Raw genomic sequence first — 144,179 nt, 5'->3', positions numbered from 1 at the left:
AAAAATTCTCTTTGAATGACCTCAGCTCTGAAAGCAGCTAGAGGAGCTCACAGTGTGGAAGGACTTGGTGTGAAAAGGATGTTCACAGTCTGGTCTTGAGCCTCTTCCAGTTAAGGTCTGTCTGAAGACAGAGATCTTCCCCCATCTCCACAATAAATCTTTCTTCTATCTGGCATTCTCAACCTTTCTCCCATCCCTAAAGAACATAAGTCTGCTGGAATTTATCCAGTCAAAACCTTGGTTTTGAAAACTCTGCTTCAAATGATCCTACCTCCAGCTAGTTTTTACAGAAATTTGGAATAAAGGAAGATATCGAGGAGACTACATTCTGAGTGTAATTATCTCTGACACTGTTATATGGACCTTTGGGGAAGTCCTTGTGTATATTATCTCTCTCAGGATGTCTTTAAATTCTTTATTTTATTTAATGTGTGAGTGTTTTGCATGCATGTATGTCTGTGCACCAGATGAGTACCTGGAGCCCTTAGAGACCAGAAGATTCCCTGGAACCAGAGTTACAGACTGTGTAATGTACCATGTGGTTGATGGAAACCAAATTCAGGTCCTCTGCAAGAGCAGTAAGAACCCCTTCTGGTCTCTACTGGAAACAGGTACACATGCAGTGTATTTACATATATGTAGTGAAAATACTGATACATATAAATAAAATAAAATAAATAATAATTATAAGAGCCAGAGAAACAAGAAATCTGTTGCAGGATTGTGCTCTCTAGATATGACAGGAAACCTATGCCCATGAAATCACAACAATTTATCTGCTTAAAGAAGACCCAAACAATGACAGCACCAGTTGACATCCCAATGTGGCTGAAGAAATTGTACCAGTGTGTGGGGAGGTGTCTGCCTTAAATAAAGAGCTATAGACCATAAAATACTGTTGAGAGAGAGAGAGAGAGAGAGAGAGAGAGAGAGAGAGAGAGAGAGAGAGAGGCAGTGACAGACAGAGGATAGCAGGAATGAGCTTGCTAAGCAGTGACTCAGCCCTAAGTGGTCAGTCCTAAGCACATTAGTCACTACTTTTATAAAGATAAGGAAGAAGAAAGCTTTTACTTTTGCCCCATGTTTTCACCTCACTAGCAAGTCCACTCCTTCACTACACATACTTCCTCCACACTTCATTAGAACCTACTTCGTTGGGACTCCAGCATATACTACAGATCAACTGAGATATCCAGCCTCATGGGCTGAAAAACTATTGGACTCTTTCACCTTCCATTCATGGGCACAATCACTGATTTGCTGGACCACAGCCTGTAAGTCATTCTAATAAATCCCCTTTCTACAGTCATTTTATTGAGTTCTGTTACTCTAGAAAACCCTGACTAATACGTTAACATATGGAATTGTGAGCACTGGGAGGTCCCTTTGAACTATCATTTCTAGCTATCCATTGAAAAATAAGTCTAACCAACAATATAACTAATTCTAGGCAAGCGCTCTACCACTGAGCTAAATCCCCAACCCAATATAACTAATTCTAATGTGAAGAAAAAGTATGTATTTTAAAATGTACTGTGGTACTGGGGATCCAACCTTGAGCATACTAGGCAAGCATTCTACCAATAGGGATTGAATTTTAAATGTCCAATGCGCAATGATAGACCAGGCAGTAAGAGCTGATGTCTCCAGTCAGCAGTCAGCAAAATGGCACACCATCAGAATACCTCTCCTTTCATGCTAATTTATGGGGCTACCAATTTGTACCCATGACAGTGCTGAGCACAGTTTCAGCAAATGGTGCTGGTTCAACTGGAGGTCAACATGTAGAAGAATGCAGATCGATCCATGCTTATCACCCTGTACAAAGCTTAAGTCCAAGTGGATCAAGGACCTCCACATCAAACCAGATACACTCAAACTAATAGAAGAAAAAGTGGGGAAGCATCTCGAACACATGGGCACTGGAGAAAATTCCCTGAACAAAACACTAATGGCTTATGCTCTAAGATCAAGAATCAGCAAATGGGATCTCATAAAAACTGCAAAGCTTCTGTAAGGCAAAGGACACTGTGGTTAGGACAAAAATGGCAACCAACAGATTGAGAAAAGATCTTTACCAATCCTCCAACTGATAGAGGGCTTATATCCAAAATATACAAAGAACTCATGAAGTTAGACAGCAGGGAGACAAATGGCCCTTTTAAAAAATGGGGTTCAGAGCTAAACAAAGAATTCACAGCTGAGGAATGCCGAATGGCTGAGAAGCACTAAAGAAATGTCCAACATCTTTAGTCATAAGGGAAATGCAAATCAAAACAACTCTGAGATTCCACCTCACACCAGTCAGAATGGCTAAGATCAAAAACTCCAGCGACAGCAGATGCTGGTGAGGATGTGGAGAAAGAAGAACACTCCTCCATTGTTGGTGGGATTGCAGACTGGTACAACCATTCTGGAAATCAGTCTGGAGGTTCCTCAGAAAATTGGACATTGAACTACCTGAGGACCCAGCTATACCTCTCTTGGGCATATACCCAAAAGATGCTCCAACATATAACAAAGACACATGCTCCACTATGTTCATAGCAGCCTTATTTATAATAGTTGGAAGCTGGAAAGAACAAAGGCTGGACCCCCAGTACAGGATTGTTGGGGGTAGGCCGATAATGGGGGGAAGGATTGGGAGGGGAACACCCTCATAGAAGGGGAGGGGAAGGGGTTAGGGGGATGTTGGCCTGGAAACCGGGAAAGGAAATAACATTTGAAATGTAAATAAGAAATACCCAATTTAATAAAGATGGAGAAAAAAAAGAAAATATTCAAAAGAGAAAGAAAAAAATAGTAAATGTCTCCAAATGAAAGAGGAGAAACACCTCCTTTTTTTTTTTTTTTTTTTTTTTTTTCGGAGCTGGGGACCGAACCCAGGGCCTTGTGCTTCCTAGGTAAGTGCTCTACCACTGAGCTAAATCCCCAGCCAAAGAATGGCTCTTTATTTTTCTTTTTTTTCGTGGCTGGGGACCGAACCCAGGACCTTGTGCTTCCTAGGCAAGTGCTCTACCACTGAGCCAAATCCCCAACCCCTGAAACACCTCCTTTTTATTTGTACTGTTTCATTAAGTAATGTTTAACTTTATTGGTAGGGTTAAGATGCTTTTTTTATACATATCAAATTCTTCTGCAACTTTATTCCACTTCTTTGCTCACTTCTTCCTAAAGGTCCCTGGCTTTATTTAGATGGTAAAGAGGCTGTATTGCAAGGTAATGAAGGAGGATCTGAAGTCAAGCAACCGGGATGTCAATCCTCAGGTGAAGAGTTTTCTAGCTAAGAGTGCAAATACCCCCACAGCTTAGGGCTTCTGGGACATCATCTATAGAGAAGTGACCTTAAAAATACATACAAAGGTCTTTAAAAATACAATCGTTAAGACAGACCTAGAGAAGCTTTAACAACAGTGCACGGCAAATAAGAATTGCTAGCTCTATCTTCTATGTGCAGGAAGCTAGGATATGGACACTAAATAAGCTGGTTCTTTTTGGAAGAAAATAGTAAGAGTGAAGCTGAGGACTCAGAAGGTAGAAGTGATTAGTAGTTAGGCCAACACACATATATTCAAAGAGAAGGTGACACCACCTCACCTGTCCACTTTGACTGGTCCTCTGTCCGTCTACTTTCTCTTTGATTGGTCCTCTGTCCATCCGCTTTCCTTCACTCCTACCTCCCACTACAGCTAAGCAACCTCAGACTGCAAAATAAAGTATACACAACCCTTCTATGTTGCAACACCACATTGTTAAAGGTCATTAATTGAGTTACCAAAATAACTTTTTGGGAAAAGAAATCTTATAATGTTTTAAGTAAGCTTATTAATTTTTGTTGGTCTGCATTCATAACTATCCCGTGCTGCTTGCAGCTCATGAGCCACAGTCTGACCACAGCTGAAAGTTTAGACTATTTTTTTAGGGATGTTTGTCTCATATAGAAAAATGAAAGGAAATGTCTGTAAAACCAAATGGCTATCAGGAACAAGCCTCCAGCAATGAGTCGGGGAGACTCTGTCTTGAAAGGGGGCAGTTCATGTTCTCCTGTTTTCCATCAGTGAAAGATACCATATGGCAAGCTCAGGCCAAGGGCCAGCAGACATTTGAGAAAACACTTAGCAGGAAAAAGAGAGAGCAAAGGTTTTTCTCATTGTGGTATTAAAATACAGAATGCTGAACTAGAATGTGACAATGTTGGTAGAACACTTGTCTACAATCCATGAAGCCCTGTGTTTGATCTTCAGTATTGTATAAACTGAGCATGGTGTTGCACACCTGCAATCCCAGCATTCAGAAAGCAGGAGGACAAGAAGTATAAGATCATTGTCTTAGTTGGGGTTGTATTTCTGTAAAGAGATATCATGACCATAACAACTCTAATAAAGTAAAATATTTAACTGGGGCTGGCTTATAGTTTCAGCGGTTTAGTCCATTATCATCATGGTGAGACATGATGGTGTGCAAGCAGACACGGCACTGGAGAAGGATCTAAGATCCTCAGGCAACAAAAGGAGAGTATGTGCCACACTGGGCATAGCTTAAGTATAGGAGATCTCAGTACTGACCCCAAAGTGACACACTTCTTCCAATGAGGTCACACCTACTCCAACAAGTCCACACCTCCTAATAGTGCCACTCCCTTTGGACTAAGCATTCAAGCACATGAGTCTATGTGGTCATTCCTATTCAAACTACCACATTCTACTCCCTGTCCCCCAGAGGTGTGTAGCCACAATATAATGGAAAATGCAAAGTTCTGTAGTCTATCACAGTCTCAACAATGTATAAAAGTTCCAAGTTCAAAGTATCTTCTGAGACTCATGCATCTTAATTGGAATCCTCTACACAATCAAAATCAAAAAAACAGATCACATACTTCTAACATCTAATGCACAGGACATACATTAACATTTCAAAACATAGGAAAGGGAGTATAGGAAGGAAATACTGGATCAAGGCAAGACCAAAAACCAGCTGGACAGACTCCAAACTCTATATCTCCATGTCTGGTGTCAAAATGCTCTTCAGATCTCCGACTCCTTTCATCTTTGTTGACTGTAGCACACTTCTTTCTCTTAGGCTGGTTCTATTCCCTGTTGTCTGCTTTCCTTAACAGGTGCTCCACAGCTCTGACATCACTAATCCCTTGGGATCTCAAAGGCAATCCAGGCTTCATCTAAACAGCTTGACACAATGGCCTCTCTGAGCCTCCATGAAGAGATAGCCTCAGCAGCTTTCCTTAGCCACAGAGGGAGATTCCACAACCCCTTTCTTCTATCCTTGACTCTAAAGCCAGAACCATGTGGCAGAGGCTGTCAAGTTCTGCTTGTTGGTGCTGGAACATGGCCCCTTGTTCAATTACATTGTTCACCAGTTTTTTATTTTCGATGACTTCCTTCATCCCCTAAGGTTGGCTGTCCTGGAATTTGCTTTGTAGACCAGGCTGACCTTGAACTCAGAGATATACATAACTCTGCCTCCTGACTGCTAGTATTAAAGGTGTGTACCAACATACCTGGATCTAAAGTGGTTTAGGTCTCTAAGTTCTTTTCACAAAATGGAAGCTTAGATGGGTGGGATCTTGTCCTGAGGTCACCACTGCCTTTTTTCCAGTTAATATTTTTAATCTGTGTGTCTCCTTAAACCCAGAATTTAGCTCCATTTCACTTCTGGCTGCCCCTTTTCTTCATGAACTATACATTTTGTATTTTTCCTTGCTAAGCTTGCTCCTTTTCATTAAAATGTTCTTCATAAGAGTGAGCATGACACAACAGAGTCTGTACTAGATGGTTTTGAGATTTCCTTTATTCATTCCAAAACTCTTCACTTTGGCCTCAAGCAAACATTTTGGGTGAGGACAAAAAGCAGTCACATTAGCCAAAATATCACAAGAACAGTCTACATACTAAAATTCTCTTCTGAAATCACTTAAGCCAGGTCCCACAGTTCAAATCATCCTCAACACCACTGTCTATGTTCCTACTAATGGGATAGTTCATTAAGTCTTACTTAAATAAAGCATTTCACTGCTTTCCTAATCCAAAGTCCCAAATCCACATTCCTCTAAACAAAGGCATGTCCAGGCCTATCACAGTAATACCATAGTCCCTGGTACTAACTTCTGTCTTAGTTAGGGTTTTATCTCTGTGAAGATACACCATGACCATGACAACTCTTATAAAAAGAAACATTCAATTAGGGCTAGCTTACAGTTTCAGAGGTTCAGTCCATTATCATGGTGGGACATGGAGGTAGACAAGCAGACTTGGTACTCAAGAAGGAGCTGACATTTCTACATTTACATCCAAAGACAGTAGAGAGAGAGAGTGACACTGGGCATGGCTTGAGCATCTGAAACCTTAAAGCCCACCCTCAGTAACATACTTCCTTTAACAAAGCCACACCTACTCCTACAAGGCATTACCCCCTAGTAATGCCACTCCCTGTGGGGCATTCAAACACCTAAGTCTGTGAGGGCCATACCAATCAAACTACCACAATCATACTCAGAGACATTTTGAGTTGTAGGCTAGCCTAGGTTATAGAAGACCTTGTGGGGTGGAAACTGTCTTGAGGGTTTAATTGGGGCTGGCTTACAGGTTCAGTGGTTCGGTCTAGTATCATCAAGGTAGAAACATGACAGTGTCCAGGCAACCATGGCATAAGAGGAGCTGAAGAATTCTATAACTTGATCTGAAGGTTGCTAGGAGAAGACTGTTTCACGGGAAGCTTGGAGGAGAGTCTCATTGCCCATTCCCACAGTGACATACTTCCAACAAGGCCACACTTACTCCAAGAAGGCTGGACTTCCTCATAGTACCACTCCCTGGGCCAAGCATATTCAAACCACCACAACAGGTTAATTGAAAGTTTTGAGGATGAATACTATGGGTGGAAGGGCTTAAACATGGGATGGAGAAAGGGGATGAGGGAAATAAGGGAATGGGATAGAGGGTTAGCCAAAACAGGATGTATATGAAAAAGCCAAATGGAAACCTACTGTCTTATAACCCAACTAAAAATACATTAAGAAAAATTACTTAGAAGGGTGACACCCTACACGGCTAGATGATGCTGATTCTAGAAATCATTAAATAGATATCTGAGTACCAGCTTTGGATACCTTCCTTTGTGTTGCCAGTCAAGGAAACCAAGAGCACCACTCCCCCCCCAAAAAATAAGGGCTCTTACCATTATTCTTGATTGTTTACCAGAACTACATAATAAGACCTCATTGCTGAAGATATCACATACCCTGTTTGCAAGATTTAGAGAAACTGAGTTGAAAATGTCTTCCTGCCTAACTCACTTTCATATTGCCAAAATGGACTTCATAGCCTCCTGAAGAAGAGAATGCACCACCATTCCTAACCAGCTGTGAATTATAAGAACTTCAATAGCAACCTGACAGGCATGATGAGCCCACTTGTGCAATAGTGGTATGCCTATTTTGGAGGTAACCAACCACTCTCTGCATTTGCTTTCTGGGAGACCACCCATTCCTGATACTGTCAATCCAGCCAAAAATACATGTCTTTAGAAGTTACAGGCCCTGAGGTAAATTCACCAATGCTGTTTAATTAAATTGGCACAGCATCAAAATGTCTTATAAACAGTTATGTTTGTATCCACAGGAAATTGTTACTATCAGCTTCAATCAAAGAAGCCTCTCTCTGCAGTGAATGGCAGTGGATATAGACTCATAGATGCTCCAGGTGCTGAGAATAAGTGACTGTTGAATGCTTATCCCTAAATAAGATATATAGTACCCTTTGAAGACTCAAGGAACATCATAACTGCAGGAACTGAAAGAATGTGAGAACAGGAAATAAGGGAAAGGGACTGTTTTCCTCTTCTGTTACGTCTATTTGAATTACATCATTTGACTCCAAAAGTTTCTCTGTTTGGTTTTTTCTGGGTGGCCTGTCTGTTGGTAAAAGCAGGGTGTTGAAATCCCCTCTATCTTTGTATTGTGCTTAATCTGTGTCTTTCGATCCATGAGTATTTAAAAGGTTCTTTTATTAAGAGACTGAGGGATCTGATAATAGAACATGGTTGTCTCAGTTAGGGTTTTACATGCCCATGTTTCTGGGCATAACATGGCCATTGTAATCAGGAACTCACAGCAGCCACAGTTACCTGCACGGGACCTGCACAGGACCAGTCCTATGAACAATCATTATGGACGGGGGAGGGGCTTATGAAGCCCTATTCCCCACCCCTCCCCCACTATTAGTTACTCACCAGTTCTACTGGAGGGGAAGTCATTGTTTTCTGTTGTGTAGCATTGGTGAAGCCACCAGCCTCTAGTGGATAGTTCCAAGCCCATGGGTCACAACAGAAAACAAAAAGATGTGACTTTGAGAAAATAGTCTGTGGTGAAGAGAGGGGTTGACAGAGGTAGGAAGGAGGTAAGTGAAAGTGGAAGGTGAAAATAATTAGAATACAGTATAGATAGATAGATAGATAGATAGATAGATAGATAGATAGATAGATAGATAGATAGGGAATAAGAAAACAGGAAGATATAAATATATATTCTAGAAGTGTGGAAAAACAAATTTAATTCCTTTAAATAAACCACCCTCTTCTAACTGAGAAAACAGTAAAGTAGAAGGTAGTTTTGCTTAAAGAAACAAGAATTTGCTGTCACATGACATTATGACTCCATTTTTGGTAGATTGAATCATTCTAGAGAAACTAGAGACTTTGTTTATTTTGGCAGACTGGGGTAAAACAAGCAATCTTCCAAAGTGCTCAGAATAAATTCTTTGTGGATGGAACTGAGAGATACTTGTATTAACTGACCAGGGAAACTAAGTAATATACCCTCAGGGAGAAACAGAAAAGCCAGGAGTATGGCACAGACATATTTTCATAATAATTTAATAAATAGGGGACAAGGAAATGAGAAAACAGGAAGCTATTTTGTCTTCAATGCCTCATTCATTATGCCCCAAACCTCAGGAATACTTCTCGGCTCCCTTTTACAGGGACAGAATACATTTGAGGATTTCTTTTCCCTCAGCACCTCTGAACAATGGGTTCTTAGAACTTCATTTAGCAGCTGCCTTCTTAACTATGCCTTCCATTGTTTTCAAACTCCAAGCCAGAGCCTGGTCTCTTAAGAAAAGAACCCTCTAAACTCTCATAGATCAAAAAGCCACAGATTAAGCATAATACAAAGACAGAGGTGATTTGAACACCCATCTTTTTTTTTCCCCTCCATTTTTATTAACTTGGGTATTTCTTGTTTACATTTAATTGTTACTTCCTTTCCCGGTTTCTGGACCAACATCCCCCTAACTCCTCCCCCTCCCCTTCTCTATCGGTGTTCCCCTCCCCATCCTCCCCCCATTACCGCCCTCCCCCCAACAATCACGTTCACTGGGGGTTCAGTCTTGGCAGGACCAAGGGCTTCCCCTTCCACTGGTGAACACCCCTCTTTTATCAACAGACCATTCAGGAAAGAAAAAGACAGAGAAACTTTGGAGTCAAATGACAGAAATCACATAGACTGAACAGATGACTGTGGAACACCCCACTCAAACGCTGTTCTCAACAGTCCACAGAACTGTCTCCAAAGTCAGCCACATAGTAGGACACTTAGTTACTCTTCAATTGCTTAACAAAACACCAGGACCAAGGCAACTATATAAAATAAGGGGTTTAATTCGGGGCTCACAGTTTCTGGAGTTAGAGACCATCACAGTGGGGATTCTGGCAGCAAACACTCTCTCTCCTGACCTCTCCCTCTACCTATCTGCAGCTCTTCAAGGGTTCTCTGTCTTTGGAAAAGGTATCTCCATTCCCACCCAAATGCTAAAACCCCATCATGAAGATTTAGCCTTGCTGTTCCCTCCCTCTTTGTCACTGTTTACATTAGAGCAATTGCCAAGTTTTATCAGCCTGGCCACCTCTCTAAGTTCTCTGTGCCTTTGACTTCCCCACTCCTGTGCCAAGTTGATATCATCCCTGCCCTAGAGCTTTAGGAAGGGCTCTTGGATCTTCTGATATGAGATTAGTTGTTCAAGCTGGGTCTTATGAACTGGACTCTTTATGACTGTAAGGATAAGGACTGTCTTAGTTGACACTTGCCTTACAGTTACTACTCCCACTTCCTGACACAGTCCATACCTACCTCATACATGTTTCATGAAAAAAAAAAATCAAGGAACACAAAATTTTCTAATTCAAATCAACTAGTCTACCATCTCAAACAAGCACAGCATTGCCTCTACCCCAAATTGAAGAGCAAAGAAACATGCTAGGGAGTCTCACATGTTCTACCTGTATCATAGTCGTTATGGGTAGACATCATTAAGACCTTAGGGCAGAGAAGGGAATGTCAATAGGGAAATCATGTGCCTTTCTGTGCAGTCAGCTTTCTGTCACTGTGAACACCCGGGATAATAAACTTACAAAGAAAAGATTTATTTGGTCTCATAGTTTGAGCCCATGATTGGTTGGTCCTATTGCCTTGGGCCTACAGTGGCATATCAAGGGTAGTGGTATATTGTATGTGCTACACAACTGCAAAATCACTACCTCCCCTAGCCAGGAACTGGAAGACAGGAAGAGTTCTTCACCGACTCTTTCTAATGAATGAGTCCAGTGACCTAAAGTTCTCTCACTAGGTCCCACCCACCTCTTAAAGATGAGCCCTGCTCCTCAGCAGCTACCTGATGGGGATCAATCCATTAGCAAATGGGCTTTAAGGGGAACTTCAGAGGCAAACTACAGCACTTGCCCCTGTCAGACAGCTGTTGACAGAAAAGCAATGACTCTGGTCCTATAGTACCACAGACAGGACCTACTAATACAACAATCTACATAAAATTAATCTTACTGTCCTAACTCATCTATTCATCTAATTTCCTCTAGAAGCCCTGGAATTCTTCCTAGGTTACAACCTTAGTCCACCAGGAGTGGAAGAAAAGTAAGTGGCTGGGAAGTAAAAAGCAGGTTAGGATCCAGAATTCTGTATGAGGTGGAATACTAGACTGGAGGACCTATACTGGGAAAGAACAAAATGTCTAAGTAAAGGATGTAGTAGCTGTTAGAGGGAAATAGTGCTTCACACACCAGTTAGGTAGAATCAGAATGTCAGACAACAACAAGTGTTGGAGAAGATTTGGGGAGCTTGAAGCCCTCAGAGTCATGCTGCTGCTTTAGGAAACAACTTGACATTGTTAAAATGATTAGACTCAGTTTTCATATGAGCTAGATTTATGTATAAGAAAAATTAAAATAAGTTAATGTTTAAATAACATAAATTATATAACATCATTTATAAAGAAGTTATCAAAGGTCCATCAACTGATGCATGTGTTTTTAAATGTTACTTGGCCATAAAAAAGGAATAAGGTATTGTTACACATTACAACAAGGAGAAATCTTGGAAACATTCAGATAAGAAACCATTCACAAAAGGCCACATATGAAATAATTATACTCATATGAGGATATATAGAGCCAGAACATAGAACAATAATTACTTAGGGATGAGTAGAGTAAGGGAAATCATAAAGTATGAAATAAAAGGGTATAGAGTTTATCCTTGGGTTGATAAAAATATTTTTAAGTTGACAGTGCTGATTGTTTCACATATTGGCAATTTTACAGGAAAAAAAGATCAAATTCTACTTTTTAACAATTTATTTTATTTGTAATTATGTATATGTGAGGGTGGGAGTGCCAGACAAGGAGACCAGAAGAGGGTGTCAGATCCCCTAGAGCTCAAGTTACAGATAGTTGTGAGCTGCCCAACATGGGTGCTAGAAACTGAAATCGGGTCCCCAGGATGCTTAATCACTGAGCCATCTCTCAGTCCTAAACCATGTGTCTTAAGTGGGTGAACTGTAAAGCACATATGTTGTATCTAAATAAAGTTGTGGTTTTGTTGTTTGTTAGGTCACCATAATGTGTCAGTTTATTATAATGGCAAGTGGAGTAGAGGAAGGGTCCAGGACTGTGCCAAGGCCATCTGCACAAGACCAATGGAATGGCAGAGAGGGAAGACGGGCAAAGGATGCTGGTTTAAATACTGTACCAGCTGTCACACATGTGAACTCCGCTGTCACTGAAAGAGCCGTGTGGTTTAGTGAAGTGACCAGGTAACAAAGAATGTGAAAATACCCTTCTCTTCTCAAAGGCAGTCAACTGTGGAGCTGAATTTGTTTGAAAATGGCAGAAAACCACTTTGGGACCAGATCAAACACATGCCAATTCCACGTACCTTTAGAGCAGAAGAAAACTTAGCATTTTCCTTCAAGTGCTAGATGGCAGTTCATTTATGTCTTGATGCTGTTACCACAGGCCCCCTACTCTACCCCATCCCACAGGAATTCTGTCTGTAATCCTGGCTGGCTCTTAACAATGTCTGCAATCCCTGCTTTAGGTAGCTCAGACCCACTGTCAGCATTGCCTGATACTTCCCAAATTTCTATGTTCCCTTTACCAACTTTAAATGTTTGAAATACCAAGAAGATCCACATGTGAACCTAACTGGATGCAGCTTGGTCCACATCCCCTTCATCTCCCCGTGCAGGCTGCCTTTCTGGGATTTCAAATGCTTTGTAACACTGTTCTTGGGGTTGGGGATTTAGCTCAGCGGTAGAGCACTTGCCTAGCAAGCGCAAGGCCCTGAGTTCAGTCCTTAGCTCCGGAAAAAAAAAAAGTAACACTGTTCTTTTTATTCTAAGATATTTATATTTGTGTATCAATATCACAATTTTGTTTTTTTCTGGAATTTCCTTCTTTCAGCATTCAGTTCTTTATGACAAAAAAATCTAAGGAGAGCTGATGATGGATGGCAATTGACAAGAAAGTTAAGGTTTTCTCCTTTTACTGTGTGGATACCCAGGGATTGAACTCCACTCACAGGCTGCGGCCACCCTTAGCTGCTGAACCATCACCAGCCCTCTGAGTCTCTGCTTTCCAAAGAAGGAAGGAAGCAACACTGGAAGAGAACTATCACTTAAATGGCTTGAGTTCACAACTTAAAAATTCAAACTCGTGCTGGAGAGATGGCTCAGTGGTTAAGAGCACTGACTGCTCTTCCAGAGGTCCTGAGTTCAAATCCCTGCAACCACATGGTGGCTCACACCCATCTGTAATGAGATCTGATGCCCTCTTCTGGTGTGTCTGAAGATAGCTACAGTGTACTTATATATAATAAATACATCTTAAAAAATTCAAACTCATCTGATTTAAATTGCACACTTGCTTCCTTCTTATAAAGGCCCCGGAAGAGAGATAATAGTAAGAGATTGGCAAGTGCTAATGAGTGACCATCTGGAAAAGGTTGGTAGATGGAATAAGAGGAGAGGGTAATGGCCTATGTGAACATTCTTGGGAAAGAGGCTAGGAGAAGTATTCAATGGAGAGATGAGTTTCAAATAAGACACACCAACCATCACGGCATTGTTCAATGGGAGAGTGGTTTCATGCTGTCCCAACTGTCACAGAATTTCCCAACAGGACAGTGGTTTCATACTCACCTGTCTCTCTTTTGTGGCCCATGATGTCATAAGGGGATCCATCATGCCCTCTTTATTGTTGTTGTTAATTCTACAACTAATTTAATTATAATATAATGTTTTTAATTAGAGCTGCTATGTTTTGCATGTGAAATGTTCCCCACAGGTTCACACCTTTAAACAGCTGATCCTCAGATTCTGTTGTTTTGGGGGGTGGAGAGATAGTGAGCTCTTAGGAGATAGCACCTAGCTGAGGAAGGGAGTGGTTAGAGCAGGTTTCAAAGTCATAGTCCAACCCAGCTCTGGTTCAAGGTCTCTGCTTCCTCTTAGACTATGTTACCATGATTTCCCTGCAGAAACAGGCTGTTCCCTTTAAATTGAAAACCATAATAAATTTTTCTCTTCGGGTGCTTCTTCGATGCATTCTGTCACAGAAAAAAGACAAAATGAATACAAAGATTCCTAGAATTTTAACTTTTCTCCTAGTGAATGTCTATTTGGTTGGATTTCATCCAAACTTAGATTATTTTTTCTACTATCTAGAATTCATACCATGAAATATTTATACTTCAATAATGTTAACAATAATTTATTCACTTTATCTCAAGCTAATACAATTTTATTTTTATTTGAGATGTCTGTGACAAGTGAGAAAATGCCCAATCCTTTATAAATCGAGGTCAAAATGATCATATAATGAGATGACGCATGACCCATCTCAACAAAGCAGGATGTTTCAACTGTAAAAAGTCAACTTCCTATATTCTCTCACATGTATGTAGCCCACACTGAGATTTCTGTCACACCTAGAAGTAGAACCCTCTACATGTGACATTTGAGGAAAACATCTTGGGTCCAACTGCAGATTTGCAGCTGTGCATAGAGCACAGCCTAAGGCCCAGCTCTGTTTCCATTCTTGAATCCCCTCGTGGTGTCTACTGTACTCTTCCAGCTGCATTACCATGACTGGGCCCACAACAAGAACACTGAACTCCAAGGACACCATGTCTCCCGAATTTGCCGAGGGACTCTGCCCTGGCCTGGTTCCTGACTAGAAAAGGGATCAGACCAGCCAAGCCACCTGAAAGAAACAGAGGTTAGCCAAGCTGACTGAAAGAAGCAGAGCCGAGTCCAGCTGCCTGGAAGAAGCTCCGACCAACTGAGGCCATTGTGAAGGACACTCTCTAGCCCACTGAGCTGCCTGAGGGCAGTGCAGTAAGCATCAGGTTCCCAGCTTCTGTGAGCTGTCACCTATGCTAGGGTGGGATTTTGGAGATGCAAAATGATTTAAAAATCATTTCTGCTCCTGTAGTCTCTCACCCGCATCCTGTAAGTAACCACATAAAGCTCATTGGCTTACTAACTAGGATTTCGGTAGTTTCATGCCTTGGTCTGTCATCTGTTCCCTATCTGGGATGAATAGTGTGATTCATGGATAACAAATACTCAACCTTTGGCAGGCACACTAGCTAGGCACACACCTGTCTAGGTGCGAAGCAATTGCCATACTGTGAGTAAAGCATGATTACACTGTCTAGTAAAGCCTCCCCCAACTCCTTCCCAAGAGCCCACTCTGAGAAATCCAGACTAAAGGTTTGTTTCTTAGGTATGGGCAAACTGCAAAGAACAAAGAAAGCTGTTGTAGTCAAATGTTGTAGTGGAGCTAGGGCTCAGGGACGTCTGCTGTATGGGCAGGATCTGCTTAGCCAACCCTCACCTTTCCAAAGCAAGAATCTGGATCTCTCTTGTATCTTTCCACCTCCCCTTAGAAGCTGAGCTTTTATGCATGTGGGTTTATCTCTTGCCTTTCACTCAAATCAAGAAACTCAAAGCAGAGGGGAGTGCCTGGGGTCACTTTGTTCCATACTCAAAATGTTGGAACTATTAAGTGTATTTGTGTTTTTTTCTCATAATATACAGAGCAAGGAATGTTTCAAAGTCCTTAACCCTCATCTGGTATTGGTGTCTGCTGTGGAAACATTTGTTCAGTCAAGCATCCGGCCTCCGAACACCTACCAGAACACTTTCAGATGTGTCTTTAATGAGTGGTGCTTTGGGGGCAGAGTGGAACTAAGCCAAAAGGAACTGAAGTGGATCTATTATAGCAAGTGGGACAGTTTACAAGGAGACTGTTACCAGACCAATGCAATGCATCCACAGTCTTTTGCAGAGAAGCCTATGTTCAAACGTCACTCACAGTATGGCAACTGCTTCGCACCTATTCAGGGTCTGTAGCTAGCGTGCCTGCCAAAGGCTGAGTACTTGTTATCCATGACAAGAACTGGGCCCTCATATTTGAAAGGAAACAGGACCACTCTTTGATGTCCACTGTTTTTACTCCCCCTGAATACTCTGGAGTATCAGCAGCCATGACTCACTGGACTCTAAGGTTTGTTTAGCATCATCCACTCCCCATCCAGAAGGTAAGGAGCCCACACTTGATGCTTGATGCAAAACCCAAGGGGCAGGTAGGACTTATTAGGGCTGCCAGATGTTGTGGAAGCCTTGAACTTTGTTACTTTCTTTTCTCCTTCTCCTGCCCTTCCCACTCCCACGTTACAGAGATGGAAGCCTTACTAAAGAATTTAGTACAAGGCTCAGAGGAAGTAGTAAGAGATCAAGAGCATTCATCAAAACATCAGGATGTTAGTGTGCCAAGGCACAGGCCCTAGACAGCTGTCCAGATGTTTGCACTCCAAGGTCTCCTTTACTATGTTCCTTCTCTTCCTGAAGCCATAACTTCTTTCAGGATTCTGGGAACAGGGTCCTTCCTCTGAAAGATGTCTCTTCTTAACCAGAAAGAAAGAAAGAGAACTAGTTTCATTTGAATTAAACATCAATGCCTAGATGAAACAGAGTGGTGTGGGATCTGGGATGCTGGTCTTAGAGAAAGGCCACAAAGGGCAGCTCAACATAACCCAATAAGGCCACAGTTTAATCTTCTTCAGTTCCCCATGACAGAACAAGAGTTCAGAGGCTTCTGCATACCAACATTAGCACCTACTGTCCTGGTTTTCTTTATCCTCTGGGAAGGACAGTAGTGAGACTCCTTTGTTATTCTGTGATCATTAGCTGGTAAAACAGTCAAGTGGAACTTGAGAATGCCACTGGCTCAGAGCCTCTAATATGCTAAGCTGTTGCATTCCTGGTATTATCCAAATATGGAACACAAAGCTGTCTACAGGCTTCTGTGAAGTCAGTTACTGAGTTAACTCATTGGGAACAAGATGGTAGACTACTTACCAACAGCTGTATCATACATACTGGCATCTCAGGATGTTTATGAGCCTCCTGTTGTATGAATTGTTCATTTCTAATTGTGAGATGGAAATATGGGATGCCCTTTGTCTAAAACCTTGAAGCCCCAAACCCCAGTACTTCTCAATTATATTTGGAAGTAAGGTTGTTACAGATGTAATCAGTTTAAAAGAGGTTATTTAGAAGTAAAGTAGGCCCCCAAGCCAGTATAACTGGTATTTATTAAAAGGAGGATGAATGGAGCTGGAGGGATGGCTCAGCAGTTAAGAGCACATACTGTGCCCTGAATTCAATTCCCAGCACTGACTCTAAGTAGCTCACAGCTGCTGTAACTCCAGCTCAAGGGGCTCGAACAGGACAAGGGGCTTTCTTCTTCTGACCTCTGTTGGCACTGCATTCCCATGCACAAATCCATACATCCACCCCATCCCCCTCCCACACATATACATAATTTAAAAATAATAAAATACACTATTTTAAGAGGTAGCATAGACTAGAACACTGCATGAACATGAAAACAGATTGAACAAAGAGTATATAAGCCAAGGAAAACTACAAATGGCCAACAAACCTGCAGACACTATGGAGAGTTCTAGAACAGGACCAGAGGGTAGGGCCCAGCTAACACCTTGATGTTTGAGTTTCTAGATATTCTTCAGAACTGTAGGACAAGGTCTGTTACTGGAAAAGGCTCATGTGCAGCACTCTGTTACAGCATCTCTAGCAACTAAAAGAGAAGAGGAAGAGGTCGAGGTCTGGGGCCACAAGGTAGACCCAGTGCAGGGAGGAAGAACACTTAGAGGCTTGGGGTAGTGCTTACTTGTCAGTGAGTAAATCTAATCAGACTTTCATCCATCTATTTTACCATCAATACAACTTCTTACAAATGGTAATACTAACTATGGGTGGCAAGTCTTGGCGAAGTAATAGCCTCATACTTAAAAAGAAAAAAACAAGGGGAGCAAGACATCATCTCCTGTTGAGTTAAAGACTCCATCTACTTTGAACTGGAGTCGTAGGATAGGAATTTTATTCGTTGTTGTGATTTGAGGACCATTCTTTATTAGACACCTATTATAAGTTGCTTAGTTAGTCTAGACCATGACATTGGAAACAGAAACCTAGAATAGTTACTGTATTTACAGGAACTTACAACTTGCTTATTGGGTCCCTTGAAAAGAAACAAATTAAAGCAATTGGTGAAAGAGCGCACCCCTAAATGGGGAGCCGTGTCTCTCGCCCCGATCGCGGGGTGGGGTGACCCCAGGAATCACAAGTAGCCATTCTTGATGTAACAGCAAGAGGTAGCTTTTATTAACGAGATCCCGGGTCTTAGCGGGATCCCGGGTCGACACGTATCTCACACAGGAGACAGAGGAATCGACCCCGAGCTTCCAAACTCGGGGGTTTATATAGGGGAGGTTAGGGGCATTCGCGCGGTTACACATGACTGGTCAATTCAAATGGTGCACAGTTACTTTCGGCGCGAAATTACATCAGCAAGGAGTACGTGCTCTCTAGCAGCTCGGCAGGCAGGTAGGGTGGCTCATCTCACTCAGGGGGGTGAAGGAAGGGGAGGGGGTGGCTACAGATGGTCAATGTCCTTGGGGCTGATAGCTGGTTTGGCAAGTCCTATCTCTGGCTCTCCCTCAGGCACGTCCGGCCCTGCACATCCGGACTCTGACAATGAGTAACCTTTTTAAAACTCTAGTTCTACATTGGAACTCTGGTATGGTAGAATTGACATAAAATAATTACTATCATTAAATTCAGGTATCAGCTTAGATAATAGGCTGTTAACAGCGCAGGGTTTCTGATATAAGACACACAGTTCTAAAATGCTGGGACTAACAGTTCCTATCACCTCTGTCAGCTTGTTGCCCCACATGCTAGCTGCTCAGTGTTTGGAAGTTGTTAAATATAATAAATAAACAGGAGTAGTCTGTAAAGGAGGCTGACATGGAAGTATGTCTAGATATGAGGTACATGACTATGGAAGAGCCTCAGGCATCATGGGGCCTTGAGGTGGGTCGGGGAGGAGCAGATAGAAGCAATGCAATCAATGGAGAGATAAACTCAATGGAGCCCTAAAGGGATGGCGGGACTTCTTTTGAAAATCTGGACAGGAACTTTGTGGGGCTGGAGAGATGGCTCAGTGGTTAAGAGCACTCACTGCTCTTCCAGAGGTCCTGAATTCAAATCCCAGCAACCACATGGTGGCTCACAACCATCTGTAATGAGATCCAATGCTCTCTTCTGGTGTGTCTGAAGAGTGTACTTATATATATATTAAATAAATCTTAAAAAAAAAAAAAAAAGGAAAGCAGCATGGCTGGAATCGGGCAGAAGAGGAACTGGCTTTTCCCTTTCCCAGGGTCAGCGTCATTTGGGTTATAGAGTCCGAGTAGCAACCAGCCTTTTGTCTGCCCCCCTTTCATTCAATTGATTGGAACGGTCAGGTGACGCTGGAGTTTTCTCTAGAACCACAGTGAAATCAAAGATGTAGAAGCATTTGACTGTGTTCCAGGAAGGAAGCACACGTATGTTGTGTTTCAGAGAAGGGATGGTAAAGACAGAGTTTGCGGATATATTCATGTCACCTGGATTCCTTGGACTTTATGATGCAGTCTTCTTTATATGGTTATACACAGAGCTTCTGTTCATGTATACTTTGTTGACTGTGGGAAGTATATTTAAACTCCAATGAACACGTTGGGGTGCACGTTAACATTGGAAGAAGACTGAATGGGAGGGCCTTTGGGACATGGGTAAAGGCCCTGGGTGTACTTTTCAATCCTGTGTAATGTTTAATTTGTGAAAATGAATCAAAAGCAGCATTAAATTATAGCAACATTTGCACTTCAGGAATGAGTGTGCAACAGTATGATCCCACTCTGCAAACGCCACTTTTAAGGCTGTTAGGTAGGATTGGCATGTTTTCTTTGACCAGGTTTCTTTGACCATATTTAAATTTTTACACCCATCATCATTACAAATAAAATCCGGAGGTAAGAATTTCATTTTTATGGAAATTTTGACTTGAAAAGAAATGAATCATTTATTTTTACAATAGGCTTAGCCCACAAGTGTTTTCAGATTTGGTATCCCTAATATGGGATATGACTTGATTCTCAGCAGCAAACTCAGATATAGACCGACAGACATAGCTGAATATCTTAGCAAACATAAATTTGAAGGTAAAAAAAAGTGAGAATGAGAGTCTCTATGATAGTGGGGGATGGAGGAAAGTCTCTTTAATGACCAGCCTTGTGGAGCAGTGTTCCGCAAGTCTGTCTCAGGAGTCTCTGACCCATGCCTTTAACAATGGCGACAACAAAAGAAGGTCTAACATTTTAACCTGTTGAGGTTATATGGAGAGGTAGGTATCAGAAATCGGGACCTCTCAAGTCTCAGCACAGCCTGATTCTTAACTCTGTCCCAGAGAACTGCAGAGAGGTGGAGACTGATTAGAGCTGTAGGATCTAGCCAACGGGTTTCAGGCCATTTTCTAACTGAAGTGAGAATCTCTTTTAGCTGTGCGCTAAGAACTAACTCTTCTGGAACTCTACCCTATCCCTTTCTACTAGTGATGTCAGTGTTTGTGTGCTTCTTAACATCTCAATCTTGATAATTTTAACTGTTTCTATTGGTTTCTAGAAATCCATGTTTGTGAATGTTAGGGTAGTCAGCTGTTTCATCAACTTCTCTGTAGCCTGTTGCATTTCCCTGACTACTGAGGGCATATGGATGTGGACCAGGCCCATAAATGTTAGCTGTGCACTGACCCTTTCTAGCAAAATCTAAAGGGAAATCTGCGTTGTGAGGAAAGCATGTCTGACTGACAGGAAATGAGTGGGAAAGGGTGAGGCTAAAACGTAGGAACAACAGGTCTTCCCAGAAGGAGTGGAACCTGCCAGGGACACATCAGGACATGAGGCCTGCCAGGAACATGATGCACTTTTGAGCCCCTCAGGAGATAGAATACTCCAAACGGTCACTTGTGGTGAGAATGGCCACAGCTCCAGAGGCCAGGACAAGTTCCGATCTCCTAGCTGATTAAGCTGAGAAATCCTGAGGGATGGAAATATAGTCGTACAATTCCAGGAAGCAGCTCCAACATCTGCTGCATGAGTTCCTGGGTTCAACGTGAGGTTCTACCAAGCCAACTGGCAAGTGATGCTCTTCTTCCAGCCCAAGTCACAAGAATCTTACAAATCCAAATTCACCTTGAATTCTCTCTTCCTTCAGAAAGCTATTTTTCTTATTGAGTTTTGTTTTTCTTCCACTTGGGCTTTTTTCCAGAAGTACTTTAAAGCTTGAATTTAGATAGGTACTTCTATAGTGCTAACACTATAGATAGTCTGATGTGACCATGGAAACCACAGTTAGGGGAATGCATGGGATAGAAATAGGATGCTATGTTGTTATTTATAACCAGAGTCAGCGTTCTGTTTTGCCCAGTGTCTGTGTATGGAGAAACGAGGGTTCTTTTAAAAAGGAAGTCACGCCTCATAGCTCAGACTATCCTGGAACCTCCTAGGTAGCCCAGGTTGACTTCAAATTTCCAGTCCTTCCACCTCAACCTGTTATCACATTCAGCTCACACTTGAGTTTCAGGGAGATGACACTGCCATTCCTTTTCCACTTGGTTTCTATAAGTCCTTGGTTATAAAAAAAAAAAAAAGTCTGCATATTCCCATGACCATGAGTGTCTCAAGGTACTGTGAATACCTTGTAAGCAATGCCAGTCACCTCCCCTCAGCTCACACTCCTTTGCCTGAATCTCATTTCATGGTCCTTTACAGACTCTGCGGACTTTGACTTGCAAATAGCCAGTTGACTTCCTTAAACTACGGTCTGCATCTTGTTCTCTTCTTCTTTCATTCCTAATCTCAGAGATGGATTTTTACTAAGCCCCTAAGAATTTTGACCATTTGTGATCATCTGTGACAAACAATTTCCCATAGTCAGTGTGGAGAGTGTACAGTGGGCTCCCACTGCCCCTACTAGTACAATCTTCTCAGCATGCGTCTCTGAGGGGGACAAGTGGTTCATTCAATCCCCAAGTGCATGATTTCCTGAAAACTTGGGCTAGCCACACAGGTTAATTAAAACACCAGCACACATGCCCACCACATAACAGATATCCAAAATTATGTCAACGAGAGATAGAAGTGTTTGGAAATTTTCTGCCCACTGGTTGATTTGTTTGGGTTGTTCTGGATTTTTGATTTGTACTACTAGTCTATAATCTTCTACCCTGGCACATAGGAAAAAGAATGCAGGAGAAAAAAAGCATCATCTGTGGGAACCAAACTCTCCCGATGACCTTTGCTGTTTATTGTTGGATTTGTGCTTTTCAAAAACCCTTGGACCCTCCTTTGTATGTTTACTTACATGCTTCAATTTGAATTTCAAGTGACGGTTTAGTGAAAGGCATTATGTGACAAAAGAGCTGGGGGCCACTTTGCAATCCCTGAAGTGCTCTGCACACAGCCTTGTAGACTGATATTTCAGAAATGTGTCTTTGCCAAATTGAGAAGAATTCTGAAAAGCTGCATGTGAATTCAATTTTAATATGCTAAAAACACATGAATTTAAAGGAATACAGCATGGAATCACTTCTCCAAAATGAGTACTTCCTGGTTTAGATAAACCAGGTTTCACAATTTTGTCAGGTTTCTTTATGGCTGAGTATGACGGCCTTCTCCCATTCCTTACCTGCTACAGGAAGAAGCTAAAATCCAAGATTCAAGACTAACATCCTGAGGTCATAGAACCTAATTTTAGGAACTGATACTTGGCTATTTTCTCTGCTTTGGTGTGCAAATGAAAGGTGTCTTTTTCAGCCAGATGCCAGTCAAATGCACAGCTTGTGTGCAGAAAGGGGCTTATAACCTCTCAGGTCACCTTGCAGGAGAGACTGGCAAGAAGGTGATGGTAGCCAGGGCTATACCCCAACCAGGAACTGTGTAGTTTACCTCTTGTCTTCTATTCAAATCTAAAGTACAGGTCAGGACCCTGAAGATAGACTTGGGAAAATCGGAGCAGTCATGAGACTTCTTTGTTCCTTTTCCTAAAGTGACATTGACTTACTCTCATTCTGCTTTTCGTGGTTACTTGTTTAAAGACAGAGGTCAAGCCTGGCTCTTAAAGGGTCTGAGAGGGTTGAGGTTGAGCCTAACTCCAGCAACATAGGTATCATTCATCACTGATTCTCATCTCCATCCCTGCCTTACCCTTTACTCACTCTGTCTGTCTGTCTGTCTGTCTGTCTGACTGTCTGTCTGTCTGTCTGTCTGTTGTGTGTTAGGGGTAGGACTCACACCATGGCACACAAGAAGTCAGGGGACACTTTTAGGACCCCTAGACTTGAATTCAGGTGGTCAGGCTTCACAGTAAGCGCTCTTGCCTGCTAAGCAATCTCACCACACTATCCTCATACCTCTTGAGTTACTTTTTGTGATCTATGTTTTTTCTGCTCCATGTCGTTTTCTTCTCAAAACTAGATTTACCCGAGCTTTTCATTGACCTTTCTTTTTCCTTCTTCCTCTTCTCTCTTGTGACTCTTCTATGGTATGTTTCTTCTCATTCATCTCTTTCAAGCCCTATAGGTTCTTTTATCCCCTTGTCTTAAACTGTTTAAATATTCCTGTCAATTCTCTAAGTTCTTAGAGAAATCAACATATCCTAAATTCCCTTTGAAATGACAGATGACTTTCTCAAGCTTCTGGATTCCTTTCCATGTGCCTTCCAGTGCATTTTGCTCTTTTCTGCTCTCTTCCTTTCTGTGGTAGTATTTACCTGCTCTGTGCTCCATCCTAATAGTCCTTTATTGTAGCTGAGGCCAAGGGTGGAAAGGGATGGGGAGGTCATAAAGTAGCCCTCAGCGAGGGAGAGCTAAACCTTCAGAGAGGCAGACAAGCCTGGGAAACCAGAGAGACTGCTCTCTGCACACACATCTCGGACGCCAGAGGAAAAAGCCAAAGACCATCTGGAACCCTGGTGCACTGAAGCTCCCGGAAGGGGCGGCACAGGTCTTCCTGGTTGCTGCCGCTGCAGAGAGCCCGTGGGCAGCACCCCACGAGCGAACTTGAGCCTCGGGACCACAGGTAAGACCAACTTTTCTGCTGCAAGAAAGCTGCCTGGTGAACTCAAGACACAGGCCCACAGGAACAGCTGAAGACCTGTAGAGAGGAAAAACTACACGCCCGAAAGCAGAACACTCTGTTCCCATAACTGGCTGAAAGAAAACAGGAAAACAGGTCTACAGCACTCCTGACACACAGGCTTATAGGACAGTCTAGCCACTGTCAGAAATAGCAGAACCAAGTAACACTAGAGATAATCTGATGGCGAGAGGCAAGCACAGGAACCCAAGCAACAGAAACCAAGACTACTTGGCATCATCGGAGCCCAATTCTCCCACCAAAACAAACATGGAATATCCAAACACACCAGAAAAGCAAGATCTAGTTTCAAAATCATATTTGATCATGATGCTGGAGGACTTCAAGAAAGATGTGAAGAACTCCCTTAGGGAAACACAGGAAAACATTAATAAACAAGTAGAAGCCTACAGAGAGGAATCGCAAAAATCCCTGAAAGAATTCCAGGAAAACACAATCAAACAGTTGAAGGAATTAAAAATGGAAATAGAAGCAATCAAGAAAGAACACATGGAAACAACCCTGGATATAGAAAACCAAAAGAAGAGACAAGGAGCTGTAAATACAAGCTTCACCAACAGAATACAAGAGATGGAAGAGAGAATATCAGGAGCAGAAGATTCCATAGAAATCATTGACACAACAGTCAAAGATAATGTAAAGCAGAAAAAGCTACTGGTCCAAAACATACAGGAAATCCAGGACTCAATGAGAAGATCAAACCTAAGGATAATAGGTATAGAAGAGAGTGAAGACTCCCAGCTCAAAGGACCAGTAAATATCTTCAACAAAATCATAAAAGAAAACTTCCCTAATCTAAAAAAAGAGATACCCATAGGCATACAAGAAGCCTACAGAACTCCAAATAGATTGGACCAGAAAAGAAACACCTCCCGTCACATAATAGTCAAAACACCAAACGCACAAAATAAAGAAAGAATATTAAAAGCAGTAAGGGAAAAAGGTCAAGTAACATATAAAGGCAGACCTATCAGAATCACACCAGACTTCTCGCCAGAAACTATGAAGGCCAGAACATCCTGGACTGATGTCATACAGACCCTAAGAGAACACAAATGCCAGCCCAGGTTACTGTATCCTGCAAAACTCTCAATTAACATAGATGGAGAAACCAAGATATTCCATGACAAAAACAAAATTGCACAATATCTTTCTACAAATCCAGCACTACAAAGGATAATAAAGGGTAAAGCCCAACATAAGGAGGCAAGCTATAACCTAGAAGAAGCAAGAAACTAATCGTCTGGGCACCAAAACAAAGAGAATGAAAGCACACAAACATAACCTCACATCCAAATATGAATATAACGGGAAGCAATAATCACTATTCCTTAATATCTCTCAACATCAATGGCCTCAACTCCCCAATAAAAAGACATAGATTAACAAACTGGATACGCGAGGACCCTGCATTCTGCTGCCTACAGGAAACACACCTTAGAGACAAAGACAGACACTACCTCAGAGTGAAAGGCTGGAAAACAATTTTCCAAGCAAATGGTCAGAAGAAGCAAGCTGGAGTAGCCATTCTAATATCAAATAAAATCAATTTTCAATTAAAAGTCATCAAAAAAGATAAGGAAGGACACTTCATATTCATCAAAGGAAAAATCCACCAAGATGAACTCTCAATCCTAAATATCTATGCTCCAAATACAAGGGCACCTACATGCATAAAAGAAACCTTACTAAAGCTCAAAACACACATTGCACCTCACACAATAATAGTGGGAGATTTCAACACCCCACTCTCATCAATGGACAGATCATGGAAACAGAAATTGAACAGAGATGTAGACAGACTAAGAGAAGTCATGAGCCAAATGGACTTAACGGATATTTATAGAACATTCTATCCTAAAGCAAAAGGATATATCTTCTTCTCAGCTCCTCATGGTACTTTCTCCAAAATTGACCATATAATTGGTCAAAAAACGGGCCTCAACAGGTACAGAAAGATAGAAATAATCCCATGCGTGCTATCGGACCACCACGGCCTAAAACTGGTCTTCAATAACAATGAAGGAAGAATGCCCACATATACTTGGAAATTGAACAATGCTCTACTCAATGATAACCTGGTAAAGGAAGAAATAAAGAAAGAAATTAAAGACATTTTAGAATTTAATGAAAATGAAGGTACAACATACCCAAACTTATGGGACACAATGAAAGCTGTGCTAAGAGGAAAACTCATAGCGCTGAGTGCCTGCAGAAAGAAACAGGAAAGAGCATATGTCAGCAGCTTGACAGCACACCTAAAAGCTCTAGAACAAAAAGAAGCACATACACCCAGGCGGAGTAGAAGGCAGGAAATAATCAAACTCAGAGCTGAAATAAACCAAGTAGAAACAAAAAGGACCATAGAAAGAATCAACAGAACCAAAAGTTGGTTCTTTGAGAAAATCAACAAGATAGATAAACCCTTAGCCAGACTAACGAGAGGACACAGAGAGTGCGTCCAAATTAACAAAATCAGAAATGAAAAGGGAGACATAACAACAGATTCAGAGGAAATTCAAAAAATCATCAGATCTTACTATAAAAACCTATATTCAACAAAACTTGAAAATCTTCAGGAAATGGATAATTTCCTAGACAGATACCAGGTACCGAAGTTAAATCAGGAACAGATAAACCAGTTAAACAACCCCATAACTCCTAAGGAAATAGAAGCAGTCATTAAAGGTCTCCCAACCAAAAAGAGCCCAGGTCCAGACGGGTTTAGTGCAGAATTCTACCAAACCTTCATAGAAGACCTCATACCAATATTATCCAAACTATTCCACAAAATTGAAACAGATGGATCACTACCGAATACCTTCTACGAAGCCACAATTACTCTTATACCTAAACCACACAAAGACACAACAAAGAAAGAGAACTTCAGACCAATTTCCCTTATGAATATCGATGCAAAAATACTCAACAAAATTCTGGCAAACCGAATCCAAGAGCACATCAAAACAATCATCCACCATGACCAAGTAGGCTTCATCCCAGGCATGCAGGGATGGTTTAATATACGGAAAACCATCAACGTGATCCATTATATAAACAAACTGAAAGAACAAAACCACATGATCATTTCATTAGACGCTGAGAAAGCATTTGACAAAATTCAACACCCCTTCATGATAAAAGTCCTGGAGAGAATAGGAATTCAAGGCCCATACCTGAACATAGTAAAAGCCATATACAGCAAACCAGTTGCTAACATTAAACTAAATGGAGAGAAACTCGAAGCAATCCCACTAAAATCAGGGACTAGACAAGGCTGCCCACTCTCTCCCTACTTATTCAATATAGTTCTTGAAGTTCTAGCCAGAGCAATCAGACAACAAAAGGAGGTCAAGGGGATACAGATCGGAAAAGAAGAAGTCAAAATATCACTGTTTGCAGATGATATGATAGTGTATTTAAGTGATCCCAAAAGTTCCACCAGAGAACTACTCAAGCTGATAAACAACTTCAGCAAAGTGGCTGGGTATAAAATTAACTCAAATAAATCAGTAGCCTTCCTCTACACAAAAGAGAAATAAGCCGAGAAAGAAATTAGGGAAAGGACACCCTTCATAATAGACCCAAATAATATAAAGTACCTCGGTGTGACTTTAACCAAGCAAGTAAAAGATCTGTACAATAAGAACTACAAGACACTGAAGAAGGAAATTGAAGAAGACCTCAGAAGATGGAAAGATCTCCCATGCTCATGGATTGGCAGGATTAATATAGTAAAAATGGCCATTTTACCAAAAGCAATCTACAGATTCAATGCAATCCCCATCAAAATACCAATCCAATTCTTCAAAGAGTTAGACAGAACAATTTGCAAATTCATCTGGAATAACAAAAAACCCAGGATAGCTAAAGCTATCCTCAACAATAAAAGGAATTCAGGGGGAATCACTATCCCTGAACTCAAGCAGTATTACAGAGCAACAGTGATAAAAACTGCATGGTATTGGTACAGAGACAGACAGATAGACCAATGGAATAGAATTGAAGACCCAGAAATGAACCCACACACCTATGGTCACTTGATTTTTGACAAAGGAGCCAAAACCATCAAATGGAAAAAAGATAGCATTTTCAGCAAATGGTGCTGGTTCAACTGGAGGGCAACATGTAGAAGAATGCAGATCGATCCATTTTTATCACCCTGTACAAAGCTTAAGTCCAAGTGGATCAAGGACCTCCACATCAAACCAGACACACTCAAACTAATAGAAGAAAAACTAGGGAAGCATCTGGAACACATGGGCACTGGAAAAAATTTCCTGAACAAAACACCAATGGCTTACGCTCTAAGATCAAGAATCGACAAATGGGATCTCATAAAACTACAAAGCTTCTGTAAGGCAAAGGACATGGTGGTTAGGACAAAACGGCAACCAACAGATTGGGAAAAGATCTTTACCAATCCTACAACAGATAGAGGCCTTATATCCAAAATATACAAAGAACTCAAGAAGTTAGACCGCAGGGAAACAAATAACCCTATTAAAAAATGGGGTTCAGAGCTAAACAAAGAATTCACAGCTGAGGAATGCCGAATGGCTGAGAAACACCTAAAGAAATGTTCAACATCTTTAGTCATAAGGGAAATGCAAATCAAAACAACCCTGAGATTTCACCTCACACCAGTGAGAATGGCTAAGATCAAAAACTCAGGGGACAACAGATGCTGGCGAGGATGTGGAGGAAGAGGAACACTCCTCCATTGTTGGTGGGATTGCAAACTGGTACAACCATTCTGGAAATCAGTCTGGAGAATCCTCAGAAAATTGGACATTGAACTGCCTGAGGATCCAGCTATACCTCTCTTGGGCATATACCCAAAAGATGCCCCAACATATAAAAAAGAAACGTGCTCCACTATGTTCATTGCAGCCTTATTTATAATAGCCAGAAGCTGGAAAGAACCCAGATGCCCTTCAACAGAGGAATGGATACAGAAAATGTGGTACATCTACACAATGGAATATTACTCAGCTATCAAAATAACGACTTTATGAAATTCGTAGGCAAATGGTTGGAACTGGAAAATATCATCCTGAGTGAGCTAACCCAATCACAGAAAGACATACATGGTATGCACTCATTGATAAGTGGCTATTAGCCCAAATGCTTGAATTACCCTAGATGCCTAGAGCAAATGAAACTCAAGACGGATGATCAAAATGTGAATGCTTCACTCCTTCTTTAAAAGGGGAACAAGAATACCCTTGGCAGGGAAGAGAGAGGCAAAGATTAAAACAGAGACTGAAGGAAGACCTTCAGATCCTGCCCCACATGTGGCCCATACATATATAGCCACCCAATTAGACAAGATGGATGAAGCAAAGAAGTGCAGACCGACAGGAGCCGGATGTAGATCGCTCCTAAGAGACACAGCCAGAATACAGCAAATACAGAGGCGAATGCCAACAGCAAACCACTGAACTGAGAATAGGACCCCCGTTGAAGGAATCAGAGAAAGAACTGGAAGAGCTTGAAGGGGCTCGAGACCCCATATGTACAACAATGCCAAGCAACCAGAGCTTCCAGGGACTAAGCCACTACCTAAAGACTATACATGGACTGACCCTGGACTCTGACCCCATAGGTAGCAATGCATATCCTAGTAAGAGCACCAGTGGAAGGGGAAGCCCTGGGTCCTGCTAAGACTGAACCCCCAGTGAACTAGACTGGTGGGGGGAGGGCAGCAATGGGGGGAGGGTTGGGAGGGGAACACCCATAAGGAAGGGGAGGGGGGAGGGGGATGTTTGCCCGGATACCAGGAAAGGGAATAACACTTGAAATGTATATAAGAAATACTCAAGTTAATAAAAAAAAAATATCGAAAAAAAAAAAAGAGTTAGATTAAAAAAAAAAAAAGTAGCCCTCAGCTTTGTTTCAGGTTAATATCAACTGGACAAAGGAAATGAGAGGGGAGGTCATTAGTTGCTGGTGTTTAAAGAGCATATGGTAGCCTAAGCTCTTCGTTAAGTGGAGAGTTCTCAAATTCACATGATCAAGTGGAAGGAATGGCTGTGACACATCAGCAGAGCTGCAGGTAGCTTCACTTTCCTATGTGGTGGGAAGCTTTGCCTAGAAACATTCCCTGCTTCTCCCCTGGGCAAGTCGTGTTCTTGGGTCTAATCACAATAAGCAGAGATCTTCCTAGATAGACTTCTTCATCATGTAAGTTGATTTCAGGAAAATGTTTTCAGTCAAAGATCTTAGAAAGCAAGGTTAGTTTTCTTCTTCTTCCCTGGTTTGACTGCACAGTATTTCAAGTGCCCTTTGGAGTTTGTGGCCTGGGCTTTTGACCATGACATTATGTTATGGAAGATGGAAAGGTGATTTGATGTTTTGTTTTGTTTTGTTTTGTTTTTCAGTGTTTTTTTTGGGGGGGGGAAGACTCTTTTTGTTTCTGTTCTACTAGAGATTTCTGTGAGTTTTTAAGAACTGTAGTGTAAAATGCTTTGATTACACATCACTGGAATAGCCAAGGGGTTTCTAAGTCTTTCCTCCCTAACCCCTTCTCTGAATTGGCAAAGGCAGACAACCCAACAGTGAATGAACGTCATTTATCAAATGGTCAACATTAGTGTGTCTGTGTACTCGTGTACTCAACAGACCCAACAGGACGCCTATCTTCAGAGCCTAATTTGCATTACAACATTCTTCCCCTTCCCCCTCCCTTCCTCCCTCTAGCTACAGTCTTGAAAGCCCTATTCACCTGTCTCTTCTCCTTCATCCAGGTAAGCTAATATATGAGTAGCCTTGAAGTAGGTGCTTTTGCTTTCTGATATTTTATAATTTTTCACTTCGTGAAAGTGGATTAACAAAGAGAATGGAGGCTGGATAGATGGCTCTGTAGTTATGAGTGCTTTCTGCTCTTCTAGGGGACCTAAGTTCAGTTCCCAGCATCCACATCAGGCAGCTCACAACTTCCTGCGGGAGCAGCTCAAGCTCCAGTGCATATGGCTTTTCTAGCCCCACAAGGGCATATGAACTCATGCCTACTCGAACACACACAAACACACTAAAAGTAAATCTTTAAACAGGGAGAATGGGCTGTTTAGAAGGGATATTACCAAATTATTTCTATTTGACAGTAAATACTGATTCCTGGGTTAAAAACTGATAACTGACAAACCAGAGAGGAACAGGGCAGCTTCCTGCCTGTGTTGTACACGGAAACTGAATTCCCAACAACTTGTTGTTTACTTTGCTTTTTTGTGACAGGGTCTTAGCAACCCTGGCTGGCCTTGAACTTTCTAGGCAGCCAAAGCTACTCTTGAACTACTGATTCTCCTGCCTCCACCCACTAAGCGCTGGGATTACAAACCAGCATCTCCAAGGCAGCTGAAATTTGTATCCCCCATGTTGTTACTCTATGAGCTAATCCTGTAGATAGCCAGCATTCTTTGTGAGTTAATAAATCCTCCTTTGAGAGTATTCTCATCTTCACAGAAGCATCCCACAAGAAGAACAAACCACTTCATCTTCATTTGGCAATGTTATTATTTATTGAGCAATGGATCCTGTGTACACTAGTGTCACATTTTAAGGAGCAATATAACAGCATTTGCTTGGATCACTGTATCATGAATCCACTTTGAAGCTGCACACCAACAACTTCATTTGTATTTACTGAAGTTGAGAAGTCACAAAGGGACCTTTAAGGCAGATGAGCTTCAGGAAAATATTCTAAGGTCTGTACAATCAAGTAAAATTAATTTTAGAAGAAATGGGGTAGATAGATAGTGTGAGATGAAAAAAAATCCTGGCATTCATGTCAGGGAGTCAGTTCCATTGCTTTATAAGTAACGCCTAAGCACTGGATAAACAACCTCCCTGACAAGCAGATTTCAGTTACCACATTCCTCTCATTCTATCTTGAAGGAACCACTATGGTGACCGTGACTTTAGTTCTTAGAAATGACTATGGCAAGATTCCTGTTTGTCTTCTTGAGTCCGATCATGCTCATCTCTAAGGGTGATGCTGGATAACAGGACACAGCATCAGTGAGTCCCTGAGCAGTGAGTCCTGATAACCTATAACCTCAACACTTGTGTGGTCACTGGCCAGCGCACTAGTCAGCCTGCACAAAACTGTGGGTGGAGTTCGGGTTCCAAATCCCTCATTCCACTTCCCATTCTGTAAATATTCTACAAACTGTGTTTCAAAGAACCCCTTGGCAGCTAGCTCCCCGTCTGCACACCTGATACTGAGATTAGAGGATTGGGAGGGTATTCCTTTTGCTTTTTCTATTTTTTTTTGTCACCCAGGCAGCTGGCAGTTCATTCCAATTGGTGTCAATTAGCTTTTTTCTAGACTCAACTCAGTAGCCCTGCCTTTCTGTTTCCTCAATCTGTCTGTCTAACCTATCACCTATATTAAATCCTATCTATGGTCTCAGGTCAGACTACCTATGTCAGAGACTATGTCAGACTCTTGCCACTTCAATGACACAACTCTTAAAGGGGAACAGTTAAGTCTGGCTCGTGGTTTCAGGATGTAGCTCATGCTGGCTGGTTCTGTTGTTTGGGGCCTGTGAATGGTGGAAGGTTGTGGCAAGAAATGCAGAGGGAGCAAAGCTGCTCAGATCAGAGACCAGGAGGCAGGGGGAGAGGCCAGGGTATCCTCTTACGGCACTCCCTTAATGACTGAACTTCCTTCTACTAGGCATCATTTCTACAAGCTCCACCCACTCCCAGCAGTACCAGAGGTCAGAGACTTTGGGGGACATTCAGGACTCAGCTATAGCCCTCTTTAAATACCTAGTGTAAGTACTCTTTTCCTCACTGACTCTAAATACATGAGACACAGAGTGCTCAGAACTTTCAAATGCCAAGTAAGCAATTTACATTTTAATTTATAATTTTTTAATTGAAAATAAAGACAATATATTCTGATGCATTTCCCCTTCATTTCCTCCCAAATCCTCCTACCTCCTCATTCTTCTAACTTCATGCCTTCTTTCTCTCTTTTAAGAAAACAAATGGACAAATAAAAAGACAAAAGAAAAAAATGAAACTAAAAAGGAACATGAAAATGTACACACAGAGATTTAAACTCAAAATTGGAAACGATACTGTATAAGCAAAAGACCATGTTAAAAAAATATTCAAAGCAACACGAGACAAAAACAAAACAACCCCCCCCCAAAAAAAACCAAAAACTCCAAAAGAATTCTTTTAATGTCATTTATTTTGTATTGAAGTTTGTGTATGGTAAAATTAACTCTGTGGTATACAGTTCTGTGGACCTGACAAATACTCAGAAATGAGCATCCGCACTAACACAGGACAGCTGACTCCCCCAGGTTTCTCTTGTCATCCTTTAGAGACAGTCCCTTCCCCTAGCCCCAAGCTTTGGTAGAGACACTGTCATGTTCTTCATCCCCATCCTTCTGTCTTCTCTGGGAAGTCATATAAATGAAAGCATACTCCATACAGTTTTCAGTTGTGTTTATTTCCATGAACAAAAATAAAATTCAAGCTTTGCTCATAGTGTTGACTGAATTTTAAATTGCTTCAACTTAAAAACCGAATAGTACAGTATAATTCAGATTCTGCTCTGGTGAGTGCCTTGAAAGCCTTAATTCGTTTTGTATTGCTATATAATAAATTACCAAAAATTTTGGGTCTTAACATAATACTCATTTATAGCCTCTGTGGATCTAGAGCCCAGTCAGGGTGTCACAAGGCTGCAGCCAAATGTGGGACAGGACTCACGCAGTCTCACTTGAAGCTCATGAAAACAGTACTGATGATGTGTATGAGACAGCCCATGACTGCTGCTGTCACAGCTAGACAAGCACGTCTCGGTGTGTTCCATTCAGTCTTACTGAACTGCAAAGCATGATCCTTGCCATCTCAAAATCAGCTTGAGTGTCACAGCTACTGCAACCAGCTGTAAGTAATGTCTACTTGCTCTTCTGAACGGGACACAAGGCGGCACGGGCTCACTGCCAATATGAGACTGACCTCTGCTTTCTAATGCAGTATGGCTGTTTTCAGTCTAAAAAACTTCACCTTGGACTTTCTGTGCTTTGCTGGAGGGCACTAGGAGATGCTTACGGGTGAGAGGATGAGTTGGTATCTGGCTGCTGTTATTTCTACAAGTAACCAGTATAATACATACACTGTATTGTTTAGGAAATGACATCTAATTAGAGCTTCTGTGGGCAGCTTTATTTGACAAGTGCCAGCCATGAGCATAGGGCCAGTTCCCTGGGGCTCAGGTTGGTGGAGCATGGAGCGGTGGTGAATGACGCCAAAGACCTGATTATGGAAAGTGTATTTTAGCTTCCACTTGGGGGGACGTCTTACGTATCACTGTTTTGAAGTCTGGGTAGGAGTGTGTCTTCTGCTTCCACGTGGACATGAAAGTACCAATAAAAACTGCCAAGAAATGGAGAATGGGCTACAAAGATTTCAAACACAAGCATTATAATCCCTGCCTCCTGAAACAAAAATAACTTTACTGGAAAAACACCATGATCGAAATTTCTTTGTAGTGGTATGCAGGCCCTCCCCAGCACTGGGGGGCTGGACTGAGGTGAAGAGTGGTCTCAGAAGCTTTAGTAAGGTAAGGAAGAGTTTTGAAGAAAATGTTTCAGATGGGTGGTGGTAGCACACACCTTTGGGAGACAGAGGCAGGCAGATCTGAATTCAAGGCCAGCCTGGTCTACAAAGTGAGTATGGCCAAGACAGCCAGGACTACACAGAGAAACCTTGTTTCTAAAAAGGAAAAAAAAGAAAGAAAGAAAGAAAAAAGGGAAAAAAAAGGAAGGAGGGAAGAAAGGAAGGAAGGGAAACTGTGTCTCAAAACAAACCAACAAAAAAGAAAGAAAAAAGAAAACACTCAGGCAGAACAAACCCCTCAAAATAAAACAAAACAAAACAAAACCCAACCCTCTTTCCTAGCCCTGGTATGGAGTGTCTGAAGCAGTGGCACACATTTTAAGATAAAATAAATCATGGTCATCAACAAAAACCCCATTACCCAGAACACTGCTGACATCATGGCACCGCACTCAGTACTTCATGTTGATTAGTGTGTGCAGCCATCCCATTGATGGAGATTAATAACCACTGCTGACATTCCCACTTCAGACTAGATGACCCAGATTCAGTATTGTTTTACAAGGGACCCATGGTAGGACTAGAAAGTAGATCAATGTTCTATTGCTAGGAAGAGACACCATGACTGTGGCAACGCTTATCAAGGACAGCATTTAACTGGAGCTGGCTTACAGCTCAAAGGTAGTCACTGTCATCTTGATGGAAGCATGACAGCAGGCAATCCGACTTAGTGCTGGAGAAAGTAGCTGGAGGGTTTTCTACATCAGGATCCTCTGGCAACAGGAAGAGAATGAGATGGGGCCTGGCTTGAGCATTTGAAACCCCAAAGCCCACCCCCAGTGACATACTTACTCCAAGGCTACACTGCCTAATCCCTGTCAAGTAGCAATCCCTCTCTCTAATGGTCAAGCATTCAAATTTACGAGTCTATAGAGTCCATTCCTATTCAAACTACCACAGTGGGCACTTGAATCTTGAGGCCCTACAGTTAATCCTGAGGCATGGTGTATGAGTTCTTTCAAGGTCTGCCTTGGCTCACTTTGCAGTGTGAAGGAAATGGAAAGGTGGGTGAGTTGAAATGGAAGAGGCCAGTGAGGTTTTGACTGATGTTAATTCTATCAACTCTTATGGAGCCATCTGTGATTGATGCTACTTCTGACACAATGTATATCTCCTAAATATTTTGATGTTACATGTGTAGTTACCTAGTGGATTTCTTTACTCTTGCCATAAACAACAATATTATCAGGTTTATGCCCAATTCTTGGTCAAGAGAGATGATTTTTAATGTCTGACTTTGAAGTCATACCCAGTAAGCTGTAAGCCAGCAGAATGGTGTGTGTTAAGTGGGGCCACTCATTCTTTTCCCTATTTTACCCAGGGTCTATATATATGTAGTATACTTACTGGGGACATAGCATCATAATCATATAATGGCTATTGGTTTAGCAACTGATTTAACCCTGGAAAATGTGGCTCCATCTTTGTAGGGTATCATGTCCAAGCTGGTGGCCATGTGGTAAAAGCCCTCCCAGATCAAAGGGACAGCAACAAGGCAGTCAGTATCTATATGTCCACATAGGACACTGTCATGACCCTGTAGCAGAGAATAACAATCAAAATGCATTTTATCACACAAGCTACGCCAGTGATGATTTCTTGGTTTCTGAGGGATTCCTTTACACACACACACACACACACACACACACACACACACACACACACACACACCTTTCTATCCCAAACCCCTCCATTGATGTCCATGTGTATAACTAAAAGCCCTAGCCATTAGAAGGACTTCTCCTTACCCAGTCTCAGGAGCTAAGGGAAAAGTACTGGCCAACAGTACAAAGTAAACCGGGGTCAGTGCTGATCTGGCTTACTGTGCTCTCTGCCCCATCATTTCTTACACATATCGTTTCTATCTTACTACCGACTGCCCTGCCCTTTATGATCTGTCAGCTTGACAAAGTCCCAGCTCTGTTCTGGACGCACAGCACATGCCAGTCAGGACTTAGATGCCCAAAGAACTGTTTTCCACGAGTCATGCAATTTCCCTGTCGGTGGCATGATTTGGTTGTAAAATCCTATGCTGGATTCTCCCAAATGAAGCAAACAGTATTTTCCTTCTCCCATTTCTGGCAGCTCTACTATGGCCAGAAACTCAGGGAGCATGGTACATGAAGAAGAACCTTTGCAGCCTGAACAGCTCAACAGTTCTGGCATGGGGCCTGCCCTGGAGTGTGGTTAATATACCCAAGCAATACTCCTTGGAGAAAATGGATTTCCTTTAACAGTGGGTATCAATAATAGAAAACTTCTTGGATAAGGACACTTCCCCTTCTCTGTGTTGAGATCTGTGCTTTGTTGGAACTTGTACAGGTCTTGTGTAAGCTCACTCTGTGTGTGTGTGTGTGTGTGTGTGTGTGTGTGTGTGTGTGTGTGTGTGCTACCTGTGTCTAGAAGATTCTGTTTCCTTCATTGAAATAAAGAAATAAAAAAACATCTTTCCCTGTCCACTAGAGGCCACTATTTTCAAAGCTACCTAAAGGTCCTTAGAGGACACAGTGTAGACATCAGCTTTGCTCTTTGTTTCTACCTGTGTGACTTTTCAGTTTCTCCTGCTTGTAGGCTGTTTATGAAACCAGAAATGTCATCCCTGCTTGATTTTTTTCATCAGCCAAGTTAAATCCCTCCTTCCTCTCATACCTTTTGTGTGAACAGAACATTCATTATTAAAGCAAAAATAAATAAAAATATAACACAAACAAACAAACAAACGAAGCCAGGCACAACTGCAAGGATGCTGAGAGCTCTCTGTCAGCAAGGCAGGTCAGAATGGTAAACTCTTAGTGAGGCAGAGTAGCAGGGGAAGATACACACCAGATGTACTGCTCTGGCCTCTAAATGCATGTGCACCACACACACAGAATTCATTTACTAGATCAATACTGTATGTATGTGTTGTAGTTTATATTTAATCTCAATTTGGGGTTTTCCATCCAGCCTTTGGTCATTCAGTTCCCAGATAAAAACCATGCAGATTTTATATTTATAATAAGCCTATAATGCACTAGAGCTGGGCAGATATCTAACCCCCTCTAAGCTATGATTATCTCCTTGCCAATAACCCCACAATAGGACTTGCCATGTTCCGTCTGGGCTGCTCTTAACTCCAATTGGCTAGCCCTCATGGTCATACTTTTAATATCTTACCCCACAGTTTTTCCTCTCTCTCTCTCCCTGAGCCAGGACCCAACCTCAACCATCTCCCGCCCAGCTATAGGCTGTTGGCATCTTTATTTAACCAAGTTTTAAATCAAGGAACAAAGTCACAATGTACGTGTGGATTTTCTCATCCCTGTAGGGAACCAGGCCTTGGGGGCCAGTATTAGCATTACAATACATAGCAAAAGATCAAACATGTATGTATGAATGCATGCATGTGTTCCAATGAACTATATGTGTATGTATATGACACACATGGTTTTAGTAATATTCTTTAACACATATCACATTGATACAGTAGTTGCAACTGGGTTGCAACCTGAAATTTGTAGCACACCAGTTCACTATCATCTTCCAGGACCAAGATGTAGGAAATAGATCCATCAATTAAATGGGAACATGGGCCCTCCTACCTACAGAATCTCAGAAACAGCACTAATACTAATTCACAAGAACAGTTGGAGGGAGGGACCTCAGGTCTATTTGTCTATAGTCATGCATGGCCAAGTATTTCTAAGTTATATGAAGTATTTCTTCTCTGTCAGTAATACTACCAGCTCACTGCCTAAATCAGTTCACCTGCTTCAATTTCAACTTTTAGGCATTAAGAACTATATAAAATAATTTGAAAACAATGTTCTTTGAGAAGGTTTACTTGTAGTCCCAATTTCGTTTCCTCTCACCTAAGTATATGTGACTTACCTCTGCATTTAAAAAAAAGGTAAATACATAATATACTCCCCTTTTAGATAATTGATATATTATGACTTACCTGCCTGGCCCCAAGAAAGATTTCCTCTTGTCTCACTGCTTTTGAACTACGACACTGGCTTTTTAATTTCTTAGGGTGAAAACAAGGGCATCAGCTGATCCTGAACTCTATTATCAAGTTGAGGCTTGAGATCTTGGACTTGTCAGTTGTTTCAACACCAAGTAATCCAACTCCTCATAATACCCTCTCGATACTTTCCTACATAGTTTTCCTGAAAAGCACTTACATACATATACCATACCATACAGTCCATCTACTTCCCTGTCTTCCTTTTCTCACCAAGCAGTACATTCTAAGGGCTATTTCTAAGGGCACTCTTCAGGGACCTTTTTATTCTTCCTGGCAGTGGTAGAATTGCATGGTATGGATGTAATGTGGCCTTTCAGCTAATCCTGAACAGACACCAGGTCATTCTATTCTTTTGCTATCAAAACAAACATATCACTTACCCCAACCATTTTCTTACAGATAAACAATCTCATGTACTATTTTGTTTGGTAGAAAATTAATGTAATAAACGACTTTATATTAAAGGATAAGCACTTAGGAAACCCAGACAGGATCATGAAGGCCAGCACTGGACACACAGACCCTGTTTTCAAAAATCAGAACAAAAGACAGGCAGGAATTCAGAACCATCATATAGTTTATGTTTATAAATGTTTATTTTTCATTAAAATTTCCCACAGAACTTGATATTTTTTAATGTTAAATCACAACCCAGATATTTTTATGAGAGTTCTCTCATGTTCCCCAACCATCTCTACCACTGGATGTATGTCAACTTTGCTAACTTTTGCCAAAATGACATAATATCTAATCCCATGGTTCTCAATCTGTGGGTCATGACCCCCTTGGGGGGGTCAAATGACCCTTTCACAGGGGTCAAATACTAGATATGCAGCATATCAGATATTCATATTCATAACAGTAGCACAATCAGTTATGAATTAGCAATGAAAGTTATTTTATGGTGGGGGATCGCCACAACATGAGGAACTGTATTGAAGGACAACAGCATTAGGAAAGTTGAGAATGTGTGATCTGAGAGTTGACAGCTAACATCTGCTATGATCTTGCAGCGTTTTCCTCCTCTTTGCAGCTACAAGCCAGTCTCCTACCAACAAATATGCTGAGGCTTGATCTTGGAAACTTTCAAACCTACTAAAAACAAGCAACTTTGAGCATTTATAGCAGCTCAGAGACTGCTCAAAACGCTCACGTTGAAATGCTAACTGCCAATGCGAAAATATAAAAAAGCCCTTTAGAGGTAATTATGTCATGAGGATGAGGCCTTATGAAAGGGATTAGTGTCCTTAAGAGGTCCCAAGAGCCAGCTAGTCCATTTATCCACAAAGGACACAACTAGGAGGTATTGTCTGGAGGGGAAAACAAAACAAAACAAGGCCCTTGCCAGACTAAAAAAAAAAAAGCTGAATTCTTGATCAGAAATGTCTTAGTCTCCAAAACAGTGAGAATAAATTTCTGCCATTTATAATCTAGTCAATGTATTTGTTACTAGCACTAGGCCAACTAGGGCACTAGTATGAGTCTTTTTCAATATGCATTTTGAGGGCCATTAAACTCCAAAACTTTTACAACCCAAGTAAATATTAAGAAAAATGGAAATTGGGGGGATGCATGTTAACTTCTTCCCTATATTTTCTGACTCCTTAACCTATTAGAATTTAATGGAATGATTCTCTAATTTTACCTTTTACTTTCTAAATGTCTTTTTTTTTAGAAATTGAACTTTATCTTCTAATCCTTTCGTTTAAATATTCAATTTTATAGTATTTGAAAATAAGTCCAATAACTGGACCTAAACTCCCTCTGTCCCAGGCTGACCTTCAATTCAGGTCTTTGCCTTTGTAAGCACGGACAATATGCCAGCTGGGTAGGATCTTGCACTGTGATCACCACTCCCTAAATCTCTTTATCTCCTTCCTTAATATCTTTCTGACAAGCTGGCTTATAGTATAGCTGCCTCTGTTCTTTTCGGTGAACCCAGCAATCTCAGAACCAGGGAGTTGAGGCCAGACTGAGCTAAAAAATTTCTAGTTATCCAATAATTTCATTTCCTTCCCCAAATCTTTTAAGTATAGTTATGACAAAGTGTATTAGGCTTAGTTGTTGCTACAAGACTTTTTCCCCCCACATTACCTTTATTTTTTACAGTCCAGTCATTACCCACTTCCAGCCCACCCTCCCCAATTCAAGAGCATGTCCTCAACCCACCCCACCACTGAAAGGCCTCCCCATTCCCTGAGGCCAGAATAGGTAGTCCTCTGCTGTATATGTATCAGGGGCCTCGGGCCAGCTAGTGTATGGTGGTGGCTCAGTGTCTGAGAGATCTGAGGGGTCTGGGTTAGTTGAGTCTGCTGGTCTTCCTATGAGATTGCCCTCCTCCAGCTTCTTCCAGCCTTTCTGTAATTCAACCACAGGAATCCCTAACTTCAGTTCAATGGTTGGATGCAAATATCTGCATCTGTCTCATTCAGCTGCTTGTTGGGCCTCTTGGAAGACAGCCATGCTAGGCTCCTATCTGTGAGCACACATCATTAGTAGTGTCAGGCCTTGAAAGCCTCCCCTTGAGATGGATTCCAAGTTGGGGAGTCACTGAATCTCCTTTCTTTCAGTCTATTCTACATTTTTATCTCTTCAGTTCTTTTAGACAGGAACAGGTCAGTGTTTTTGACTGTGGGATGGCAACCCCATCTTTCCACTAGATGGCCTGTCTGTCTACTGGAGGTGGACTCTACAAGGGCCCTCTCCCCACTTCTGGGCATTTCACCTAAGGTCCCTCCTTTGAGTCCTGAGATTCTCTCACCTCCCAGATCTTTGGTACATGCTAGGGGATCCCCCTGCCTCCCACCCACCCGAGGTGGCATATTTCCATTCTTTCTAATAGCCTTCGGGGCTTCTCTCCTGTTCCTACCCTCCATACCTGATCATGTTCCCCTTTCCCCCTCTCCCTTCCCTTCCCCACCCAAGTCCCTCCCTCCCTCTTCTCCTTCCCAAGTGGGCCTGAAGCATCCTCGGGTCCTGAAGCACCCTTCTTGAGTTCTGTGGGTTGTATTCTGGGTATTCTGTACTTTTTTTTTTTTGACTAATATCCACTTATTAGTGAGTACATAGTAGTGAGCACATACCATGCATGTGCTCTTGGGTCTGAGTTACGTCACTCAGGATGATATTTTCTAAAAGGCTGAGTCAGGGACATTCAGTAACTCTTTCTTTCATTTGTCCTGCTACTGACTCCCCCTGTTTCTCAGCTACCCTAAGCACGACCCTGAATGTGTATGTGCTCTGCCCTTCATTCATACCACTTCTTCCTGACCACCCTTCCTTCCCAAATTTCCTCTAAGTCTTTTTACTATCTTAGAACTGGTGGAAATTGCAAAAACTGAAGATTCAATTTTCTTTTACCTCAATATAATAAAGTCTGCAATTCCACACAGAAACAAATATGATTCTGTGTAAGGGGGGAAAACCCTCTATTAATAACAGACTACTGTTTTGTCTTATTGTTTAAAGTGGTGAAATAAATGAGACAAAGCTTGAAAAAAGTGATCTTTTTCTTACAGAATTCTTAGAGTAAAATTCATATATTAAAAAAATCTGGGGTTGGGGATTTAGCTCAGCGGTAGAGCGCTTGCCTAGCAAGCGCAAGGCCCTGGGTTCGGTCCCCAGCTTCAGAAAAAAAAAAAAAAAAAAAAGAGTTTGCAAGTTTTAGGGCTGGAGAGATGGCTCAGCGGTTAAGAGCGCTGACTGTTCTTCCAGAGGTTCTGAGTTCAAATCCCAGCAACCACATGGTGGCTCACAACCATCTGTAATGAAATCTAATGCCCTCTTCTGGTGTGTCTGAAGACAGAGACCGTGTACTTATATATAACAAATAAACAAATACTTTTTAAAAAAATCTGAAGAAGTGCTTCAAAGAAAACATGGCTGGAAAGAAAACTATATGGAACCCATGGTCTAGCTGGGGAAGGAACCCTCAGTTCCTGAAAAAAGAGCCTATGTGAAAATATGAGCCAACAAGAAATTAGAACATGTGCCAGAACTCAAAGGCAAAACCACACAGTCAAGATTCAATAGTTTAGCTATGACTTTATAACACACATGGAATCTTTACAAACAGCTATGTGCTGACACCATTGTTATCATCTGGGCAAGGATGTGAGGCAAAGTTTAAGGCAAGGAATTTATAGAAAAAACAAAGCATTTCTTTAACATTCCTAAAAAAGACACACCATCTCCCACTGTAAGTTTCATCATACAAAGTAAACGCACTGAGACATCAGGCGATCTTGACATAGCAGTTTCTGAATGACTTGGTGAGCTTCTGAGTAATAAAAACATGAGTATGAATTGAAAAAGTCAACACTGACAGTTGCTTAACAGTGGTAAAATATACTTTTATTTACTTTGTTGAGTCAGAAGGTTGTAAAAAAAATTATTGCTAAAGTAGATACCAAGCAAAACAGAAAGGTACTTTAGAAGTCCAGTTACCTTGGAGTTTATTTAAACTAAAGAAAAAGTCATGTTTTCATGCAATACATACTTGGTTCTTTAAATAACAACTGTGACAAACAGCAGAAAGAATTAGAGAATGCTGCACTTGTGATCCATACAAAACATCAACATCTTGGGTTGTACATAATTAAAGAAACATCTCACTTTTCGAAATACTGTAATAGCCAATATATAGAGGCATGCCTTTATGTGGGCATAGGAATGCATTTAGAAAAGAAAAAAAAATCACATGGGAACTAGTCAATTTCTTTAAAATCACTGAGCAAGAAAAGCAACATTGAACTTCCATACTGATTTTATGCAGCTTCTATACAGTACCTTGACTTAAATCCAAGAGCAAAGTTAAGACTCTCCTCCTCTATTTTTGGTAAACAATTGCATGGTAAACTTAGATGACTTTCCCTCTGGGTTTTACCTGGGAGTGGCCTTTTTAATATTTATTTAAAAGAGGGCAGGTTTGGCACTTTTATACTGATGTCACCAATGTTAATATTTCTTGGGATCTCAGGAAGATTCATATTCTTTACAGCTGATACAGCACGGGCTGGAGCTCCTGCTAAGCCAGCCTGTATACGGAAGCAAATAAAAGAAAAAGAAAATGTACAACTCAGGTGTAGCTCATTACAAACAAACTTAGCAATGGAAGACAATGATAAGGATTTTCACATTAACAAGCTAGAGAGCAGATGGTAGTTTGAATCAGTATGAGATGGTTACTTTGAAATACTTATCTATAAAGAGAAAACAGTTGACACATTAGAAAATACAGTGAATACATGCAATAACAATGTAAAGAAAGATTTAAGTATGAGGTATGTGTGCTACCCAGATACCACACACAATGTTCACATAAATTTTTAGCTACAATTTTAACAGTGATGAGTTTTGAAGACTGACTATTATTAGTTTCCTTATTAAAATGTCTTAAATAATCATGACAGATTTATTTTATTTTAAAATGGAAATTATCATTAATATATGTTTGTAAAATAAAAGTAATAGTAATTATTTAGTTTAGGGCAACACTTACATTTCAAAACAATGAAATTGGTTTTAATACTGTGGAGGCTCTTCCAAACTTTTCTAAGAAAAGTCTAATACACTAAACTTAAAAAAAAAATCACATCTTTAGGTAAGTTTTAGTCTAAAAAGAACAATTTTGACCAAAGTTGAAACTGCATGGAGAATCTCCTGAGCAAGTCATTAGTGGAAATCTAATGACTAAACAAGCTTTGTCATCTAAGGTAGACTCAATAACACAAATCAAGTTTCAGCCACAAACTTGGAGAAAGAATAGTCTATGTAAGAAAGGAATTTTAAATTTATAGTTATCACCATTAGTGCATAACACTTGGCTTCCTCTAGTAGGAACATTTATAATTTGTCAAGTAATTTGACAAAAACTAAGCTTAAAAATGAACATATATAACTTTTGACAGTAGGCTTCATTGTCAAGATCTGACATACATCAATAAGATTTCATTGTTTTTAAAAAATTCAGACTATATAAAAAGCAAAAGCCAACAACATTTGAGTTCATTGAGTTCAGTGGCATTGTTTTACACAAAACAAATAATTAAAAAAAACCTTCCCCTCTGATGAATTACATATATGAAAAGAAAATATCCATGACATTAGAAGCAATAGTTCTAAAGTCCCTTTTCATAATTTAAGATTTTGTCTTCTGTAATCCTACCTCTCTTAATTAAAATAATAATAATAATAATAATAATAATAATAAAGCTGTTGTTACCTGAGAAAAATCTTGACTGATACAAAATAGGCCAGTGTAAACTATTTGCTGAATAAAGGATACAAACATTGTTAAGCAATAAAATAAAAGCCATGGATTATTAATTTAGGATTGGAAATAAAAACTTAGTAAAACTGTATTAATAATAGATATGGTCTACACAGGCAATGATATGGGTGACACTGGACAAAAGCTCCATACCCAAGTCCAGAGAGGGTGGGATAACTCAGTTTCTGTAACTTAATGAAGGTTGTTTTTGATGCAAGACTGAAAATTTGACTGACTGCTTCATTTTACCTACCTGAAACAATGACGTTTATGGTATACACCACTTCCTTTCCACCCGCACCCAAAAATGTTAAAGATACAACTAAAAATAACATCTTCAAAATAATATAACTGAACATATATCATATTCAAAAGGATCTCTAATTTGATGATTTCAAGTAAAAGTCCTAGCTAATAAAATTTAGAATGACTCGGTATCAAATAATCCAGCTCAATATGGTTACTACCCTGTAAGTTTTCCTCTCCCAAGAGTATGCTGTCTGCAAGGGAACAGAAAGTATTTCAAAGTTGTAGGCATTTGGAGCTATCACAATTTTTCCAGGTAAAGGATTTGGTAAATTTTGAAATACCCAGATCAATTTGCTACTATTTTGGCGTGGAATTTCCATAAAGGATTACATATGAAAAGTTGACTAGGGAAAAGTATTTGAATATAAATATTTTAAAGGTATAAATTATTAAAAGATTTTATTATTGTGAAAGAATGTGTCTTATTTTGCTCATTTTATCATTTACCTTTATAAACAGGAGCCCTACTTTTCACTATTGTGAAGCCTTGTTTATTTCTATAATACCATGTGTATAGTAAGCTCAGGCAAAGAAAAAGAAAAACATCTTGTTACATTTCATTAAACTGTTTCTGTGACCAAAGATAGTTTCAACTCTTAGCTACTAATTAAAATATACAAAGTCACCATAGAAACTGATGTCAATGCCATTTATATGCCACATAGTGCTATGCAAAATCAGAAGTTTCTAAGTGCAACCATCTAGACCTCTTCTAAACATACGCAGCAAGCCATAGACATGCAGAGGATGGGAACTATTTAGAACACGCAGATGAATTAGCAGAATCAAATTATTTCTCAAGCATGTTCAATGCTTTTGTGTAGGACATATATTAGATATATTAGAAAGGTAAATGCTAGTAAACAATGAAATATACATTTTAATTTTAGTAAGCAAATATTCAAAGAGATCAGATTCTGCAGAATATAAATAAGAAAAATAATAGGCCTATTGACCATTTCATAAAGCTTTCATGAATTATAGATGTTTGAAGATAAATTATAACTTAAAAAAAGGATTGTGTTATTCATATAACACCAAAACAGAAAATAAATTTTATTTTCAGACATTCTTGACTGTAAGTCTAAAATTTAAATATGGAAAACGTAATTTCCTGTTTGGAAATCTGTTTTCCAACACAGGTGAAAAGTAATTTTCATCTTCGCTAAGCTTTTTCTTTCTTTTTTTTTTTTTTTTTTGAAGATGTTCTCAAAGCAAATAGGTAACTTTTACTAACAACTTTTCCAACAGCAACATTTACAGAAATTAAGTTCACCTCACTTTTTAGTGATATATATAATTTTAAAGTGTAAAAAATAAGCTATTCTTGACAGTACAGCACTGCTGGTAAAGATTTAACATTGCACAGTAGATACAAAGCAAAAATAAGAAGAGTGACGTTCTACTGGAGAAATAACTTGTTTCCATCTGTCACACTAGCGCACTACCATGGCGGCTAAGCAGCGGCCACTCCACTAAGGAAAACAAATATATGAATCCAAAGCGGCTAAGAGTATGAGCTGGATGAAAGAATGAAGTACCATAGAGAAAAGAATGGCCGTGTTTTCTCTCCCATGAGGTTAAATAAATTAACAGAATTAAGAGAAAGAAAACAAAATGAAGTCTGCAGGTATACCAAAATGAGGCCAAACAGATAGAAGACTTGTACAGACATACTCTTGGGAATTTCAAGCACCTGAATCACGAAGATAGTAATGGATGGATATGATTTGGTTTTGGTTTTGGTTTTAAATTGCCAGACCCAAAAATAAACAAAATATGTGCAAGCAAAACTGAAAAAGCAGCATTGCTAAAATATATTTGAAAGAACCTGAAACTTCCCTTTCCTCATGCAGTAATCAATTTTCTTGGAGGGAAACAGAAATTAATAGTACTTATTATTATTATGTACTTATGTACTTATTTCATACATACATAAGTTTATATACTTATTATTTCATAAAGTATAAAATACCATCCTACCAACTTGAAGTATTTTCTTCAAGTTTGAAATATAGCATTATAAGATGGCAGTTGGAATAATCTATGCAAACTGAAGTCTTTCTTTACCCTTTCTTCTAGAAACTTGCTATATGAACATTCGTAATTTTGACCTAACAGCCAAATCAAAAAGGCCAACATTAATAAACATGGTGCTAAATGGTTTCAGACTCAAAATCATTAACAAAATGACATTATTAATTAACTAAATTTAATTAACAATATTTTTTAGTAAAACAGAAAATCCCAAATCTTTTAATTTAATATGAGGCAGATTAACTTTTAATTTGGGAATTTATATAGCCTTGTTCTTGCAGGGCACAGTGGCACACACCTGTAATCCCAGAACTCAATTAAAAACCAGTCTGAGCTATACTGCCAAACTATGTCTCAAAACAAACCAAGCAGACAAAACAGGCTTGGTTCTTGTTTTGAAGGTAGTGCTTAAGTCACAATTGTAACACATTAGAAACCCTGATGACAATCTAGAGAGCCAGACCTTTAGTACTTCATAGACAATTTTAAAAAAATTTCATAAACCCTAAAAAAATTAACTTATATATTATCTTCAATTTCAGTTTTAATTTCTCTTTCTCTGTCCCTTTCTTTAAGTAGTGCTGGCTGGCTGGTAGTTCTCTATGAAAAGCAGACTTGCTTTGAACTCTGCTTGCCTCTGTTTCCCAAGTACTGGGAATAAAGGTGTATATAACCACACCTGGCCCCACGGTTTTATTTAATATGTGACAGAGAATCTGCCTGGATGAAATAAATACAGTAGACTAATAACATTCATGAGTTGATCATAGGCAGTTCTGAGCATAGCATGTGACCTCAGGTGTTGTCAGAGTAATTTTGTAAAAATACTAAATAAATGTTCCTATCAAGTTAAGGGGAAAGTATCTACTCATGTGCTAACCTTCCCAAATTTCTATCCTCTACTCTTTTGAAACAGATATTTAATTCCTTTAAACTCAATTACTAGTTTTAGGGATAAAAGTTAAAAGACCTAAGTGGCTACTGTCTCTTTTGCTAGAAAATAATACAAGTAATCATGGGATCACAGAAACTGCTGGTGATCTCAATCAATGAAGGTAAGAGGTCATTACTTATTTTCCATACCAGAAAATAAGACTAAGATATAGGGGCCAAAAGTTGCATCTGAACTACATAATGATAGCCCGTGATCTCAGAGTGAGATATGAATTATACTAATTACTATAAATCTATCACTATGCATCAGTACTCTTCAAGCCCACCCAGACTAATAAGGTCATGGCTGAAGAACAGTGCCAGACTCTCAAGAAGGCTTTTCTAGTTCTAGTCAGTCAAGACAGGTAACAAGTGTTAGCTTAATAGAGAACTTTGTCTCCCATAGAGTAAATTATTTTAATTTGTCTCCACTCAGTAAATTATTTTGATTCAGAAAATTTCAACCAGAAGTTTAAAACATCTTAATTATTTTTTGCAAAAATGTTTTATTCAGAAAACAAAAAAGTACTCATCATCATCATTACCATAAGGCTTTTTAAACAGTAATTCACAGCTAATTCATGAAGTAATCAAAGGTGTGAGTATTTGTGTGTATGCTTTAAGGTTAAGTGGGTGGGGGGTGTCATGGGTGAGTGTATGTGTGTAGCATAAACAAAAAAATTAGTTTGGTAAACCTAAGAGTTTATTTAAAAACTTTCCCAATACTTTCCAATAGGCTTTATAAACACAATGTGTTTGAATGTTTGAGATTTTGGTATATATAATTTTATTTTTAGATCCCATTCATCTTTTAAGATTAGCCACTGTTACTATACATTCTCAGAACAATTCTGTTAAGATTTTGGAACTGAAAACCATCTTACAAGGAAAGGGTTTTTTAATTATTTAATTATTTAACAGCCATTATTCTAAACCTTCACTGCTTCCCACTTTATATGGAAAACTCAATAGGTTCAGCTTTTGGTTTTCAAATTCACAGCTTCTAAGACCCAGCAGGTAAATTTTATGTTAGAACCTTAACGTAGATAATTTAAAAAAAAAAATACTGGCATCTCTCTTTCTCTCTGTCTCTCTGTCTGTCTCTCTCTTTCTCTTTCTCTCTATCTATCTGAGATTGGTTCTGCTAAAGGGATGCTCAAAATTAACTTTTTATATATAAAGTACACTGTCATTTCTACAAATGTAACTTTACAATTAAATGATCATGTTTTTACAAAAAAAAAAACAAAGAATTAAAATTTTCCTTTTACAATGCAGGCAGACAAAACAGAACAAACATGACGCCAATGATATACTAGTAAAATACACTACGTCCAATAAAAGATGGAGAAACTACAAGGAGAAACTAGAATGGAAAATAGGCTACAGGGACTATATGGGTTCATTAACACAAAGAATTTTTGAGTCTGGCCTAAAAAGTAATTGCCTTCGACATCATTTTGCTTTCCCTTTGTTAAGTACGTTTTCTCAAAGTCAGCAATACCTTGTCTACCTGTCCTGTCTGGGAGACTGAAAGATAAAGGTCTGTAAGAGAGAAGAATGGAAAGAGCTAGAAAGATCAGGATGTTCAGGAAAAAAGGAGGACTGACTTAAAAAGTAGTCACTAAATTCAGATCCATTTATCCACCTTAAGAATAACAACACGAAATACATAATTCCAACAAGTCTCCCACCCCACCCTCTACCACCCCCAGAATTCCTTATATTCCCTGGCAGATTACTGGGTGACTCTCAAGTTTCCCGAAACCCACCAACCTCCCAGCTTAAACCCTCTTTCCCAAAATCCCCAAAAGACAATAAACCATTTTTTCCTATCAAATCACCATAGATGAAAATACACTGTGCATGCCTTTGCCTCTCTCCTCCTTCAGGGTGGGCAGACCTGTCCTGTCTAGATAACTAGGAATTAAACTGGTCACTTTCTTCCATCACTGAAACTCCCTGCCTTAAAGACACCATATTTAATTATTAAAATAGTCACTATTGAATTATTAAAACAGGTAACCTAGATAAATTCATACTTTAAATGCTGTAAGTTAATTATATTCAGGGTGATTTTTCAAAAGCTAGAAGACAATCCTAAAACAGTTCATATGAATTTTAAAAATATGATCAATTCTTTTTACCAATCAAAATTTTAGTTATGTCTTCCTTGTTATTTTTGCTTTGTAATAATTTAAGAAGAAATTAATACTCTGCTCTCAAATCATTTTGGGTTAGTCTGTGGAGCTACATACCTGAAGTTAACTAAAAGAATTAAATAATTCAATTCTTGAAGACTTGAATATGAAAATATGAAGACTTGAACTTTAGTGTGTAGTCTTCCAACATTGAAAATATAGTTTAGTTAATGACAACATTCACAAAGTCAATATAATTTTAACACTATTTCAAGAAATAGGATGTAACATAATTTGGTGGTTTAATCCTTATCTGATTAAACCATATCTTCTTGCAAAGTACATACATATGTAAAACTACTAATCTGACAGAAAATAACAGCTGATTATATATATTAAAACATGGCCAAAGGATGACCACTAGAAGCATACATCAATATTTTAAACTATTTAAACAAGTTTAAGCCTGTGAAAAATATTTTTGCATAGTAATTTTATAAAACTATAGCATTCCCACCAAAAATATTAATTCTGCATCTTGCCACTCTCCATAGCTAATAAAAACTGTCTTATTAATATATTCTACTGGAAAAATAAAAAAAACAAAGATGCAGAATTTACTTCTTACCCATGACCTTTACAAATACTATACAAAACACTATGCAGAGCAAAAGGAAACAGGAGAATGAAAAGAAAAGGAAAGAAAGGAGGAAAGGAGGGACCACCACTGATAAGAAATGAGTCCCTAAAATATGAAAAACCAGCCATGTGACTAATGTGTGTTTACAGATTAGAGAGTTCACAAATTAAGCCTGTATTTTAGAGCAACCATTGAGGCATTATGTTATTGTGGCCTTGGCATTTAAACTACTAATGTAGTTTAGGGAAGCAATGCTGAACAATTTGCATACATTTCAAGTCAACATTTTAAAACTTTAATAAATTCAATAGCTTTTCTTTTACTGTGCTGAGTAATGTTGTAAATAAATATACTAAATAACACTGTTCTTTTCCTTGATCTAACACAAAACTTCTCTAATAATATACTGCATATTTTCTGCTTTCAAAAGTCATAATGTAAAAACAGGTGGTAGAACAAATGTGATACACAGTTACTTTATGGGTCCTGTCTTTAAGCTCTTCATCCCCATCACAAGCATCTCCTTTGGAGACCAATAGGGGTGGCCAAGTGAGATAAAAGAGAAATAGAAGTCTACCTTTACTTTAAAACACAGGAAAGTGTTTTTATAAGGAGCTTCAACTTTTTCTGGCTCATATCCCGCATTTTCTTCAATTAAAATGAGTATAAAAGTTTATCAAACTGAACTTTAAATATGAACAAGACATTTTCAGAACTCACCTGTTGTAAATTAATTTAGTGTATTAATCCTACTCCTTTGATAATAATATTGACTTGAAACTGACCTTGCACTAATAATCATGTGACTATGATTGCTGCTGTTGTGTTCTCTTTCCAATCTTGGTTATAGAATGTAAGAGTACCCTTAAAGGCTGGGTATGGTAATACATGATTTGAAATCCCAATACCCAGGACACAGAGACAGGTGGATCTCTGTGAATACCAGGACAGCACGGTGAGCCTGTCTCAAATAACAAGTCAAAGAGTGCCTTCATTAAATACAATACTGGATAAGGTATAGAGACTGCTCATGGGTCTAAACTTGTGCCCTAAGTAGCAGCCACCAAGATAATGGAAACTTAAACAGTCCGGTGCAGCACCTGCCACTGATCTGAAGTCTAGCTCTTGAGAGAAGTGACTAAAGTTCTAAAGTACAAATGTCCTTACTCAACCTATTGAGGCTGAATCTAACAGCACAGAGTTAGCCACAAACATGTTTGTTTCCATTATAGAATACAATAAAATGTATGTATTAACATATAAACTATAAAACTTAACAAACCTGTTACTGACCTTTGGGAAGGATCTAAAAAAGATTTAAGGAACTAAATTTCTTTGTCTCAATATGCAGTTTGACCAAACACCTATTATAAAACATGACTTGCTCAGAACAATTCTATTTCCTCTCCTTTCCCCCTTAAAACTATATTTGAAGGCAGCTACCACTGTGGTTAAAGAAATACATAAAGCTATTTAGAGATTAGCAGTCTTGGGACATTTTGACATACTGCAATGGGCTTACTCATTTTCTGAACCTGAATGGGTACTCAACTGTACCTAAGGATTGATACTGAAGGGCAAGCAGTGATGGCTATGAAGTCATAAATAAAAATAGCTCCTGGTCATGCTCCAAACCCTCACAAACCAGAGCATTTCCCAGTCTTACCTCAGATTTCTCCAGTTTATTTTGTGCATCAATTTGTGTGACAATCTCATTCATGTTGGTCTCCAATACCATTCCCCCCATCACCATTTCTGCAAGAATATTATGAACCTAAGAGAAAAAATTAATATAAACAGACGAATCACTACAAAAAGTTTCTTTGTTTTGGTAATCTTTGTTTTAAAAACTAGTGAAATAATTTGTAATGAAGGCTCAAAGTTCACTCTCATCGTACTATGAACTTCAGGCAATTACATGACCTACGTGAGTCTTAAGTTTATTGAGTTGAAAACAGAGATATTAGTTCCCCACAAGATTACTGAAAGGACTGAATAGAACAATCTATAAAAGTGACTGAAATAAGTGATAAATATTAACTACACAATTCTCTCGCATCATCTGTTCTATCACTTCCTGGAGGCTTCATTCACCTGCAGTCAATTTTGGTTCAAAAATATTAAGTGGAAAACCCATAGAAATAAACAATTCATAATTGTTGAAAACAATTCACAAAATAAATTATTAAATCAATGTTTCACTCCATTCTGTCCAGGGTGTGAATCAATTCTTTCTTAAAAATAATAACAGGGGCTAGAGACATGGTTCAGAGATTAAGAGCACTGGCTGCTTATTCAGAGGATCCAGGGTCAACCCCCAGCACCCCACATGTCATCTCACAGCTGTCAGCAACTTCCAGTTCTGGGAGATCCAACCAGATATCCTCTTCTGGCTTCTGCATGTACCACACACACATGCATGTAGTACACACACATACATGCAGACAAAACACACACACACACACACACACACACACACACACACACACACACACACTTACTTTCTGGTTAAACCTCACAATTTCCTTCTCGGCTTTTATTAGCCATTAACACTAACCAAGTCATTCTTTAGTTTCCCTTGGTGGAAATTTCCTTTTAACTATTCCAACAAGCTCTTAATTCACTTGCTTTAAATCTCAATGCCTACAGACCTAATTCTATGCTGCAGGAAAAAAAAGTCTTCCACCAAACACATACAAACAAAACAACATTGCCAACAGAAACTTGTTTAAAATAGTAAACTGCTTCAGAATAAAGTCCAAAATCCATCCTGTTGATCAAAACCAAATCCTTTTACAGAACAGCCTGTATTTTATTCCTGCCAGTATGGTTCTCTGCTTTTCAAGTCTCCCTTTCTGTTCATAGAACTTTTATTCATTTTTATAACCTAGTTTAAATATGATTTCCTCCAATCACAGAGCCCCAGGCAGAGGCAACTGTGTTTCCACCAATCCTATGCCCATACCATTTCGTCTTCTAGATATGAATTCTTCTAGGGCATAGTGTCACTATTTTCCTGCAAGCACAGTGGCCTGGCTCATAGTAAAAATAATTGAACAGAATAAAAATTATTGCTCATTAAATGCCCTTTTACTCTGACAAATACAAATTAATGTTTTTCCTAAGAAAAAAAGTAAAATAGTTGACAATATAGAAAACAAAACAGTACCTTGTCTACATGGAATATTAAATCCAGCTCACAGACATTTTCAAAACATTTGTCTAATGTTTCCACAAATACCTATGGAAAAGGAAAAGAAAAAGATTTTTTTGAAAAATAGATAAGTGCATTCAAACTTATTATCTATAAGGCAGGCAATCCTTATTATATAAAAATTTATATTATCGGAACCCTTTGAACATTCAAAACTGTAATAAAAATGTTACTTTCAGGGCTGGAGAGATGGCTCAGTGGTTAAGAGCACTGACTGCTCTTACAGAGATCCTGAGCTCAAATCCCAGCAACTACATGGTGGCTCACAACCATCTGTAAATGAGATCAGATGCCTTCTTCTGGTGTATTCTGAAGACAGTGACAGTGTACTTATATATAATAAATAAATCTTTTTTAAAAAGTTACTTTCAGATAAATTCTATTTTGAAATATCAAACAAACTTCTGACAATTACTAAAATTAAATATGATCAGCACCATTATTTATAATTTAAAGAAACCCATTTAAATATTCACATAAGGCTTCTTCAGGTAAGAGTTTGGATAAAAGCTTATTAGATAATTTTAATGAACACAGAATCAAATCTAATTAAAATCTAATGTGACCAGTTATTTTTAACTAGGAAATTACTGTAACTGACCACTAGATATTAGAGAAAGACAAGACCTCATTATCAGACTGACCTGAGTTTTAGTACTTATATGCCTTATGAAGTTACCTCCGTAGTCACAGGTTCAAACCCTGAACACAAACACCCCAAATGATCTGTTTTTAGGACTTGCCTTTGGTCAGCAACTAAGAACTCAGCTCTGACTTTCTAGAATATTCTGTCTGATAGTAAATGGTTTGGAACACATATAGTAATTGGGCCTTACCTTATCAAACTGAGCAAATAAAAATGATTTAGAGCCACACCTGCTTTTTTTCCTAGGGGTCTTTAACTTACATAATCAAGGTCAGCCACACAAACACTACAAGTATATGTGACTAACCACTAATAGAAGTCCTCAATACTCAAACCAGAATGAATTTTCCTGGATTAAACTATGTCATCAGGTATTCCTGGGAATACCTGTATCCAAGGGAAGGAACCTGAGAGTCTACAATTTGTTCTTACACATCAAGTTTTTCACATATGACTTTGCTTATTTTACTCCATATTATTTTACATTAGTATGACAACTCCGAGTCCTGTTAAGATGAGGAAGTACCTTTCTCAGAATTAGCCTTCACATTAACAGTGATCGTAACATTTATCCTGCATACTAGAGTAATGTAAAGAATAAAAGAGAAAAGCTATAAATATTACTACTAAAATAGTACACAATATTATTACAGTACAATAGCACCTTGGAACTTTGAACGTAATTGAGAAAACCATAGGAAAACTGAAGTGCACCGCTGCCCTATTCACAGGTGACTCTGTGGAGGAAAGAGCTTCCCCCAGCTGTGACCATGCAATTCATAGATCCATGGTGTGACACATCTTACAGAGCAGCCTGTGTGCTATTTTCACCAGTAGGACTGCAGGACTTCCCTCTCCTTTTCTTTTCTCCTTTTCTACTCACGGAACATTTGCTCATTCTTTAAAATCCAGTTTAAACACAATTTCCTCTACTCACATGAGTATGCTTTATTTGTGCTCTGTGTGTGTGTGTGTGTGTGTGTGTGTGTGTGTGTGTGTGTGATGACTTGCTAGTCACCCCCCTAATAGTGTTTATCATAAAGTCCAATTTTTCCCATTTTTTTCTTTACAGTTTGTTGTTGGAAGGTCTCAACTTAAGAAACCATTACCTATAACAAGGTCAGGAAAACTACTTCCCAGAAGAAAACAAAAATGTCTTTAAATCACATCTATCTGGATCTGGTTTTCATGAGTGTTCCTTAAGCCTTAGTAGACTCATGACTCAGAAGCACATTTTCAATGGTCTGGTATGACTACTATAGTTTTAACTTACTGGCTGTAGTCATCCTGGTTTTAGTACCAAAAGAATAACTATTCTGGTGACAATGGTATACAAACAGCTTCTCTTCACTTGCTTAATGTGCAGATAATGTTGATGAAAAAAAAGACAAAGTTCCTAAGATCACTATGTGTGCCGCTGGAAAACGAACTACAATGGCATAATAAACCAGCTTGCCTACAAAGCACTGTGATGTAGTGAAAACTAAGCTTTGAAATTATCATGATTTGGCTTCAAATGTTTTACTCTGCTGCTATCCAGCATTATGGCCTTCAGGATCATTTAACCTCTTTCTGGACTATTGGAAAGCTTTAGTTAAACTTCCTGACTGGAATGTTCAGAGCACAGATATCAAACGCCAGCTAACAAATGACAGCCAATACTGTATACCTGGGATAGATGTACAAACATGGGATGATTCTAAAATTACAAGAGTAGTAGAATAATCTAATTCTGCTCATAAATACTGTTACAGAAATAAGACAAGATAATTACATGCTCCAGTTGGGAAGACTTTGTGACTTTCTTTTTAACCTAACCACATGCTAACCAGCCTGGCAGAAAAGAATAGATTCTAAAGAGAAACTTTGTATCTTTCAATCTATCAGATTATTGAAACAATGAACCACAAAGAAATGAGAAACATCCCCCCTCCCCCCCCCCCCCCCCCCCCCGTGATCTCATGTTCAGAGAAATAAAAGGCACCAGTCAGAGGGGTAAGGCTCCCAGAAAGAGACTTCACCTAGTTCTAACAGAATGAGTCTGTAGTCCAGACAAGAACGGGTTAACAGTGGCAGAACCACCCACACCTTGATTGGACTGCTTAGACACACATATCCTTTGCCCTTCAGGGTATCTTTTTATCCTTCCTGCCATTGTAACCACACAAAAGAAATCCTTTTCTGTAAGCCTGTAATTGGCTTACTGAGGACAGGTGTTGAGACCTGATTTGGGCACAGATTGTGGCTCTCATATTTGATAGAAGCATCAGGTCTGAAAATCTTGGACAGTAGATGAACAACAACAAAAGCTCATTTTAACTACATGGTCTTGGTTTATGAAACTAATTCTTAAGGTTCAAATATTAAGTGTGGAATTCAAAGCCTCTTCAAAAAGCTATTCAACAATTTTCTTTTCATTCAGCAAAAAATTACTTAATATAACTAGAAAATTTAATATAAATAGAAACCCAGGGGCCACAAGTTATATACTTAGCATAAAACTTCTGTAAAAGAATAAAAAATACTTTTTTAGTTAAGAACCTTGGAGCTTCTGGCCTAAACCACAAATAATAATAAAAGTACTGTCCTATTATAATTTCTCAAGGAGAATGGTTTTTAAAGTCTAGACTTAGAAGTGATATAGTAAATAGCACCCCCTTGTGTCTCACTTTTTTAAAATGATAAAAAGGTTTAGAGCCAGTTTCAATGTAATAGGTGCACACGTAGTACATAGATACTCACATAGAAGAATATACAACCAAAGACTTAACCTCTGTCCTTAAGAAATTCAAAGGCTAGTAGGAGATAAATTGCTTTAGTTTACTGAAGGAATGATATTTTAATTTCTTTCACTTCAAAAAAATACAAAATTTAACCCTCAGTTTAATAATGATAGACATAATCAGGAAGTGACATCTGTATATAAACAGGCTCACTTCCCTTATTACAAGAACATTCTTGTGTTTCACCTTTAATAAGAAATCTCAAAGTCCATCATACAAAAGTCAAAATGAATCTATTACAAGACAGCTTAGCAGAAACTTAGAATCTCCCACCACCTACCTACCAATAAAGGAATATGTCCTGTGTAAGAAATGTTATTAGATGATTTTTATTGGGCAAACATAATGTTCTTACACAGAAATGGCACAGCCCACCACACTTAGGCTGTATTATACACAGAGCTAATACAGACTGCTATTCCTGATGAATGAACCATTTAAGATTAGGGGCTGAGAACATAGCTCAATTGGTAGAGTGCTTGTCGGCATGCATGGAACCTGAGTTTGACTTCCAGCACTGGATACATTGGATGTGGTGGTACATCCCAGGAGACTAAATTAGGCAGAAGAGAAAATGATGTAATTAAGGGGCATATTTAGCACTAAACCTCTGAGGCTGTGTTGGTAGAGCACAACATACTGTTTTAGTGTAAACTCAAGAAAGAGAGGTAAGAATGCACTGTAAAACAAAAGTGTGGCATGGTATGCTCACTCTAGTAAATGAATAAACTAGTCACACAGTTGTTACTTAGTGTCCTACTTAGCTTTCACTGTCAACTTGACACAGCCACCAGTCATCTGAAAAGGGACTCTCAACTGAAGAATTGCTTAGATCAGATCGGCCTGTGAACATGTCTGTGGATGCTTTTCTCTAATAATATATTCTCATATATCAATTGTTAAATGGCGTCTGATTCAATTTCTGCTCCAGTTCCTGCTATGATGGACTGTAAGTTATAAGCTCATATAATTTTAAAAATTATCTTTAATCTGTTTTTAATCATTATCCCCTCCCATGCTAATATAAATCTTAACCTCCCTCTGTTGCTTTTGGTCAGAGTGCTTCAGGAACAGAGAGAAAACTGTAACACTATCGGGTCTATTTATACTTATGTGCTATACACAGCAACATTTCCACAGATATGATGAGAGTCACGATCCTACTCGGTAAGAGGAACTTTTTAAGATCTGTTATGGGACAATTGCCACTGAAATGCTGTTGTGTGGCACTTGACTGCACTTGGAATACAAGCATTAACCTGTCTATACTCAAAACGCAGCCTTGCCTTAACTTGGCACCTTGGAGCAGTCTGCATCAAGCCTCAGTGTCTTCACCCAGGCACAATAATAGTTCCTGTATTATAAGGTTGTCATGATAATAAAATGAGTACTATCAAGTGCTTAGAAAGAAAAACTACATACACTCAGTTATCATTAAAATATAACAGGTAAATAAAAATGTGGTCAAGGAAATATAAAAGTGATCATCATAAAACATTCCCAAGCAATAGCACTTATATGGCAGACCATAGTACTTATGTGGCAGACCTCTTAGGATTTCTAGGTTTAGAAATCCCCCTGCACTTCCTCCGATCCTTCCCACCCCACGTGGCTGTTGGCGCCAGAATCAAACAGGGAGACCGCTATGCGCACGATGTCAAAGAAGAGAGGACTGAGTGGGGAGGAGAAGAGAACCCGGATGTTGGAAATATTTTTCGAGACAATGTATTCCAACTGAAAGACCTGGAGAAGCTTGCTCCCAAGGAGAAAGGCATCACTGCCAAGTCGGTGAAAGAAGTCCTCCAGAGCTTGGTAGATGATGGTATGGTTGACTGCGAGAGGACTGGGACCTCCAATTACTATTGGGCTTTCCCGAGCAAGGCTCTTCATGCCCGGAACCGCAAGTTGGAGGCTCTGAACTCTCAGACATGTGTTACAGGTATTTCATCAGTGTGTGAGATGTGAGTCAGAAGTGGGCAACAGTTTGGTTCCTGGATGATCTCTGAATGGTGTTCAGTTTCTTAAGCAAGCAGGTCATGAGACAGTGGAAGGAAAACCCAGTCACAGTATTTTCTGCAGCACAAGTGAGATTTGGTGATCAGGACGTGAAGTGTACCAGTGGATGGTGTCAATCAAGAGACAACACAGCACAGAATTCCAGCCTGCATCTCAAGCAGGCCTCAGAAATGTCAAAGGAGGCTCGCACGTACCTATGTGGAGGGAAGTGGCCGGCGGCAAGCACGTGAATGGAGATAGCGGGAGGCAGCTAGCATCAGTAGGCATAGCTGGTAACATGCTGCTAAGTGACCAGATGAGAGAAAGAAGCGGCATAGGATGGAAGGTGCGTCTTTATCATGTGTGATCTACACTGTAAAGTATACACATGTGAAGAAGCATGAGGCTAAAGACCTGTTCCAAACAATGGCAGAGCCCAAGTGAGGTCTTGGGTCTTCAAAGGTATTTTGACCTCCTTTCCTCTGGACTCTTCTGGAAATTAAGCCTTTAGGTAGCGCTGTTTTTGTTAATTACTCCATTACTTGTGGTCATATCCTAAATAAGTATGTTGCTTTGCGGTCTTTTTATAAATCTGAGTTAGGTCTTCTGTTAGTTACATTTTACTGGGTGGAAAATCAGTAAACTTCAGACACTGTAACTTCCAGGACCAAACACTGATCCCACCCATTTCTGTGTGTCTGAGAACCAGGCCTGGTTTCAGTGAGGACCTGGGCTCACAGTCTTGTTTGAGGCTGTAGTTCCACTGATGAGGCCATGCTGCATTCTCAGCTGAGTGTCTCCTCGGGGAACACAGGCTTCTCAGCAGAGCTCACTTACAGGACATCAGCTCTGTAGGCTCTCGGGCTAAGGACCTCACATCTTTAACTTTTGGCTAGAGGTTTCCCTCAGTTCTTACTGTGGGTCTTTCCAGAATGCAGTTTACTGCAGTCATGCCTAGACTATTACCTAATAAATGTAAATTCTTTGTAAACAATTATGTTTATAAAATAATGACAAAGATTTAAAAGTCTGTACATTTCCAGTACAGATGTATTTTTCTCCCTAAATATTTTTTTATTCCTGGCTAATTGAACCAGTGTTTGTGAAACCCAAGGGTACAAGGGCTAATTACAAAAAAAAAATATTTTTAAAATTTGCTTAGTGAATTCCATATTTATTTTTGTGTTTTCTGTTTGCAATGTGTTTCTTGTAAGGATATATAATTGGGTTTTTTATTTTTATGTAAGCTGACAATTTCTGTCTTTTAGTGTGTTAGACTGTTTATATTTAGTGTTAGGATCAGTATGATTAATAATTGATTTTTGTTGCTTGAAAATAAAGATTATGTTTCTTGATTTTAAAAAAAAAAAGGATTTTCTGAGGCTGGAGAGATGGCTCAGTGGTTAAGAGCACTGACTGCTCTTACAGAGGTCCTGAGTTCAAATCCCAGCAGCCGCATGGTGGCTCACAACCATGTGTAATGGGATCTGATGCCCTCTTCTGATGTGTCTGAAGACAGCTACCGTGTACTTATATATAATATATAATAAATAAAACTTAAAAAAAAGAAAGGATTTTCTCTCTGCATTTAGGAACTTTCTGGGTAAAATTTACCAGGAACTAATCCAGTTGGTTTGAATCTATAGATAATAAAGTAAAATTGATGTTATATAATGTGAAGGGTTAGATGTTAGCACATGCCTGTAACTGCAGCACTCAGGAAGCTGGAGGATGCAAATTATTAGTACATGCCTATAACTACAACATTCAGAAAGGGGAGGATGCAAATTGTCATGATTTCAAGGCCAGTATAAAATACATTGTTTATTCCAAACAGGCTAGACCCTGTTTTAAAATAACACAAGAGATAAGACTGTCAGGCATAGAGGCATATAGCATAATCACAGCACTTATGAGACCTGAGGAGAAGGACTGTAAATTCAAGGCCAGCCTGGACACAGAAAGTCCCTGCCCCAAACTCCAATAGTCATAGTTATATTCTTATCTGTCCTCTCTTCTCTCCACCCCTCCCTCCCTATTTCCCTCCCTTTCTCTTCCCCTCTTCTTTCTGGTTCTTTCTCTGTCTCCTCAATGGAAGATAAGGAGCCAAAAATCTAAGAATTCTTGTAATAATCAAAGAGTTCAGTCACCAGGCAATTTTTTTAAAGATTTATTTATTTATTTATTTATTTATTTATTTATTCATTCATTCATTCATTCATTCACTCATTTTATGTGAGTACACTGTCGCTGTCTTCAGACACACCAGAAGGGGGCATCAGATCTCATTACAGATGCTTGTGAGCCACCATGTGGTTCCTAGAATTTGAACTCAGGACCTCTGGAAGAGCAGTCAGTGCTCTTGACTGCTGAGCCATCTCTCCAGCCCTAGGCAAATGTTTTTAAGAAATACAATTTGGTTTAGCCAAAACAAAGAATTACCAGTAAAAAATATTGAATATATAATAAAACAACCAAGACAGACAGACTGAAATGAAAACCAAATCAAATGAAGGAGAGATATAAATAAAGTTTCTGTACACTGCCCAACAGTTAACCTTCTGTATGCTACTCAGATTCTTCCCAGCATGTTTGTTTAAGGAGCACAGGTAGCACTTAACTCCCGTGTGTTGATTCTGCACTGGATAGTGAATGAACACTGACACAGACAACCACATGCTGCTAATGATGGTAACATCAGAAACACTGGATATACTAAGTGTGCACTTAACACAACTCAAGATGAGAAATAAAGGGAAACTTGACCACACTCATGAGTATGTTATTTGACTATGTAAGATAAATTGAGAGTCATAATAATTCATCAGTTTTTAAGGACAACTCAAGAATTTTAAGAAGTCTCAATAAGTGCTTAAATATTAAATATATTAAACAAATTCAGTTTAAGCTAGAGTTACTCCTGTGGTGCCATAGTACTATGTTAATGGACCTCAGTTACTTTTCACCTGTGCTACCCTGGCTTCCATTAGCCTGAGTTTCTGTGTGTTTGGTACAATGACAGCTGCCTGTAGTACAGGAACTCAATTACATAACACCCTTTGCACTTACATGACTTAATATGACTTATACATGAACTTCAGAAGTTTTAAGAAACTAATTTTCATTTGTACTGAATAATCTAGTATGAAAGCTAATCACAAAAACATTTTTTCAGAGGGCTGGGCATGTTGTTCAATTGGTTACTGCTTATCCAGCATGCATGAGGCTCTAGGCTCAATTCTCAGCTCTGGTTATATATAAAATTGTAGGTTATGCACTTACATGAGACCCTGTCTCTAAAATAACACAACGTCATGAAAGAACTTTTTTTGCAAAAATTGTATTCCCTAATAACTAAACAAAAAACTTAATATTGGCAGAAACTGTTAAAGCTATTTTTTAAGCACCTAAGTGGTTTTTAAGATTGATACACTTCTACCTGTAACTAAATACGGTACACTGATATCTTGAGTAGTGAGTTTAAAAAATGAAAGAAAGAAAGAAAATGAATAACAAGTATTTACAATCTTTTCCCTACAGTAGGATTTGAGCTAAAAAGTACAGAAACTGTGATGGTAAAAACACCACAAGTAAATGTTTTTGGTAAAAACTGTCAATAGATGCTAAAGCTAATGAACAAATACATATCACAAAAAGCTTGAATAATTCTATAAACTTAGATTATTTTCTGTAAGATACTTATAAGCACAAAGGAAAGTAGAGTTTATGGAAGGCAAACTTGGTAGTCTTATCTTAACCAAGTGACTAGAGTAAATGCCTAAACAAAATGAATAAACCAGCAAATTTTTCATCCTTATCGGAAGCACTGAGGAGAATGTAGCATGGAGCAAATCAGAGTAGGTTGTAGTGTATACACTAACTGGCCAGCGCTCCTCAAAGGACCAAAGTATGAAGAATAGGAAATGAAGGACAAAGACAAGGAACCTTTACAGTGAGATTTGGGGGACATGAAGACTCAAGGCTTAAGTCTATCCATCTCTAAGGAAAAAACTATATTAAAAACACAACTGGAACCTTCAGAGGGGCAGACACGCCTGGGAAGCCAGAAAAGACTACACTCTGCCCACATTTCTGACTCAAGAGGAAAACACCTAATGCCATCTGGGACCCCAGTGCACGGGGGCTCCGGGAAAAGGCAGCCCAGGCCCTCCTGGTTGGCGCCCTCACGGAGAGCTCAAAAGCAGCCCCCCACGAGCAACTTGAGCCTCGGGACCACAGGTAAGACCAACTTTTCTGCTCCAAGTGACCTGCCTGGTGAACTCAGGACATACGCCCACAGGAACAGCTGAAGACCAGTAGAGAGGAAAAACTACACGCACAAAAGCAGAACACTCTGTTCCCATGACTGGCTGAAAGAAAACAGGAAAACAGGTCTACAGCACTCCTGACACACAGGCCTATAGGAAGGTCTAGCCACTGTCAGAAATAGCAGAACAAAGTAACACCAGAGACAACCTGATGGCGAGAGGCAAAAGCAGGAACCCAAGCAACAGAAACCAAGAATGGTTTGGTGGCATCATCGGAGCCCAATTCTCCCACCAAAGCAAACACTGAATATCCAAACACACCAGAAAAGCAAGATCTGGATTTAAAATCAAATTTGATCATGATGCTGCAGGACTTCACGAAAGACATGAAGAACTCCCTTAGAGAAACACAGGAAAACATAAATAAACAAGTAGAAGCCTATACAGAGGAATCACAAAAATCCCTGTAAGAATTCCAGGAAAATACAATCAAACAGGTGAAGGAATTAAACATGGAAATAGAACCAATAAAGAAAGGACACAGGGAAACAATCCGGGATATAGAAAACCAAAGGAAGAGACAAGGAGCCGTAGATACAAGCATCACCAACAGAATACAAGAGATAGAAGAGAGAATCTCAGGAGCAGAAGATTCCATAGAAATCATCGACACAACGGTCAAAGAAAATGTAAAACGGAAAAAGCTACTGGTCCAAAACATACAGGAAATCCAGGACTTAATAAGAAGATCAAACCTAAGAATAATAGGTATATAAGAGAATGAAGACTCCCAGCTCAAAGGAACAGTAAATAACGTCAACAAAATCATAGAAGAAAACTTCCCTAACCTAAAGAAAGAGATACCCATAAACATATAGGAAGCCTACAGAACTCCAAACAGATTGGACAAGAAAAGAAACTCCTCCCGTCACATAATAGTGAAAACACCAAATGCACAAAATAAAGAAAGAATATTAAAAGCAGTAAGGAAAAAAGGTCAAGTAACATATAAAGGCAGACCTATCAGAATCACACCAGCCTTCTCACCAGAGACTATGAAAGCCAGAAGATCCTGGACAGATGTCATACAGACCCTAAGGGAACACAAATGCCAGCCCAGGTTACTGTATCCTGCAAAACTCTCAATTAACATAGATAGAGAAACCAAGATATTCCATGATGAAAACAAATTTACACAATATCTTTCTACAAATCCAGCGCTACAAAGGATAATAAACGGTAAAGCCCAACATAAGAAGGCAAGCTAAACCCTAGAAAAAGCAAGAAACTAATCGTTTTGGCAACAAAACAAAGAGAAGAAAAGCACACAAACATAAACTCACATCCAAATATGAATATAACAGGAAGGAATAATGATTATTCCTTAATATCTCTCAACAATCAATGGTCTCAACTCTCCTATAAAAAGACATAGATTAACAAACTGGACCCTGCATTCTGATGCCTAGAGGAAACACACCTCAGAGACAAAGACAGACACTACCTCAGAGTGAAAGGCTGGAAAACAACTTTCCAAGCAAATGGTCTGAAGAAGCTGGAATAGCCATTCTAATATCGAATAAAATTATTCGATTTTATTTTCAACTAAAAGTCATCAAAAAAGATAAGGAAGAACACTTCATATTCATCAAAGGAACTCTTTCACCAAGATGAACTCTCAATCCTAAATATCTATGCTCCAAATACAAGGGCACCTACATACATAAAAGAAACCTTACTAAAGCTCAAAGCACACATTGCACCTCAAACAATAATAGTAGGAGATTTCAACACTCCACTCTCATCAATGGACAGATCATGGAAACAGAAATTAAACAGAGACATAGACAGACTAAGAGAAATCATGAACCAAATGGACTTAACAGATATTTATAGAACGTTCTCTCCTAAAACAAAAGGATAGACCTTCTTCTCAACACCTCATGGTACTTTCTCCAAAATTGACCATATAATTGGTCATAAAACAGGCCTCAACAGATACAGAAAGATAAAAATAATCCCATGCATCTCATTAGACCACCACGGCTAAAGCTGGTCTTAAACAACAATAAGGGAAGAATGGCCACATATACATGGAAGTTGAACAATGCTCTACTGAATGATAACCTGGCAAAAGAAGAAATAAAGAAAGAAATTAAAGACTCATTCGAATTTAATGAAAATGAAGGTACAACATACCCAAACTTATGGGACACAATGAAAGCTGTGCTAAGAGGAAAACTCATAGCTCTGAGTGCCTGCAGAAAGAAACAGGAGAGAGCATATATCAGCAGCTTGACAGCACACCTAAAAACTCTAGAAAAAAAAGAAGCAAATATACCCAGGAGGAGTAGAAGGCAGGAAATGATCAAACTCAGCTGAAATCAACCAAGTAGAAACAAAAAAGACCAACATAAAAAGAAAACATAGAAAGAATCAACAAAACCAGAAGTTGATTCTTTGAGAAAGTCAACAAGATAGATAAACCCTTAGCCAGATTAACGAGAGGACACAGAGAGTCTGTCCAAATTAACAAAATCAGAAATGAAAAGGGAGACATAACTACAGAATCGAGGAAATTCAAAAAATCATCAGATCCTACTACAAAAGCCTATATTCAACAAAACTTGAAAACCTGCACGAAATGGACAATTTCCTAAACAGATACCAGGTACAGAAGTTAAATCAGGAACAGATAAACCATCTAAACAACCCCATAACTCCTAACAAAATAGAAGTAGTCATTAAAGGTCTCCCAACCAAAAAGAGCCCAGGTCCAGATGGGTTTAGTGCAGAATTCTATCAGACCTTCATAGAAGACCTCATACCAATATTATCCAAACTATTCCACAAAATTGAAACAGATGGAGCACTACCGAATTCCTTCTATGAAGCCACATTTACTCTTATACCTAAACCACACAAAGACCTAACAAAGAAAAAGAACTTCAGACCAATTTCCCTTATGAATATCGACGCAAAAATACTCAATAAAATTTTGGCAACCGAATCCAAGAGCACATCAAAACAATCACCCATCATGATCAAGTAGGCTTCATCCCAGGCATGCAGGGATGGTTTAATATACGGAAAACTGTCAACGTAATCCATTATATAAACAAACTGAAAGAATGAAACCACAGATCATTTCATTAGATGCTGAGAAAGCATTTGACAAAATTCAACACCCCTTCATGATAAAAGTCCTGGAAAGAATAGGAATTCAAGGCCCATACCTAAACATAGTAAAAGCCATATACAACAAACCAGTCGCTAACATTAAACTAAATGGAGAGAAACTTGAAGCAATCCCACTAGAATCAGGGACTAGACAAGGCTGCCCACTCTCTCCCTACTTATTCAATATAGTTCTTGAAGTTCTAGCCAGAGCAATCAAACAACAAAAGGAGATCAAGGGGATACAGATTGGAAAAGAAGAAGCAAAATATCATTATTTGCAGATGATATGATAGTATATTTAAGTGACCCCAAAAGTTCCACCAGAGAACTGCTAAACCTGATCAACACCTTCAGCAAAGTGGCTGGGTATAAAATTAACTCAAATTAAATCAGTAGCCTTCCTCTACACAAAAGAGAAACGAGCCGAGAAAGAAATTAGGGAAACGACACCCTTTATAAAAGTCCCAAATAATATTAAATACCTCAGTGTGACTTTAACCAAGCAAGTAAAAGATCTGTACAATAAGAACTTCAAGCCTCTGAAGAAAGAAATTGAAGAAGACCTCAGAAGATGGAAAGATCTCCCATGCTCATGGATTGGCAGGATTAATATAGTAAAAATGGCCATTTTACCAAAAGCGATCTACAGATTCAATGCAATTCCCATCAAAATACCAATCCAATTCTTCAGAGAGTTAGACAGAACAATATGCAAATTCATCTGGAATAACAAAAAACCCAGGATAGCTAAAACTATCCTCAACAATAAAAGGACTTCTGGGGGAATCACTATCCCTGAACTCAAGCAGTATTTCAGAGCAATAGTGATAAAAACTGCATGGTATTGGTACAGAAACAGACCAATTCCTGACAGGAATAGAATTGAAGACCCAGAAATGAACCCACACACCTATGGTCACTTGATTTTTGACAAAGGAGCTAAAACCATGCACTGGAAAAAAGATAGCATTTTCAGCAAATGGAGCTGGTTCATCTGGAGGTCAACATGTAGAAGAATGCAGATCGATCCGTGCTTATCACCCTGTACAAAGCTTAAGTCCAAGTGGATAAAGGACCTCCACATCAAACCAGATTCACTCAAACTAATAGAAGAAAAAGTGGGAAAGCATCTCGAACACATGGGCAGTGGGGAAAATTTCCTGAACAAAACACCAATGGCTTATGCTTAAGATCAAGAATCAACAAATGGGACCTCATAAAACTGCAAAACTTCTGTAAGGCAAAGGACACTGTTGCTAGGGCTAAACGGCAACCAACAGATTGAGAAAAGATCTTTACCAATCCTACAATATAGTGGGCTTATATCTAAAATATACAAAGAACTCAAGAAGTTAGACTGCAGGGAGACAAATAACCCTATTTAAAAAATGGGGTTCACGGGTTGGGGATTTAGCTCAGTGGTAGAGCGCTTGCCTAGGAAGCGCAAGGCCCTGGGTTCGGTCCCCAGCTCCGAAAAAAAGAACCAAAAAAAAAATGGGGTTCAGATCTAAACAAGGAATTCACAGCTGAGGAATGCCGAATGGCTGAGAAACACCTAAAGAAATGTTCAACATCTTTAGTCATAAGGGAAATGCAAATCAAAACAACCCTGAGATTCTACCTCACACCAGTCAGAATGGCTAAGATCAAAAACTTAGGTGACAGCAAATATTGGTGAGGATGTTGGAGAAAGAGGAACACTCCTTCATTGTTGGTGGGATTGCAGACTGGTACAACCATTCTGGAAATCAGTCCGGAGGTTCCTCAGAAAATTGGACATTGAACTACTTGAGAACCCATCTATACCTCTCTTAGGCATATACCCAAAAGATGCCCCAACATATAACAAAGACATGTGCTCCACTATGTTCATAGCAGCCTTATTTATAATAGCCAGAAACTGGAAACAACTCAGATGCCCTTCAACAGAGGAATGGATACAGAAAATGTGGTACATCTACACAATGGAATATTACTCAGCTATCAAAAACAATGACTTTATGAAATTCATAGGCAAATGGATGGAACTGGAAAATATCATCCTGAGTGAGGTAACCCAATCACAGAAAAACACACACGGTATGCATTCATTAATAAGTGGCTATTAGCCCAAATGCTTGAATTACCCTAGATGCACAGAACACATGAAACTCAAGAAGGATGACCAAAATGCACATGCTTCACTCCTTCTTTAAAAGGGGAACAAGAATACCCTTGGCAGGGAATAGGGAGGCAAAGTTTAGAACAGAGGCAGAAGGAAAACCCATTCAGAGCCTGCCCCACATGTGGCCCATACACATACAGCCACCAAACTAGATAAGATGAATGAAGCAAAGAAGTGCAGGCGGACAGGAATCGGATGTAGATCTCTCCTAAGAGACACAGCCAGAATACAGCAAATACATAGGCGAATGCCAGCAGCAATCCACTGAACTTAGAACAGGACCCCTTTGAAGGAATCAGAGAAAGGACTGGAAGAGCTTGAAGGGGCTGGAGACCCCATATGAACAACAATGACAACCAACCAGAGCTTCCAGGGACTAAGCCATTACCCAAAGACTATACATGGACTGACCCTGGGCTCCAACCTCATAGGTAGTAATGAATCGCCTAGTAAGAGCACCAGTGGAAGGGGAAGCCCTTGGTCCTGCCAAGACTGAACCCCCAGTGAACATGATTGTTAGGGGGAGGATGGTAATGGGGGAGGATGGGGCGGGGAAGCCTATATAGAAGGGGAGGGGGAGGGGTTAGGGGGATGTTGCCCCGGAAACCGGGAAGGGGAATAACAATCAAAATGTAAATAAGAAATACTCAAGTTAATAAAGATAAAAAAAAATACAACTGGTGGAGCTGGAGGGATGGCTCTGTGGCTAAGAGCACTGACTGTTCTTCCTAAGGTTCTGAGTTCAATTCCCAGCAACCACATGGTGGCTCACAACCATCTGTAATGGAATCTAATGCCCTCTTCTGGTGTGCATGAAGACAGCTACAGTGTACTCATACATTAAGTAAATAAATCTTTTAAAAAAATGCAACTGGCAAATTTTAAACAAGGTGTGCTGACTTCATGTAAGCAGAGTATCTATGTCCATTTCTCTATTTTGTGGTAGTTTCTGTTTACTTCTTGAGGCACTGTCTGCTATATAGCTAAGCTGCTCTACACTGTCTACTATCCAGAACTAAGATATTCCTTCTTGCTCTCCAGAGAGTTAAGATTACAGAAACAGGCTAAAGTTCCCAGGTTCCTAATCTTAATAATTAATTATACTGTATTGATGGAAGATATTAAATTGGAGGGAGAAGATAAGTGAACACATGACATATAAGAAGTTTTTATACTATGTAGGCCATTTTTTTACAAGTACAAGACATTTCAACTTTTTTTCTTAATCTTTAGAAGGTCAGCCTTTAAAAGGCTCAGTGGTATAGACATTTATCATAAATCAAATCTGACAGCCTGACCTCAATCTTGGGAACCACATGGTAAAGAGGGAGAACCCCTGCAAGTTATCTTCTGATCTTCACACATGTGCCATGGCATGCACACATCCAAAGTATGTACAGGTACATACATTCAATAAATGTACAAATACTTTTTAATGTTCTAGAAAAGTTTTTCTTTTTAAATTAAGCTCAAAGAACACTCTCTCTTCTATGTTCAATTATTACCTTAAAAAAAAACTAGTCTATACCAGGAAAAAAGTTTACCTTAAACCCCAAATCAACAACAACAAACAGTAACAAAAGTTCGTGCTTTTCTGAAATTTTCATTAAATCAAAGAAGATAAATTTTTATGGTTTCCAGCCCCAAATGTCTCAGTTACTAGACATAGTAATGATGGCTGCTTTGTAGTCTAGCCCAAAGACAGTGATACTGCTTACATTCAGTAGCTATGGTGCAAATGCCTCAACAGTTACAAAAAAAGTAATCTGTAAATAAAAAAAAAAAAGCTAAGTAATTTATCTTAAGTCACACAACTGCTATATTAGCTATGACATACTACTGTGACTCTAAACATCAACCTGGCAGAACAACATATGACACCTTCCAAGTGACGAAGGTGACAATACAGTATGTACATTAGGGGAGTAGAAATTACCAAATTTGAATGCAAGTAGAATGTAAAATCTAAGCGATCTTTACATTTCTGATTTCTGAAAAGTAGACATGTCAGCCATGAAAACATGATTGGAAAGAGATTTTTAGGAATCTGAGTAATTCTAACTTAAAGTGTTTATAAAAATATTTTCTGGTTTGTATACACACATATTCACTCATATTCATAAATATATGCATATGCATACACACACACACACACACACACACACACACACACACACGAGAAACAAGTCACTCTGAAAACAGAAACTTTAAAATATTTTGTCTAACAGTATAGGAGGCAAATTGTTCCTGAAATAATTCCTCAAACATCCCCTCTAGTCTGCTCAGAATGGAGGCTAAAGGGTATCATTTCCTTCCTCCATAAGGAAATATATAGGAATTTACCTTCCCATGTGACCAGAGGTTGGTTTCCTTTCAACAGAGGACTGTGAAGTTGGTTTTCACAGTCTTTTAAAAATACATAGATTCTAAATCCAGATAGCTTTAAACAGCTATGTTTTACCCACTAATAAGAGTGCTTTCAAGTCACACTCAGAAGATAAGAACATGCCACCAGGCAATTTGGTAAGCCAGTTAACAATCACTTCCGTGTAATTTATTATAGGATAAAGAGAAGATTAGAAGATCTTTTCAACTCAGTATTCTTTGCTTATCAACTGTTCTAATTAAGCCTACTGGTTTTTTTTTTAAGACTTTTATTTTTAATTGTGAGTGTGCATATGAGTACAGTGCCTGGGAGACTAGAAGGATCCCAATGGAGGAGTTAGGGGAAGGACTGAAGGAGTTGAAGGGGCCTTATCAATGGGAGGGGAGGCCCTTAGTCCTGTGAAAGCTTGATGCCCCTGTGTAGAGGAATGCCAGGGTGGAGAAGCGCCCTCATAGAAGCAGGGTAAAAGGATAGGGGGTTTGCAGAGGGGAAACTGGGAAAGGGGATAACATTTGAAATGTAAATAAATCAAATATCCAATTAAAAAATTACTAATGAAACATCCCCCTTTTGGAGGCTAAAAAAAATAAAAGAGGAGTGTGTCTAATCTCCAGGAGTCACAGGAAGTTTTAAGCCACCTGATGTGGGTGCTGGAAACTGAATTTAGGTCCTCTGTAAGACTAGTTTGTGTTTTTAACCACTCACTGAGGAATCTCTACAGCTAAGTCTTCTTATCATATAAATGAGCCACCCTGTAAAACTTATCCCAAGACACTGTACAGCATAAGGGGAAAGATGTATAAATATTTCAAAATATAAGTCAGAAAAAAGAACCACGAAAAAAGAATTCAGTTTGTATACTAATTAAGTCATTCTTTATATTCCTTTCTTATAAGTTTATGATTTGATGAAAAGTATTAACTGAAAACATCACAGAAATTATACAGACTGTCTTTACAATGTTCACACCTATTTGGTGTTATTATTATTTGCCCATTAAAAGAAAACCAGAGTCAAAGGTTGTATACCTGGTATATGGTAGAGCCTCAACATTTAGATACAAGACACAACATTTAGATGCTTGAATTCACTGACCTCCCTAGCCACCCCATCAGGTCTATAAGTAGCACCTTCAAAACAAATGCATTTTACAAACAAAATGTACTTTTTAAAAACAGGTCTACAGAGCTTTAGTAACTATGAATACTATTCCAATTTAGCACAGCATCCATAAGTGAAATAATCACAGAAAAATAGTCTAGCAGTGCTGTAATCATAGCCAATGTTGTAGATGGAGCTTTAAATTAAACATGTAGTCCAACGCCATGTTCTTCCTAACTAAACTCACTTTTGTCATTACACATGAACCAGGTCAATGCTGTGGTAAGTACTAAATGTAGTACACAAACCACAGTAACAATCTGGAATTCTCTATCACCATGCTTCCATTATCCATGTGGCACAGAGAGGATAATATGACTGCTTATAAATACCTCAAATGACCCAACGTCAATATTTAATGAACTCTACTCTTACTGTGTAAATATTTAAACATTTCTAATGTATACATGGAGCAACAGAAGAGAATCTTAAGGCCAGCTATTATATATGTTAGGATTGTGCCTGCCTTTAATTCCCACACTTAAGAGGCAGAAGAAATAGGATCTTTGTGAGTTTGAGGCCAGTCTGATCTACATGGTGAGTTCCAGGACAGTCAGGACTACATAGAGAGGCAGTATCTTGAAAACAAAGAAATTTTAAAAAAATTATTTTAAATAAGGTGTATATTTCTTTTTATCAACTTGTGAACAATTAAAACAAACAAACAGAGCTATTGTTCAAGTAAGTGACAAAATGACATAAATACTACACAGAATGTATTTAAATGCTTCTTCCAGATTTTACACGGCACATAAAGTCAAATCCAGGATCACACACACACTTTTAAGAATACCAAATCTTTGCATAAAATATGTATTTTTCAAAAAGTGTATGCTGAAAGGGACCAGATATAGATCTCTCCTGAGAGACACATTCAGAGCATGTCAAATACAGAGGTGAATGCTAGCTGCAAACCACTGAACTGAGACTGGGACCCCCTTTGCGGGAATTAGAGGAAGGATTAAAAGAGCTGAAGGGGCTTACAACCCTGTAAGAACAACAATGACAACCACAGAGCTTCCAGGGACTAAACTACTAAACCACTAAACCAAGACTATCCATGGACTGACCCAGGGCTCCAACTGCATATGTAGCAGAGAATAGCCTTGTTGGCTCACCAGTGGAAGGGGAAGCCCTTGGTCTGTCAAGGTTGAATCCCCAGTGCAGGGGAATGTTGGGGTGGGATGGGGTGGGAAGGAGCAGTAAGGTGGATGGGGGGAAATACCCTTATGGGGGAGGGGGAGAGGATGGGGGGGCTTATGGATAGGAAACCAGGAAAGGTAATAACATTTCAAATGTAAATAAAGGAGTATGTCCAATAAAAAAAGGAAAAATATGTATTTTTCAATGGTTATTTGAATAGTACTCTTTTAACAGTAGAAATATCACTCCTGGAGAGATGGCTCAGAGGTTAAGAGCACCGACTGCTCTTTCAGAGGTCCTGAGTTCAAATCCCAGCAACCACATGGTGGCTCACAACCATCTGTAAATGAGATCTGACTCCCTCTTCTGGTACATCTGAAAATAGCTACAGTATACTCATATGTGATAAATAAATAAATCTTAAAAAACAAAAAAAAAGAACTTTAGACTGAACCTTTAAAAAAAACAGTAGAAATATCAACATACAGGCACATGTTTAGTAAGATATGCCAATGTTTGTTTGCTCTATCCTCTAAGGAACATACAAGGACAAATGGGTCTCAGTTCAGCTCTTATAGGTTCCTCATTTTCCACTTTTAATTTTTTTACATTAGAGATGCTGTCTCACAAGAAAGGATGAAAACCCAAGAAAATCAGTTCTAAATAATCTCTGAATAGTTATTTGATGAAACAAAAGCAAAAACAATGAGCTCCTCAATCCAACTTTGTTCACTGGACTATGTATTATGGTGTCTGGCTCATACATGACCAGTGTTCCCTTGTAAGCAATAGATCAACTGGAAACCAAGAGCAAAAACACATAGTAATGTAGGGAAATTACATTTTTTTTGATAACATAGTAGTAGGTTGTCATGTAATAACATCAAAGGGTCTTATAAAAGTAGCTGTAGCCCTTTGTTTAGAATTTTAGTTTTATTTTTGTGTATTTATGGGTATCTGTGTGAGTGTATGCCTCATGTGTGGGTGTGCCTGAGGAAGCAAGAAGAGGCCTTGGACCCCTTTGAGGGAAGTGTGTACCATTGAAGGTGGGTGATAGGAACTGACCTTGAATCTTCTGTAAGAACACCTCCTAACCACTGAGCCACCTCTCCAGCTCCTCTAAGTCTACTTTCAGAACAAAGTGATAGAACTCTCCTAAAACACTCTCTTCTGTATTTTATCTAATCAACACAAACTGTCAGAATGGAACATGGTTCACTAGTAAGAGTCATGCTTAGCACATGTTAGGCTCTGGGTTTAATCATTGATACAAACACAAAAATACAAAATTCAAATCCCTTTACCACCAAAGTTACTAATGTTTGAGCAATAAAGCCAAAAACATTAGCAAGATGCAACAGTCATTTTCCTTTTTTTAAAGTACATGAAAGAATCACTTCAGTTATGCTGCACAATCTTGTCCTTTGATAGTTCCTCCTCTAACTCCCTGAGACATAAGTTGTCCTAGTAGAACACTTAAGACGGGCTACCACATCAAAGCCTAAGTACAGAAGTACAGAGTACTTCTGCTTTACCTCTAAGAAAATTCACATCCATTTCAACTTCTCTCAGTAAAGCAGACTGAATTTTAAATGAGTTCTCTCTCTTCTTTTGACTCTAGAGACTACTAATGAATGGCTAGGAAATGTAATTTAAAAAGTTTAAATGTAGCATATGTCTACCATTCTCTTCAGCCAGGGATAGCCAACAGAGAAACAGAAAACACAAAAATTATTTTCTATAGATACATAGAGTTTCAGAATAAAACTATAATTATGTATCAAATAAATTAGAAAGTGTAATAAAGAATTCAGTTAGAAGGCAATGCAAGATATAGTTCTGCTTGTTCCCTCTCTGTTACCAAGCCATATAAAACCAAAATCTGCATCTCTCTCTTTAGTAGAAAAGCATACAGGGAAACAAAACACTGAATAAGTGGTCCTCAGAAGTAAAAGATCTGGAGTCATAGTTACTGTAAGCTCAAAATTTCTTTGAAGTCTCTGCTTAGAGTTTTAAATATTATTTTAAATCAACTTAATCCTATAAATTTTTCTTAAAATTATCATTTTTTCTATCACCCCCACCAATTTAGGATGAAAGGAATGGAGGGGAAAGGGAGAGACAGACATAGCAAATGTTTACCATGACTACTTTTGTGGTTTCATGTAAGTGATACCTGCCGAGTCTCAAAAACCAGCATAAGAAGTTAGATTTGGAAGCTGGAGAGATAGAACAGAGGTTAAGAACATTTAAAATTCTTTCAGAAGTCCTAAATTCAGTTCCCAGAATCCTCACGGGGCACTCACAACTGCCTCTGGTGATCCAACACTCTTTTGACTTCCTTGGCTACTCTAATGCACATGCACAGACACATACATAAAATTAAAATAAATCTTAAAACAAATAAAAAAAAGAATTACTTTCCAAACATGATAGTACACACCTTTAATCTCAGTACACCTTTAATCCCAGCACTCATGAGGCAGAGGCAGGCAGATCTTTGAGTCAAAGGCCTGCCTGACCTACATAATAATATGAGACCAGCCAGGGTTACAGGAGACCCTGTCTTAAAGAAAGAAAGGGAGGGAGGGAGGGAGGGAGGGAGGGAGGGAGGGGGGAGAGGGAGGGAGGAAGGAAAGAAGGAAGGAAGGAGAGGAGGGAGGAAAGGAGGGAGGGAAGAGAAAGAAGAAATGAGAAGAAAGGCAGCATTAGAAGTTTAAGAGAGTGACTATTGTGAAGGGTGTTGTTTCACTAATTTCTTTCTCAGCCTGTTTATTCTTTGAATAGGGGAAGGCTACTGATTTCTTTGAGTTAATTTTATATCCAGCCATTTTGCTGAAGTTGTTTATCAGGTTTAGTAGTTCTCTGGTGTAATTTTTGGGGTCACTTAAGTATACTCTCATATCATCTGCAAATAGTGATTTTTTTTTTACTTCTTCCTTTCCAATTTGTATCCCTTTGACCTCCTTTTGTTGTCTGATTGCTCTGGCAAGGACTTCAAGTACTATATTGAATAGGTAAGGAGAGAGTGGGCAGCCTTGTCTAGTCCCTGATTTTAGTGGGATTGCTTCAAGTTTCTCTCCATTTAGTTTGATGTTAGCTACTGGTTTGCTGTATATGGCTTTTACTATGTTTAGGTATGGGCCTTGAATTCCTGTTCTTTTCAGGACTTTTATCATGAAGAGGTGTTGTATTTTGTCAAATGCTTTCTCAGCATCTAATGAGGTGATCATATGGTTATTTTCTTTGAGTTTGTTTATATAGTGGATTACATTGATAGATTTACATATACTGAACCATCTCTGCATCCCTGGAATGAAGCCTACTTGAAATGATGGATGATCATTTTGATGTGTTCTTGGATTCGGTTTGCGAGAATTTTTCAAAAATGGTGCTGGTTCAACTGGCAATCAACGTGTAGAAAAATGCAAATTGATCCATTCTTATCAACTTGTACAAAGCTCAAGTCCAAGTGAATCAAGGACTTCCACATAAAACCAGATACACAGGGGATTGGGGATTTAGCTCAGTGGTAGAGCGCTTGCCTAGCAAGTGCAAGGCCCTGGGTTAGGTCCCCAGCTCCAAAAAAAAAAAAAAGAAAAAAACAAAAACAAAAACAAAAACAAAACAAAACAGATACACTGAAACTAATAGAAGAGAGAGTGAACACATGGGCACAGGGGAAAATTTCCTGAGCAGAACACCAATGGCTTATGCTCTAAGATCAAGAATCAAAAAATGGGTCCTCATAAAATTGCAAAGCTGTAAGTCTGTAAGGCAAAGGACACTGTCAATAGGACAAAACAGCAAACAACAGACTGGGAAAATATCTTTACCAATCCTACATCCAATAGAAGGCTGATATCCGATATATACAAAGAACTCAAGAAGTTAAGACTCCAGAGAATCAAATAATTCTATTTAAAAATGGGGTACAGAGCTAAACAAAGAATTCTCAACTGAAGAATACTGAATGGCTGAAAAGCAACATCTTTAGTCATCAGGGAAATGAAAATCAAAACAACCCTGAGATTCCACCTCACACCAGTCAGAATGGCTAAGATCAAAAACTCGGGTGACAGCAGTTGCTGCTGAGGATGTGGAGAAAGAAGAACACTCCTCCATTGTGGGATTGCAAGCTGGTACAACCACTCTGGATATCAGTCTGGAGGTCCCTCAGAAAATTGGACATAGTACTATCTGAGGACCCAGCTATACCACTCCTAAGCATATACCCAAAAGATGCTCAAACATATAACAAGGACACATGCTCCACTATGTTCATAGCAGCCTTATTTATTATAGCCAGAAGAAGCCTGAAAGAACCAAGATGCCCTTCAACAGAGGAATGGATACAGAAAATGTGGTACATCTAAACAATGGAATATTACTCAGCTATCAAAAACAATGACTTCATGAAATTCATAGGCAAATGGATGGAACTGGGTTCCAAATATCATCCTGAGTGAGGTAACCCAATCACAAAAGAACACACATGGTATGCACTCACCGATAAGTGAATATTAGTCCAAAAGTTCAGAATACCCAAGATACAATTCACTGACCACATGAAGCTCAAGAAGAAGGAAGACCAAAGTGTGGCTGCTTCAGTCCTTCTTAGAAGGGGGAACAAAATATTCACAGGAAGAAATATGGAGACAAAGTGTGGAGCAGACACTGAAGGAAAGGCCATCCAGAGACTGCTACACATGGGGATCCATCCCACATGCAGTCAACAAACCCAGTCACTATTGGAGATGCCAAGAGGTGCATGCTGACAGGAGACTGCTATAGCTGTCTGTCAGAGCCAGACAAATACATAGGCGGATGCTTGCAGCCAACCACTGGACTAATAATGGGGTCCCCAATAGAGGAGTTAGAGAAAAGACTGAGGTAACTGAAGGGGTTTGCAACCCCATAGGAAGAACAACAGTATCAACCAACCAGACCCCCCACTCAGAGCTCCTAGGGCTAAATAACCAACCAAAGAATACACATGAAGCGACCCTAACTCCATCAGTATATGTAGCAGAGGATGGGCCTTGATGGGCATCAATGGGAGGAGAGGCCCTTGGTTCTGTGAAGGTTTGACACCCCAGTGTAGGGCAAGGAGGCAGGAGGAAGTGGGTGGGTGGGTGGGGGAGCACCCTCATGGAGGCAGGGTAGGGAGATGGGATGGGGAGTTTTCAGAGGAGCAACCAAGAAAGGGACTAACACTTGAAATGTAGATAAAGAAAATATCCAATTTAAAAAAAAAAAGAGTTTAAGAGTAAAGTGGTATACTAACAGCTCCACTGGCACATACTGTTTTTAACCTTACTAACAAAAGCAATACCAAAAGCTTTATTTAGTCTTGTTACTTATATGTCTAAGCTTGGTCACTCAGAATTTATGATTACATTTTCTACTTAGTAATTTCTCATTTAAAATCAAAAAGTGCTTCCTTCCTGCAGATTTAAAAATCATAACTCATTTGACGAATCTTTTTACATACAGCTTTCCCCAGCTTACAACTTACTGATGCCACATCTCTATTTGTGTACTATTCAGAAAGGAAAAAAAATTCTGTATATTTTCTCTTGATAATCTTGATCCAAAGCAAACTACTTACAATAATTAATTTTTAAATTGTATTTATTAGTGTTTATACACACACACACACACACACACACACACACACACACACACAGCTACATGGTTAGAGGTTAGAGGACAACTTTATGGTGTTGGTTCTACCTGTGGATTCTGTTCTCAGATTGAAATAAAGTCAGCCAGCTTGCAAAGCAAGTGCTTTTACCTGATCCCTGGCCTATAACTACATTTATGAATGCAATTTACTTTTTTTCTTTAGCTTTTAGAGATGGTATGACATATAAACTTAAAATATAAAAACCACATATTTTATATATATATATATATATATATAAATATATATGTGTATATATATACATATGTGTGCATGCATAGATAGATAGATAGATAGATAGATAGATAGATATAGATGACTTAATGATTCTCACAATTAGCCAATCAAGTAGAACTCAGATAAGAAAATGTCAATAGCATGTAGTGACAGCTACATTTCCAAATAACTATTCTAACGTTTTTGCCCTTATTATCAGTTATTTTATTCTAAATACTACATATAGGCATTAAATTCATTCATTTATTCACACATCAAACAATTATTTGTTGAAGACCTACTATTCCTTGTGTGAGATAAATCAGCAATACTAATGCAACACAGTATATAGTCCTGGTAGATAAGTCAATAAATGACTCTAGGTCCTCTTGGGAGCTTTTATTCTATTAGCAGTAAATGACAATAAAGCATCATAGAAAATAATAGCAGGTGCTAAGGAAAGGAAAAATACAGCAAATCAATGGTTAGAAATGTAGAGGAGATTTTTAGAAAGCATGACCACAGAATTCCATACTGAAAAGGTCATTTCTGGTCAAAATCGGGAAGAATGAAATGGAGCCTGCCAAGTGAGTACCAAGTGAACGAACATCTCAGGCATAAAAGCCAACAAGTACCAAGTCTGAAGTAGGCATATGCCTGTAGCATCAACAAGAGGCTGAGCACATGAGTAGGACACAGAAGACAAGCAACAGGAAGGGGTCAACACACATAGGCTCCTGGGTAGCCTATGACATAGTGGCTTTTACTCCAATAAAAGCTGAGGCTATGAAGAGTCTAGAATAAAAGGTGTGAGATGCAGCATATTACAATGGCACTTGACTGATGCACTGAGTAAAGACCCGAGAGAGAGAGAGAGAGAGAGAGAGAGAGAGAGAGAGACAGACAGACAGACAGACAGACAGACAGACAGAGAAAGAGAGAGCAGTCAGAACTGTCAGACTACAAATGTAACTTGGACCACAGTGAAGAAATAAGAGGTCAGGCAAAGGATTTGCTTAAGATGGAGCAGAATGCAGAAAATAAGGCCAAAGAACAAGCAAGTACTCAGGCTCTGACTTGAAGAGTTCAGCTGTTAGTAACGCGATAAGACAAAAACTACAGGGCTGGAGAGATGGCTCAGCAGTTAAGAGCACTGATTGCTCTTGCCAAGGTCCTGAGTTCAATTCCCAGCAACCACATGGTGGCTCACAACCATCTGTAATGGGTTCTTGATGCCCTCTTCTGGTGTGTCTGAAGATGGCTACATTGTACTCATATATATATATATATACAATAAATAAATAAAATCCTAAAAAAAAAAAAAAGACAAAAACTACAGGAAATACAGGTTTCAGATCTATTTCAGTGTGAGATCTTCACGTAATACCCAAGCGGAGATGCCCAGCAGAAACTTGAGTCTTAAATCAGCCATTCGAAGGAAAGGTCTAGGCTAAAGATTAAATTTAGTACCATCAATACACAGACACTATTAGTATGAAATTACCTTACCAAAAGAATAAAGCCACAAAAAGAGAAGATACCCAAGACAAGAAGTAGGGAAGAACTATCCTCAAGATCAAGTAGAGTATTTATCAAGAGTGAATGGCAATCTGAATCAAACAGAGGAAGAACCTGTAATTCACGACAATAGTGCAAGAGAGCAAACCAGTTTCAGATATTCCTTCTGTAGCAAAATAATTTGTTATCAACAGAGAGAGACAGTAGAAAGGGAGCGAAGGTGGAAGAGCACAGTGCTGGCTGAGGGAATGATTTAGAAGAGGATAAAATGCTACAAAGTGAGGGGTGTTGCTGGAGCAAGAGAAGTGAAAGCTAACCTCAGAAGGCCTGGTTCCTCAGCTAGGAGTACAGTGAATGCATTGTTTCTACAACACACAGGAGAAAGGCAGGTAGACAGCAAGAGCCTGCCAATGTTCTCTCCTGACTGCTTCAGTTTTGTTTGTGATGGTCTAGAAGTGAGGTCTAGCTTAAGATACCCATAGAGTCTAAGCTGAATAAGGATAGGCCAAACCTCAATAGGATCAGGGAGAAGGAAAAACATGACATGTTGAAACCTGAGGGACCCAGAACAAGAGAAACAGTAAAACAGAAAGATAAGAAGGCAGCTGAGAGAAGAAATTACACAGATTGTGGACTGACTAGTACTTTGTATAAAAATGAGACATGAACAGAAAGCTGGGGCAGAAAGCAAAGCTCTGAAGGAATGTGGTTCCAGGTTTGAAGATATGAGGCTACTGAATATTACACATGTGAACACTGACGGTCCCACGGAACTTCACACATACCCTCTTCTACTGAATACGAAGCAACTCTAAAAAGTCTACAGAGTATAGGTTTCTGCAATCCTGGGAACAGAGGCAATTGTTATCTGTGTCTTTGATTATCTTTTCAAACTGTCTCACTGACAAACAGCCTTGGAAAATAATGTCTTCCTTAAAAGAAAAGGATAAGCTTATCTTGTCTTTTAAAGAGTATCTCATCCTTTTCAGAGCAGATGTGATTCACCCATTATAAAGAATTCCAGTTCCCTAACTCTGAGGTCTGTCCCCTATGTGATCTGATCTACTGTGGTGCAGACATCACCTGACCCTTCTAGAACTGAGAACTAATGCAGGCAAACATTATCAGGGTTTGGGCTAATTTGTTTTGGGCTGATTTGTTTTGTGGGTAATGTTTCTGGGTTATTAATAATGCAAGAAATCTTCTGTCATCTTCTGCCATCACCCTTTAAACTATAGATTAACTCATCGGCGTGCAAACAGAGCAAAAGTTCTAACCCTCTACATTTGTTAATAAAGCCCCAAAGTATGGGAGACAGATGGAGATGGATACAACTAAAAATGTAGGAAGATGACTAGTCTGATAATATGAGATGAAATCTGGAGATGTTCTAAAAGAAAATATCCTGGAAGAAACAAATAAAACATCTCCAGGCTCAATGATATGAAAAGGCAAACACATATACGCACAAACTGTTACTTGTGAAGGTTGAAGGCAATGATGAAGAAGAAGCAAGATCTAAAGAGCTGAAGCAACATTAACAGGTAAGATTCAAATTGAGTTTTCTGGTAACTGATGAGTTCTACAGACATTACAAACGTTTTTCAGAAGAGTCAAGTCTTTAGATCAGATTCAGACACATGCAGAGAGATTCACAATCTTGGGTTCCTTGCAGTAACTCACACGAACAAAAAAGGCATGATGAAATTAGCTTTAATTACTCCTAATCAATTTAGTTTCTACAGCCCTTTAACATGGTTTGAACTGGATCATGAGGGCACTGTCTAAGTGAATTAATCTACTTATAAGTTCATACCTAAACAGACTATCACGAGGTGGAACCTAGTTGAAGAAGGGGTCTCTGGGAGGTGTCTTTGAAATGTCTATGTTGTCCCCGGCCCTCTTTGCTCCCCCTGCCATGAGGACAGAGCATACCTCTACCAAGCTTTCTTCCAACGCTACTCCTTTGCAATGGACTTAGATTCAATGGGATCAGCTGGCAGACTGAAATTTCCAGAACTGTGAACCAAAATCAATCTTTCCTCTAACTTGATTTATGTGGCACTATGTCACAGCATACCCATAATATCTACTATAGAACAGCTCTTATCAAACAACATCGTTTTATAAAACTTTAATCTTAAGTTTATAAAAATAGAATAAAAAAACCTAAGTAATGGTAGTAAGATGCAACTGTTGACTTACTTGAATTAGATCTAAAATGCCAAGTTCACTTTCTGAGGAATCCACACAGAAGACAAAATATAGTGTTGCATAATGTCTGTAAATCAGTTTGTTGTCAGATCCTCCAATTAATCTAAATGACAAAACAAGATAATTGAAATGGTGTAGGGAACAAAATGCAGAACACTTCATTAGTTCAAACAAAATCACATTTGTTAAAAACTTTTATAAAATAAAACAATGGCGTAGCATTCAAGTAAACTTACTTCAGAAACTAAGCAAATTAAGATAGCAATTTTCTTCAGAAATGTCAAGTAAAAGAAAGCAGTGCTTAATTTTAGTTAGTTTATTCATTACAGTATTCACTGAGTAAGTGCTGTGTGTCAAGCACTATAGCATGTAAGGAGACAAGAAAGTTAACAGGTAGGGGAGGGTATCACACAGGGAGCCAAGACAGGTCTCCAGCATATCCATGGAGTTCAGAATGGACATTGAGAGACAGCAATATCCAGACTGACATCTAATCAGTAGGGTGAGCCATGGAAAAATGAAGAGAAAAGCACCTTGGGCTAAGAGAGCAATGACTGAAAAGGTTTGTTTCATCAAGACAGTATGCACTTTCAATGAGATGTGAGGCCAGGAAACAAGAGATTAGTAAACAATGAGGCTGAAGGAACTGGAAGAAACCAGATCACGGGGCATGTGCAAGTGCTTACAAGATATAACTTCATAAGTCACAGTAAAACCCACAGCTTAAAACTGATCATCAGCTAGGAAAAAAAAAAGTATTTTTTAAGCTTTAAATAGACGTAGTATCATGACACTCTCCAAAAACATTTTTCTTAAATCTAAATGTAAGAATACCATGCTAATATTCAATCCTTTCATAAAATACTTTTATTCATATATTCATATTATTTAGAATTTAGCGTTTTTAAAAGAATTTAGTAGTCATCTGAGACATCTTATGTTTTTCCAAATATATTTTAGCTGTATAATAGTCAAGTTTATAATAGCAATTTCACATTCTCAAGACTACTTAAACATTAACATAATTTAAAACCAGGCCATACATAATCAAAACTAAGAAAGCATTCTCAGCAATATAGGATGTGGCATTTTTCCTATTCTGTAAACATAACACTAAACTCATAAGCTCTAAAGAACTACTTCTCTAAGTACATACTCTCTCTTGTCCTGTAAGAACAAAAACAGAAATTATCTTGGGGGGAAAAAATGAGGGATTCCTACTATGCTGGGTTACTTGTCTAGAAAGAGTTTAATTTAAAAGTCTTTATGTGCACTTTAAATATTCTGAGATTGGTTATGACAACAGTTACTATTGTTCACTGTAGGGGCAAAATGAGCACATCAGCAAATTCATTTTAGGTTTTGTTTGTTTATGTTTTAAAAGAAGACCATGCTTCTGAAAAATGTTACAAAGTAGCCATTAATAGAAAAGGGTTTCTATTGCTATGATGAAATACCATGACCAAAACACAAGTCTTTGAGGAAAGGGTTAAGGTGACTTACACTTCTATAGTAGTCCATCACTGAAGGACGTCAGGACAAGAACTCAAGGCAGGAACCTGGAGGCAGGAGCTGATGCAGAAGCCACGGAGGGGCTTACTGACTTGCTGTCCCTGTTTTGCTCAGCTTGCTTTCTTATAGAACCCAGGACCACCAGCTCAGAGATGGCACCATACACAATGAGCTGGGTCTCCCCCATCAATCACTAAGAAAATGCCTTACAGCTGGATCTCATGGAGACATTTTCTAAACTGAGGCTCCCTCCTCTCTGAGGACTCTAGTTTGTGTCAAGATACCATAACACTATACAATACAGAGGTGATATACAGTATGTAAAATTTTACAAATAGAAATTGCTAATTTCTGATATCTCCTTAGATTCTTTGGAGACGAAAATGAAGTTCCAAGGATTTGAACAACGTGACCCAGTAAACTGGCTAGCCAGACTCAGAACCATAACAAAGACAGAAAGACATGGTATTTGGTTCCTGTTTTTCATATGGTTAGGAAAGAATCTCAATTTCAAGGTATAATTCTATCCAAACAGGACCCTCTTTGGATCAGTCTACCTAGTGTAATGCACTATGCAAGGTGAAGCAGTCTGTGAGATAAGGTACAAAGATGAGAGAGAGAAGCAATGCCTATGGCAGAGACAACTGGATTCCTACCGAGATCTAACAGAAACACAAGTGGCTGCCTTGGCCATTAAATTAGAGTCTGGAGTGGGGTTAACAGCAAAATCTACAAATCATAAATATGCATTTCATGTTTAAGTACAGCATGATAAAACACTTTTTAAATGCAAACAATGACAAGGAGCTGATGATGCACAAATATACTCTCCACATAAAAGAAACATTATGGTCAGACAAAAATGGGTTCTGCTGCCCAATTTTTTTTTATAATATGCATTTTATCATTCATGAGGCTAAGCTGATTCTTAGCATTAACTCTCATTAAGTGTATTAATTATATAATTGGGGAGAAAGTATTTCTAGAAATATTTAGAAGTAAGCTGCTTTCAATAAAATCCATTCATTTTAAAGTATTTATTTAGAGTTAGGGATGGACATCAGCAGAAAAGCACTTGCCTAGCATACAGAAAGCCTTGTGTTTAATTCCCAATGTTGCAAACAATGAAAAATAAAAATAAAAATATTTTCAATGTTTGTTTAGTTTAGCAAGATTTTTTTTCATTTTAAAAATAGAAACATCTACCAGCTGAATCTATACTAGTGGTATATAAGTACATAGACATAATTGAAAGACACACTGTTTATAATAAAATAAAGGATATGATCTGAATTTTTATGTGTATTCACCCTAGGAATACAATACCCATTTTAGAGAGAGAGAGAGAGAGAGAGAGAGAGAGAGAGAGAGAGAGAGAGAGAGAGAGGAATAAGCTCTCTTTATTATATGGGTTCTAGGGATCCAATTCAGGCATCAGGATTGGCAGCCGGCAGGCATCTTTACCAAATGAGCTCCATTTCTCCAGATGTATTTATAGGTAAAATGTTGAACCAAAAAACCCAACAGGCAAAGACATGAAAAGTAAGATGCACTTTCTAGAGGGATATACAAGAAACTGGGGGAAAGAACTAAGACGGGAGAGAAAAATTATTTTAAAAATTTATATTTACCTATAATAAGTAAATTCTACTATATGAATATATTAACTTTATATAAAATAACATAAGGAATTTAGAAAGTTTGCATATCTTAAAAAGTGTATAGATTAGAGTTAAAACTAATACTGGTAGCAACAAAATTACCTAATTTAATTAATTATAATGAGGAATTTTCATCATCAATAGCAGTACAGACTGTCATTTCACACTGGAAATTAGAAAACCCATGAAATGCTGTACTTACAATCCTCCTTCTAGGAAATTACAAACATTCTCGTCTCGCTTAGACACCAGATGGAAAGTCTCCCTGATGATTTGCTGTTGCGTATCTTCACTCTGAAGAAGGAATTCATGTGTATTAACATCAAGTCTACAGGTTTAACAGTATTTTAAGACATTCTGAAAATAAAAGATAGTAATTTTAATATGGAAAAATCTGGAAAAGGGGGAAAGGGTCCTTGGAAAACAGATTCAAATTACAGAAACAAAAACTAAGTTTTTGATGAAGTGGGGAAAAATCATTATAGTTTACTACTACAATGAAAGCAACTTATTTCTTCAAAACCAAATGAGAAACAGAGCACTCAGACACACTTGTAAAAAAGGAAAGTAGACCTCAGCTAGTTAAAGACTGCTGCTTTACAAATGGCTAAACTGAGCAGGAAAGTAATGTTAGGTAACTAATGAAACATTATCTACTATATTTGAGTGCAGGGACAATAGAGAAAGCTTGAAGTTTGCAGGTAAACTGAAACTTGAGAAAACAGAGATTGAGGCTGAGTCTAATGTATTGATATTTATTTAAACAGGCCCCCAACTCAAGAACTGTTCCAGTAGATATTTTCTAAACTCAACTAAGCAATTCGTATCCCAGTAAAAAAGAACTGGCTTCCCAAATCATTAAAAAAAGTAAGGAAAATCATGAACAAAGATTTCAGAGGAAAGGAATATCATGGTCCATAAACAAACATACAGATGTTAAGCCTCAAAGTAATTCAGCGACCATCAGTTAAAGTAACAATGCCAACACTCTAAAGAGCCACCCTTGCAAACGTATAAGATACAGCAAAAATTCAATGCAGAGAAACTCTCAGCCCATCAGTGCAAGGATAAGTGAAACTAACTACCATGTCCAAAGTTTCCTTGATCAACATTTTAGACTCCTCATACTATTCTATCCCCTATGAAACCAGTTTTTTGAAATCAATAAACAAGTACCAGCAATGGCGTATATACAAGCTCTGAATATGTCCAATAAGAAAAGTTATAAAATGACCCTTTAAAAAGTTGAAATAATACACATTTCTTCCATTCACACAATGGAAAAACTGTGATATACTCTTTTTTTTTTTAACTTGAGTATTTCTTATTTACATTTCGAGTGTTATTCCCTTTCCCGGTTTCTGGGCCAACATCCCCCAACCCCTCTCCCTCCCCTTCTTTATGGGTGTTCCCCTCCCCATTCTCCCCCCATTGCCGCCCTCCCCCCAACAATCACGTTCACTGGGGGTTCAGTCTTAGCAGGACCAGGGGCTTCCCCTTACACTGGTGATCTTACTAGGATATTCAATGCTACCTATGAGGTCAGAGTCCAGGGTCAGTCCATGTATAGTCTTTAGGTAGTGGCTTAGTCCCTGGAAGCTCTGGTTGCTTGGCATTGTTGTTCATATGGGGTCTCGAGCCCCTTCAAGCTCTTCCAGTTCTTTCTCTGATTCCTTCAAGGGGGTCCTGTTCTCAGTTCAGTGGTTTGCTGCTGGCATTTGCCTCTGTATTTGCTGTATTCTGGCTGTATCTCTCAGGAGAGATCTACATCTGGCTCCTGTCTCCCTGCACTTCTTTGCTTCATCCATCTTGTCTAATTGGGTGGCTGTATACGTATGGGCCACATGTGGGGCAGGCTCTGAATGGGTGTTTCTTCTGTCTCTGTTTTAATCTTTGCCTCTCTATTCCCTGCCAAGGGTATTCTTGTTCCCCTTTTAAAGAAGGAGTGAAGCATTCACATTTTGATCATCCGTCTTGAGTTTCATTTGTTCTAGGCATCTAGAGTAATTCAAGCATTTGGGCTAATAGCCACTTATCAATGAGTGCATACCATGTGTGTTTTTCTGTGATTGGGTTACCTCACTCAGGATGATATTTTCCAGTTGCAACCATTTGCCTACGAATTTCATAAAGTCATTGTTTTTGATAGCTGAGTAATATTCCATTGTGTAGATGTACCACATTTTCTGTATCCATTCCTCTGTTGAAGGGCATCTGGGTTCTTTCCAGCTTCTGGCTATTATAAATAAGGTTGCGATGAACATAGTGGAGTCTTTTTTATATGTTGGGGCATCTTTTGGGTATATGCCCAAGAGAGGTATAGCTGGATCCTCAGGCAGTTCAATGTCCAATTTTCTGAGGAACCTCCAGACTGATTTCCAGAATGGTTGTACCAGTCTGCAATCCCACCAACAATGGAGGAGTGTTCCTCTTTCTCCACATCCTCGCCAGCATTTGCTGTCACCTGAGCTTAGCCATTCTCACTGGCGTGAGGTGAAATCTCAGGGTTGTTTTGATTTGCATTTCCCTTATGACTAAAGATGTTGAACATTTCTTTAGGTGTTTCTCAGCCATTCGGCATTCCTCAGCTGTGAATTCTTTGTTTAGCTCTGAACCCCATTTTTTTTTCTTTTTTTTTTTTTTTATTATTAACTTGAGTATTTCTTATATACATTTCGGGTGTTATTCCCTTTCCCAGTTTCCGGGCAAACATCCCCCTCCCCCCTCCCCTTTCTTATCGGTGTTCCCCTCCCCACCCTCCCCCTATTGTCCCCCTCCCCCCAACAGTCTAGTTCACTGGGGGTCTGAACCCCATTTTTAATAGGGTTATTTGTCTCCCTGCAGTCTAACTTCTTGAGTTCTTTGTATATTTTGGATATAAGGCCTCTATCTGTTGTAGGATTGGTAAAGATCTTTTTCCAATCTGTTGGTTGCCGTTTTGTCCTAACCACAGTGTCCTTTGCCTTACAGAAGCTTTGCAGTTTTATGAGATCCCATTTGTCGATTCTTGATCTTAGAGCATAAGCCATTGGTGTTTTGTTCAGGAAATTTTTTCCAGTGCCCATGTGTTCGAGATGCTGCCCTAGTTTTTCTTCTATTAGTTTGAGTGTATCTGGTTTGATATGGAGGTCCTTGATCCACTTGGACTTAAGCTTTGTACAGGGTGATAAGAATGGATCAATCTGCATTCTTCTACATGTTGACCTCCAGTTGAACCAGCACCATTTGCTGAAAATGCTAGCTTTTTTCCATTGGATGGTTTTGGTTCCTTTGTCAAAACTCAAGTGCCCATAGGTGTGTGGGTTCATTTCTGGGTCTTCAATTCTGTTCCATTGGTCTACCTGTCTGTCTCTGTACCACTACCATGCAGTTTTTATCACTATTGCTCTGTAATACTGCTTGAGTTCAGGGATAGTGATTCCCCCTGAAGTCCTTTTATTCTTGAGGATAGTTTTAGCTATCCTGGAATTTTTGTTATTCCAGATGAATTTGCAAATTGTTCTGTCTAACTCTTTGAAGAAATGGATTGGTATTTTGATGGGGATTGCATTGAATCTGTAGATCGCTTTTGGTAAAATGGCCATTTTTACTATATTAATCCTGCCAATCCATGAGCATGGGAGATCTTTCCATCTTCTGAGGTCTTCTTCAATTTCTTTCTTCAGAGTCTTGAAGTTCTTATTTTCAAATCATAATGTAAGAAACCAAAGTGCTGTCATGACAGCACAAGGGAGACAGGTGGCCTAAATTGCATGTTTATTTTGTGGCAGAACTGGAGGTTGAAGTTCAAGATCAGAATACCAGCAGCCATGTCTGGTGGAAGGTTCTCCTCCTAGCCTATGGATGAGCTCCTTCTTACTGGTCCTCATGAAGCAAAGACAGAGGGTAGAAGCATCTCTGTTAGAGACACTAACGGCCCCACCCTCATGCCCTCATCTAAACTCAGTTCTTTCCCAGTCAATACCATTCCGTAGGTTGGAGCTCCAACATTGGAATTGGGAGAGACACACTTCAGTCCACAGCTGGAACAGAAAGAGCGAGTAGCATAATGATTTCATTAGGATAAAACTCAAAATTAAGCAAGACTAAACAGTGCTTAATGACACACACATTACAAATAATAGAAACAAAACTGTTGTCAGCATATGCCTGTAATCCAAATATGTAGGAGACTGAAGCAAGATGGTTCAAATTTCAGGGTAACCCTGGACTAAACAGAAAGTCAGATGATAGCCTGACCACACAGTGAGACTGTGTTAAAAAAAAATCAATTAGGGGTTGGGGATTTGGCTCAGTGGTAGAGCGCTTGTCTAGGAAGCACAGGGTCCTGGGTTCAGTCCCCAGCCCCGAAAAAAAGAAAAAAAATCGGTTAAACTATAATAAAGTCAAAAGGATGAATAACAAATACTAAAGGAATGGCTTCATAAAAATTATATTTTTTAATTAAAATTAGGTAGAAAAAATAAATAATTAAATGCAGGTTATTTTAGTTTTCAAACTTTTAATGAAAAGATCATAAAGCAATAGTTTCACATCTCTGTTGATAAATTCTTCAAGCTGCTGAATGGTAAATGATTTTCCTATGAAACTGGGAGGCTGAATAGCTACAGCTTCAACCTGAATGATCTAAACTAGACAAGTATTTTCACTGTGCCCATATCCCCCCCTTGCTCTGGGAAAAGTAGGACTTGATGCTCTCCCAACTCCAATTAAATGAAATCGATATGCCTCTGGAGGTACTTGCAGATGGAATGGAACCCATCCATGGGGCCACTGTAGAAAGAGAGATAAGTGAAGAAGAACAGGAAGGCTCCTCTCAGCACCTGGCCCCATGTGGCCCCTGCAAGTGAAGATTGGGAACAACTCTAGGATCTGTCTTTCTCTCTTTGACAAAGTCTGTGATGCAGTATTTTAAGATCAATAAATTACAACAATAAATACCAAGGTGGGGTAAAGGGATTCCTGTTAGAAAATTTAAGTGGAAGTGGTGTTACATCCCTACTTCTTAGAGGGTATCCTATGAAGGGGGTTTTAGGGATCCTTAATTTCCACAGCTCCCAACCACCTCTAGTTTATAATGCCAGCCTGAGACTTTGGCTAGATCCTTCTCCACCCTTATTCCTGGCATCCACTTCATAGGTTCAGTAATACTAACCCCATCATGGCTGGATAAAAGGAAGACCTTGGTCACTGGGACACAGAAGGGCTTGAGAACTTATCTAAAAACAAGTTCTAATAAAAATAAAAACCACCAATATTAATCCAAACTGAAGAAAAAGACCTAAAAAACTATTTTCAAAGATGGTGTGTGTGTGTGTGTGTGTGTGTGAGAGAGAGAGAGAGAGAGAGAGAGAGAGAGAGAATGAGAATATGTATATGTAGAAATAATATATTTAGCAAAGTGGAAAGACTCAAAATTAATACACAAAATTCCCTTACATACAATAAGCATCCTCCAAATCTCCTTTAGACCTACCTGTGAAGTTTTCTCCCCTGCTGCTTCTCCCCTACTGAAGCAGATCAGCCACAGTGAATTTTCACAGATCTCTTCAGTTTTCTCCCTCTGTCTTGAAACACCTTGTTCACCCCATTTGCTATCAGTACCTCTGTAAGTCTCAGCTAACCTTTATTATTTTGTGAACTTTTTTGACTCTGAGGGAAAAAGCTGCCCTTTTTGCCTCCATGCTTCCTTAGGATCATTTTTAGTCCTGTTACATACTTAAAACAGCATGCTTAAACTTCCTTTGTAGACTCCAATTCTAATGGCAGAATCTAAGCTCTATATCTGAAACACTCAGGAGAGAAGTATACCATGAAACAAAATTCAGAAATTAAAGAGGATATCATGAAAACTGTAAGTTCAAGAAATTTTCAAATTCGGGATATAAATTAGGAAAAAACTTCAGAAAAAAAAGCCTACAGAAGAGATTAGAGAAAACATTTTAAGAATTTACAATAGTCCAGAGGAATGAAGTAAAGACCCAAAAAGAATAGAGAGAGAAACTGGGGATTTAGCGAACTCAGTGATAGTACTTGCCTAGCATATTCAAGGGCCCTGGGTTTAACCCCTGCATCAAAATAGACAACCAGAGTTGCCAGAATGAATGACCTGATGGAATAACCCACACTATGGATGTGAACAGTCTCAAAGCCAGGAGTTCTAAAACTTTACAAATGGGAATTAATACATTTCTTGGTAAATCAGTAAAATCATACACACAAAGGAGCAGCCAGAATTGCTACAGACTTTTTGAAAATCAACACTGGAAACAGAAAGGAGGCACAGCATGCAGTCATGGAAGAAATATTTCTAACTTGGAATTCTAAAATTCAATCAGTATACTTATTAATAAGACTTTCAGAACTGTAAAGTTTGATAAAATCTACTCCTTGTTACATTTTACTCAAGAAGCTGCTAGCTTCCCCTTGGTAAGACAAACAATCAAGCAACTGAAGATCTAGCATAGAAAACAGGCAAGAAGAACCCCTCGATAATAAAGTCCAAATATGATTGCCAGGCAACAGGCGCAGGCTGGTCCTAGCTAAAAGGTTCCAAGAGAGATTTCTTCACAAACAGGAAACTAACAGACACATGCTGGCAGAGACATAAATCAGAGATAAGTAAATTTAAAAAAAAATAGCTCAAAGAAAAAGAAAAATCTTCCAGGAAAATAAAATGCCAGAAGGAAAAAAAAACTAAACCAAGTATTGTAATTATTCTTAATAATTCTCAGAACCAAATAGAGCATGTCTACAAATGAAAACTTAACCAGAAAGCACTAACGTGATAACCAGATAAAAACTTGAGAAAGAGGAGAGACAAGAATCTTATGTTTATTTTTGAGATTATAAATTGATTGCATTTCTCCCTTCCCACCTCCAAACCATCTCATATATCTCTCCACTCTCCTTCAAATTCAGTTACTAATAACTATTGTATACATAGAACTGTATGGTATACAGTCCTACATATCGCCTGTTCAGTTGCCACCTGTACGTATACTTTAGGGTTGATCATATGCTACTGGACAACCACTTGGTTGTGCTTTTGCCTGGGGAAGGCAACCTTTCTTATTCTGTCTTCCTCTGTTGTTCTTGGTTCTTTCTGTAGGATTGAAGTCCCACGGGCTTTTTTTTCTCTGTCTGGTTTGGCAATTCATTGGTGTCATCCTTTAAGCTCACATCTGCGTAATCATGCTGGTAAGGCTTTATGGGTGTAGCTTCAGATATTACTAGGAAACACAGTCTCACAGCAAATGCCCTGATCCCTGGCTCCTACAATCTTTCTGAAATGTTCCCTGAACTTTTAGAGTGGGAGTGTTGTGGAACTGGTCTCCACATTTTGATTGGTTGTGGTTTTCTGTAACAGTCTCTGTTGCAAAGAGAAATTTCCTTGATAAAGACTACAACTATCTGTGCTTATAAGGACAAATGTTTATAGGTTGTTAGGGGTTATGCAGGTTTAGTAAATTAATGGTTGTAATTCTCTTCCAATAACCACGACTTTAGTAGAAATAAGTAGTTATCTAGGTTTCCAATATGAGGCATGATCTCCCCCTTTTGAGTAAGACTTAATTTTAATTAGAAAGCTTCTGGTTACTGCCAAGGTATGTGTGCCACTATTATACCCTTGGGATTAGCATGCTGTGCCAGCCATTGATGCATGTGTTCCTTTTCATGACAGACCTTAGAGAACAGTGAGGGTCCTGTTTTAAAATGACATGTGTGATGTGTGTATGCATGTATGCACATGCCCAAGGTTGAGGTCGGGTCTTCCTGAGTTGCTCCCCACCATACGTATAGAGGTAGATCCTTTCTGAACTCTCTCCTCTCTTTCCCTCAAATGTCAGGCACTCAGAGGCTTTCACTGATGAACCTATTTAAGCTAGCACCGTTCTATCACCCTCCAACAGTCTTTATCCCCTTCCATTGTCATGTTCTTCACTAACTAGCTCTAATCCCATGTACTTTATTAATTCCTATCACTAGAATGTAAACTCACCAAGTGGTGAGACATGTCTTTACACTATGTTGCTAGTTCTTTGAACAATGCCCTACAAACAACAAATATACATCTTAGGATTTGGGCAGGGAAGGAGAGAACAGTTCAGTGGAAAGAAGTCTAGATAGGTTGCTCTTCCTCCCTAAGGCTTACCTTTAGAGGTTCATTGGGTTAGTCTCAGAAATCCCCTGGTAAACAGAAATGTCCTTTTATTCCTCCTATACTACAAACCCTTTGAGGAGCTGGTTTATCCTTCAGTGAAGGGAGTCTTTTACTTGTACTTGAGTTGAGAACATTGGGGAAGGGGAGTGATAAGGCAGCATGGGTGTGGGAAGAATAGTTGCAATGTATCTTAATAGGCAATTTTTATATGAACCGAACCCTCTAGATGCCCATCACTGGGATTAGCAGCAGCAGCAGAAAAAAATCCATAATCCATGAGTACAAAGACTTCAAATACTAACAAGAACAAACCTGTAACTCTGACAAAAATCATTACAGATTTCTCTGTGGGATTGAAAAGGAAAGGGCCTTGATATACTCTAGTTTCACATACGAGTTAAATTTGGGAATAGCATGCAGTACATTGGGCATGCATACCACTAAACCAAGCACCACGGAGGCAGAGGCAACAAGACCATGTGTTCAAGACCAGCTTAAGTGACATAGTTTTCTCTGTCTGAGAAAACGAAAGCCTGGAGATGTGGCTCACTGGTACAGCACCTGTACCACATATAAGAAGCCTGGGGCTCAACCCCCAGAACTAGAAGGAAACAACAGAAAGACACAAAGAAAAAACATACAAACTATTAATGTGCCATTAATATCAATGCATTTTGTTTCTGAATGTGTATATTTGTGTGCACATGCACATGCAGACACATATGCCTGGTCCTGTATTTGGAAGTCAGAAGTCAACTTCAGGGGTCTTTGTGGTCCATCTCAATTTTGTTAAAAAATAATTTTTAGGTTTATTTTATTTTTTTGTGATGAATGTTTTACGTGTGTGTGTGTGTGTGTGTGTGTGTGTGTGTGTGTGTGTACCATGTGTGTGCATAGTGGAGGTCAGAAGAGAATGTTGAATCCATGGACTGGAGTTATGGATAACTGAGTCATCATGTGATACTGGGAACTAATCCTATATCCTCAACAAGAATAAGTACTCTATCTAACTCTTGAGCCATCGCTCTAGCCCTCCACCTTAATTTTTGACACAGGGTTTCTCACTGAAACTCAGCTTCTTCTATCAACTTAAATTGTTGGCTAGCAGCTATCAGAGAGCTTCTTCTCTTTTACGCCCTTGGTTCTGGGATTAGAGGCACATACAACTGCACTTTGTTTTTTAACATAAATACTCAGGATCTCAATCTAGGTCCTCATGCTGACTCGGCAAGCAGTTTATCTAGTGAGCTGTCTCCTCCATCTTAATGTGAAAATTACAACAATGCAATTAACACGGTAACATGGGCTTAGTTTTTAAATTTTTTAACATTTGATTGGTGCTATGTGTATTAATAGTGTTTTGCCTACATGTATGTTTATGTACCAGATTCAAGCAGGGTCTGGTGAGCCTAGAAGAAGGTGCTGGATCCGTGGAAATAGTTGTTGAAGGTTGTCAGTCACCAAGTAAAGCTGGGAAACAAACTGAGGACCACTGGAGGAGTAGCACAGGCTCTTAGCTGCTGGGCCGTTTCGTTACTCCCAACAATAAGATCCTTTGTAAATAGACAAATAGTAGAGCCTTAGTCTGCTAATCAGCACAGGTTCCTGCTTTCTAGCTTTCTAACAATACTATTTCATCTGTTTCCATGTTCACTATTAGCCCCAAACTTGGATCCTGATGAAAGAAAGCTACTGTTGATTGGGAATGTCTTGCCAGATTGTTGGTTTGGTTTTTTTGCTTTTTGTTTTGAGGGAGTAGGGCAAAGGAACAAATTCTAGGTTATAGAAACAAAACACTGGATTGAATTGTAGGGGAAAAATCAGCCTTTGGGTAAGTAATTTTTGTGTCAGGTAAGCAAATCAAGAAGCACTCTGTAAGGAAGTCACTGACTCGCTGTGCTAGAATCCATCTACTGCTCTGTACTATTTACCTCACAGGAACTGTTCAGAAGCATTGGCATCAATCACCTAAGACCCAGGTCAGCTACCCCCAAGAATTCTAATACTAGAGAGAAACAACCATATGGAGGGCCTGAAGAGACAGCTCAGTGGCAAAAGTACTTATTGCTCTTGCAAGGCCAAGGTTCAGTTCCCAGAATCCACATAGGTGATTTATAACCACCTTTAACACCAGGATACCATCTTCTGATCTTAATGGATACCAAGCACACACATGTTGCATATACAGAGATGTAGATAAAACACTCCTACACATAAAATTAATCTTTAAAGAAATTTTTTAAAGAAATCATATGGAATTTTTTTCTTTAAAAAGTTGGAATATGGGTTGGGGATTTGGCTCAGTGGTAGAGCGCTTAAGGCCCTGGGTTCGATCCCCAGCTCCGAAAAAAAAAAAAGAATAGGAAAAAAAAAAGTTGGAATATGGGAGCGGGAGAGACAGCTCAGTGGTTAAGAGCACTGGGTACTCTTCCAGAGGACCTGAGTTCAATTCCCAGCATATATATATATATATATATATATATATATATATATATATATATATATGTGTGTGTGTGTGTGTGTGTGTGTGTGTGCGCGCGCATGTGTATGTGTATATATATATATATATTCCAATCTCATTTTGTTCTAAACTTTGAAACAAGATCTCACTGTGTTGTCTAGGCTCCAATTTATGCGCTCAATTGATCTACCTGCCTCAGCTTCCCTAGTACTTCTAAGTACTGAGAATTCAGCTGGGTGCCACACTGATTAAAACTGGCTGGAGGGGTGTAGCTAATCCATACAGCACATCCAAGCATATATAAAGCCCTGGATTTCACCCCCAACCCTGGGAAAAAGAAAGAGACAGAAAACAATGCATTTAACTATCCTACCTGCCACATTGTCTTAAGTCACTAAAAAGGAAACCAATAACATAGATATAACTTCTTAAAGAAACACTATACTATTTTATATTTTAAGAACTTAAAGAACTGAGTCCCTTCTAGAATCTGAAGCTGTTGAACAACCCAATACTTAAACATAAGTTACAAGGGTCTTATGGGGTAACTCATGTATTTTACAGTTTAGAAATGTCTTGCTTGTACTTTAAATACGTGGTGATCTTTAGTATCTGTAGAAACTCATATATTTCCACTTTATTAGCATGACTCAATAAAGAATATGTTAGGACTTACCAATAATACAGAAATCAAGTAGATCAAGGAGGTTTGGTTGCATTCTTGCTTAATAGCTATGTAAAAATACATCTGGTTTAAATATCAATCAGTAATATACTAAATATTTCTAGGTTAACTAGTAAGATTAAAAGTTACCATGCTGCCCAGGAGCGGCAGGATCCCTGCGCCTGAGACACCGTCAGAACCTGAAGGAAACAGACCGGATAAACAGTTCTCTGCACCCAAATCCCGTGGGAGGGAGAGCTAAACCTTCTGAGAGGCGGACACGCCTGGGAAACCAGAAGAGACTGCACTCTGTGCACATCCAGACACCAGAGGAAAACACCAAACGCCATCTGGAACACTGGTGCACGGAGGCTCCTGAAAAGAGCGGCTCAGAACTTCCCAGTTGCTGCCGCCGCAGAGAGGACTTAGGCAGTACCCCACGAGCAAACTTGAGCCTTGGAACCACAGGTAGGACCAACTTTTCCCCTGCAAGAAACCTGCCTGGTGAACTCAAGACACAGGCCCACAGGAACAGCTGAAGACCTGTAGAAAGGAAAAACTACACGCCCGAAAGCAGAACACTCTGTCCCCATAACTGGCTGAAAGAAAACAGGAAAACAGGTCTACAGCACTCCTGACACACAGGCTTATAGGACAGTCTACCCACTGTCAGAAATAGCAGAACAAAGTAACACTAGAGATAATCTGATGGCGAGAGGCAAGCGCAGGAACACAAGCAACAGAAACCAAGACTACATGGCATCATCGGAGCCCAATTCTCCCACCAAAGCAAACACGGAATATCCAAACACACCAGAAAAGCAAGATCTAGTTTCAAAATCATATTTGATCATGATGCTGGAGGACTTCAAGAAAGACATAAAGAACTCCCTTAGAGAACAAGTAGAAGCCTACAGAGAGGAATCGCAAAAATCCCTGAAAGAATTCCAGGAAAACACAATCAAACAGTTGAAGGAATTAAAAATGGAAATAGAAGCAATCAAGAAAGAACACATGGGGTCCCACACCCGCGGATCCCGGCCCACAGCAGCTCACTGCTCCCAGACCCGGTGAGAGAGAGACCCAACCGCCTGATCAGGTGGGCACTCCTGAGGCTACAGAGCGGAAGAGACCACCAACACTGCTCACCCCTGCCCACATCCCTGGCCCAAGAGGAAACTGTATAAGGCCTCTGAGCTCCCGTGAGGGAGGGCCCAGGAGCGGCAGGACCCCTGCCTGAGACACCTCTGGAACCTGAAAGAAACAGACCCGATAAACAGTTCTCTGCACCCAAATCCCATGGGAGGGAGAGCTAAACCTTCAGAGAGGCAGACAAGCCTGGGAAACCAGAAGAGACTGCTCCCTGCACACACATCTCGGACGCCAGAGGAAAAAGCCAAAGACCATCTGGAACCCTGGTGCACTGAAGCTCCCGGAAGGGGCGGCACAGGTCTTCCTGGTTGCTGCCGCTGCAGAGAGCCCGTGGGCAGCACCCCACGAGCGAACTTGAGCCTCAGGACCACAGGTAAGACCAAATTTTCTGCTGCAAGAAAGGTGCCTGGTGAACTCAAGACACAGGCCCACAGGAACAGCTGAAGACCTGTAGAGAGGGAAAACTACACGCCCGAAAGCAGAACACTCTGTCCCCATAACTGACTGAAAGAGAGGAAAACAGGTCTACAGCACTCCTGACACACAGGCTTATAGGACAGTCTACCCACTGTCAGAAATAGCAGAACAAAGTAACACTAGAGATAATCTGATGGCGAGAGGCAAGCGCAGGAACACAAGCAACAGAAACCAAGACTACATGGCATCATCGGAGCCCAATTCTCCCACCAAAGCAAACACGGAATATCCAAACACACCAGAAAAGCAAGATCTAGTTTCAAAATCATATTTGATCATGATGCTGGAGGACTTCAAGAAAGACATAAAGAACTCCCTTAGAGAACAAGTAGAAGCCTACAGAGAGGAATCGAAAAATCCCTGAAAGAATTCCAGGAAAACACAATCAAACAGTTGAAGGAATTAAAAATGGAAATAGAAGCAATCAAGAAAGAACACATGGAAACAACCCTGGACATAGAAAACCAAAAGAAGAGACAAGGAGCTGTAGATACAAGCTTCACCAACAGAATACAAGAGATGGAAGAGAGAATCTCGGGAGCAGAAGATTCCATAGAAATCATTGACTCAACTGTCAAAGATAATGTAAAACAGAAAAAGCTACTGGTCCAAAACATACAGGAAATCCAGGACTCAATGAGAAGATCAAACCTAAGGATAATAGGTATAGAAGAGAGTGAAGACTCCCAGCTCAAAGGACCAGTAAATATCTTCAACAAAATCATAGAAGAAAACTTCCCTAACCTAAAAAAAGAGATACCCATAGACATACAAGAAGCCTACAGAACTCCAAATAGATTGGACCAGAAAAGAAACACCTCCCGTCACATAATTGTCAAAACACCAAACGCACAAAATAAAGAAAGAATATTAAAAGCAGTAAGGGAAAAAGGTCAAGTAACATATAAAGGGAGACCTATCAGAATCACACCAGACTTCTCGCCAGAAACTATGAAGGCCAGAAGATCCTGGACTGATGGCATACAGACCCTAAGAGAACACAAATGCCAGCCCAGGTTACTGTATCCAGCAAAACTCTCAATTAACATTGATGGAGAAACCAAGATATTCCATGACAAAACCAAATTTACACAATATCTTTCCACAAATCCAGCACTACAAAGGATAATAAATGGTAAAGCCCAACATAAGGAGGCAAGCTATACCCTAGAAGAAGCAAGAAACTAATCGTCTTGGCAACAAAAAAAGAGAATGAAAGCACACAAACATAACCTCACATCCAAATATGAATATAAAGGGAAACAATAATCACTATTCCTTAATATCTCTCAATATCAATGGCCTCAACTCCCCAATAAAACGACATAGATTAACAAACTGGATACGCAACGAGGACCCTGCATTCTGCTGCCTACAGGAAACACACCTCAGAGACAAAGACAGACACTACCTCAGAGTGAAAGGCTGGAAAACAACTTTCCAAGCAAATGGTCAGAAGAAGCAAGCTGGAGTAGCCATTCTAATATCAAATAAAATCAATTTCCAACTAAAAGTCATCAAAAAAGATAAGGAAGGACACTTCATTTTCATCAAAGGAAAAACCGACCAAGATGAACTCTCAATCTAAAATATCTATGCCCCAAATACAAGGGCACCTACATACGTAAAAGAAACCTTACTAAAGCTCAAAACACACATTGCACCTCACACAATAATAGTGGGAGATTTCAACACCCCACTCTCATCAATGGACAGATCATGGAAACAGAAATTAAACAGTGATGTCGACAGACTAAGAGAAGTCATGAGCCAAATGGACTTAACGGATATTTATAGAACATTCTATCCTAAAGCAAAAGGATATACCTTCTTCTCAGCTCCTCATGGTACTTTCTCCAAAATTGACCATATAATTGGTCAAAAAACAGGCCTCAACAGGTACAGAAAGATAGAAATAATCCCATGCGTGCTATCGGACCACCACGGCATAAAACTGGTCTTCAATAACAATAAGGGAAGAATGCCCACATATACGTGGAAATTGAACAATGCTCTACTCAATGATAACCTGGTCAAGGAAGAAATAAAGAAAGAAATTAAAAACTTTTTAGAATTTAATGAAAATGAAGATACAACATACTCAAACTTGTGGGACACAATGAAAGCTGTGCTAAGAGGAAAACTCATAGCGCTGAGTGCCTGCAGAAAGAAACAGGAAAGAGCATATGTCAGCAGCTTGACAGCACACCTAAAAGCTCTAGAACAAAAAGAAGCAAATACACCCAGGAGGAGTAGAAGGCAGGAAATAATCAAACTCAGAGCTGAAATCAACCAAGTAGAAACAAAAAGGACCATAGAAAGAATCAACAGAACCAAAAGTTGGTTCTTTGAGAAAATCAACAAGATAGATAAACCCTTAGCCAGACTAACGAGAGGACACAGAGAGTGCGTCCAAATTAACAAAATCAGAAATGAAAAGGGAGACATAACTACAGATTCAGAGGAAATTCAAAAAAATCATCAGATCTTACTATAAAAACCTATATTCAACAAAATTTGAAAATCTTCAGGAAATGGACAATTTCCTAGACAGATACCAGGTATCGAAGTTAAATCAGGAACAGATAAACCAGTTAAACAACCCCATAACTCCTAAGGAAATAGAAGCAGTCATTAAAGGTCTCCCAACCAAAAAGAGCCCAGGTCCAGACGGGTTTAGTGCAGAATTCTATCAAACCTTCATAGAAGACCTCATACCAATATTATCCAAACTATTCCACAAAATTGAAACAGATGGAGCCCTACCGAATTCCTTCTACGAAGCCACAATTACTCTTATACCTACACCACACAAAGACACAACAAAGAAAGAGAACTTCAGACCAATTTCCCTTATGAATATCGACGCAAAAATACTCAATAAAATTCTGGCAAACCGAATTCAAGAGCACATCAAAACAATCATCCACCATGATCAAGTAGGCTTCATCCCAGGCATGCAGGGATGGTTTAATATACGGAAAACCATCAACGTGATCCATTATATAAACAAACTGAAAGAACAGAACCACATGATCATTTCATTAGACGCTGAGAAAGCATTTGACAAAATTCAACACCCCTTCATGATAAAAGTCCTGGAAAGAATAGGAATTCAAGGCCCATACCTAAACATAGTAAAAGCCATATACAGCAAACCAGTTGCTAACATTAAACTAAATGGAGAGAAACTTGAAGCAATCCCACTAAAATCAGGGACTAGACAAGGCTGCCCACTCTCTCCCTACTTATTCAATATAGTTCTTGAAGTTCTAGCCAGAGCAATCAGACAACAAAAGGAGATCAAGGGGATACAGATCGGAAAAGAAGAGGTCAAAATATCACTATTTGCAGATGACATGATAGTATATTTAAGTGATCCCAAAAGTTCCACCAGAGAACTACTAAAGCTGATAAACAACTTCAGCAAAGTGGCTGGGTATAAAATTAACTCAAATAAATCAGTTGCCTTCCTCTATACAAAAGAGAAACAAGCCGAGAAAGAAATTAGGGAAACGACACCCTTCATAATAGACCCAAATAATATAAAGTACCTCGGTGTGACTTTAACCAAGCAAGTAAAAGATCTGTACAATAAGAACTTCAAGTCACTGAAGAAAGAAATTGAAGAAGACCTCAGAAGATGGAAAGATCTCCCATGCTCATGGATTGGCAGGATTAATATAGTAAAAATGGCCATTTTACCAAAAGCAATCTACAGATTCAATGCAATCCCCATCAAAATACCAATCCAATTCTTCAAAGAGTTAGACAGAACAATTTGCAAATTCAACTGGAATAACAAAAAACCCAGGATAGCTAAAGCTATCCTCAACAATAAAAGGACTTCAGGGGGAATCACTATCCCTGAACTCAAGCAGTATTACAGAGCAATAGTGATAAAAACTGCATGGTATTGGTACAGAGACAGACAGATAGACCAATGGAATAGAATTGAAGACCCAGAAATGAACCCACACACCTATGGTCACTTGATTTTTGACAAAGGAGCCAAAACCATCCAATGGAAAAAAGATAGCATTTTCAGCAAATGGTGTTGGTTCAACTGGAGGGCAACATGTAGAAGAATGCAGATCGATCCATGCTTATCACCCTGTACAAAGCTTAAGTCGAAGTGGATCAAGGACCTCCACATCAAACCAGACACACTCAAACTAATAGAAGAAAAACTAGGGAAGCATCTGGAACACATGGGCACTGGAAAAAATTTCCTGAACAAAACACCAATGGCTTATGCTCTAAGATCTAGAATTGACAAATGGGATCTCATAAAACTGCAAAGCTTCTGTAAGGCAAAGGACACTGTGGTTAGGACAAAACGGCAACCAACAGATTGGGAAAAGATCTTTACCAACCCTACAACAGATAGAGGCCTTATATCCAAAATATACAAAGAACTCAAGAAGTTAGACCGCAGGGAAACAAATAACCCTATTAAAAAATGGGGTTCAGAGCTAAACAAAGAATTCACAGCTGAGGAATGCCGAATGGCTGAGAAACACCTAAAGAAATGTTCAACATCTTTAGTCATAAGGGAAATGCAAATCAAAACAACCCTGAGATTTCACCTCACACCAGTGAGAATGGCTAAGATCAAAAACTCAGGTGACAGCAGATGCTGGCGAGGATGTGGAGAAAGAGGAACACTCCTCCATTGTTGGTGGGATTGCAGACTGGTAAAACCATTCTGGAAATCAGTCGGGAGGTTCCTCAGAAAATTGGACATTGAACTGCCTGAGGATCCAGCTATACCTCTCTTGGGCATATACCCAAAAGATGCCTCAACATATAAAAGAGACACGTGCTCCACTATGTTCATCGCAGCCTTATTTATAATAGCCAGAAAATGGAAAGAACCCAGATGCCCTTCAACAGAGGAATGGATACAGAAAATGTGGTACATCTACACAATGGAATATTACTCAGCTATCAAAAACAACGAGTTTATGAAATTCGTAGGCAAATGGTTGGAACTGGAAAATATAATCCTGAGTGAGCTAACCCAATCACAGAAAGACATACATGGTATGCACTAATTGATAAGTGGCTATTAGCCCAAATGCTTGAATTACCCTAGATCCCTAGAACAAACGAAACTCAAGACGGATGATCAAAATGTGAATGCTTCACTCCTTCTTTAAATGAGGAAAAAGAATACCCTTTGCAGGGAAGGGAGAGGCAAAGATTAAAACAGAGACTGAAGGAACACCCATTCAGAGCCTGCCCCACATGTGGCCCATACATATACAGCCACCCAATTAGACAAGATGGATGAAGCAAAGAAGTGCAGACCAACAGGAGCCGGATGTAGATCTCTCCTGAGAGACACAGCCAGAATACAGCAAATACAGAGGCGAATGCCAGCAGCAAACCACTGAACTGAGAATAGGTCCCCTATTGAAGGAATCAGAGAAAGAACTGGAAGAGCTTGAAGGGGCTCGAGACCCCAAAAGTACAACAATGCCAAGCAACCAGAGCTTCCAGGGACTAAGCCACTACCTAAAGACTATACATGGACTGACCCTGGACTCTGACCCCATAGGTAGCAATGAATATCCTAGTAAGAGCACCAGTGGAAGGGGAAGCCCTGGGTCCTGCTAAGACTGAACCCCCAGTGAACTAGTCTATGGGGGGAGGGCGGCAATGGGGGGAGGGTTGGGAGGGGAACACCCATAAGGAAGGGGAGGGGGGAGGGGAATGTTTGCCCGGAAACCGGGAAAGGGAATAACACTCGAAATGTATATAAGAAATACTCAAGTTAATAAAAAAAAAAAAAAGAAAGAAAGAACACATGGAAACAACCCTGGACATAGAAAATCAAAAGAAAAGACAAGGAGCTGTAGATACAAGCTTCACCAACAGAATACAAGAGATGGAAGAGAGAATCTCGGGAGCAGAAGATTCCATAGAAATCATTGACACAACGGTCAAAGATAATGTAAAACAGAAAAAGCTACTGGTCCAAAACATACAGGAAATCCAGGACTCAATGAGAAGATCAAACCTAAGGATAATAGGTATAGAAGAGAGTGAAGACTCCCAGCTCAAAGGACCAGTAAATATCTTCAACAAAATCATAGAAGAAAACTTCCCTAACCTAAAAAAAGAGATACCCATAGGCATACAAGAAGCCTACAGAACTCCAAATAGATTGGACCAGAAAAGAAACACCTCCAGTCACATAATTGTCAAAACACCAAACGCACAAAATAAAGAAAGAATATTAAAAGCAGTAAGGGAAAAAGGTCAAGTAACATATAAAGGCAGACCTATCAGAATCACACCAGACTTTTCGCCAGAAACTATGAAGGCCAGAAGATCCTGGACTGATGGCATACAGACCCTAAGAGAACACAAATGCCAGCCCAGGTTACTGTATCCTGCAAAACTCTCAATTAACATAGATGGAGAAACCAAGATATTCCATGACAAAACCAAATTTGCACAATATCTTTCTACAAATCCAGCACTACAAAGGATAATAAAGGGTAAAGCCCAACATAAGGAGGCAAGCTATACCCTAGAAGAAGCAAGAAACTAATCGTCTTGGCAACAAAACAAAGAGAATGAAAGCACACAAACATAACCTCACATCCAAATATCAATATAACAGGAAGCAATAATCACTATTCCTTAATATCTCTCAACATCAATGGCCTCAACTCCCCAATAAAAAGACATAGATTAACAAACTGGATACGCAATGAGGACCCTGCATTCTGCTGCCTACAGGAAACACACCTCAGAGACAAAGACAGACACTACCTCAGAGTGAAAGGCTGGAAAACAACTTTCCAAGCAAATGGTCAGAAGAAGCAAGCTGGAGTAGCCATTCTAATATCAAATAAAATCAATTTTCAATTAAAAGTCATCAAAAAAGATAAGGAAGGACACTTCATATTCATCAAAGGAAAAATCCACCAAGATGAACTCTCAATCCTCATCTTCGATTGGTTTATATACAAGTGTGCAATTTCTAGGCTTGAAAGTAAAATGATGCTATCTGGTGCTGGATAGAGGAGCCTTATTTTTTATTATGGCAGCTTGCTATTTTTGTAACATGGTGATTTGGTTGAACACAATAAAGTACAGTAGTAACTGATCTCCCCCTCTTCCTGGATGAGTGAGGAGATGATTAAATGTTGATGTCAGCATCCATGAGCATATTCAGATGAGCTTCTGCTTCTGTTGAAAAGGATGCTGTGTTTGATTGTGGTCCGAAGCTTTGAAGCACTACTTGGCATCTCCTTCCTTGGAGGTCTCACTGTTTAAACATAACAGATTTGATAGCTTGTTGGTAAGGTGAGGTCCAGCTTGTCTCCACTAGGTCATCTTCATGTGAATCTGGTGGTTATACGGTTTTGTTCTACGGATATTTCATTTTTTTTAATAACGGTTTTAGCTGACATTCATGGAGAGAATGAATCCTTAGAACTGTGCCACTAGTGAAAGGAAATCCTGTCTAGAGTATGTTTCTTTACAAAGCTGTGTCACACCATCCTTTGGGCCCTCTGCTGGAAAAGTAGAATCAAGTCTCAAATAATGCCTTTTAAATTGTATCCTCTAGTATTATAGATGTAGGACAGTACTGTATCATACCTCTGTGGATGTAAAATAGCTTGTACCTGCTTTATGATACGTAGTAGTGACCGTGCTTTATCAGAGCTGTTTTTAATGATGTTGCTCAGAATGTTTTCTTTCCAGATGATAATTGAGAAGCTAATTTTAAAAAAAAAAATGGTGCCAGGTACCACAAGAGTAACAGAACTGTGCTGTTTTCTCGGGTTTTGTTTTTTTACTTTTTTTTTTTTTAATGGAGTATGCTGGATGTCTCTACAGTTTTGTTCAGATGACTGCAGAACCTGGAAAAGCTGTTGCTGCTGTTGATGCATAACACTGCTATTATTGGTCTTTTTATATACATATAAATATATATATACAGATATATAACTTGAATTTTTTGAAACTTTACCTGTGCTGTCAACTTTGGAAAAAAGTATCCCCGTTTACTGTGTTGAGTTGGCACTGTACAGAAATTAACAGCCATATTGGTCTAGAAATGGTGAACTTAAGTTTTTTCCATTTGTACAGGGGTAACACACTGTATTAAATATGTAAGGTCTTATATACGTGGGTTTGATTACAAAAACTAATAAAGTATTCTCTAAATTAAAAAAAAAAAGTTACCATGCTAGACTGCTGTGGCTAAGCATCCCTAGAAAGAAAAAATGGGCATGCATACTTGCACGCGCACGTGCACACACACGCACACACACACACACACACAGAGAGAGAGAGAGAGAGAGAGAGAGAGAGAGAGAGATGAATTCTGAACTTCTGTAATGACAATCTCAAAGAAACAGAAGGCAAAACAAAAGAGGAAGAACTGAACCCACCCTTTCTTGGTATCTGACTCTAGCAGAATGAGCCAAAACTTTAGCAAGACTAGCAAAATGCTTATGTTCCTCCTGTGACACAAATGACACACACCAGTTGAGAGGCATGACCAAGGCTATTACAGCACACCACCTACACTACAAATGAGTAGAGATAATCACGCAAATGTTACATCCTGAGGAAGCCTAAAAGTAGAATAAAAACCCATCATAGTAGGGAAACACGTTGTCAGAGTGAAGCAATTTTTAAACTGTTAGTATTAACTGTAAATGTTGAACCCCAGCAACCTGCCAGGGTTCAAAACTGTTAGCCTAGAAACATCCCTAAATATTGCTTAATTTACTTAACTTGAAACTGCTGGTCTTTCTGAATATATACTTACTTCTTTTTAAGTTAAAAAACATTTTATTAACTTACTTGTGTGAAGGAGACACTAAAAGATTAGAGACAACATGAAAGAGTGGTTCTCTCCTTCCACCACGTGGGTTCTGTGGAGGGAGCTCAGGTCATCAGGCTGGGCAGTAAAGGTCTCAACAGATAAGTCATCCTGCCAGCCCTGATGCCCAAGCATGGGTGAAGTTACTGTGGTAACTTCATTAGTTAACTTAGTATAATATTAGTATAACTTGCAGGAGTCAAGTTTGGTTCCTAGCACCTACTTCAGGCAGCTCACAACCAACTGAAACTCCAGTTCCAGAGGAACCCACTCCTTCTGGTCTCTGCAGGCACGTGCATGCATATAATGTCAGACACATGTACACACACACAAATAAAAGCTAATTTTGAAAAAAGTTTAATACATTAATGACTCACTGTTGATGGCTAGAGGTAACAAAAAATACTTAAATTATAACTTCTATCAAAAATTCTATAGGATAGCCTAAGAAATTATGGGCAGTGGAACAGAATACCATACCATAAAAAAAAAAAAGAATTCTAAGACAAGAATAGCAGCAGGTAAATTCCTTCAGAAATATGAATATGGTGTCTGGGGCTAGACAGAGGATAAAAATTCTATTTTAGACATGTCACGAAGAAAAGAAAGGAATTTCAGGCAATGCAAAAGGTCTGCACTCAATCGACCTACACAAACAAATGCCATTTCCAGCAATGTTTCCCAACAGCCTCCATTTGCAGTGCTTGGATTCTTGATGTCCACTCTTCAGATACTCAACTTTCCCATCAGGCTCTGTATACTCATTTTGCACCATAGAAAATGCCCTTTCCCCTAGGTATCTCTCTGCAAGGCTGCCTTTCTTATCACATTCAACACTTTGCTTAAAAATTACTTTTTGGTGAGAATCTAACTGACTTCGTTATTTTAAATTTCCATCCTCATATTCCCTACTTTGCCTTGCTTTTTCTCCACGTCACTTATTACTATTAAAACCTGAAATATCACATAGGCGATTTACTAGGCATGGTTGCAGCCACAAAGCAGAAGGTAGATGTGTTTGTTCATTTCCAGTGCCTACATGTGGCAGACCTCCAGTACACATTCCATGACAAACTGACAATGAAATACATAGATGAAAATTACTATCTGCCCTCACAGGTTACTGTTTAGTGTGAGAAGCAAAGAAATAAATTACTCTCAATTATTTCTGAGAGACAATTTAGCACATGGTTGGGAAAATGAAATTTGTAAAGACTGACACAAAGAAACAGCTTTTGGTGTACCACTTCTACACAGCCAGTATACTTTCTAGAAACCTTCACACTTCCAGCAGCACCTTCACTCAGGCAATAGCCAAAATAATACTACACTACAGCCCCTTCAGCCTCCTTTTCCTGAATAGGCTTTTGCTGCTACCTAATAATTAAAGGTAAAAGATAGTTGTATTTCTAGACTTTCAAGTTAAATTAATACTTCATGATTTAATACCACCTATATAGTGATTACCATTATATTATAGATTGGCCAAGGGATGCATTGTTCTGTTTAATAACTGAATAATTGAATAATGTTTAATAATTATGACTAGGATCTGAAGCCAGGGCCTTGTGGACATTAGATGCACTATCACTGGTCCACCTTTTACTCTTTGAATTGAGACAAGGTCTCAGGGAATTTCACAGGCTAGCCTTGAACTCAGTAGCCTGGGCCTTAAACTTCCAATACTCCTGCCTCGGCTTTCTGAGTAGCTGGAATTACAGGTCTTCACCATCAAGCCAAAACAATTACTAAATTTAAATATATAAAAAAAAACCAAAAATCTTTCAACTTGATTCACTATGGGAACATACCTTTTCTACACAGCAAATGGACTCAATGAGAGCTCATTAACATTTTAGGTAATCAGGTAATGATGTCAATTTTAATGTCACTGTTTTCTTTAGAAGGAACAACTATTATTTTATTTTGGATTCAAGAATGATCTAGAATGTTTAAACAGACCATTAATATTTAAGTTATAGCACACTAAAACCCACACAAAAGTAGAGCAAAGTGTTCTTTGTCATTAGGGAAAACAAAGCGACTTAAGGAAATGAGGCAGCTCCTTTTCTCACTTCAACCAACACCTCCACAGTCTGCATTATCACTTTAGGCAAACTGACATTTTCACGTTTCCTTTTTAATGGCAGGAATAATTTCCATCTGGGGCCATCCGCATAAAGTGTTGGTCTTGGCACGTTTTCAACACTAAATTGAAAGTCCATGTCTGGCTATAAAAGCAAAATGCCCCAAGACAGCAAGACAGCTACATAGCTCACATTCACCCTACAAATGACAGCTCAGTGTGTGACCTAGTATTAGTTTTGCCCTCAGGTAAGGCATAGAAACCTATTACCTCTCCTCAAACGCTTACAAATTATCTTCGCGACTTTAAAGTCATCTGCTCCTAGCAATATTAAACAATGTTCACAGTTCTAGAAGAGAACTTTCACAGATGCTACTTCGTTTAAACTAAAACCCAGGGTAAATGTCTGTATGTTCCGGTTTGAAAAGCCATACAAAATGAAATCGTTAATTCCCAGACACAGCATCCCTTTCTGATGGGTCAACCACGTATGCTGCCAGTTATCTCAAGAGTAAATTCAGACAGTAGGTTAAAAGTCCAAGAGAGAAGTCAGGCCCCTGCTTAATCTTTTTATTTTTTCCCAATAGCCACCTGGAAGTCACACTGGGCTTCGGATGCTTCCGTATGGAAACACCCTGGACAGACTAGCTAGGGCGAGCAGCGAGCCAAAGTTGCTGAGCTCGGAGAGGATTAGGGCGGACACGGTGGCCCATCTGTCCGCGGACGACAGAAATCAGTCCACCGGAGACAACCTGGGCAGGGGGAGTGGGACCGGGAGCGGGACTGGGCGCCAGCTACCCTCTGCGGTCCCCCGACAGGAAACAGCCGGGCTGAGGTACCCGGCAGGTGGGCAGCGCCCCTTGAGGCGGAGAAACCGCCTCGCCCACTGACGGCGAGCGGCCGGCGGGGAGTGGCAGCGGCTCCCCACCGCCCGAGCTGACAGCCAGCGGCGCGAGAAGTCGGACACCAGGAGGGCCGCGGCGGCGCGAGGGTCGTTGCGAGGAAGCCGCTGGGCGCTGCCCTGCGCCGGCTCTCGCCGGGCTCCGCGGCAGGGGCATACTCACATAGGGCTGGTAGAACTTGGAGAGCCGCGGCTTCCCGTGGTTGTTGAAGATGAGGATGGCCTTGATCATGGCTGGGCCGGGCCGACAGGGTGGGCGCTGGGGCCAGGGCGGGGGCGGGCGCGTGAGCCTCGCCTCCGGGAGCTTGTTGCCGCTGCTTCCCCACCCGCCCCCTCCCGCACGCGCGCGCGCGCTCCCGCGCCGAGGGGCGGGGCCTGGAGGCGGGACCTGGGCGGGGCAGGCCAAGAGGAAACGGAAGCGTTCCCGGACCAGCCAACTCTCCGGAGGGGTACGTGGTCATATGGTTGCTCACAGAGATTCGTCACGGAAGCCCTTCAGAACTCTATGACACTCTATACTTCGGTAACTATCGTGTTTCCAACAGACTATCTATATGGACTGCTCTCTAGACATCCCAAAATTCACTGTTAATCCGGCTCCCACCTGCCCGGCACCTGCTTCACGACGCTTCGTGTAGCAAGGTCCAACCCCTTCACGCTCTTACCTCACTTCCGCCGTCGACGCTCAGCAAGCAAGATGGCAGAAGACCCAGAGGCTGTGCTGCAGCTCCCCGCGGCTCCGGCTGCTGCGGCGGGCGAGAGCCTTTTGGAGCTCTCCCCAGAAACAGCCATCCCAGAGCCCCCGTCTTCGGTTGCAGTTTCGCCCGGTACGGAGGAACCTCCCGGAGACACCAAGAAAAAAAGTATGTCAACATCCGTTTGTGGGCGGAGACAAGAGACCTAATAGCGTTTCTAAGAGTGGTGGCCCGTAAAGTGGCAAAAGCTAAAGAAGGGCGCATCCTAGAGGTGCACTTTCTACTCTTAGAATTGAGCAAAAGTGTTAGACCCGAGCGGGGGACGGAACATTTGCACTGCTGTCTCACGAAACCAAGCTAAATTTAGAAATGCACAAGGGACTGGCCAGACAACTGCCTCTCCCAAATTGGGGTTTTAGAGAGCCCCTCACTGGCTTTTGAGGTCCTTTTTATGGGTAAGGGTTCGAGTAACAACTGCCAAGACAATTGATGTTAGCATCTGGACAGAAGAGTAGGGGACTCAGGTGTCAAGGCCATGTGTAGGGTAGATAAGTGTGCAAGGATACATCTTACGGAAGGGGAGTGAGTCATTACGGGTGTTCGGGAATTTAGCAAGGCAAAGATGTGGGCATATGTCATGGTGTTACAAGTGCAATTTAGATTGAAAATGGTTTGCAACGTACATTAGGTTTAGGAAACAGACTTATTCCTGTAAGATATGGTGACATAATAGCAATGTATAAGGATGTGTGGCTCCTGGTCGGATTTCACAAAAGTGCTTACTGTTCTTCACGCCTTTTGAGTGCCTAAGTGATCCTGGTACCCAGGTTCCTTATCGTCAGCACCTTTTAAAGTGTCTGGGCTTTGAAGGTGGGGAGCCCCAAGTGGGATCTCGGTAGCTCCATGTACTTATCAAAAGACCGGTTACTGGAAGTCTCGATACGGATTTACGCCAACCGAATATTAATTCATTCTTTAGAACAAGAACAAAAATCCTGGAACTTTAGACACTGAAGAATGCTAAGGGAAAAGTAAAGGTGTAGGTGTTACCTTTTTGTTAACTTTTCCTGCCTTTGTACATCATTGAATTACTTGAACTAGTTGTCTTCAGCTTCCATATTGTCTCAGGGTTGTGCTTGCCCCTGGAAAGTAAAGGAGTTTAGATTAACTTGCACTGAACACTGTCGAGTTAGAGTTGACTGTAAGAAAAATCAACAAATAAACATACTTCAAGGAAAAAGTAAACCTTGTCTTTAACTGTTCTCCTTTCAGAGATAGAAAATGTAGATCTGGGTGTGGTCTCTGTTTCTCGATCTTGCCACCTTGCTTATGTTGCCTGGGGGAAGAATTGTCTCCCAGCACTGCTCCTGGGGGATGCAGGCATATGGAGCCCAGTAGTGGAACATCACAAAAGGTCTACAAGTTCAATACCCAGCTCAACAAGAAAGAAAGAAAAAAAGGCTGACTTTGCATTTAGAGGAACTCTGTCTATATTCATGATGTACTACTATGAGTATTTAGAAAGAGAACCACCACCGTTAACTTTTAAAAAAAAATTTTTTTTTCTTCATTTAACTGCATGGAGCTGACTTTGAGAGGTTTCCTTAAGATGGAAACTGGAGGCTGGCACATTTTTAATCCCAGCACTCAGCAGCCTAGGGAAGGCAGATCTCTGAGTGCAAGGCCAGCCTGTGCTCCCTCAAAAAATAAACAAATAAAAATACAAATGTGTAAGTCAATAGTCTAGTCCTTCACACTGATGATTGGTGTACTAGAGAACACTAGGAAATGACCCATAATCCAAGATACTGCCTGAGATGACTTTATTTGAATCTATATTTTCCTTTACTTTTTTTTGTTTTGTTTGTTTGGTTTGGTTTTGACGGATTGAATTCCTATTTTTATCCTTTTGTAGACAATTTGATGGAAAGGATCCTGGTGGCACAGTATTAACATTAACAGACTTAACCTGACCAAGCTTTTGAATACCAGTGCTAAGGTCCTACTTTGCAAAATATTTCAGTTTGATTGCTGTGTATATTAACTGTTCTCCAGTTGGTGCTAGCATGTAGCCAGGCTTCTGAGCTACAATCAGATCATTTGGGGAGTTAAGGCTGCAGCCATAATTATTATAAATACTTCTCCAGCTTCTTGCCCTCTGGCTTTTCTTTCTTCAGTAGTACAACTCAGTGCCTAATTGCTACTGATATCTGATTGCTCCAGAGGGTTGAGGGAACTGGAGACAGAGGTATGAAAGATAGGCTAACCAAAATCCTTTCTTCCTTTCCAACTCCTCTAATATTTCCAAAATAACAAAAGGGTACCTACATTGTTCTTTAGGAAGGTAAACTTTGTCATATGTTCTGGGAGCCCGTACTTTATTTCTGGAGGAAACTTGATCTCCTGAAACTATCTGCCTTTGCCTCCTGAGGCTAGGATTAAAATCCTGTATCATGGGCTAGAGAAATGGCTGCTTATCCAGAGGTCCTGAGTTCAATTCCCAGCAACCATATGGTAGCTCAACAACCATCTGTAATGGTTGTCCCATTCTGGTGTGTCTGAAGATAGCAACAGCATACTCATATACATGAAATAAATAAAATAAATCTTTAAAAAAAAAAAAAAGCAAAAACCTGTATCACTACGCCTGGCTTCAAGAGGAAATGTGGGTAACTTGATCCCAACTGAATACAAACAAATGGGGCAAATAAGTGTGGTTGCTGTTGTTTGCTATAGACGTCTCTTAAAAGGACATAAGCTTAATGAAGGATGTCAATCTTGGCTCACGTATATTTTTTTGAATCTTTGAAACTTCTTTTGGGACCCCTGACTGCATTTTTTTAAAATAATAATAGTTCTTTTATTGTAAAATTATGTATACAAAAATTGGTATTTACAAAAAGCCATATGTTACTATTATGAAAACATTTTGATATATATTGATACTAATATGAATATGTGTTTGTAATACTTTGTTAATGAAGTTGAGGTTGTATACACATGATCTCTATTTTGCACATTTTGTCAACTTAAACTCTTAGCCGCTTTTATTATGTGTTTTCAAACAGCTATGTTACAGTCTTAAAGCTCAGTGACTAAGTCATGGTCTGGGTACTGCTGTGTACAGACATTAACTCACTTAATGGTCCCATCAACCTTAGAGGAGGTAGGTATGTTACAAGGTTTTGAGAATGAACGATTACAAAGCTTGTAGCTCTAACAAGTGGCAGAGCCACAGTTTGGACCCAGATTGGAATGTGTCTGTTCTCTATAAATTCTGTCATAAAGCATCTCATACTTTAGTTCATCCCATCTGTATGTGCATGCTGAATATATGAATTACTGCTTTTTCCTGTAAAAATAAATCTCAAGCTTTTTAAGACTAAGTAGTATGTTATTGAGTCAAGGCCTTATATATGTTAGATATATATTCCTATATTGCTCTCCAAAAAGGTATACCAGGTCACAGTGGCTACAGCAGTACCAGCTAAACCTTCGCTCTCCTTTTACCACCAGTTGAAAGATCCCACGCAGAGAGACCCTTACTCAAGTCTTGGGAAATTGCGGACCCCAGACACAGAGAGACCATTTTGGATGTAATAAGCAAAAGTGAGGTTTATTACTGAGACCTATTACAGAGGTCTCTGGGCCGACATGTATCCCACTCAGGAGACAGAGGTGTCGCCCCGAGAGGCTGGGAGAAAGAGCATTTAAAGGCAGAGGCTGTGAGCCCAGGGGATGGGGGATGTCAAAGGGGAAGGCACCACAAGTTACAGGATTGTTTTATGGCTCCAGGAGATAAGGGGACGCCAGAAGGTTTTATGGCCCCCTGGTTCCTGGAACAGAGCTACTAAATCAGGAGAAGGGTAGGGTCTTCAGGTCCTCATTATTTTTAAAAGTTTGTCAAAATTGATGAAGCATCTGTATTTGAAACACCTCTGGTTAGGCTTGGGCCGCCAGTTTCTTGGAGTGCTCTCTGTAGGACGCAATGGCTGGAAAGCACAAGTAGGGGCTTAAATAAACACCACAGGGGCAGAACAAAGAACTGTTACTCACACTGGGTGATAAGCAAAGTAGTTCTCTTGTATTTCTTTTCTTTTCTTTTTTTTTTTTTTTTATTATTAACTTGAGTATTTCTTATATACATTTCGAGTGTTATTCCCTTTCCCGGTATCCGGGCAAACATCCCCCTCCCCCCTCCCCTTCCTTATGGGTGTTCCCCTCCCGACCCTCCCCCCATTGCCGCCCTCCCCCCAACAATCACGTTCACTGGGGGTTCAGTCTTAGCAGGACCCAGGGCTTTCCCTTCCACTGGTGCTCTTACTAGGATATTCATTGCTACCTATGAGGTCAGAGTCCAGGGTCAGTCCATGTATAGTCTTTAGGTAGTGGCTTAGTCCCTGGAAGCTCTGGTTGCTTGACATTGTTGGGGCTCGAGACCCCATTTGTATTTCTTTTCTTTATCTTTATGGCCTACTGCTCCTGAGTTTGTGGCTTTTGGGGCTTACTCTTTTAATTTTATATTTTTAAACCTTAAATTCGTATAATTTCCTTTCACAGTGAGGAGGGAGAAAGGGTGAGAGTTTTGTTTCTGTTGGCTGTTTGGGTATTGTTTTATATCATGGCCAGTTCTGCTTCTTATCTTTGGAATTCTGTTGTGCTAAAGTGTGTCTTAAAGTTTAATCCTGTAGGGAGAACTTTGTCAGATCGAGGGTGAAAATAGTGCATGAGTCTAATATTTGTATGTCTCTCACATAGCTCCAGAGTACTAATTACAGGAACTATGAAGAGAAAAGGTTTAAGCTTTCTGAACCGTTGGGCACCATACTCTCATCAGCTGTCTCAGGACAATTGTCTTTTGTGTCGTTTGAAGTTGACATCCTGCTGAAGGCTGTAGGAGACACTCCCATAATGAAAACGAAGAAATGGGCTGTGGAGCGGACCCGGACTGTCCAAGCACTCATCGACTTCATCAGAAAATTCCTCAGACTGCTGGCCTCGGAGCAGTTGGTATGAACACCGTCATGATTGCTTGCTATAAAATTCACAGTAGCATCGGGTAGCCAGGAGTAACACATGTGCTCACAAGCTGCACATTGCTTTTGTTCATTGATATATGGTGAGACCTATATCTCAGAAGATTTCTTTAAGAAGCTCTGGAATGAGATAAATTTGGATTCACTTTGCAGCCTAAAAATTGTTTTTTGTTTTTTATCTCAAGTTTTTTTTAAGACTGTTGGGGTTGGGGTGTGCATGTAGAAGTCAGAGGACAGAGGACAATACTTGGAAGTGAGTTCTCTTTCCACCATGTTTCTGGAAATATCTCACTCAGGTCATCAGGAAGTGCCCTGACCCTGTCAAGTCAGCTTGATGGCCCTTAACATTGTCATCCAGGAATTTCTTTTAAATCCTGGGGTTTTATTTACTTTCCTCAAGTTATCACTGAATAGTCATGCAAAAAGGGTTTAATATACTTTAATTCAGTATTACTTTTGTCCCCCTTTTCTTCAGGTACACAATATATCTTTCACATACAATGAAAGAACTAAGAGGTGGATACTCTTATTTCAAAGTGTAGTCTATGGGAAGCACTGCATTGGGATGGTATTTTTAGTAACGGCTTTGTTTCTTTGAAGAACCTTGGGTGTAGTGCCATGCTTCATTTGCCATTCATCTTGTTTTGTTTTGTTTTGTTTGAGACAGTTGAATTGGCCTAAAGTTCACCAAGTGGGCTAGTCTGGCCAGCCAGCAGGTCCTGGGGGTCCAACCTGTCTCTAACTCCCCAGTGCTAGGATTTCAAGCTTGTTCTACCCTGCCTAGCTTTTGATGGAGTACATGAGGGATAGAACACAAGTCTTCATGCTTGCATATCAAGCACTCACATTTAACAATGTAGATGTTTCGAGAAATGCATTACTAGACAATTTTGTTCTTGTGTGAACTTCTTAGAGTATGGTTATGCAAACTAAAACAGCACATTGCATGAAAGTAGGATCTTATAGGACTGAGGATCCCTCAGTAACTAAGTCATCACTAAAACACATAGTTATAGTTATGCTCGGCATTATCTATTACTTGGAATGTATGCTGTCTTTTGAGTAGCCCCATGAGATTTTTTCAGTACCATTCATATACATAGGATAGGCTATGAAATGTTATTTGTATTTAGGTCCAGGGCTCTTAATTGCCTCATTCACTACTGAAGGAGAAAAGATTAACCAATGTTTGTTGTTGTTGTATCAATAACATACTGTTGAGAGAGAGAGAGAGAGAGAGAGAGAGAGAGAGAGAGAAACAAGATTATTAAGCCTTAAATATTTTATTCTTAGATCTTGAGGTAAATGTTGGATGTTACCTTCTAGTGTCTTTCTATTTCTAAAAAAAAGAAAGAAAGAAAGAAAGAAAAAGTTGATCAAAAGCATCTCTAGTACTGTGACCTTTTGCTTTAATATCTTAGGAAATTTTTAAGTACTAGAAATACTTTAAAACAGATTTAACTAAAGTCTGGAACAATGAATTCTTTTTGTCTGCAAGTAATTTAATACTGTCCAGCTTGAACTTCAGTGCCCTGAAATTTTTTAAAAGAAGTAAAAGTCAAAAAGAAAGAAAATGTAGGTAAAATACCCAAGGAAAATGCCTAGTATCAAGTGTACCTACATATGTGAAATATTTAGAAGAAATTTTAGGCTTTATTATAGCTCAGTGGGATTTTTTTTTTCTTCTTCTGAGGTAGTCTCACTGTTTAGGCTGTTTTGAACTCATTGTGCATTTTGGTATAGTGTCTTGAGTATTCTTTCAAAATCTATTTGTGAAAATTTACTTAAAACGTATTTTTCTGAGGAAATAGATCAGTCTATAAAGTGCCTTCCTCTTACAAAGATGAAGACCTGAGCTCAAGTCTCCAGCACTTACATAAACTCAGGGCCCTGTACTTACACATGTAGCCTCAGAGCCCGGTGGGGAGAGGTAGATCCTGGATCTCACTGACCGGCCTCTCTAGCCAGGAGAGGAGCTTCATACTCAGAGAGAGGCTCTGTCTCAAAAAATAAGGCAAGAGACCCATCAAGGAAGTCACCTGGTATCGGTCAGTCTCTGGCACAAACACACATGCACACATTATTTAAAAATGTCTTAGTTACAAAAGGCTGGGAACAAAGCCTTGAATTGTAGGATACCATTTTGAATCCATTTTTTTTCTTTCTTCCCTATAGTTTATTTATGTGAATCAGTCCTTTGCCCCTTCCCCAGACCAAGAAGTTGGGACTCTATATGAGGTAGGTAACCTCATCCCATGGGTACCATGTCTATTTTCACATCTATAAGAAATAGCATGCCATCTTAGTTATCAATGGAGAAAGAGAACCTTGTTCTGTTATACCGTGAACACCTTCAGAGTAAAGTCTTACTAAATTAAGCTTACTAGTCAAGGAATAAGTTCTGTTTAAAAGTTATCTTTTTTTTTCTTAGAAATTTTGTCTAATTTGTATCGTTTCTGCATTATTCATTACTGTCTATATTTGAGAGCACCAAAAAAAGTGATTAAAATGCACTAAAATGATCTTATTCGCCAGTCTTGGTTCCTGCCAATAGTCACTAATGGATACGCTAGCACAGCTGGGGAAGAGCTGAGAGAGCCTCGTGCTCAGAGAGCTTGTGAAGGCAGTGAAAGTGTTTAAGCCCATCGCTGAGGCAGCCTGGTCTTGTTCAATGTTTATAAATACTGATACATGTGATAGGAAGAGGCATCTTTTAAAAAGGGTAGTTAGTGTGTTATAGAACTTTTTAATGTATGAGTGCTCTGTCTACATGTACAACTGCATGCCAGAAGAGGGCATCAGATCCCTTTATAAATGGACATGAGCCACTGTGGTTGCTGGGAATTGGACCTCTTAACTGCTGAGCCATCTCACCAACCCAATAGAACCCTTCTAATCTAACGGAATTAGTGTTTTGATATGTTGTCTTTTTCTTTTTTGTAGTGTTTTGGCAGTGATGGTAAACTGGTCCTACATTACTGCAAATCACAGGCATGGGGATGAGCCACAAATGAACAACTTGATGTTTCACAGAAGAAAAAAATTCAGAGAAGTTTTGATGCTGTGGGAAGAGACTTACATGACTATCACATATTCAGCACAAATCTGTTATGATGTGTTTATGTGTAAGAAAACATCGTAGGGTAAATAGACTATTGAATGAGATTTGTGTCACCATAAAATCATCATGAGAGATTGGTATTAGAGTATGTGTATTACCCCCACACTTCTGTTTCCTGTTTCAGATCTACCTCTAGGGTTAGAAAGGAGACTGGAATTCTATATGTACTACAGGGTCTCAGGATGACTGAAGTTATTGGATTGGCACTGTGTTGATTCCATGATAAAAACTAATTTACTGAAGGGCTTGTGTTTTGAGGTAATTTAGTTTTTTAACTTATTCAGGATGTGTTTGGGATGTAGAATGTTTACATTTATCTGTTGCTTTGTAAAACAAAGTGCACTGATTCTAAAGTTGTCCAGTAGAGGGCAGCCAGTTGGCAGAAAGTCTTGACAGTTTTGACATCTTTGCCAGGTGATTGGAGGAAAGACTGTTGAACTAATTTCTAGTTAATGTGTAATCCGGAAAGCAGCTGTATTGACACACTGGCGGACTTAGGGGACGTGCATAGTTTAAAATTAATCATGCAGGGAAGCAGTTTTACAAATTGCGAGCAAATGAATTGCAACTCTTTTCAGTCCTTGAGCCTCACCCTGAGCATTGTGATCCACACCTATAATCTCAGCACTCAGGAAACGTGAGCCAAGGGGATTGGTCCCCGAGTTCAAAACTAGACTGAACTGCAAAAGAACTTACCCCAAAAAGCTTCTAGAGCCCTACTCAGTGTATTCCCACTGTTACTTCTGTGTCCGAGAAGCTGACTTGGGAAACCAAGCAGCACCAAGTTTCCCATTTCATCCCAACACTCACTCTCATCTCTGTATTTTTAGTTTGTAGTTTTGCAGACCTAGGGATCATTCCCTGTGCCTTGTGCACTCAAGGCGTGAGTTCTGCTGGGCTGCATCCCAGCATTCATTGAGTGTTCATAATGTGTCGTCCACATTGAAAGCATTCAGAGATAATGGTTGAAAAATAGTGTCCAATCACAATAAAGTGCAACTGTCACTGGTAATGTTAGGCTAGCCATTGCTTAAGCTGACATTTGACCTTTTTCTTACATATTTTATGTCAAACTTGCTTTTGAGACTGGGTCCCATGATGTAGATCTGCCTAGCCTGGAACTCAGAGATTGATGTGCCTGTCCGTGAAGCTCACCCAGCTCCACAGGAGTCTTAAAGCAGAGCACACAGGGCTACTGTGCATTCTTACCTGGCGTTGAGGGAGTGGAGACAAAAGGTTGAAAGTTTAAGACTATATGGGCTACAGAGTAAGACTGTCACAAAAACCATAAAATCAGCTCTTCTTCCCTTCTCTGAAAAAAAGCATTCCAATAAATGGTGTGTAAAGAGGATTACAGGGTTTGAAGTGTGCAAGGATTCCAAGTGTTTGCTTTCAAAGGTGATGATAGAAATGTATTTTTCATCAAAAGAAAAGAACCTTGAAGACCTGAAATACTACCCTTTTGTTATGCTTTTAAGATTGGCTGTGTTGCTCAGGCTGACTTGCCTCAGGCTCCTGGGCACCAGCTCTAGGCTTATAGTTGTGCACCACTGCACCTGCCTCATTTTTAACTCTTAAGCCCTAGAATGTGCTTCAGAGTAGTCCTCAGCCATGTGTGCCATGGAAAATGCTGTGGAACAACATGGTCACTTCTTGTCTTCTGCCTGAGAATGTGAATTTGGGACATCCCCTTTCCCTGCGCCCCTTGCAGTGAGTTAATGCAGGGAATAGTTCACAGAGTACTATGTTCAGTGAGTTATGCACAGTACAGGCTTAGAAAACCACCTTACATCTTGAAAGCTGGGACGTATTGATTTATGAACAATGTCACTTGGAAAGGGAAAAGATCGTGTCTAGCTTTGCCTAGTAAGAGGTGACTGAAAGAACATAATGGTAGATATTTTACAGGAGAAATCTGTTGAATTTATTGTTGGCTGGTATTCATTTGCGATGATGGAATGCTTCTTACCTCTATGAAATCGAAAATAAACTTGAGTTTGAATTTGTACCATTTTGTTAGAATAACTTATTATCACATAAAATCAAAAGTCAATTAAATATCTATACCATATTTGTTTTCTTTCCCCAGTAGCCTTGAGGACTTTAGGGCTGTCTAGCACTCAGAAGTTTTATCAGACTACTTTACATCGTCCACTGGTCTTTGCCCAAATAATTTTCAGCAGTGACGTTAATAGTGCTCCAGGAGGCTGGGAGTGGTGGGGTAACTGGACAGCCTAAAGTCTCTCAGATGCAATTGAAGTTTAGGAAGAAGAAAGTGAGCCTTCAGTTTCTATTTTCAGTGTTCCATGTGTATGACAAGTGTGGTAAGACCACACTTGATGTCACTGCAGAGGTACAGCAGCACACGGAGTATATAGGACACAGGTAGAATACCCTATGCCTGTCCTTAAAATTATGCTAAGGATTTCATGATGAGGTTTTTTTTTTTAAATATTTAAGACATAAAGCAAGTTAAAAAGTGATCTATCAATCAAATTAAGATTGGCTACTTCCTAGAGTCTGATTTCTAGACATTTTAACCTGAAAGGGCTTCTGTCGTGGTCTCTAACCTGATGAGAGAACTCAGAGTTGTAAGTGCTGTCTCAGATCACATAGCTATATTAACCAGGTCACTTGGGTAACTTTACAGTAGCATTACGTAGTACAGGAGGACAGAAAGAGTGAAGAGCTTAGGAAGCTCCCAGTTCCATGTTCCAAGTTATAGTACGTTGGGTAAGCCTTGGGCATGAATAAAGCAAGCTGCAGGCCACTTAAGGGAAATGTTGGGAAAACTTAACCATTTTGTCCTAATACTCCCCTGGAGCCATTCTGTGGCCTGTGTTGGATCAGTCACTCCCTGGTTTCCTGTTAGTTTCTCCGGCTCCTCCAGGGACTCACACTTTCACTCCTTCAAGCCCCAACTCCTTCCTCACTCATTAGGATTTTGAACTCATCTGTGTGAGTGACTCCAGGAGACCCCTCAGGCGAACACTCAGAGAAGGCCACAACTGCTACAGCACCTAGCTGCATGCTGCCATGGCACAAGTGCTCCAACACTGTGATTTGGAGGCCTGGAAAAGGAATTTGGAGGGAAAGGTGTTCATCTGTTTCTTTGAAGTGACCGAATTAAGAGTGCTTTAACTTCAAAAGCAGCAAAGGTAATCTTTAGCCTCTGTACAGCAGAAGGTAACAGAAAACACTTGGAATGCATGGGGAAATTAATGTTCAGTATATGGGTTCATTTGGAGTAAGGCACACAATGGGCAAGAAGAAAACGCAGGTCCTGGGGTGATCCCTAGCACCCCAAATAATTAAAAAGTGAAAAATGGCTAGTGAGTGTGGGAAGACCTTGGATAATTAAAAACTAAGTAAAACCTCAAATGCTTATCATTCAGTAATTAAAAGCAAGCCTTGGTGTGGTGCTGGGAAGTAAGTCTTGATGATCTTCATGGCTGGAATGTAGGTCCTTGCTTCCATTTTTAGGGAGTTGTGGTGCATCCAAAACAAAATCCTGAAATGAAGTGTTTAACTTTGATCCATGACGCTTGCAATGGGTTAAGCAGGTTTTTTTGTTTGTTTGTTTGTTTGAATTTAAGTCTTTAAGAATTTGAAGGGTTTGGGGGTTTTTTGCCCCCCTCCCCCCCATTTTGGAAATAATGGAAAGTGAAAAATATACCAGCTTTATTTGTTTTCTTAGTTTTAGTGCATGAAAGATCAAACAGGAAAGGCTATGAGGAGAAATAGTAGAATTTAACTCCCATAGTTCATGAGAACCATGGAACCATAGGAAATGAACGTAAGTCCTAACTCTGCTTACTTCTAGTCTCCAGGAAACACTGTTGAATTGGAAATGGATCTTCCTGTTACAGGGCTGTCTGGTAACATGCCAGTCTGCATCCCTGACTCTCCCATGTGTTTTCAGGTGCCGCACCTGGATTCCCACTGCACACCCTTCCTCCTCTCTCCAGGTCCAGACTTTGCTCCCAGTCCAGCCCATCTGTCTGCAGTTCTGACAGCTTTACCTTCAGAACCTGTTAGCGTTCACCTGTTCTTGTCTGCATCGCCCAGTCCCTGCCGAGCCCATTGGATGTGCAGCCTGCCCCTCCTCTACAGTCTGCCTGTCACATCCAGTCACATTCACATCATAACCATCGCAAGGATTTCTGCACATAATGTTTTCTCCACTTGGAAGTATCTCCAAGACAGATGTACCTGACATCTTTGGTCCCTTCCTGCTCAATCATCTTTTAAGGAAGCCTTCCCCTGAGCACCCTTTAAATTGGAAATTCCTCACTACCCAGCTTCCCCTGCTGTATATGCCTCCATTGTATAAATATACTGCCAGTATCTATCTGTCTCCATGTGAGGCTATGCCTCAACTCCTCCCTCAGATTGTAAACCATCTGAGAGCAGTGCCTTAAAACCAAATTTGGATTGTGTGAGCAGTGGTTGGCTCAGAGTGCATGCTGTTTGAAATGTTTTCCATTCGTGGGCAAACATTATTTCCAGAACTCTAGTACTTGTAGCTCCTCTGAGTGCTGTCTTCATGCCAGTATCTTAAAAAGCCACAATTGTTGGGCTGGAGAGATGGCTCAGCGGTTAAGAGCACCCTACTGCTCTTCCAGAGGTTATGAGTTCAATTCCCAGCAACCACATGGTGGCTCACAACCATCTGTAAAGAGATCCGATGCCCTCTTCTGGTGTATCTGAAGACAGCTACAGTGTGTACTTATATATAATAAATAAATAAATCTTTAAAAAAAAAAAAAAAAGCCACAATTGTTGCCCTTACCAAATCAGCTTAGAACTACCTGGATCTTGACATTTGTTTCTATGTGCACATATGTGGCAAGATGGCCCATGACTGTTGATAGTCATATCTTGTAGGAAGCTTATGCCTTAAGTGTATCGAGTTCCCAGTCAGCCTGGGCCGCATAGACGTAATCTCAAGAGTGAGTAGGGCCTAATCAAAAAGAGTTCACTTAGAAAAAGCAGAAGGAACAGTTGAAGTCACAGAAGACACGGTAAGAACAGGATTGGCTGATGGATACATTTGGGGTTTTGTTTAAACTTTGATTTAGTGTGTATATGCCAGAGCACACATGTGGTGAAAGAACAACTTTGTAGAGTCCATTCTTAGATCTCCAGGCCAGCATGATCAGCACCAGACCAGCTAAGTTTTTTCACCATCCCTCCAAGGTATTTTATTTGTAACAAAGTAAGTGAAAGGGGATTTTTTTTATTAGATTGTTTGTTTGTTTGTTTGTTTGTTTGTTTGTTTGTTTGTTTTTCCTAGTCCTGGTTCCTACTGGAATTGGTTTGTAAGGAGCTCTGAAGCCTGGCATGGAGGCACCTTTAATCCCAGCTCTTGGGAGGCAGAAATGAATACATATGACTTCAAGGCCAGCCTGATGTACATAGAGAGCCACACATCTCAAAACAAGAAAGGGCTCTGAAGAATGGCTCAGAGTCAGGCACTGCTGAAGCACCTCTAGAATTTGAACATAATGCTCAGAGGAGCTGATGAAATACTGCATTTGAGGGGCCAGCAGGATTTAAGAGGATGTGCTTGCTGGTCATATAAAATCAGATGTGGGAGCGTGTAAACAGGCAGTAAATGGATGTAGGTAAAGGAGAATAATGTGTATGACTGGAAAGAGCTTTGAAAATGAGAGGAAGTTCTAAAAATGGAGAGTAGAATGTAAAGATAACATTTTAGACTAATAGTCCAAATAGCAAGTAAAATGGGCTCAAAGACATTGGCAAGAGTAAGTTTTGAGTGACAAATTAAAACTACATGTTTACTTGATCCCCGATACTTTACTAACCACCTTCCAGAACACTCCACAAAGGTGTTTGGTATGTGTTTTGTTTGCTTTGGTTTTTCTTTTTGTTTGTTTGTTTGTTCTGTTGTTAGCTTGTTAGGGCTGTGAGACATGGCCCAGCCTGTCCACAAACAGCCATTGGGCCTCCTCCCAAGTGCCATGGTTTTCCTTAATGACATATAAGGTATGATAACATTAAGCAGAGGTGTTCCAAAGTAAAACCATGCAACCCAAATAAATGTCATGTTATATGTCTGAAGTAATGGGGGCAGGGGGTATAGAAGTCTACACCTTTAATAACCCAAATCATTATTTATAATGGGATGAAGGAACTTTGAGTTGTGTCAGGGTTTTATTTTTCATCCATACGTAATCTGTGCTGTTTCCAGAGCATGCTAAGTGCCAGGATATAGAACTGTTTTCTATGTGTATGTTCCTTGAATTGAAGTCATATAATTAGAATCTTCTAAATGACTGCACAGTGGCAAACACTAACACCACCCAAGTCCAGCTGCACCAAAATGCCTATTCTCACCTCTCTTAGCACCTTCAGCTCATTACAGAGGATATATTTTACCAAGCAGTGTTTAAAAGCAAAGCACCTGGAATGTGTTCTTACTAGAAACTCAAGTATTCTTTGTTAAAATTAATTCAATACACTACTGTACAATTTAAATTGAAGAAGAAGAAGAGAAAAAGGAAGAAAGAAACACCCTCGGAAGGCAGAAGCGGGCGGATCTCTTGAGTTTAAGGCCTGCCTGGTCTATACTATCAGCCAGCCAGCCAGCCAGAGCTACAAAGTGACTTTCAAAGATTAATTTTCTACAAGCCTGGGGCACATATGTGGACCATTTAGGGTCACAGAACAGTCACTCTGGCCTGGGAATGGATCCCATTGTTGATTTTTCCCAAGCATCTTAGCTGCATTTGGAAGATGGGCTCCTTTTCCTCAGCATCACCCACAGAGATCTAAAACACACAGACTATTGAAAGCCAAGCCGGGGAGGTGGGGTCGGAATGGGATGGGCGTCCAAAATCCGCCGCTAAGGAAGGGGGGAGAAATTGCCCGAGGCTCACCGCAAGTATGAGGCAAGGGCAACAGTGGGGCTTCTGAGGGTTGGCGCGTACACACAGTGCTGTGCCAGGGCCCTCCCTCTGGCTCTCTCCACCTCTGGCCCCTTTCTCGGGTCTCTCCCCGCCTCACTCCACCCCCTTAAGGCGGTTGGTACGTTCTAGATGGCTCCAAGAGCTTAAAAAGGGCCCGGGAGGGCGGATTCCTCAGATTTGGTCTTGACTGATCAGTCGAGGGTTTAGGCTGGTCTCCGGTGACCTCCTAGTCCTAAATCTTGATACCCTTGCAAGAGCTTTGAGCGTGTGGGGTCCCGGGCGTTCGGGGTCCCGGGTGTGTGCGGTTTGTATAGCCTGAAGCCGGGGTCCTCCGCGCTCGCGTCCTCCGCAGCTGGACTGAAGAGACGCGTCCCAGCCCTGCGGGGATGGAACGGACCGAGCTGCTGAAGCCCCGGACCCTGGCCGACCTCATCCGAATCTTGCATGAGCTCTTCGCCGGGGACGAAGTCAATGTGGAGGAGGTGCAGGCTGTGCTGGAAGCCTACGAGAGCAATCCTGCCGAGTGGGCTTTGTATGCCAAATTCGATCAATACAGGTGAGCGTGCTCGGGCTAGGTCCCCTCCGTTGAAAACAAGCCCCCATCCGACTCCCTCACAGCTCTCAGGTTTTTAGCTCTCTGTCTCTCGCGAAACCCCGCCACCGCGGCCCCCACCTGACACAGAGACACCCTACCTCGGCAGCCGCCGCTGGCACTGCATTAAGGGGACCCCTTCACCACCTGGCACGTTAGAGCTCCGGCGGGGCAGCCTCCTGGAACATACTGCAGAAGGTCAGAGGACTCTCCAGGAGATCACCTACCAAACATTCAGAAAAGGGTAGTGGTGAGAGACACAACCCTAAGTCAGTCCTTCACCATCAACCCTGGAATGCTTTAATATAAAACAGCGCTCGGGTTTTGCCAGCTGTTCCTACCCAGTTCTTCCAAGGCACTTTCACCGCCCCAATGGGGTTGATTCAACCGCTGTCAGGTTTTGCAAAATGGGCACACCCTGGCTTTTGCAGCCCCCAAGCCTTTGGCCCTCTCATGCCCTTGTTTTCCGGAATCCGGAAGGGAAAACTAAAGACCGACTGCTACTATCTGGACTTGCTTGAATGAGCTGTTTGGTAGACTGGGACCTTTGAAGCCTTGACTTGGGGATTAAGTCAGAATGAAGAATAAATGTCAGCCCTCTGGGGCCAGAGGAAAATGTAGTCACCTGGAGGTCGAGAGGTTGTGTGTGGAAGAAAGAGCAAGCTCAGTGCTTGTGCTTGATAGGCAGACTAGCAGGAGGAAACTGGCTGAAATGACAGATGGAGCTTTTCCTTGAAAATCGTCTCTCCTTAACACGTAACATATACAATGCAGTTTTGTCAGAAAGGACCATGTCAACTGTATTTTGGGACTTGTGAGTAGTAAAAACTAAGGACAAATAAGGGGGTGTTTGGGAAGTAAGCTTAAGCAATTTCCTTTGATTCTGGTCACTCAGTGCCAGACTGAGTCCTGCAAGGGTACACCTGACGTGTCTAGCTCTTAAATGCTGGCAGATAATGGCCAGTTTGTGGGCCGAGTGCTCCTCCAGTCATATGCACAGTGAGAGACAAGAGCTGTTCTTCTCTCAAGTTTACCGGCAAAGAAAGACCAGCCTTGAAAAGCGTTCCGAACTCTATACAAGGTCTCTTTCCCCTTACTGTTTAGGAGCCTACACTGAACCAGGACCGCCTGAAAAACTTTTACATAGCTCCTTGTATAAAATAAAAATATTTACTGGAAGTCAACCATAATTTTTTCAAAATTGGCACACATGTAATTTTATCATTTATTAAACATTAAAGCAAATATGTACACTAACTAGAAGGATTGCTTATTTTACTTTTCCATAAAGAAACCTTGCCAAATACTTGTTATTTTGATTTTACTTCTGAATGAGAGGTTATTAAATACAAAAAAAATAGAGGCCCAGCATGATGCTTACACTTGGGAGGTGGAGGCAGGCAAGAGGGGTAAACCTCAGCTCACAGCCTGAATCGAGTGAAAACTTCAGCGAGATGCCCTTTGATTTTCACACCAGCACCACAGCACACGTATGCCCACACACACATGATACACACATTAATGATTTTTTAAAGAGACTGCTATGGAGCCTTGATGACACAGGACAGTGCTGCCAGACACATTCCATTTTATTTGGAATTAATTTTTGGCTGTACATTCAGAAGTCTTATACCATGTCCTTTTTCTCTGTTTCCACAAATGCACAAGCTAGGAAGCCTGGATTCTGAACCACTAAGCAACTTCCTCTAGACCAGCAGTTCTCAACCTGGGGGTCACTACCCCTTTTGGTGCTTGTGGTTGAACAACCCTTTTGCTGGGGTCGCCTAAGACCATCAGAAAACACAGATGTTTACTCATAACAGTAGCAAAATTAGATTCATGAAATAGCAACAAAAATACAGCATGAGGAAACATTACAGCGTCACAGCACGAGGAAGGTTGAAAGCCCCCTGCTCTAGACCTATGACAAGTTCTTTTATTGTAGTAGCATATCTGCCTAGATATCACATTGTTCAAGAGAAATTAACCAGCTATGCTGTATGCAGCTCCTGCTCTCACCAACAATGGCGTTGACAGGAACTTCTTGTTTGACCCAAGGCCCTAGTGTCTAGGATTCCCATTTGGGGACTGGGAACATCAGACTGAGTTTGCTGGACAAGTGCTGCATTGTACTGGAACCTTGTTTACTGTGATGTAAAGGCTGTGTGTACAACCTCTTCTTAGATCGTAAGGAGCTAGAATATATGGGAGACATAGCTAAAAAGAAAATAATACTCTGGACAATGGTGGTGCACACCTTGACTCCCAGCACTTGGGAGGCAGAGGTAGGCAGATCTCTGTGAGTTTAAGGCTAGCCTGGTCTTCAGAAAGAGTTCCAGGATGGCCAAGGCTGTGTGAAGAAACCCCAGCTTGAAAAACCAATAATAATAATTAATATTGTAGTACTCAGCAACTCTCTGGAGACTCATATCCTGCAAGTACCTGGCCCATGGCTTGGGGGATGGTAGGAAGGACAAGACTGAAGGAAAGCATCCGGAGGGCAGGAGGTAACAGATGACTAAGTGAACAAACAACCCTTTCCTTACCCTCAGAAGCAGCAGTCTAGAATAAATGTCACAGCCAGCCCGCTTTGTTGATTAGATGCTAACAACAGAACCATTTGGACCCAATTCCAAAATGAGAGTTCAAGTATCCTGAAGATAATTGTTTTGGTTTGGATTTTTTTCCCCCTGCCAATTAGAATAGTAAAAGGTTTAGTATCCTGTCCTAATGTAGCCTTTGTTCTGGTCTTACTTCAGCCTCCTCGGCCTATTTGTGCAGAACTTTTCCTTGTGAGTGCTTTTGAATGTGTTTGTGTCAGCGCCTTAGTAGTAAAACTGGGCAGAATTCTAGAACAGTCCTTTAATGAAACCTCAGTCCTCAAAGCCTACTAGAAGTGGGGAAAATGCCCCAAACACTGGCAACATTCTTTCCTAGAGTAGTTGTGGGCTTTCCCAATACCTTCCCCAGAACGCTACTTTTTATTAGTTTGGACTGATAAGCATGGAGAAACATGAAATTTGCATTATCTCTCTCCTCTTATCTATGAATACCGGTAGTAAAGACTGAGCGGCTACCTCAGGAAAGTGGGTGATTCTAAATACATAAAGTTCTTGTCAGTCTTCCTGGTCGTGGGAGAGGGAAAGCCAGGGGAGGGGGGGGGGGCGTGACATAAAATGCAGAGAAGTCAAAACTCAGCTCTTGAAGACAGTTTTCATTTCTTTGGGTCTTTAAATTCAAAAACTGTTTTATCAAGGTAGAACACTGGGGCTGGGGTTCATGATCCAGGCTAGGCAGGTGTTCCGCTTTGAAAGCATGAGAGCAAGTGGACCTTTGAATGGCGTCTTCCATTTCCAGGAAATGCGTCTAGAGGCTAACTACCGCTTTTCAAATTAATGCCTTCCTTGTTTCAAAAATAAAAAACAAAAAATTGCATATTGAAGTACCTCAAAATTTGTTGGTGTCTAAGGGAGCAAAACTGAACTATAGATTTAATTCCGGAATATTCATTAAAATTAAATCAGTGTGAACCGCTGTAAGTGAGAGAAAATGGATTTGCTTATATGAAATTTTATGGCTGTGCGATCTATTCTCTCCTGGATAGTTTTTAAAAAGGTGAAAAATTGGTTCGTTTGGTTTGGAGTTTATTTTGTTGTTGTTGTTGCTGGGGTTTTTTGTTTCTGTTTTGTTTTGCATTTCCCTGAGAGGAGGGAAGGGAGACTTCGGTCTGAATGTAATATAGGAGTGAAAAATTAATTAATTAGTTAATTAAAAATAGTTTAAAAATAATTTCAATCAAATTGATTACTTAATAAATATTTTTTAAAAAGACCCTAAGACTTGTTGAACTTCTACATTTGAATGAAAGATTATTAAACGGGAAATGAGAGGTAAGACTGGGCACAATAGGGGTGCTTGGAATTCCAGCACTTATGGGACAGGCAGGAGGACCAGGAGGTTAAAGTCATCAGCTACACTGGGAGGTCACAGCCTGGGTTACAAGAGAGCCCTGTTTATAATAATAATAATAATAATAATAATAATAATAATAATAATAATAATAATAATAAATGATACTTTGTAATACTTATTTTTCCTAGTTCTTACCCCAGCAGTCAGATTCAAACTGGAATATGTTTGCTTTTTTAGGTATACTCGAAACCTTGTGGATCAAGGAAATGGGAAGTTTAATCTGATGATTCTGTGCTGGGGTGAAGGGCATGGCAGGTAATGCAACAATTCCCCCCTTCCACACTTCCTTTGGAGATTCCTCCTACTCTCAAGTACTGTCCTTAGATAAATCTGTTTAGACAGGCATGGTGGCACATACCTTTAATCCTAGCATAAGAGGCAGAGGCAGATGAATGTCTGTGAGTTTGGGGTAGCTATAAAAAGCCTTATTTATGTCACTACCATGAAGTCACATTTTGGTGTGTACTCTATGAAGTGAATATGTGATTGTGATACAAGGTTATACACACTCTTATTTTGCATATTTTCTAACTTCTCCAACTGTTAACTGCTTTTATAATGTGTTTTTAAATGGTTACCTGATAATCTCAAGGTTCAGTTAGTCTAAGTTATGGTATATACAGTGAGTTCTAGGACAGCAAGGGCTATGTACCGAGACTCTGTCTCAAAAGTAAATAAATAAATATTTAAAAATAAATCTATGTCTTGCATTGCTAGGAATCAAATGTCTCTGTATACTAAGTGAGCACTCTGCCTTCTAATGCTCAGCTGCACCCCAGCCCCATGCAAGGTATTTCTTATAGTGTCTGGCCCAACATCTGAACAGTCAGTAGTGCTGGGCTAATCACCAACTTTAAAAAGATGAGCCATTCACGTTTTAGAACTCTTTCCTTACGTTTTCCCCTAATCTCAGCATGGAGTGGGGATGGAAGCTGGGGTTTCAGGCATGCGCTATGTACATTAAAACCAGACCCCCAAGGCCAGCAAGATGGCTCAGTGGGTAAACGTGTTTGCTACCAAGAATAATGAGTCTGTTCAGAATCCACACAAGTTGAAGGAGAGAACCAACTTTCACAAGAGAAAGAACACACACACACACACACACACACACACACACACTCAAACACATACACACTAAATAAATAAATGTAAAAAATAAAAACAGAAACAAGCCCCTTTCCCAAACAAGTAACATTTCAAAGGAAGAAAATGCTCACCTTAATTTAACTTCTCTGTCTACTATGGAGTTAAAGGGTTTTAGGAACGGTGTTTAACCCTGACCTTTGTAGTGTGAGGTGTGTCAACAACTGTGGGACCAAAGACCAAACCGGCAAGATTTAGAGGTAGAAAAACATGTCAGAAATTCAGAAAAAGGCTTTCTACTTCTAGTTAACTGTTTAACTTCTTTACCAAGAAGGGAATTTAAACTAACACAAAAGCACTGACATTCACTTCCTTGTCTTTAGCTTGTACATTTGTCAGCCTGTTACCAACAGTAATTTTTAAACGGGACTTGATCAGGTTTTATTCAAAAAGTAACCCAGATCCATTTTTGATGAGAGAAGAAAAAATGCAAAATTACAAGGCTTTAGGGTGTTAGATCTAAAGGGAGCAGATGCTGACGTGAACACTTGGTGAAATGGTACCCCACAGCAGTCATTCATTCAATAATCTTTAAAAACAGATTAGCAAGGCTGGGGTTAGACCATAAGGACTCAGGAAACAGTTCTTCTTATGGTATATTTACACATCAGCAGAATTCAAAATGATGTCAATCCTAAAACATTGTATACATGTATGTATTTTAACATCCTTGCAGCTGTTAGGACTTCATATTCCTAAATAATGTTTGCCCTAAGATCACATGAGCAAATTCCTTTTTACTTAATAGACAGTTTGCTTTCTCCCACCGGTACAGAGGTCACCACAGGTAGGTTACTCCAACTCTGTAAAATGTTAATACGAAGAACACCTCATGGCATCATTTCAGGATAAGTACGTATATGCCCACACATACATTCTCCCTCACACACAACGAAGAAAGAACACCTATGGGGAAAACATGAAATATTCAATGATTCCAAGGTGGTCAATTGTTATAGATAAGTTACTTTGTTCTTCTAAAAATTTCTCTACTGAACCTTTCCCTAGGTGTGTATGTCTGTGTGTCTGTCTGTCTGTGTCTCCATGTGTCTCTGTGTGTGATGCCAGAGATAAATCCAAGACCTCACATACTATGAGAACAGCCTTCTGCTCCTAATATTCTTTCATCATCAAACTCTAGCTCAGCTTAAATGAGTTATTAAAAACTGTGTTTTTTTTCTGGGCATAGTGTCACACCTAAAATCCCAGCAAACCTGTAGTCCTGCCCTCTAATGCAGGAAGATCATGAATTATAGGCCAGTCCTAGCTACATAATGAAGCTGTGTCTCAAAGACAACTGTGAATGTGAATTAAAAAAATACCAAACTAAAAATGAACCAACAAAAAATTGTATTAGGGAAAAACAATAAAAGGAAAGGTTCCTGAGTTTGTGCTTTGTCACCATGTTACTGTGACAGCACTTTTGAAACATGAACTGCCCTTTAGTGGAAGTTTACATCAAAACTGTAAGTTACATACTTTGATATAGATGATGTGTTGTTATTGTGCCCAGAACAATAATGCTGAATTAGAAATTGATAGATTACCAACACAGCATCTGAAATGAATTAGGTCCAGAGATGATCTTGACATTGTATCCCTTTAAGCTCAATCAATGAGCTACTAGACCAACCACTGAGTTTATCTGTCATTTTTGCATATATAGCAGTATTCACGATCACACGGACTCCCACTGCTTTTTGAAGCTGCTGCAAGGAAATCTAAAGGAGACATTGTTTGACTGGCCTGACAAGAAATCCAACGAGATGATCAAGAAGTCTGAAAGAACTTTGAGGGAAAATCAGTGTGCCTACATTAATGGTAATATTCTATACTTTGTCTATGAGGGTATTAGAAAAACTGAATTCTAGCTATGCATGTTGATGGAAAATGGCCTAAATGCAATGGGTTCTAAGGCTTTAAAGCAGGATTGGGCTCATTCATTCAAAACATGTGCATAAAGATTACCGTTCACTGGAAAGTCATCTATCTGCCAAGCTTAGAACAGAGAAAGAGGGCTATGAGTTATGTAAAAGAGTTGTGTCTAATTAGGGAACATACATACAGTGCATTCATATTTGAAAACGCAACATGTTCTGGAAGTGATTAAGAGCATTAGCTAGTGCCTTAAAAAAAACTGCATACAGCATGCCCAAAAAGACTTTTCTCAAGGGAAATTTTGCAATATATATTGTTGGGCAGTGACTTAAAGATAGCTTACCAAGAATTTGTTCTTTCCCCTACATGACATCTGGAATAGCCCCAAATGCTTCCCAGGAGAGGTAGTGGATTTACTTCTATTTCTAAAGAGGATCATAACTTTCCAAAGATTCATGAAAGCATATGAGATTTATAATATTTATTCTCAGCCATATATGAGACTGCCAGTACATATGAAGATTAAATAACTTCTCTGGAGTCACTCGGGTTTTAAACTTGAATCCAAGCAGTTTGAGTCCAAACACATGCTTTTAATCAGGACACAGTCCTGCTTATATAAAATAAAATATTACAGTCCTTCTCTGGCAAGCACAATGCTTCCTTCATATATCTTAAGTCTAGAATTGGCCTTGCTACTTGGCTTAAACTCGTTAGATTATTAGTTTAGGAATGCAGATTGCTTACAGAGTCCGACTAGATGGTAAACATTTTCTCTTCTGTTCACATCACACAAAGCTGTGGTTTCCCCCGTAGACGTTTTCCTTTGTTTTCTCAAATACTTGAGGGACACAGCACCGTTATGAGAACAGACGTGTCACCTGTACCAAAGCCAAAGGCGTCTTAGAATAATCACTTTCAGTTGGAATCAGAGTCTTTGAGAATGTACATTGGATATGAGAAAGGGCTTTGTCCGGGTCTTCAGTGCAGAATACTGTGGCAGGCAATCATGTGAATGGAAGGAGGGAGCTGCTGATTTGGGATTAAGGCACTCTCATACAGGCAAAGGGGAGTAGGGGGAGGGCAGATGTGGGGTGGGGAGTTGGTGGAGGGGTAATCAGGAAATGGGATATCATTTGAGATGTAAATGAATGGAATGATTATTAAAAAAAAAAAAAAAGCTTAGGTAAGGACCTGATGCATACTTAAAGGACAGCAGTGTTACTAACCCAGTGAGGTTGTCCTGATTCTTTTTCTCTAGGTGTTCTGGTTTTTAATGTTAGTTTTTGCTAGTCAGTAAGATATGAGGTGAGCTATATTGAATATTTTTGTAGACTAATTACTCCTCAAATATATTAAAAGCTACAAGTTTCCAACCTCTGGTTTTTATAGATCAGGGGTGGGCATGGATATGACCAGTCCAGGGAAGGGTACAGTTCTTGCAGAGAATGGAACCTTGAGGAAATGGGGGAAGGGAGACTAGGAGGTGAGTCAAGTGGAAAGGAAGGAGGATGGGGTTGAGCAGTAGTTACGAGGAGACTATAAACAAAGTCAAGACATGGACAGGTGAGCTCTCCCCCACCAGCAGTACTGTAATTCAGAATGTCTTTACCCGTTTGGTAGCACCCTACAGCCTAGGGTGGAGGTGAGAGGTGAGTTGGAACAGAGGCCCAGGAGCCTGCTTCAAGTGGGAGAAGGTCAGCAGGACTTGACTGACTGACCTTAATAAAAGTCACCAAGAAAGTTGCGGTAACCGGGTGTACCAGGCACATGAAAATAAGAGACAGCATCTACAATGCTCAGAGTCGGAACAGGGAGGATCATGCATGAGCTCTGGACTCTTCTAAAGAATAAGTGACTAGATCTAGTTGTGCACCAACAGGTACTAGATCATCTTGGTTTTATTAGTACAAAGCGTTGGTATGCCATGTAATTCCAGTACTCAAAGGGCTGACACAGGAGGTGTTTTGCAAGTCTGAAGCAAGCCCGGGCTACATAATGATTTCAGTGTCACCCTAGGAGACACAGAGAAATCCTGTCTCAAAAAAAGGAACATTGAGCCTTTCTCTCAGGCCCGTGGCACTGGCAAGATGGGCAAGTGTCGTGGTCTCCATACTGCCTGGAAGCTCTGCAGTCACCGACGGGACCAGAAGTGGCATGCTAAACAGTACAAGAAAGCTCACTTGGGCACAGCCTTGAAGGCCAATCCGTTTGGGGGTGCCTCTCATACAAAGAGAATTGTGCTGGAAAAAGTAGGGGTTGAAGCCAAAAAGTCAAATTCTGCTATCAGAAAGTGTGTCAGAGTGCAGCTCATTAAGAACAGCAAGAAGATCACAGCACTCGGGCCCAGTGAGGGATGCTTGAACTTCAGTGAGGAAAATGATGAAGTTCTGGTTGCTGGATTTAGTGGGAAAGGCCCTACTGTGGGTGCTATTCCTGGAGTCTGCTTTAAGGTTGTTAGTTAGCCAATGTGTCTCCTTTGGCTCTGTACAAAGGCAAGAAGGAAAGACCAAGATCATAAAATTTGACAATGGAAACACAATAATAAATTTTCATATTCTAAAAAAAAAAAAGGAACATTGAACATAGCCTAGAGTGCATGTCTTTGATCTCAGCACTCCAGAGGTAGAGGCAGGTAGATCTCTGTCACTTTGAGGCCAGCCTGGTCTACAAAGTGAGTTCCATGACAGCAGGACCATGCCATGAAAAACTGTTTTAAGAGGGGAAAAGGGGATGGGGAGGAGGGGAAGAACATGGCTTGCTTGGATTTTTATCTTCCTGGAAATAGTTCTCTCAGACTGGCTATCTCTAGGCCAGGCTCACAGTCAAGCTACGAGGCCCCTTGATGTCATCCAAGCCTCCTCTTTACTTTTTCCTGTGGTGGAACTTATTTCCTGGACTCATACTTTGTTCATTCTTCCTTCACACCCTTGTTTGGTAAGTGTATCTTCTGATGTCTTTTCATGAAAGGAGGCATAGGAGGTCAATTCTTGAGACTAAAGACAACAACAACAAAACAACAAGCACCTTGTATTTGAACCTTACAATTTGACCGATGAGGTAGCTGGGTGTGGGTTGGGTCCTGTCAGTCATTGCCCCTCAGAAATTTGTATCTTTGCATTTCAGAGTATCCCACTCCTATTGAAAGTTCTTTGTCATTCTGACTCTTACCTCTCTCACTGAAAGACCTTCTGGAGGTATTTGAAATCTTAACATGTGTTGCCTTTATTCTGTCCCGAGTTGTTTCACTGTAATAAGGTCACCTAGGGACACCTCACTCCTCCAGGTGCTTGGTTACATTCAGTTTAGACAGTTGACTTGTGCCCATCAACAGAAGAAAAAAATCCTCACATTGTTGCTGTGAGTTCTGTCTCTGAAAGGCCTCTTGTTTGGATATTAAGCTTCCTGAACGTCTCCTTTGATCTTTTTCTCTTTCCTATTATTTTAATCTTTGTCCTTTGATTCTTTGAGCCTACCTCAACATTTTCTGTCAGCCTGTGTGTTCAGGTTTTGTTTTATTTGGCGATCCTCCTGCCTCTGCTCCTCAGCGTTTCCTACAGGTGTTCACTACAACACCCTGCCCTCTCTTTGTTTTGAGAAGTCTTTTTGAGGCCGGGAGTATAGCTCAGCTGGTGCTTCCCTAGTATGTGTACGCCAGACACTGGCTTGCATCCCTAGTCCCATGTAAACCATGGATCAGGAAAGGAGGATCAGAAGTTCAGAGTGACCATGGGCTGGATGAGACACTCCACGAATAAATAAATAACAACAAAAATCCTTTGACTTCCTGCTCCCTCTGGGTGTTTTGTCTCGGGGAGAATGCTAATAATAGACTTTTCCAGGTTCTCTCAGTATTCTGTTGCAACTTGCTTTTCCAGGTTGCTCAAGGCCACTCTCTGACTTCTGTACCAGGGGCTAACTCAGTTGTGTGCTCATGTGTAAAATCCAGGGACAAAAAGCTTTACTTGGTGGCCCTGAACACAAGATGGGACTTGTTGACAGGTTCCCTCTCTGAGGGTCAGGCAGAACCCTTTAATAGAGGTCCCAGAGGCAGCACGCTTCCATCTCTGCCTGGAGACAGAAATCCTGGATGCTGGTTTGCTATGTGGCCAATGGCTTCACTCACTTGCTTTTAACATGGCATCTACCAGCCCTGAGCCCTGCCGTTGGACTCCTTCTAGTTCTACATAGCAAATCTCCATAGCATGAGGGGAGGGAAATAGTGAAGTGGGGTTGGAGACCCTACTTCCTAAATAGCCTTTCAACCAATCCATTGTCCTTAGCCCAATCTTCACTCCTTTCCAGAAGAACCTGGTACTGCCCATTCCTGAGCTATTTGAGAAAGGGTTGGAGTTTTGTTGTTGTTTTTTTTGAGGTTTTTGTTTAGGTTTTGTTTTTGTTTGTGTTTGTTTGTTTGTTTTGTTTGGCTTTTTGACTTTTTCCCTGAGTCGTTTAGAATTTTGTTTTCTCTTTTATGACACTCTTTTGATTGATTGATTGATTGATTGATTGATTGATTGAAGATATATTATATATACAGCATTCTGCCTGTAGGCCAGAAGAGAGCATCAGATCCCATTACAGATGGTTGTGAGCTACCATGTGGTTTTTGGGAATTGAATTCAGGTCCCCTGGAAAAGCAGCCTGTGCTCTTAATCTCTGAGCCATCTGTCTAGCCTAACACTGTCTTTTTAGCTAAGTTCTTAGGAACGTTTTCTTTCTCACTGTATCTTATCTTGTTTTAGTCTGTGACTGTAATATGATATATTTTGCAGGAATCATGCCTGTGTGACACTTATTATACATGCCAGCAGTTCAAATCTAATGTGTATTCACTTCATATTCATCAACATCAATTAAAGATTGTGGGTGATTACAAACGTTTTTGCCTTCAGCTGCTATCTTGATCCCTTCGTTGTTTTCTGTCCTCTTTTGCCTCTAAAGATTCTATTGGCTTACATCGAGTAGAGAACGTCAGCCACACAGAGCCTGCTGTGAGCCTTCACTTGTACAGTCCACCTTTCGATACATGCCATGCCTTTGACCAACGAACAGGGCATAAAAACAAAGTCACCATGACATTCCACAGCAAATTTGGAATCAGAACTCCATTTGTAAGTACAGTTTCCTGGGTTCAAATGACTTAGAAGGAGCTAGAGAGATGGTTCAGAAGTTAAGAGCACTTGTTGATCTTCCAGAGGTCCCACATGGGGTCCACACCATCATTAACACCGTTTTCAGGAGGCTTGATGCCAGGGTCCACTTATGGTCTCTGTGGGCAGCCATGCACATTGTGCACATGTGTACATGCAAGCAAAACTTAAACTAAACCTAAAAAGTGTGACTTAGGAGTTGGAAATAATGTGTTGTGTGTGGGCTTTTATTGATCCAAGTGTTATTTAATGTGCTATAGAGAAGGCTCAGCAGGTAAAAGCTAATGGTACCCTTGCAGACAGAGGACCTGCATTCAGTTCCCAGATGCATATGCAAAAGCTCACAACTGCCTTTAACTCCAGCTCCAAGGAAATCTAATGCTCCTGGCCTCCTTGGGCACCTTTAGTCACATGCATAACCCACACACAGGAACACATGTACACATTATTTTAAAAATAAAAATAATAATAAAAATAATAAGCATTAATTAAATATCATAAGTCTAAGATATTCTTGGATGAGCTCACAGAATAAAAGTCCAGTCTCTCATAATTATTTCTTAAACCTTGAAGGTAATTTATTTTTTTAAATTAAATTAGATGCAAAGGCTTGTTTCTTGAGAAGCCTCAATATGTGTGTTCAATCCTAAGTAAAATGTTTTCTTCACTTGGGAAATTGGGATGAAGTCTTTATTTAGCCTGTTTCCCACTAATATGACAATATTTAGAGGACTAGTTTACTGGGACATCACTAAATTGCATTTGCTAAGACAGAAGACTATGTTTTGACTGGTACATGTGCCAGTTCATTGAGATGCAATGTCTTTAGACCACAAATATATTGGGCTATGCTACATTTCCCCCCCATAAGGCAACAGATATTACTGTGGTAGGATAATCTTCTGCCATTGATGAAATAAATTAGAACGGGCTTCATTTAGTCATGGATGAAGTACATAGAGACATGTCAAGAAATAGTACATGGAAATAGGCTGCTATAATCCTCAGGTATCTTGCTGACCTGTCTTGCCTTTGTCTTCCATATTCAGAACCCCAAAAGATGTTCTTATCACAAGAAGAAAGGCATTAGGCTACATTACCAAGGCTAGTTTTTCAAATTCTGCTTGGAAAACTAATCACTTAGAGCAGTGATTCTTAACATTCCTAATGCTGTGACCCTTTGTTGTGGTGACCCACAAACACACACACACACACACACACACACACACCATACAATTATTTTCATTGCTACTTCATAACTCATTTTGCTACTGTTATGAATTGTAATGTAATGGTCTATGGAGGGTGGGGTCTTGACCCCTGCATAAGCTGAGAACCGCTGACTTAGAACAAGCTTATATGCTCTATGCAAAAATTCTTACACAGCTTTCTCCTTTCCTTTCTTACAGACAACTTCAGGTTCACTGGAGAACAACTAAGACCTGCCAAGCCTTTCAAAGTTTTGCTTCTGGGTCGTTGGAATGTTTTACCTTGGATAAGAGAGGCCACCCATCATTTGCTGTCCAGTTATACATTTTAATAAGTCCATGCTCAGTGTGTATACTAAGGAAGCAAACCATCCCCTGAGCTATGCAGGAGAAAAATCCCACTAAAGAAAAAGTCACTTGATTTTTAATAGCCAAATCACCTTGCTCCCAGTTCTTCTGTCTTCTAACTCCATGGAAATTCTATTGGGAGTTCTCAGTGGGGTTTTTTTTCAACCTTAGGAAACACTTCTGGTCTCTGAACTCTAATAATCAATAAGTAAAAATGAAGAAACCACAAGCTATCACATGTCTGTTTTCATACCTGGAAGTCTAAGTGTGGAAATCTTTAATTTACTTTGTATGTTCTTAATGTTTGACAAGAATTTTTTTAAATCTTGGTTTTCAGTTTTTTCAACCCTGTTTGACAAATTCCTATGCTGTGGAGACTAGGGATGCAGATAGCAGTTTGGTGTTTGGTAGTGAACAGCAGTGGGGCCAGAAATGTGCATGTATCCAGACCTCCTGCAAATAAAAACTGAAACTCATGTGTAATGTGTGCCACCACCTTAAGCTGCCACCAAAATTGCCAAACGACTTTAATAAAACTGGATTTGAGAAGAAGTAGACATTGCCTTTTTTGATGCATATATTTAAAAAATTATATAAATGATAGTTTCTTCTATTTAGATAAATTACAGAAGCCATGTAAAAAATATATTTTGGTTTGGAGGATGTGTGTGTGTGTGTGTGTGTGTGTGTGTGTGTGTGTGTGTGCGCACGTGTGCGTGCGCGCGCGCATTGCAGGGATCCTTGCATGGTAAGCAAATACTTCACCACTGAGCTATCTTCCCAACCCAAAAGATGCTTCTGTTAAATAGGATTGTGAAGGCCAAGGAGCTACGTTCACAGCAACTTCAGTTTCACTAATTAACAAGAATACCAACACAAGGGCACTCTTGCCTGAAAATGTGTCCATGTGTTCTAATGGGGTTTGATATCTAACATTGGTTGTTTTTTTTTTTCGGAGCTGAGGACCGAACCCAGGGCCTTGCGCTTCCTAGGCAAGCGCTCTACCACCGAGCTAAATCCCCAACCCTGATATCTAACATTGAAACACTGAAAATGTTTTAGAAGGTAAATTTCTAACATCTTAAACCTTGAGGTTATCTGGCAACACCAGTTGGCATTTAATAGCTCAGCGAGGGTCTCCTGAAGAGGCGGCTATCTTGGAGTAGGCATTCTTCGGACTCAGAAAGTAAAACCTTCTCTGAAAATAGTTTCTAGACTATCACCCCAGAAGTATGTACATTAGCCTTCTCATCTTTGAGATGGATATTGATATTTATTGAATGTTTACCCCATAGTAAAGATTATTTGAAGGTACTTGGACATAACACAGTTATTCATTCTGGAAAGCAAGGCCTATTAGATGCTATTACTTTTATCCTATCTTTTTTTTTTTTTTTGGTTCTTTTTTTCGGAGCTGGGGACCGAACCCAGGGCCTTGTGCTTCCTAGGTAAGCGCTCTACCACTGAGCTAAATCCCCAGCCCCACTTTTATCCTATCTTTTATCCTATGGATACAATATACTATTGCATATCTATAAATATACTACCACAAATTATATATATATATATATATATGTATATATATATATATATCACGTACAATATAATAGCCTAAAGGGATGCAGATGTACAGTTTGCTATCAGCTCTTGTCATAGAAGTTTAACAGTTTAATGGTGCTAATCAGAGCTTTGTCCTTTTCTGTACTTTCTGAGTAGGAACTGTTTTTGGAGCTCCCCAGCCTCCTGACCCTTTTTATTTCCAAAGGTAGTGATGGCAGGTTCACCTCTACACCTCATCACATCTATACCTTCTACTTCTGTATCCTACTTTGAGGGACTCATGATTGGCTGACGTCCCCATCTCAAGTTTGTGCCCTTAATCATATCTCTTGCCACAACAGTAGCGTTAGCAGGTCATCAGGATGACATTGGTGTTTTGGGTGGGGAGCTCTCTTACCTATTTCAGTCTGTTCTCTGACCCTCAGTGAGCCCAGTCTTCCTCACATGCCAGACATAATCACTGTGACTAGGTCTCCTCATCCTATTAGAATTTCAAAGTCCAAAATTCTTACCCAAATCTCACCCCAAGTAAGTATGAGGAAGACTGTTACATGCCACTATTCCTGGGGAAACAAACAAATATCTGCTCGCCCCAGATGGGGAACGGACACTAGACCAAAGTAAAGACCGAGTCCAACTGTCTGAACCAATGAGTTTTATTGGGATTTTTGCAGGAATGTGAGTGAGGGGTTCCTGACAGGCAGAAGTGACTCAAAGATGGCTGTATTACCCAAACCCTATCCCAGCATGGGTGACAGGTCACAAAAGCTAGGAACCTGGAGCTCACTGCACAGCCTGCAGGCAGGTCAGTGGGTCTGAGCGTTCTCTAGGCTGCTTGGCTGGTCTTGGCTTTTCCCAGACAGCCCTGCCCCATCTGCCTCTGCCAGGCAGTTCAGCAGGTGTCTGAGTCTTCACCATCCTCAGCTCCACTGGTCTTAGCTCCTTGAAGGTGGCTCAGCTGGTCTGAGAGGATTTCTCAACCATCATTACTACTTATACTTGAGGTGGAAGGAATCTAGTATATCTGGTCACTTTCAGGGACTTCCTGAAGCCTTTGAGGCATTTACTTCCTAAGCTAAGGAGCGTCCCAATAGATTGAATTATTTCACCTCCCTTTAGGAC

General features: G+C 39.9%; 3 protein-coding genes, 1 long non-coding RNA gene and 1 pseudogene across 13 annotated transcripts; 4 read left to right on the top strand and 1 right to left on the bottom strand.

Annotated features, from left to right (window-relative positions):
* Positions 1–42,913: 42,913 nt before the first annotated feature.
* Ap3s1 (adaptor related protein complex 3 subunit sigma 1) lies at positions 42,914–111,761 on the bottom strand. Of its 8 annotated transcripts, XR_015642227.1 has the most exons (8): positions 111,583–111,761; positions 86,863–86,954; positions 83,479–83,590; positions 54,083–54,154; positions 52,580–52,687; positions 49,637–49,677; positions 44,806–44,853; positions 42,914–43,618 (listed from the first exon to the last, which is right to left on the bottom strand). XR_015642227.1 is itself a non-coding variant. In NM_001398642.1 (7 exons), exons 1-6 carry the CDS (start codon positions 111,649–111,651, stop codon positions 49,642–49,644), a joined length of 489 nt encoding a protein of 162 aa, NP_001385571.1. In that variant the 5' UTR covers positions 111,652–111,747; the 3' UTR covers positions 42,914–43,618; positions 49,637–49,641. The 8 variants fall into 8 exon arrangements, 7 of the variants coding, with proteins under 7 accessions (NP_001385571.1, NP_001385570.1, XP_087448789.1 ...); NM_001398642.1 differs by lacking the exon at positions 44,806–44,853 and having other exon boundaries at positions 111,583–111,747; NM_001398641.1 differs by lacking the exon at positions 49,637–49,677 and having other exon boundaries at positions 111,583–111,747.
* Positions 111,762–112,101: 340 nt separating this feature from the next.
* Atg12 (autophagy related 12) lies at positions 112,102–122,279 on the top strand. 2 transcript variants are annotated; one of them, NM_001038495.1, is made up of 4 exons: positions 112,102–112,282; positions 116,988–117,124; positions 119,326–119,388; positions 120,094–122,279. In NM_001038495.1, exons 1-4 carry the CDS (start codon positions 112,117–112,119, stop codon positions 120,151–120,153), a joined length of 426 nt encoding a protein of 141 aa, NP_001033584.1. In that variant the 5' UTR covers positions 112,102–112,116; the 3' UTR covers positions 120,154–122,279. The 2 variants fall into 2 exon arrangements, with proteins under 2 accessions (NP_001033584.1, XP_087449220.1); XM_087593094.1 differs by lacking the exon at positions 112,102–112,282 and adding an exon at positions 115,203–115,280.
* A 932-nt stretch (positions 122,280–123,211) lies between these two features.
* On the top strand, positions 123,212–125,043 carry LOC147999774 (uncharacterized). Its single transcript, XR_015642944.1, has 2 exons — positions 123,212–123,429; positions 124,194–125,043. It is a non-coding gene; the product is annotated as an uncharacterized LOC147999774 (long non-coding RNA).
* A 2,357-nt stretch (positions 125,044–127,400) lies between these two features.
* On the top strand, positions 127,401–142,045 carry Cdo1 (cysteine dioxygenase type 1). Its single transcript, NM_052809.2, has 5 exons — positions 127,401–127,759; positions 131,945–132,022; positions 134,577–134,731; positions 139,733–139,902; positions 141,351–142,045. The coding sequence occupies exons 1-5, from the start codon at positions 127,590–127,592 to the stop codon at positions 141,378–141,380; spliced, it is 603 nt and encodes a 200-aa protein (NP_434696.1). The 5' UTR covers positions 127,401–127,589; the 3' UTR covers positions 141,381–142,045.
* LOC102547034 (40S ribosomal protein S23-like) lies at positions 136,796–137,398 on the top strand (annotated as a pseudogene). Its single transcript, XR_015642943.1, has one exon. The product of XR_015642943.1 is annotated as a 40S ribosomal protein S23-like (transcript).
* Positions 142,046–144,179: the final 2,134 nt, after the last annotated feature.

This window comes from Rattus norvegicus, chromosome 18, assembly GCF_021556685.1.
Source record: "Rattus norvegicus strain SHRSP/BbbUtx chromosome 18, alternate assembly SHRSP_T2T, whole genome shotgun sequence".
In the NCBI taxonomy this organism is placed as follows: domain Eukaryota; kingdom Metazoa; phylum Chordata; class Mammalia; order Rodentia; family Muridae; genus Rattus; species Rattus norvegicus.
The sequence above is the reverse complement of the archived record's forward strand: the minus strand, read 5'-3'. Positions and strand labels throughout refer to the sequence as shown.

Excerpts from the sequence above, each read along its gene's own strand:
- Ap3s1 (NM_001398641.1), bottom strand. The coding sequence starts at position 111,651 with ATGATCAAGGCCATCCTCATCTTCAACAACCACGGGAAGCCGCGGCTC. Across the intron at positions 86,955-111,582 it reads CCAAGTTCTACCAGCCCTAT|AGTGAAGATACGCAACAGCA; the intron begins GTGAGTATGCCC and ends TTCCTTCTTCAG. Across the intron at positions 52,688-54,082 it reads TAATATTCCATGTAGACAAG|GTTCATAATATTCTTGCAGA; the intron begins GTACTGTTTTGT and ends TTTTTCTCTTAG.
- Atg12 (NM_001038495.1), top strand. The coding sequence starts at position 112,117 with ATGGCAGAAGACCCAGAGGCTGTGCTGCAGCTCCCCGCGGCTCCGGCT. Across the intron at positions 112,283-116,987 it reads CGGAGACACCAAGAAAAAAA|TTGACATCCTGCTGAAGGCT; the intron begins GTATGTCAACAT and ends TGTCGTTTGAAG. Across the intron at positions 117,125-119,325 it reads TGCTGGCCTCGGAGCAGTTG|TTTATTTATGTGAATCAGTC; the intron begins GTATGAACACCG and ends TCTTCCCTATAG.
- Cdo1 (NM_052809.2), top strand. The coding sequence starts at position 127,590 with ATGGAACGGACCGAGCTGCTGAAGCCCCGGACCCTGGCCGACCTCATC. Across the intron at positions 127,760-131,944 it reads GCCAAATTCGATCAATACAG|GTATACTCGAAACCTTGTGG; the intron begins GTGAGCGTGCTC and ends TTGCTTTTTTAG. Across the intron at positions 139,903-141,350 it reads TTGGAATCAGAACTCCATTT|ACAACTTCAGGTTCACTGGA; the intron begins GTAAGTACAGTT and ends CCTTTCTTACAG.